This window comes from Chaetodon auriga, chromosome 8, assembly GCF_051107435.1.
Source record: "Chaetodon auriga isolate fChaAug3 chromosome 8, fChaAug3.hap1, whole genome shotgun sequence".
Taxonomy (NCBI): domain Eukaryota; kingdom Metazoa; phylum Chordata; class Actinopteri; order Chaetodontiformes; family Chaetodontidae; genus Chaetodon; species Chaetodon auriga.
Genome location: NC_135081.1, coordinates 9781290 through 9925468, shown reverse-complemented (window position 1 = coordinate 9925468; position 144179 = coordinate 9781290). Strand labels below are relative to the sequence as shown.

Below are 144179 nucleotides of genomic sequence, written 5' to 3'. Positions count from 1 at the left end.
ATTGTTAAGCCCATAACCAATCTCACTTGTCTTGCCTAAACCAAATATGCCACTCTCAGGGGGCTGCAGGCACTCTTAGGTAATGCTTTAGTGACACACAGAGTGCTCTTCATTAGTGCAGAGATTACTCACCTTTTCCTACGAAAAGTTTCTATTCAGACATTCCTTTTTAACAAAAAATGAAAATCCTGCATTTACCACTTCAGTGTATTTCAAACAGAAGAGTACTGACTATTGTTTGAAGACAGACTTGAAAACTTGTGAACCGATCCTTAAACGCTGACCTGAACTTACAGTACATACGTACACTAACAAATGATGGAGGTGAATCAAAATGAACATGTCAGGTTTACTCTGTGGTTATTTAGTCAATCTCATGACTAGAGAGAATCTGATTAAGTGATCTTTCGCCTGGATTTACCAGATCATTTCTGTTTCATGGAATCAGCACACCTTCATCACTTCACTACCTCAGAATTTGGGGAGCTAATATGCTGGGACTTTTGCTTTGGGCTTATTCTAAGATCATGGCCTATGTTCTTCTCCACTTTATTGTGTACAGTGTTACTTGGTACCTTTTGTCTCAGTACTTACATCCTTCCCTTCTTCTCTTCTTCCCTCCTGTAGTTAATTTCCCAGGGAAGTGTATGTCCCATACTAGCTCTACATACACCTTCACTACCTGCAGGATTCTCCACCCCTCTGATCAGCTGACCTCTGTGTCCCAAAGGTAAACATACTAAACACCTGACTTCTCTTTATTACTGCTGTACTGTGTTCAGTTTTAAATTGTACATCTGTGCCAATATTGTGTAATCCTTAGTGTGTACAGTTGAGTGTAGTGTTTCATTATGAACACAAGATGGGGCCATTTTCTTTCTTTTTGCATTAAACGTTTGCCAAAGGGCATGTTAAGAAGAGAATGAGCTACTGCAGCCGTACACAAAAGAACTGCTTAATGTCACAGTTGCTTGATAGTATTACTTGAACAAAACTCCACTGTGTGCTATAAATCAAACAGCTGCTTCTCAGCCAAGGAGCAAATTCCCCTCTTGTTCCCCTCCCATAGATTTTGAATCATGGCTACTTTGATGCCACAGCACCTGGCTGCCTTCATACTCTCTAAGTCCCTGCTGTCTGATTGGCCTTGGCAGGTCAAGTGATGAGGAAGATGAAGTGGAGTTGTATCATATGGTTGTCATGGCCGGAGTAGAGCAGACCCATTGAGTGCACCCACTGGGGTGAGGCAATGCATGGAAGTGCATTCCTAAAGACTGTGGGTGTGTGCAAAGCAGAATAACATCAGCAGTTTGCCTCTAATGTTCCCCGTCGACATGTTCCTAACTAACAATCCAGCTTCTGGCACACTGGTGTGACTCCAGTCACTGGTCAAGTCTAACTTATCAGGATTTTGGAGTGGACATTCGTTCTGGCCATTTGAGAGCAGTATATGGTGGAAATAATAGGTCCACTTCCAAGGTTTCAGAGTTTTTAATCACATCCAGCATCTTCATTCAGCGAAAGGAACTGACACAGGTGTCATTACATGACCTTAACCCAGAACTTCAGTCAGTTGATAAGAAGTGGTCGTATACAGGGGGGAGACTGTAACCCCAGTCTCAATACAAGGCAAGCCTTTGGCATTGGATGCTAGAGATTCGGCATCTACAACAAGCCAGTCAACCCTCTGCTGGTACATCCAAAAGACTAGTCCTGGGTCCCCGCAGATTACAAATCCTGAGGCTTAACCAACCACTGACGCACATAACGGCAGCTGTCTGAACAGCGGATCCAAAACCGAGGACATCATTCACATCCAGTGCCAAAGGTTTGCTGTAAATCAGGGGAGGCGTGATGACATCCACCTTGTATTTGACCACTTTGCCCACGTGACCCAAGAACCAGATAAAGGTCATGTGACATTTGCTGAATGAAGACCAGTAAGTGGACTTTTCACTGTGTACCTACTTATAATCAGGGCTCTAATAATTAACTTATTGTGTGGTTAATAGTCTAATGTGTGTAAACTGTGTTTGTAAGCCTTGATGCTCCTGACTGTGGTTATCATTTGAAATATATGGAGTTACTTGTCCCAGAAAACTGCTGGTCAGAAATAACTCTCCATATCGCCACAATCTCAGTCGCCCAAATGGGAAAAGGTTTTAATTCCTGCATGGTAATATTTTTTGGGTCTTGTCTGTATAATTTTAATTGTCACTTAAAGCTAAGTATTAAAACTTGATTACTGTTGTTCACTCATGTCTGTCCCTGCACCCATACTGTCTGTCATGCTCCTTGCACCCAAAAATTCCCCTGTTCCTCCTCCTTCATCCCTCTCTCCACCCATTCTCTCCCTTAACTCCTCCACCTCCAGCCCAGCTCTAGCCTCTTGCCAGAGCAGTGCTTGCATTGGCTCCCCTACCCCCATTTCCTCTCCCATACCCTTCTCTGCCCCGCCTACACCTTCCTACACCCCCTGCTGCACCCCACGCCGCCTCTCCCTCTCCCTCTCACTAGCCGAATCCTCCACCAACCTTAGGGACTCCACCAAGACGACCAGCACTTCCCTAGGCCTGGTGCGCCTCCTGTTGGAGCATGGGATTTCTGCCTCGGTGTATGACCCCTACAGCTGGGACCGAGGGTTGGATGCCAGTGGCGCCTCTACACCCGGTGGAGGAGCGCAAGTACAGCAGAGCAGCAACGCACCAGGGGACAGCGAACCCAGACGATTGGTGAAACGCCCAGACACCCTCCTCCTCCAGCCCTCCACCCCGCCCAACTCCCCTCATTCCAAATCCGCCTCCTCTACCAGCACCTGCCCGGTATTTCAGTTCAGCCCGTGCAATGAAGACCCGCCATTTTATGACACCTTCCTCGCCTCTAAGCCAGCTCGTACCATTCTGAGGGAAGTGCTGGGGGAGGCAGAGAGGGAGCGAGGGGGGCAAACGGATGATGACGTGCTTAAGCTGCGACTTGTGGACAAACTGAAATGTTTCCGCACCCTCCCCCCTCATGCTGCTTCTGTTTCATCTGGGAGTACTCTATTAGCCCCCTTTGGATCTGTTGGACTGGGCAACAGCGCCCTTGGTGGGGGGCTTCCAGGTTTGAATGCAGGGCTGAGGAGGAATCGTAGCTATCCTGCCATGGTAGGAGCCAGTATGGCCATGAAAGACCCAGGAGGGCCCCCAAGCACAGAGATACTCATACCACACACGATGCAAACCCCACATCCCCAGCATGCAGTACACACACAGGAAATAGGCAAAACGCAAGCAAATCACACACTGGTCACAAAGGCCAAACACATACCACAGACACTACATGCACTGGAAACACCACAGACGATAATACAGAGACACACCAGGCCAGAAGACAGACTGCAGGATTCAACAAGCAATGACCATCACAGCGATGATGAAACGGGGACATAACAACACACACACGATATGATTACACATACGTATGAACCCACACATACAAGTTTATCTCCAAAACCAAATACCCATCATAACTATAGAGAAATACCATCCTTCTGCAGTGGAGGACCCCAGACCACACAGCTACACTGATGAACAATACAGTCCTACAGACTCAACTGAACATAAACAATAGGTCGTCTTTCCTAAGCAGTACAGGCTCCAGAGGATTTATTGAAATGATCAGTCTGATCAATGTAACTGAATGAAATGGTGGTGAATAAAACCAATAGTGGCTGACACTGTTACACTGTGTTATACTCATACTGTCAGACCAGACTAACCATGATGGAGTACGTTGCCTTCCTCACTGTCCGTTGTACCTGTATATTGTATAAGATGTATATGCAATATACTGTGTCATAGTATCAATTAAAAGGCCCCATCTGGTGAAAGTGCAGCAGAGCTTTCCCACAGCCCTCTTTTATTCTCATTTTCCTTCTCCAGCTGAATGAGTGCACTGCTGATAAAAAAGAATTTAAATGTACGGTATTGGCCTGAATGAAGGATTGTTTTTTACCTTTCATTATCCATGAAGAAATGAGGGTTGTATGTTCCAGGACTACACAATTCCACACTCACTACAGCAGATGTTACTTTAGGAAAGTGCTGTGTCATGAGTTGTTTGAAGCACTGCCATCAACACAAAAATCTCCTGAAAGCATTTTCCCCATAATAGACGATCAAAGTGTTCAGTCCATGGTACCAGCTGACGGACAGAGAGCATCATGTGAGTGCCAACCAGGAAGAGAGACGGAGGAAAAAAATAAACTCTCCCACTTTAAAACTACAGCCACATTAAAGATGGTAGCTAGTCCTACCAGAGGCTAAAAGATTTTAAATATTTCTTTCTTTCTTTCTTTTTTTTTTAACCATATTGTATTTTTAATCATCTGTTCAGGCCACTGTGGTATTTTTAAGCCTTCAGTTTGTGTCTACATTGTATTGCACTGGAGTAAAATGGAAATTATGATGTTGGCACTGGAGATTCTTTTCTACCAGCAACTCTTTCCCCCCCTCTCTGTACAAATGTAATCTGTAGTTTCAAAAATAATCCAGATAGTGGCTTCAATGTGTCATCCTGCTGTGACTTACTGTTCTTATGTGCCTGAAAACATCTGACATACTGTATCTTGATTACTTTATAATTTGAATGCAGCAGAGAGTAAATCATGTATTTGCAGCTGAACCTGCGGACAGCCCCCTCACACGCTCATTTTTGTCTATTTCTGGCTCTGTTTTTGAGTTTGGGTGAAGCATTCCCTTCATTTATAATCCACAGGGTCATGTAGCACACAAAGAGTAATCCAGGTGTACAGACACCTGTTAAAACACTGTGACTGCAGAAAGCAAGAGCGAGACCTGCAGGAAAAAGTGTCATCCTAATGCAGACGGCAGCTGGAACACCAGAAAGTGAAGTCTGCACCCCGAGCTTCACTCCAAGCCAAAGTTGCACCTTCATAAAGAGTGGGTGGGACCCCAACAACACACAATTGAAGCACATCTGTTTGCAAAACAGTTTTCACAATTTGACTTTTTTTTTCCCCATGTTGCCAACGTAAACCTGAAACATGCATAATGTACATACTGACACCATATATAGTTGTTTTTTGTTTTTTTCAAAATCAAGAGTGTGGGTGGAAAAATAGCAATATTAGGCATTATAAAACGTGTACGCTTCTGAATGTAACTGTAACAGGAGTGACTGGAATTAGCCAAATGTTGGTTTTAGGAGCAAGAGTCCAGTGTCCATCAGACCTCTCGCACTCTTTCTGTATATCAGACATGACTTAACAGAAACGCCTCTGCCTCATACAGCATTTTAGTCCTCGTCTGAAGTAGGACACTGGCACTGGGCCGCTGACTGCTCGTCTGACTGACAGTGAATGAATGGAAATGGCTGGCTCTGATGCTGGCAGTGATCTGATGAAATCCTTAATGATTAAGGGGTTAAACTAGCAATGTTATGGAGTGGGAGATGAATAACCATTAATATATTTATTGAATACTTGGATGATTAGAAGCACGCGTAGAGCTGAATGTACGTTGTACATGTTTAAGTGGAGGACTTCTGCAGATTGTATTTATATTTGAACATTTTGAAGTGTGTTATGTTACTATGTTTAACTGATAAACATTTCTCTGGCTTCACAGATACATTTCCATTTAAAAGCATTACTTCATAACGCTGGTAGATTTGAGAGAGAAAAAAAATTTACAGTGTTTCAGAACGATACCAAGTGCTAAGACTGAAGGAGTTAGTGTGTGTCTTGTTTTTTGTGTGTCAACTGAATCATCTGAATGTAGGTTATTATAAACAGTAATCCTGCTGTCGGGCCATATATTTGTGTACAGTATGTTGATTTATCTGTATCAGTTTGTGTTAACCTCAGAAGGGGTACGATTATTACATTGTAAATGTATGCAACACATATAGTTCTGCTAACTTTTTTCTTAAAAGTCTTTCCTCTAAAAGATAAACTGTAACAGTAGAACAAAAATACATGAAATGAAGTTGTTTATTTTTAGTAAATAAGGAAAGAAACTTTTGTGTTCAGGGTCTGAAGTGTTCTATTCTACAGAACGGACTGTACTGTCAATAAAGATGCATATAGAAAGAGTGACTCATTTGCCTTATTCATCATAGAATAATGTCATTTTCTGCAGCCCAGTTGAAGTTTTGTTAATTTTACTTATGTCCTGGTTCAATGATGGTGACCATAGTCAACCACGATAAATTACTCCTACTAACAAGGCTGGGTGATATGCTGAATATCAGTGTCACATCAACAAGAATTATTTTCCTTTATATACCACAATATGGCAAATATATGCAAAATCCCAATGCAGTCCCACAGCGAGGCATTTAGTAATACTGAATTACTGACTCCCTGCGTCTGCCACCAGATCTCTGCAGCTAGTCCAGGCCCCTCTCCTGTTCTTACACCACTCGACGACTCCATTCACAGCACTGGATTGCCTGTTACAGCTTGTATTCAAGTGTGCGGAGCCGTAAAAGGAGCCGCTCCTTCCCCTCTCCCCAAAACCCTACACTCCTTTGAATGTGCTAGCTCAATCTCCTTTGGGAACAAATGAACAGGAACATCTATCAGAGAGAAGCCAACATGATAACGGTCACACTGGCCCGCTCTCCACAGACAGCCACACTCACAGCTTTGTAGACTCATCAACAAATAACACTGAGATCCTGCAAACACATTAAACACACCCAAAACAAGGAGTGTTACATACTCTGTGAAACACACGCTGTTAATTTATGGCTGGAGAGCAAGGTGGAGGCACACCTGTGTGCATGGAGGTGGGCCCAAGACTGCTCATAAAAACCTACTGAGTCAGGCCTCTGATGGGCAAACAAGCACCTTGAACTAGATTTACATCACACCACGGAGCCCTTTCGTGGTTTTGTGCGCCCTCACCTACACTATGTGCAGAGGATGTGTGGGTTTTTCCGCCCGAGCCATCAGCTGGTGTTGGCACAACTGCAGAACACAGCGGGAGTTTTTTCACTTTCCAATCTGTTAATTTAGGATGATATGTATTTTCTGTCTGCATGTGACATCAGATGTCCGTCATGCCTTTATCTCACCACTGATGGTCAGTCTGCAGCCTATTCTATGCCGAGGGTGCAGAATACAGAAATCCTTTTTCCAGTTGTAAATATACTGATGTAGTTGCGTATTGGTTCCTTTGAATGGCTCAGAGGAGTGCAATGAGGAACTTTTTTTTTGCTCCAGCCGTTCCAGTTCCAGCTTTATTCCACAGGGAGGCAGTGTGTCTCAGAGAACGGAGCTGACAGCTGGTGTAAACACAAACCACGGCCAACTCAAAGCCTGGAAAAGAGGAGAAAGCAAACCGGCACTGAAAGATTATGAGATGCATCCAGTGTTGGTCTAGCAAACCCATATGTGCTCCTCCTGGCCTCAGAATGAACCTCAGCAGATCTTTCTCCTGGGCTTCTCCATCCTGTCTTTCCTATACGGTGTCTCACTGAAGACAATCAGACACACAAAAGTGCACCGCCGCTCTCTATCTGTTCAATTCTAAACTAATGTAAATGATAAAGGATAAAGGAAATAAATGATGCATCAAAGAACAGCGATTATGTCTTCTTTCTTCATAAATGAATTCCCCAACTAGAAGATGGAAAAGTGGAGAGACGTGGTGAGAGATGATAGGGAGGAAAAAGCGAGACTGCTCTCTAACTGTATACGAAGAGAGGGGACAGACAGATACAGGCAGCACTGGGTGGTTGTGCAATGGTTTTTGATGCTTAGTGGAGGACGAGCAGGTGTGTGTGGTCCCACAGGGGAAATGAGAACATTCTGCACAGTTGAGTCAGTCAGGACAGAGAAGTAAAGACAAGCAGGACGAATGAGATGACAGAGGAGGAAACTAATTTTCCCCCTGGCATGTCCTGGCCAGCTTGGCTAGTGATGCTATTTCCTGTGCAGATTCACATTGGTCAGTCTGCTACATGTTGTGGGGGAAGGTGATCGGATGGAGTAACAAGAACGCAGCAGACTTTAAGAATAAAGCTGCACTGAGTGGACATTATAGAGAAAACATATGCAGAATATGCTCAATGAGGTGTCCTTAAAGGAGACTCACAGATATGTGTGAGGTAAAGCCAGTCTCAGTCTCCACTAGCCTCGTCTACTTGAGCTGCTGCTCATGCGTCAAAGCCTGGATTACAGCTCAGAAACTAGGTCCACTTCAGTGGTGGTATGTGGAATAATGTCTTCAAGAGGGGAAGCATGATGGGCTGCACAGTCAACGTCCTTCAGCTGTGATCCTTCAGATGGGGACAAAAAGGAGGGGTTTTCGGTTTGTGTAATAGACCCCATTGCTGCCAAAAAACCAAACCGTGGCCTCTGGAGATCAGACACGATGAGGACATGAAGTAGGAGACATTTCCTGAATGCAAATGCTGCACACGTAATTATTAACTGTGGTGGCTGTGGCTCAGGAGGTACAGCAGGTTGTCCACTGACCTCTGAAGCTGCTCCCGATGGACAGACTGGCACTTCCATCACCATCAGTGTGTGTGTGTGTGTGTGTGTGTGTGTGTGTGTGTGTGTGTGTGTCTGTGTGTGTGTCTGTGTGTGTGTGTGTGTCAGAGACAGAGAGAGAGAGTGTGAATGGGTGAATGAGAGGCCAATTGTAAGGCACTTTTTCCATTAAGGTAGAAAAGCGATATAAAAAGCAATTGACTGATCAATTCGCTTTGGTTAACTCCTGACTTTTCATCTACTACTACCTGCAGGCCAATCATTAATTTTATTTGTCCAGTACTTTGGTTTATGACCAAATGTCTGATAAACTAAAGACATTGCTATCAGCCTCATCGTCTGTACTGTAGCTGACTGGGAAATGTTAGCATACTAACTGTCTGAAGACTCGGATGGTGGCTCAGAACTCTGAAGCAAGTTCTGCCTTCAGATATTCACTTGATCAATACTCGTGGTCACTCTCTTTCTCTGAGACCCACACACACACACACACACACACACACACATGCATGCAGACATCTAGCAGCAGCAGGGATTAAAGTGCAGCCATTAGAGGTTTTCTAGTCCAGTGTAAACAAATAAAACACATGTTCTCTGAGCAAACGGAAGTAATAAATGTGTGAGCGAATGTTTGAGATACACAGTGTTTCTTTGAATGATACTGATGACTCAGTGCAAGTGCATAGATTATTCATATGTACCTGTGTTAGCAAGAATGAACGATTATATATATTTATACACTCACATTGTGTGAGTATACAACGTGAGTGTGTACGTCTATATAGACATATATAATGTTTTAAGGTTAACTATGATGTACTGTAAAGTTTTATTTCTTTTTAAAAAAAGGAAAATGATCAGCTTTCAGCAACTGTTGACTTCATTCACGTGTTTACATTTTACTTTTTACCAATCTTGATGACACATTTTTACTGCTCATATGATGTGTGTCCTTTTTCCAGAGTTTCTATAGGTTTGGTCGGTGAAATTCCATTATAGGCCTCACAATTCCAGCATTTTGAAGATGGCACACAAACGCAGACTCAGAAACTGAATGCTTTTGTCATTAACTTTTTTCCCCTCCCTGCTACTTCTAAAGAAAATACAGAAACACGGTAATCTCTGCGAAGCCTGACTAAATATTTATCAGTGACTTTGGGAACTTTCAGCTTGACTCACTAAATGCAGCATCTGACTCTGTGATGACAAAGCAAATACTAGAAAGTCTTAGAAGGTTCAGGCAGCGTCAATAACAGTAATTCTTGTCCTAATCACTTCTGTTAACCATGCATATACAGAGGAAACAGCCATGAGATCTCATGTTAATTAATGTAACAGCCTCTAAGTCAGAGCTTATATCTCATTCATATTTATACTATATATTATACATAGTATGGACATGAATCTTTTATATTTCTCATTCTAGTAAGTTTTCTTGCAATCTTCCAGCCTAAAAAGTCCAATTTTCATGAGCTGTTTATTTCCTCTGTGGCAGCATTTATAATGAATATCCTGCAGTGCATAACCAATTATTTAGTTTGGTCACAACAGCATGAAACACACCACGGATTATTCAAAAATGTGACCCCTAAAGGTGGTTGCAGTTGCACTGTGTGAGTTTTGTAGCAAGATTTCAAACACTGCAAGAAATATTTAAGTGCACAAAGAACTATGGATTATCAAACTACCACACAAAAATTAGGACTACAGCTCAAAATGTCAAACATCTGCTCAGAGAGCAGCACAGGGCCAACAGTGCATCTTTCCTGCTCAAATATTAAGAATGTATTCTGATTTCTGTTTACTTGTTTACGTATGTTTTAAGTGTTCAGAATAGCTCCAACACATGCAAACACACAGTCCTACATGTGGCTTTAACAGAAAAATAGTATTTCTGGGACACAAATTAAACATTTACTGTAAAAGTCTCTTTTACCTTAAAATCACCTAAAGCCTGTTTCAAAGTTATTAGCTGAGTGTGACGCTCCTGCTGCTTCGTCACCGTCCTCTGGTCCCATCAGCTGGTGCTGCTACCAGTCAGCTTTATTTCTGCTACCTATTGTTACCATCAGGATTGCTATTTTTAATTTTTTTTAGCATGAAGCTAAGATACTGTCATTACAACTGGATTTATTATTGTATAATCCATTTGTATTTTTTGCTGTTGAAATGTAACTCAGAGTTTACAGGAGCTAATATTTACAGCACCCTCTGAACAGATTAAAGGACCAGTGTGGAGGATTCAGTAGCATCTAGCATTAAACCAACTGAACACCACTCACCACAGAACGTATAGCGCTGCTAAAAGCGTGAAAAACGTAAAAGGCCTTCTTCTCTGCAGCCCGTGTTTGGTTTGTCTATTCTGGGCTTCTCTGGAAACATGGTGGTGCAACATGACGGACCCCATATGGGGACCCGCTCCCTCTGTAGATATAAAGGGTTCATTCTAAGGAAAATAAAATACTATTCTTATTTCTGGGTGATTCTACACATAAAACATAAATAGGAATGTTATATTCCATTTCTGCCGTAGCTGCCCCCTAAATCCTGCACACTGGGCCTTTAATGCAACACGCGGCCATTACACATTTATAGTCCTAAAGCGCCTGAATCAATTTTAGCTAAAGAGCAGCCACTGTGGCCACAAAGTGACAATTACATAATACATAAGAATGGTAAATGCTTAAACACTGTAACATTAGCACAAGTAGAGTCATAAACTCAGTGAAATGACTCGGTAATGTCAGGTAATCAAAATGTATCTGGCATCTGATAACATTAGCTAACATTAGCCATCATATGCTGCTGGTCATGCCAGACCAGAGTGTATTAAACTGAGCAAAGGTGTGTTTTCTGCTAATGAACTGACTTTTCATCTGCGAGATGAAGAACGGATGCTTCTTTCAAAAGTTACATAATTTCACTTTATTGCATTTAACAGAGAAAACACTGAGATTTTAGTCCCTCTCACCGATTTATGCAGTGTACACACAACACAACCTATAACAGCTCCATTCTGTCAACACTCTTCTCTATATCTTATTGAAAATTACTGCATCATGGCTGCTGATGTGCAACTTCCATCTCCTTTATTTCAATTTTCAGTCCAAAGTCAGCAGCACCTCTTTGCTGTGCAGCATGCACTTAGCATTCCCCTTTAATCTGATGTAGCTTTTCAATCAGTCCGGTAATTATTGTCTATTAGACCACTGGATTCGCAAAAAGTCACACTAATATCCTGCACATATTCCCCTCTAGACGGTTCAAACCATGACACAGAACTGTGTAACAGATGCAGTTTACTCATGTTTTACAAGAAAATACTGACTTCAATATAAAAGTGTGTGCAAAGCAAAACACAAGCCATTATCTAAAATACTGCTGTCTTTAGAGAGCGTTTATCACACTTTTATGTAATCACTGTAATATTGTGATTGTTTGAGACAATATGAGCAGAAGATAACCATCTTCAATTTATCCATTAGCAGCAGGTCCTGAAGGAACAACTTAATGAGAGTTAACGTCTTCCGCTGCTGTGGCCTCTGGATGTGAAACGTGTGAGGCAGGTCTCCTCCCTCCTCCCCTGCTGCACTCATTGCAGTTTCATTGTGACATTTTTAACAATATTTACATTAGATTATTAGAATTTGCAAGACGGCAAATTGAATCAAGTCAAATGAATGCATTTCTCTCAGTCTGCCTGGAAAACAAACATTAGCTGAGATCAGATGCCGTCAGCATTCTCAGGGAAAAAAAAAAAAAATGTTTTCCTTGTTACAGTTTCTGAAAAAAAAAAAAAAAAAAAAAAATAGATCTAATCTGAATGACAAGTAAATGACTACACAGCACCTGATGACATAAACTAAAAGCATAGTTGCAGTGCTTCTCTTCCAATATAGAGTCAAAGGACTGAGTTAGATTGGAAACTGGAAAGAAGCAGAATTACTTTCAGCCTCTTTTAACTTCAAGTAAATTAACTTGAATATGAGCAGATCCAAGTCCAATTGACCCATGTCATACAACATGATGAGCGTATGGTCAAAAAAAAAAAAACATAATGACACACTTGACCAAGGCATCTTTAAAGTTTCTCTCCAGGCATTGACAAAACCCTCAAAACTCATCTCTGTACATCCAAATTACTTACTTAGGAGTTTTTTCCATGAAGATAAATCTCTTCATGCCTTTTCGTGGCTTAGGTCTAACTCTCCACCTTTGCCATCATGTTGTATGCACTGATCTAAGCAGTCCACACTTATCTCCACCCACCCCTCCGCCACTCGCTCGCAGCTTTGACTCTGCCAATCAAACACACAAACCTCATCAGCATTATCTGACAAACTGTTGTATGTGTGAGACGGTCATTGGTCCACTGCAGTTCCAAGGTGGAAATGCTCAGGCATGGCGTGGCTTCGTATTTCACTCATGGTGCACATATGGCAACATGTAACACGACATGTTAACTAGGTCCCACAGATGGAATAAAGGTACAGACATGCAGAATTTGGTGAAGATGCACTGAAAGCTCCTGCTGGCGGATGACGTAGTGCTCGTTGGATTGGACTTGGCCTGTCCGTTTTCCAACATGGTGGCATGGTGACAAACTTTCTCACATTACAGCTACACAGTGCACTAAAATATGTTTCTAAAAACATTCTAGGCAAGAAATTAGCAATGTAGTATCAGGATCCTGATTCAGATTTTATGACCACTGTCTAGTTTGATGGTTTGATCTGATTCTCGCAGGCCTGGTGCGTCACGGACTCAGTTGTATAAAGTTGAGGACGAGTCATGATTATGCAAATTCAGATGGTCCGTCAGCTCGCTGTGCTGCCTCTATCATGCACTGCGTGGTCAGATCTGCTCTCCATAGAAAATCAATAGGATCTTTTCGGCTTTTAACTTTGATTTCCTCCTTTGGCAAACACTAAAAAGAGGATGACTCACAACTGAATGTGAAATAAACTGTTGTTAACTGCATACACGTCTTTATGCATAATTTCAATTTCTCAATGTTGCATTTTTAAAGAGTACACAGCAGAGATAAAGAGGAGAAGGTGGAGACTGAGAGACAGATGATAACGGTAATGATGATGATGATGATGATGATGATGATGATGATGACGTAGTTTAGTTTACTTTGGGGCACCACGATGTAACCAGCTTACATGTGAAGATGTGGTGCGGTTTTTATTTAGGAATGTGACAGTGATGACATTTCCAGTACGAGGTTATATTTAGCTGCCTCTGCTTGTATCACTTGCGTCATCAGAAGGATGTAGAACAAGATGACATGACATGAAGACGGAGATGTCGCTTTTATTTATTTATGTGTATGTCTGCGTGTGTGATGGGGATTGTGTTTGTCAGAAATATTTTTCAGCTTTTCTTACTGCATACAGAGCAATATACAGATTTGATATCTGTATCAAGTGACGTTTCATGAAGTTTTGATATTTGATATTGTTCCATCAATTAATTCTCAAACAAAAAGCCATATGTGCCAAAAAAAAATGAACAGAAACATAAAATAAACAAGTGTCTGCGAGTGATGAAGCATGCAGCGACACAGGTCTACCTTTCCATGACAGATTTGTTAACTATAGCTACAAAAGTTGTAGTTGTGTCCATTCAAGTCCAGTTTTTGCATTTGCTTATGTGGCTAAAGCTAAGTTAACATCAGGGAACAAGTCAAGAGTTTAAGGGTCTTGAGATATGTTTTCTGTATTAAGTAATAACCTGCTCTCTGCAAATTAGTCTCCATGTCTCCCATCCCTACGTCCCACAATAACCTCGCCAGTGTTGGCATAATCCTTGTGCCATTGTGACGACATGGCTGCCAGGTTGCATTGATGTCATCATGAGGGCAGGTACGCAAGACAAATACAACAGCAAGAGACGAAATACTACCAACTGTAGATGCTGCACAGTCGACAGCACTGAGGAAAACAGTATTTTAGACAATATGAAAGAAGCCCCGACAGCTTTCTTTGAGCCTCTGTGCTTCCTGAAATGTTCCCTAGCCTCTTGGATGGGAGGTGAAACGCTTTCAGTTTTCTACAACCAAGTCCAGTTTCCCTTCATTCAACCCTTCCTTGGATCATTAAATAGAGAAAGAGGGGAGTGGACGTGTAACAAAGTCTTTGCCAAATTAACCCTCAGAGTAGCTGCTGGTTGCAATAAAGCTGAATATCTTAAAGGTCTTTGTCTTCATCTGAAACAGACAAACCTCCCATCTTCTAAATGACCAATGCCACTAGTTTCTGAGCTTCAAGAGGCTGTGATTATCCCACAGTGCATAATGTTTCACAGTAATGTTAACTGGTGTCATCCATCTAGCTTCTGAGACCACTCGCACCATCAGACACAAATGTAAATGGCCTTAACAACCACAAAAGCTTCAGACTGCGTTCATCATTATCACCACTGTGTCAGAAACTGGCTGAGTGTTTGAGAATCTTTGCAACAGATGAACCTAAATATCAGTGATTTGAATTAAAACTAACCTAAATAAACAACAGAGTGTGGAAATTAGTAGTGTTAAGGGTGTAAACATTGTGTGGATTTGTGCTGGTGCAAAATGAAAAGAAGATGCAGGATGGCAGCTGGAGAAGGGGAGTGAATGTGCTGATGGACCAGCTTTTAAAGCCTCGAGGGTCCCGACTGATCAATCAGAACAAACCACCAGACACAGAGGGAAGCTCATCCCGAGCTACGATTTAGTCTTTACTCAATGAATAATAACAGCTTAAAAAAAAAAGGGTTGAATTCTCAAGGTAAAAGGTGTAAAATTAGCAGTAATCTCTGGTTACAAGGCCCAAACTTTGAGATAATTTACTCACAATGAAATGAGAAAAGAATGTTTACAAATTCTCAATAAAAATGATATTTCATGTACTGTATTCATCAGCATCACAACACCGCTGTCTGTCTTTAACGAACACAGAAAACAAATGTTTGTCCTGTCAAATAAGTCAATATAATTACACTCTCGCTGTTAATGATGGCGGCAGTAAGTTAGTGAATTTTTCTGGTGATAACACTGTGCCACCACGATTGCATCCAATAAATCCTAACTTGATCAATTAATAACGATAATGTGGTGCTTTATTGTACATTAAACACACAGATTTCCAGGTCTACCATCTAGACTTCATATGATACTAACTGAAGCTTGCTGCCTTTCTTATCTGTCCTCCTCTTTGGTCATTTGGATATCCGATGGATCCTGCTGATCTGTGTACTTAATACACATCAGGATCACATTTTATGCTGAATGTGTGTGCCGTGTGTTTGTTTTTTATGGCTCCTATCTGCTGCGGTTATAGCCTAATGACTTTACGGCTGTGTGCGACGGTCAACAACAGAGGCAAGTGAAGGAAAGAACGATGGACGGGAGAAGACAGAGGAGGAGAGAGTGCTCTATGTGTGCTAACAGTCCGTGATACAGTCGTAACTTATCTCTGCCGTCTATGGTGGGCCACATTTCATGTCACATTTTTGGAGTTAAGATTTCAGGATTTGTCTGCACCAAACCTCTTGAGTAAACAATGAGACCATCTCGCTCTGATGGCTGCTGACATCAACTCTGCACTGACTGCAATGCGTATTTATAGCAGCAGCAGACAGAGAGACTCATCAGCATTCATTTGGAGTCGTGTATCTGACCACTTGAAGAATGGAAATCCCATATTCAATTTCTCTTTTAGCTCCGTTTTGGTCGCCACCGATTCCTATTTGGTGAGCAACTGGCTGTGTAACAGCTAGATCCTCCACTAAGCTCGGGTTGCTAACTTTGTCTATCAGCTGTTTGCTGCTGAGCAGATAGTAGGAGTTTATTTCACTGAATCCTCTGTCTACAGGAACATATGATACACATGTTTATGAGCAGCCCGTCTATTGTGTTGACCTGACATGAGTAACGCCATGTTTTCTTGCTGAAAACAACTCTCATGGTGGATAATAAAAAAAACAGGTGAGCCCCAAACAGCAACAACGGCCACAGGCAGAAAGGGTGAGTGGAATGTTATGATCGTTTCAGTATTTTCAGATTTTTATATACCAGAAACTAAACTTTAAACAGAAGTTTAGGCCTCACGCCTTATAAGACGACTCCCTCGACAGTTGTCACATTTTTGGTCTAAAGGTTGACAAATCTGCACCAGTTGATCAGTTGAGGTCACTCATTGGCCAATCAACTTGCACTGCATTAATGTTAACTGACCTGGGGCCACTGGGCCACAGGTTATGTTGGACACTGCTATTATCCTCCATTTTAAGACAAGCTCGAGATGTTTGTCTGAATCTGTGTGTGTGGTTTTGTTATGGGGACCAAAGCCTGGTCCTCGTGAAGCAAAACATCATTTATGAGGTCCTGGTTCAGGTTAGGGTTCAGGGTTTGGGTTCGACTGTCCACAATGAATGGAAGTTAATGCAAAGTCCTCACAAGATTATCTGTGCAAACTTTGTGCGTGCACGTGTATGCTTGTGTGTGTTCCAGACAATAGCTCGAAGGCATATGCAGTGATTGTAATTGTTGAGAGCTGGAGCGGTTATTGGACTATTTGCATAATGAGTTTGGGCACCATGATTACCATTTTCAGGATGCTTGACTCTAACCTGGAGTGGCATTCTAATAAGAAATGCGCCCGTTCAACAATTGAGCGACGTCGCGCCAATATCCCACTATCAATTTAAAGCCTCCTATTGAAAGAAATACCGCTTTGCTGCAATATTCGGACACGTCTCATATGAAAAGCTTGACATCATCGGCTACGCAAGTTCATAAGCCTTACATAGACACAACACAACACACAACGGCACTGCAACACACACTTAAATTCACACCACACCAAGGCAGATACCTTCATGGAAACACATGAAAGAAAATGACTCACACACATACAAACAGGCGTTCTGCTGCTGGTTTCATTGTTTCGTGCGGCCACTTGACTTTGAGTTCATGACAGCTGTTAGTATGCAAAGGCACGCTGCTTTGCTAACCAGCTCTGCTCACGTCATGAGTGCACTCTCTTTCTCTGCATCTGTCTTTGTAAAAGCAGGATGGGTCACACACACAGCCTACATCACTCTCTCCTCCGTCCCCTTTGCTTCGTAGGGTTGTGATTTCAGAACATTAAACACTGCAGTGGCGATGCTTACGTCTGCCTACATAGCCATTTTGCAGTTTTACACCCAAGTTTTGACCAAAGAGTTTGAACATACTGTGCACTGGAGAGCTAAAACTCACATACTTCCACTTCACACACAAGCCGAAGCTTCATGATTTTCAGTGAAGAGGATTAATCAAACAGGGTCCTCCGTGTAAAGCTCGGGGGATCAGCACTCTCACGGCCCCTGCTATTAAATCCAAAGTGGTTTCCTCTTTAACGGTGCTGATACAACGTCTGAATATAGAGGAGTTTAATTTTTTAGAGGTCGTCTAAATCATATGATAATTCAAAAATCTTTAAAAAAGACAGAGCACTCTAGTATCTGATTCAAGAGTCAAATCTTCTTCATATATCTGAAGGCATCCCATTGAACAGGGAGACATCAGGGATGGTGGTGAATTCATATTCACATTTGTTTTTAAAAACCTTCAAAAACTTTCCACAAGAAACAGATGTGGTGGAGGGCTCACCATTAATAAAACACCTCCATTGAACTGACATCCAGTTGACCCCTGTGGTTCTAACTGTCCCATGTTCGGGCTTAGGTTGCTTATTTGACTAGAAAACTATTTTGCATCCATTTGGAGTCGATAACAAACCATCTAACTGCACTTCTGTGCAACAAACAGGAGTCAAGAGAGGACAGAAACTGCAGATTTGAAGTTTGCTTGTGTGGAGGGGAGATGTTTTGTACCCAGCAAACATATCTATTATTCTATATATTTCTAATATACATCTATCCATTTTTGGGAATGCAGTAGTGCAGCACTCTGCAACTAATCATGATTTCATTATTAATTCATCTATTGTTTGTTCGTTTTTTATATTAATGGACCAATCAATAAGCCTATAAAATGTCAAATATAAAAGGCATTTAATTTAGAAAGATCAAGAAGTCAAGAAAAATAGTAAACCCACACGTTCCAGACACTACAAACAGCCAATGTTTGGAATTTTTCTTTGATAATTACAATCAATCAGCTATTAAAATAGTTGGTAATTCATTTCCTGTTGAAAAGTGCAGTCTCTTAATGACAAAAATAAAGGACTAAAATCTTTCAAATATGAAACCCTGACGGACATGTAAGCCTAAACGCTGTCGTGGTGAATATTACCTGGACCTGAGTCTCTGTGTATGACATTATCAGCATTGTAATTCAACCTTTACACAGCAATGAAAAAAACATTAATACATTGTTCTTGAATACATTTGTGCCTGTTCTCATGCTGTGTCCTACTGTGGAGCCATCTGCTAGACGTGCAGCACGTTAGAGTCTTCGAGCAGTTGTGTATTTATTCATTTTTCAATCAATCATTCAGCTGAGTCGTGCTGACTTCCCAAAGTGCCTCCATGTGGATATTATTCAGACATCTTTTACACCTGATGGAGTCAAAACAGAGCAGGGTCACATAAGATGGAAACAACTGGTGAGGTTTGGTTTTTGGAGCATATTTTAGGTGGATGAATATTTTGTTCCTCCTCCCTGTAACACTGGATAGATTTATGCACACACACGCACAAGTCGAGTTTAAGGCCCTCAAGGTTTTTTTTTTTTTAATGCCGTTCTGCAGTTTTTCCCTTTTATCTTGTAGAACTCTGCGATGAAAAGGATGAGAAAATAAACCCATCCTCCTGTTCAGTCCGTTTTCATGTGCTGTCTGTGTTAGATTTCCAGCATGTTCTCTGATTGGACACATGCAGTCTGCAATTGATTTTTTTTGTGTGTGGTTATCATTAATGAAAAGTTCAACAGTGTTAAATGTGATTTATGATCCCACCTGTGCCACTAATGACCCTTACCAATCATGCTGCTCAGCATTCTTACAGGAAACCATTATAGTAATCATAGGAAAAAGCAGGTAGTGTGTGTTAGTCAAGAGTGTGTGTATTACCGCTGATGTGTGGGTGTGTTCATGTCAACAGAGCAATATATGGAGCTCATTATAGATATGTATGTACATATAAAGAGCAAACATACAATTTGGTTATGTGTTTTGTGAATAATAGTGATTAATTCGTTACTGTGTACTTGTGTGTGTGCTCTCTGCTGCAGACTGGTTGATAGAAGGCTCCTGGCTCTATTTACTGACCAACAAAGGAGATACTGATTATTATTTGATGACTCCCAGTCTGAGCTTTTGCTGCCCTCGAAAAATTCAGAGTTCTTCAGCATTTTGAGTCAAAATGATCCACAGCTGCTGTTGATATCAAATTAGACTCTGGCTGGTTTGATCAGATGTTAGACTGTGGGCTGGATACTGACGCAGGTGGTGAAAACATCCCAGATTTGCAGTTTGAGAAAAAGCAGCATATGTGATGAAAGACCCTGAAACATATTGGCTGTGACGTGGAGATGGTTGCTCAGTCAAATGAAACTCTGATACTTCTAGGAAATGACATTCAAGTAAACCTGCTCTTCTGTCCCACTAAATACACAGTACTGAAGCCCTCTACTCACAACTGAAGGATATAATGGACGACATCACAGACGATGAGGTCATCCGGGTCACTGGACCAAGAACAGACGACGGCCTCCCCCCTGCCGCCGATCACAGTCTGCCCCTCGTACCATGTGAATCAATGAAAGGCTTCTCCAATAGTTTTCCCAGCAGTCAAATTTTCATTTTTGGCAGATTTGTTGCTATAGTGATCCGCATTCACATTGATTTTCTGCCACATTATGTAAAGCCGTCCTTTCTGGTCTCATGGCATACATTTGAAAGAATAGATCCAGCACAATTAAGCCTATTTTCAGTGACATGGATTATGCTAGCTCCTGATTTAATAAGATTAAATGGCTAATCCTCACAGTGTTCACAGAGAGAAACTGCACCGCTAATCAGCCGGTGGGTCAAAACGCGCCTGCAGAGACCAGGAATTAAAATATCATGAAGTCATTTGTTATGGTGTCCTGGTGATGAATGCACTGTGGCAGCGGTCCTCATTACTTCTGCACTCTCAGGTCAAAGGTGCTTGCACCGTAAGTGTGCTGGGCTGGAATTAAAGTCTGAGCTGATGATAGTCAGTAAAAATGAACTAAATATAATCACTAACGATGTCAAACATCATAGTTTCAATTGTGGCTCAGATCTATTAGACGTGTGCAATAAATCCATTCTGACCATCAGCTCATTATGTCCGTCAGTGAGGTTTTTCCCCCCACATGAAAAACGTTCTCTGTTAGGGTAAACTCATAATGACTTGTTTACAGTATCATGTTATGAGCGAGGCTGCTCTTGGTTTAAGTCAGATGATTTCAATAGATGTGTCCACTGAGGGGAAGTGAATCCCACGTTTTGGCTGCTTTTAATCTGCACAGAATCCGACAAAGCTGACAGGAAAGCGCTTTGCTTCTCAGATGTGATCATCTCACGGCAGTCCGAGGACCAAACTAGCAGCCATGAGATGGATGGACCGATCCGCCGAGCTGGATGATGATTCGAATAAGAGATAGAAACATGCAGAAATGGGCGGACGGATGTCGATGACTAAAGATTAGTTCCACACAGATGGATCAGGAGGGTAAATCCTCAGCTTAATAAGGAACGCTGGCTCAAATCTTTACTCAAGGGTAATGAATTCTCAGTTTCAATTTCACAACAGCTGAGTGGAAGAAAATAAATCAAAAACTTGTTTAAAAGTTCAGAATACACAAACATTTCACCAGCGAGCATCGTATATACTCTGGAGGACTGGCAAGACCAAGACTTTGGATTTGTTTGAGCTGTGAGTCACACTCAAACTGGAAGTGTTTCGTCCTGTCAGGCACCAACAGTATCGTGACTAATCACTACTTTGCGGGTAAAAGACTCTTAATGATTTCTGCACCAAGAAAACAAAGCTGGATAACAGCCTGTTAGCTGCTAATGCGGTCATCAGAACATGTCACAGAAGATGGCAGGTGGTAAGAGCAGAATGGTAGAGCAACAATTACTAGAGGAGAAGTGATTTCCTTATGAAAAAGGACACAAACCACAAAACTGAAAACCACTTCAGCTGTGCAAAACAAGGACAACTAATGTTGTTTTGATGGCCTCTGTGTATCCACCAATTTACTCACTTCTGGGTGACGGTGGATTCAGTTAAAATAAAGCCTCTGTGCATTTTTAAAACTGATCTCACGCCTGTTTTCCTGCATGTGGGCTTCCTGCTGCAGAGGGAGAGATGTGAGGACAGATCCTACATGAGGTGACAGCGACATCCGCATGCTGCTGTTCTAAAACTGACAGGAAGTTCGTTACTGTAGTCTGGCCTCATCAACACTTAACACAGCAGCCTTAATGCTTGATTACTGCAGTTTGTGTCTTAAATTATACTCCCTCTCAGTCATAACTGAAGCAAATCTGTACACACAGACACGTATGATACAGGCTTATAGAGTCAGTGTTACTAACACCCTCCAATCCAATACGAACAACTTCATAAACACAATAAAAGATCCTATAAATCATTCACCGTTATGGTAAAAAGAAAGAAAAAGTGTGGTTGAATTGCAGCAGGATGATGCTGATAGTGACAGAGATGCTTACGTGTCCATACAAGCCAAAATACTAGCTGCTTTCTGGAGGATTCATTGGTTGCAATAGGAAGTGAGATGTCTTTGTTTCACGCTGGTGATCACAGCGATGTTCAGGCTGTGAGGCTGTGAAACGGATAAAAGAAGCTCTCAATAAAAGACAGCTAAAAACGACAGAGCATGATGACAGAAGAGGAATTTAGCTTGAGGAGAAGGTGAATTCTCTGTTGCCCCCGCTTCACAACAGCCTCAGTGTTCACATTAAAGTTAAGATGATTATCGGAAATAATAACATCAGGTCAGGTCAGGTCATTTCATCCGTCCATCTTTTACTGGACTGCATGTGTCCATGGAGTCTAGAGTACACGCTGCGGTGCACAGACTGTAAACCGAAAATCTTTTTTAACATGAAAACAGTTTTAACATTTTTCCTGTTTTAGTTTAACAGACCATCACATTATCTTACCTGTGCAAACAGGTAAAACCCAAACATTTCTGTGAACCACCGGTGTGCACAGCGTATTCTGCTGAAGTCGTCTTTCCCCTCTCCGTGAGGTACAGCGCACTATAATCCCTACAGAACAGAGGAGAACTGAATTTTTCTTGCACGGTACTGTCCCTGTTCTCTGTCGTTCTCTCCATAAATCATTTTGTCATGAGCCTCATAAGAAAATGAGGCTCATTCACTTGAGATTACAAAACTGGATAGTCAAAAACATGCCCCCTCACCCCCTGCATGAGATGGTGGGGGGCTTAAGCAGCTCCTTCAGCAACAGACTGCTGCATCCAGTGTGTAAGAAGGAAAGCTGCCACAGGTCCTTCACCCCACTGGCTGTCAGACTCTTTAACTCCAGCATCATTTGATTGACATCACATCAGCACGACTCCATTATTTATCCAAATCCATCCATTCCATTGTGAAACTGAGCCATCCTTCTCAAGGCAGTATTACTGTTACACTCTTTTGTATGTAATGTACACATACGTAGCTGATTTTATTCTGTATCTTTTTTTATTGTCTTTGTCCTTTTTCTACGTCTCCTTTTTAATTCTTGCCGTCTATAACATCAAAATTTCCCTGGCGTGGGATGAATACAGTTTCATCTCATCTTTTCATCTTTACACACTGAAAACATGACTTTTCTTGCCTTCTAGAAAAGCACATTAGACGTTTGGGACATCTTGTGCTGTTTGATTCACTGCATTGTCGACAGTCTCCCCTGGACACCACTGTAATTTATTTTCATATAGTTTCTGAAAGGCACTGTGTTCCTACCCTTCCCTTACTGCCCAACACGAGCCCTGCAGGCGACTAATAAACTCCACTAATATAATTATTGTTTTTTTAACAAATGTTATCACTCTTAGTGTTAATTCAATAAGCTCGGCTGTTCTGCATGCCCCCCCCCCCCTTCCTGTTTGTCGGTCAGGCTCTCCGTCCCTCCCTCCCTGCTCTGTTTGTCTCCTCCAAAACAGACACCAGCTAATTGGTCACGGATTATACGAATAAATCAACGATCTGACCCAAAATGTTGGAAACGCCATTTTTCGGGCTTTCCGTTCCACAAGAGTAACTGACGAACTGTATGAACGTTCAGAGAGATCGTTAGCTGATCTGAAAGGCAGACAAGGTCAATGTGGCAGCACAGTGCTTATACCAGTGTGTGTGTGTGTGTGTGTGTGTGTGTGAGTGTCTTTTAAATGTCTATCGCTGTCCGTGTGTATGTTAGATGGGTGTTTCTTTGTTCTTAATGAAAGACAAGTGACTCTGCAGAGTGTCTCAGATCCAATTAACCCTCTCTCCTCTCTGTGCCTTTCTTTCTTCGAGCCTCCCCAATCACCCGTCTCACCAATCAGAGCCTGATGCTGTCTGCTTCAAGTCGTCTGGATCAGGACCAGCTATCCCCCTTCACAGATGTGTGCGAAAAACACAAAGATCTTGAAAAATAAAAAGACCATGTCGGTGTATCATAGGTTATATTAGAGGTGTGATTAAGTTAGCCTTTGGTTAACAATGAGAACGAGGGTCACATGAAGTTTAGGAAACGTAGCAGCTGGAAATGTAATGCCCACGCATGCCTGGAGATCAAACTCTCTCAGTCGTGACCGAAATATGTAAATCTGTTTTGTTCCGGTGACTGAAAGCCAGATGCTGTCAATTTGAGTCCAGAACGGTTAATATTTCTGTCCTCTCGTCTTCTGTTTCATTTTGTTCCACCTAATTAGCAAATTGTTTCAATGTCTTTATCTGATCACATGTGTGAAGCTATGACCTCATTGGTCCACAAAAAAGAACAATCATGATTAGGTTATTCATCCTTTTGAGACTCATTCCTGACGCAGCAGACATCAAAAACCTGTTGTAATTTAGATTTGCTTTTACTCATTTCAGGCTGAATGTTGCCTGCAGTATTTAGATTTTATAATACGTGAATAAAGCTCGCAAGCCTGTCGATGTGCGCCGAATGACGTATCTGGATTGCTGTGTTTGTCCAGTGCCCACTTCAACTCAATCTAGCATGAAAAGGGTCCATTATATGATGACTAAACATTTCCACTTTTGAAATCCTAATCTTAACCTTTAAAGACTTAAATTCTCTCTTGTGCTGATAAAAACAGCTGAAAGGGACCATCCTTGAATTTTTTGTTTATATTTTACACAGCATACCAACTTTTTTAGATTCAGGGTTGTCTGTAGAGTGATGGTAATACTCTAACGCTACAGCAAGTTACTGATTCAACAAGTAAGATACCAGGCGTTAATCAGTGAGCCTTAGAGGTGCATGTACGTGGACTTCTTAGTACCTTTGGATGGAGCCTGGCAGGTTTCCACCTGCTTCAAGTCTCTGTGCAATGCTAAGCTAATGGTCTCCAGACTGTGGCTTCATGTTTAGATATGTAACTGACATCAATGTTCTCATTCAATTTAAAGAGTATTACCCAAAATGTTGAGCTATTCCAATAAACCTGCATGTCGCAACGAAATTCTAATAAAATAGAAGATAAGTAAATTTGAAATCCACTTGTACCCAAACAGTTGACTAAATACAATGCTGTGATAAATAACACTGATGCTGAGAGCAATACTGGAGGGTCCCATGAACCCATTAAGAAACAAATTCATCATGAGAGGGCAGGCCGTTGAGGAATATTCGTGTTGCTCATCCAGCTGCTCTCTATCAAATTACATAGAGAACAGAGTAACAATAGGTTGTTGATCCAGTGATTCACATGCAACGGTCGCCTGCATTATGATGACTGATCACCAAACCCACACTGATGACAACACCAATGATTTGTGTGCGTCTGTGTATAAAATGAATGCAGGACAAAGTGCACCGTGTCCATAGTACTTACGTGCATGAGCATATCTAACCCTCGTGGTGATAAAAAGGTCATTGAGTGAGTGTGTGTACACTACTCTGAAAGTAAAGCAACTGCTATCTGTCAACATGTGTCAGTGTTACATAAAGACATATAAGACAGAGTGCATGAGAGAGGACAGTAAATACAGCAGGCTGGTGTGTGTAAAGCAGACATCCTTGCACTGCAGGCTCTGTGAATGTATATACTGAACATCTATCAAGGTTCTCCGGCTTTCCTCATATTACTGGCAACACAAACACCCCTGTGTAAAGGTGCATGTGTGTGTGTGTGTGTGTGTGTGTGTGTGCGTGTGTGTGTGCATGTGTGTGTGTGCGTGTGTGTGTGCGTGTGTAAAAAGAAAAAAAAAAGCTACTGTAAAAGTATCAAGCATGTTATCAGTCATCGCTACGGCTCTCCTGTGTAACACCGATACTCTGTCACATCATATTGATCACTGAGGCTAACATGAACCCACCAGAGCTTTTCAATCACTGGCTGGAGACATAAGCATGACACACACTATATAAAGAGAATGAAGAGAGGACCATGGGACTATATTCATGCTGCTGATGTACCACTAGTTCTTATCCATAATAATCATAATTCAATTATATAAATACAATAATTTAATTCCACTTCTGTGACGCAGAGTTGATGCACTGAGACTGAATTTTCTCTTTAAATTTACAGTCTGACTGTCTTTTTACTGTGTGTGTATAAGTTTGCTACTCAAATGGAAAATAAGCTAACTGGCATCCATTCAGAAATGGATGTTATTTCTCTCAGCTTGCAAACAAGCCATTAATTCCCACCGGCCATTACTTTTTGTTCACATCATTTCAACACCGGCAGTGTTTCATAAGTGCCTGCGGGGGCAGCTAGCTAACTATCCGGCCAGTCACACTCACAGACCCGGCTTACCCCACAGTGACACAGACCACTGCAGCCAGCAGACAATGGCAGAGGACAGCCAGGCCCACCACTGGAACATTTGATGTACTTTAACAATATGAGCAAACCAGCATGGGCATTAACATGAACAAAAATACCATCAATCAGCAACTTTTATGAAAAGGCACTCACTTCCAAAGCAACAGAAACACCAGGAGAACGAGCTCCAGCTCGTGTTAACATTTGCAATGAAGCAAAGTGACAATCTGGTTAAAACATCTCACCGCTCCACACAGATCTGATGCGACCTCCAGCGCCACTCTTCTTATGCAGTCGTATAACGATGTACTGATTTCTTAGTATGAATGAGTGTTAACTTCAGTTCAGCTTCATCATGCAGCCACACATGTATCACCTCTAACTGCTCTGATGCTACATGCTGTATGAAACTGCTCCAGTCATTCAGTATGACGACAATCTCTCAGTCTCAATCTACTTGCTGGTCCATATGAACAATCTGCACAACACCGAGCAGCTATTCCCTGCCTGCTGACTCGATATTTACTATTCAGGTGATCAGTTGTGAGTGTTTCTTTCAATATGTGTTCGTACAGGAACATGTTCATCAGCAGAACAAGGTCTCAGATCCTGACATTGGAGGCGCTTTAAAAAAAGAAAACAAAAGAGGGCATCCCTCACATATTTAACCAAGTGCAGCAATAATGTCACACTGTTTCTCTCCAAGCACTGTAATATCACATGCATCTCCTCCTCCCTCCCTCTCTCGCTCCCCTTGGCTGCTCTCTAAGGTGTCCTGACTTCATTCTCACTTTTCAGTCCATCTTTTGAATGTGTGTCTCTGTCACCTCTTTATTGGTGCTATGCTGCCTGGAGGAACATACACACACACACACACACACACACAGATGCAGGTCCAGATGCAGACAGACTCACATAGATACACCTCACACACCTTGTGGGAGGTGAACAATATATCAAGTCCCTGCTGGTTAATGACAGGAGGGAGCAGGTTCTCCTGAGTCCATCACCCCTGCACCTTTTGGTGGGTGTTGGGGCTCGTATTGATTTCAGGTATAGGACGGATAGCGAGCATGAGTATAGCACAGCGAGCACAGAGAGCATCCATGTGTGTGTGTGTGTGTGTCTGTGATCTGTTGTCGCTGTTATTTCATTATCCATGTGATGATGGATCACGTACGGGTCAGTCTACAGAGGCCAATCTACTCTGTAGTGTGGCTACCAGCAACCTCCCTGAAGTCATTTTATCATACCAAGAGACATTTTTACTGTTTGTTAACAGTACAGACAGACATTACAACCAAAAACGCCACGTTTTAAAATTTGATTCAGTTATTTATTATTGTAATTAGAATTGGCCTCTCTCTCCCACATGTCTGCTCTCTGTGAAGGTCTACAGTACACTGTCACTGAAGCATCACTGGAGGATGTCCACGCTCACTCCCGAAATGCCAAAGACTGAATTATTTGTACACACACACACACACACACACACACACACACTCTGCACAAACGAAGTGTAGAGGACAAACAAAATTAAAGCATCATGAAAACATGGCAGCAGGTGGCCAAAAGTGAACGATGACATATTTCATATAGTCTGTATCGGTGAAACTTAAATTTGAATTTCCAGGATAAACACCCTGTTTTTTTTCTCCCCACATATAATATTATTATTTTACATAATGGACTTTCTTAATGCCGTATTCATATTTTCATTAGACACCGTGTTCGGTTTTGTACATCTGCTAAACGTCCAAACGAGTAAAATTGAGAAAGTCAATCAGAACAAAAACCAACATCTTACTTTTAATTTAACAAACATGAAAGCGATAAAATCAAGCTCAAACAATAGCACACACAGACATTTTACAGAAAAGCCATCCACCTTTGAAAACATGGTCAGGTGGATTTCCAGGACATTAATCTTTGCACTCAGATTAGATTAGCGTAGCTCGTTCTTTTGTAAATTCACGAAAATCTAACACTATCATTTTCACGTTACAAGATAAGATCAGTGTCATTTTGCTCTGCACACCGATGGAAAAAACACATCCACGTCTGCGACCTAGACTGTGACCTTCTTTTATATGTGTGCACATTGATCTGACCATCCTGTGAGCTGCTTTTTAATAAGGCCGCTCACCCTGCTGCCGTCTGCACAGCCATACAGAAGAATCTGCTGCCGTACCTCCAGACCACAGGTCGGCTTCTTCCCTCAGACTGCAAGGCTCAACTCGTCCCCCGCACTCCAACATAACAAATAGTTTTTTCTTGTGTAGCATAAAGGAGCTACAACTTGCATTTCGTTGTGCAATCTTGTGTTGTAGAAGGACAAACAAATGGATGTTTAACCATGGAAATGATGGGGAGCAACACCTTAACAGCACCTCTCTAATCTCTTCAAAGTTATTTTCCTGCCTTTTTGACAACAGGAAGGAAATGAAAATTGATGGATTTGATGAAGTTTCAGAAGACCGTACAGGTAAACTGTCATGATTGAGTGTCTTCCAGTTTCCAGTGTTTCCTACATACATGCAGTGTAACCTGGCTTCACTTAATGCCAGTTACCTCCTCCTTTCTACTGGTCTGTCTTGTTTTTTTAAGTAGATGTGTATGTTGTTGGATCCGTGTGTGTGTGTGTGTGTGTGTGTGTGTGTGTGTGTGTGTGTGTGAGTGTGTGTGTGTGTGTGTGCGTGTGTGTTTGTGTAGCCTCTCATCACACTTTTCTTCAATCTACCAGCAAAACTCCTCCATTTCCTGCCAGTGACAGACTGCCTCGGGCTGGCAATATAAGTGTCTAAAGTAAATTTCAACGAAAAAGAGAAAACAGAGGAGAGGAGAGACCCGGGTCTCCTCTGTCGGACTCCATCTCTAGTATCTCCGTCACATATACGGTGGTGATGATGTAAAGAGGATGGGGCCTCTCAAAATCTGTCACAGATAAAGGTAGTCCAGAAAACCACCTTCATACATTCAGGCTGGACTCAGATGATCAAGAATCAAACACTGTCCAGCCACTTTGAGCAATGGTTGAATTTAAAGGATATTCTGGTCAGATTTCACAACTCTTAACATTCCTTCAGCCTGTTTTGTAAGGTTTGAAGTGGGAAAATGAGCTAAGTTGGACCGTGTCCTTATTCCAGCGAAAACTGACAGACATTTTTTGGACTGAGGTATCAGGAGTGATCTCACTCAGTACATAACGTCATGGTTATTTCTGAGAAGTAGAAGAAAATCAATATCCTACATGAGTAGTTATTCTTGTATTGGTTTCTTTCTTGTATTTCAGCCAGTTTAGCTTCCACCTCAGCACAGTGACACAGTGCTTGAGCTCCCAGCGCAGGGAGAGTCCACCAACCATCATCCAGTTACAGCGTGTTCAGGAACACAACACAAACTCTGTATTTGATGGCATCAGATTGCACTCAGTGATGCTTTGGAGTAGCTAGTTGTCTTGTTCTTTTTTTCTGTTTTGTGGCATGTTATGCAAGATTACATCAGTCCACCCCAGGACAGCATTTTACAGCTCCTGTCTGGTAATAAGTCTGAACAGTTAAGGATATTTCCACAGACATCCAGGAGCATTTAATAACATTTCAGGAGGAATATTTCTTCTAATAACAACACACTCCTCCCATGTTTAACCAAGAGCCACAGAAATGTCTGCCTCGCTCTCTCTCACACACACACACACACACACACGCACAGATAAAGAAACGTAGCTGATATTACGCAGGTTATACACAACGCACCGTGTTTTTATGGCCCAGAGAGAAGCATTAGTATTGATGAAAGGATCTATTAGAAAAAGCAGTTGAACGTAGCGTTCCGTTATTTCCCCTGAGACACTCGATCAGACCTCACAGCTCTGCACGCCAGGCCTGAACTCACACATTTGATTTTCATTCAAATATCTCACAGCTATTACGTTAAATTCCCAAAATAGTCAAGAATGTAAAGTCTTTTTCCAGATTTTGATCATCCTTTACGTGACAAATTAGATTTATTGGTTAGTTGTAAAGTGTAATTGCAAACCGTAGAAAGTCAGAGAGAGGATCAAAGTTCAGGAACATTATTTCCTCCGAGAAAGCAGTTCAATGAGCAATATAACACAACACCACCTGTGCAATAACTCAGCGTGCTCATTGTGAGTTTAAGAAGATCAAGGGAAACTGATGTGGAAAATGTCATATGTGCTCTAATGTCTGTAGATTCGACCTCCCATTCACCTTCACAGCAGATAATGGCTCTGCACACTTCAGACTCTGCACTGCCTCGCAGAAAGACACCTGAGGGACACGGAGGAAAGTGTCTCTTTTGGACAGAGAAGAATCGTTTGGTTGAGCCTGTCAGTGGAAACAAACAGCACTTTTAGTGGACGTACAGTGACGGAGCACAAATGTCCAGAGGGATTACACTCCAGTCCTGAGCAATCCACAAAACCCTGTCCGAATGTCAGCCGGACAACGGCAGCACTATGAAAATCACCTAATCTGTCTAAAAACGATGTTATCAGATTCCACAGACATTAAGAATCATTCATCTGCTCTCGCTTAAAGAGACAGCACGTTCTCTGCGCTCAATCTAGGACCAACCACAGCGGGAGAGAAAGATGTTGATGGAGCTTTATTTACAAGAATTTAACAATAAACATTCTCCATTTTCTCCCCCCTCCCCTTACTGCCTACACAATAATACAGAATATATGGCAATAAAATAAGAACACATAGACACAAATGTGTTTATATTATAATATAAAAAACAAAACATCAATAATAAGATTTATATTTATATTAGGAAATAGAAATAAGCAAAATCTGTGGATGTTTAAGTATAATATGGGCTAATTTACCTTTACTTCCTATCACTGCCCTCCAATATGTTCACTGGTGGTCACTGATAAAAAGTACAGTTAATTTTGGGGAAGGGTCTGAAGCCTTTCACAATAAAATACTAAAGGAGAATATTGTATTTTTTTTTTCCCAATTTGATGGTCTTTAAATGAAATTTTACACTGTAAGACATTATTTAATTTCTATATTTTGTAATGTGTACTTATGTAGATCTTTTAAAAGACATGTTCATATTGAAACAAATATACTTGCACAGCTACGTCTCTTGTACTGGTTTGCACTCTCACAGACATAATATGCAAAAACAGATATTAGAACGGTTCGAACCTATTTTGTGTTAGACGGAATAATCCGTCTTTTAACCCAATATCTGAAGCCTTTAAATCTTATTTATTATCATAATGAAGAAAATACAGAGAGCTTTTGTTCTGATCTTCTATTATGACACGAGGCAAGTGTGTGCATGAAGGGTGGTGCAGAAAATTTGGAGACGGAAAGTCCTCCTAATTGGTGCGAAGCATGTCCTTGTCAAAGCAGGGAAGCACTTAAATTAAACACTGAATAATGTCTTTTAATGACGGGGCTTGGACCAAAGTCTTTGATGTGTCTATTCAGAAAATACAGCGACGTTTTCTGTGAGGCCGCCTAACCCAAACAACAGGTCTCTCCAGAGGCTTTTGTCCATCACATTCTCATTAAGCTGAGAGACTTCAGAGGTGATGTCTGCAATCAAAGCAATCCAGAAGACTAAAGGCAAAATCAGAAAATCATGATAATCAGTATTATCACATTACAAGTTAAATAAGCTTGTGTCGTGCTTTAAAGTGTTGCCTCGTAGTCGAAGCGCTCATCTTTTTTAGACTTTTGGACTGCGTCCCATAGTTTGTCTCCTATAACTTAAAGTCCTCACAGACGGCTTCGGGCAGTCTGCCCACATTCTTCATTGTTCCAGCACTTTTTGAGATTATTTGATTATTGTTTTTATCACCCTGTCCCCCCCCCCCCCCCCCCATCTATCTTCATCTCTGCCCCCAGCCTTCCCTTCGTGTCTGAAAATACAGAACAAGCCATTTGATTAGAGCAGAAAAAGGGTCCATCTAGTGAAGAGGCTTCTGTCCCACACAACGCCACAATTAACTCAAGCACCATGACTCACTGCAGGGACAGCGACAGAATAAACATGAAGGCATTTCCTTACAAAAACTGCGTCTACATGCATGTTTTCTTTCATGAGAACAGCGACGTCATTATGAACCACAGGCCCGTGTGCAGCATCTCGTTCGACAGACTGATCACTCATTCCAGTGGACGGCTTCTGTCAATACAAGCGTTTCATCGTCCACTTGCCATGAATATGAGAGTGAATAGAGCACGTAAACCAAGACTGCCTCTTAAAAATGGAGAGCAAAATGTGGAGCTGCAATGATTCATTTGTCAACAACAACTATTTTGATCATCGATTGCTTCTTAAATGTGAATATTTCCTGGTTTCTTCACTCCTCTGTGACATTAAACTGAATAGCTTTGGACTGTGGACAAAACAAGGCATTTGAGGACGTCACCTTGGGTTTTGGGAAATGCTGATTGACATTTTTCACCATTTCCTGACATTTTATAGACCATTACCTTTGGTAATACATTTTCATATTCAAGGTATTTTTGCACCATGAAAACATCATGATGAAGCATCTTGATCTGTGAGAGACACTTTCCATTATTCAGTCATCATTCAGTCTCTCTAAATGCAGAATATGAGCAGAGCTGAGCACTGGCAGCCAGACTCTGACCTCCACATTCCCCACAAGCATACAGAGTCAAAACCACATTACATACAGTTTTGCACAGAGCCTGATATGCAGCAGGAGGCAAAATATGCGAGGTGTGCAGCAGAGCCACTTACACATTTTAAAATCACAGATTTTACACATGGATTTCAGCACAGACTGCCAATGAGTGCAGGTGAGTGGAGCAGTGGCATAAACCAGGTTCATAACTCAGCAGCTGCATCTGGGCTGCAGAGAAACTGGATGTCAGCATGTATCTTTTGTATGGCAAAAGCCTTATTGAGCTCCCTAAACAATAATACACAGTTATCATGTGAATAAACTCGGAGCGAGACGGAAGTCATGTTTACAACACTAAAGCCAACTTTAAACAGCCATATGACCATCTATCAAAAGGCAACGACCACAAGCTCAGGGGAAACATGCTGCTAAACCATTTCTATCAGTCCAACATGAATGTCCATGTTTTACCACAATGCACCAAAACATGCAGAACAACAACCGAAGTACACGAGTCCAAACCACACCAAAACACTACATGACAGGGCGCTGTGTTAGCTAGCAGCAGCTAGAGAGCAGCGCCATGCTAGCAGCAGGGCCCACGAGCTGCCAGCAGCGCGTGGGGAGCGTCACGTGAACGTACAACAACTTTAAAGAACCAAAATAGTCACCAACAACACGCGTTTTAAGATCAGAGTGGGCACTTAGCTTGTTGGAGTGAAGCAGCAGCTCTCCTCGGCGTCACAGTGGAGGATATATCCGTCAGAATTTAAGATATCTGCCGTGTATTTCTGACTAGTGAAAGCTTTCATGTTTGAGATCTTTAATTAAACTTCATCTTGTAAAATTTAGGATATCTGTAATCGCATGGTGAAGAAGGAATTAAGCATCGAGTACCAGACAAACTGCAGATGTGTTGAATTATAATCCGACCAAAGGCTTCCATCCCTCACGTGAAGGCTGTCAGGTGAACCACCTGAGCTCCAGGTGTTTAAATCCACCGCCCAATTTCAGAGGGTGCGTTTGTTATGATGACCAGCACAGCGCGTGCACAACGGCTGTCTGCACGAGCTTGAGGTTTTACCTTTTGACTTGTCAGGTATAAAAGCACAGGTATCACTGATGACATTAAGGATGGCTCTGTTCCATTCAAGTGTCCCAGTGAGTCTGGACCCTAAAACTGAAGCAGCTAAATGCAATCCAGACTCATTCATTTTATCCTTACACCTCTGAATTTCCTACTGGGACCTGTCAAAATGTCTGCTGTGGAAAGGACGCTCAAAGATGTGTGTGCTTTGTGTGGATTTTCAGCATGATCGGTGTGAGATATTAGCTTTGTATCAGATGTGGCTTAGCAGGTGGATCCATCAGTGAATTGGACCTGCATGGGGGCAAATGAAAGCAGCTCTGGACAGATGCATGGAACTGTCCAAGCAATATGTAGAAATAACGATGCTAATTGCAGGTGGAGGTTGGGGAGGGATGGATGTGGTATTTGACCCTGTGGCCCCCTAGTGGGTTAATGCGGACATGAGTAGGTGTGAGAAGCCAGTTCACAGAAAAGTGAGATTCTGATTAAACAGAGAATTGTAGCTTCATCACACCTGGCATTTATTTCAGATCTTGCCATCTTTCCCCCCTCAAACAGCCGACAGGAGCTGTCTGAGGAGGCTTACAGCTGCACATCTGTGATGAAATCCTGTGGGAGGCAGTGTCATTTGTTCAGTTGTCTGTTTGCCATAAAGCACACATGATATCTCAGACGGCAGGGATTAGATTTTGAAACATGGTGGAACAGGCCAACGGTAAATGTTTCCCACAAAAGGTGAAGACATGGAGTGGAGCATTTGACTTAATTTTCTGACTTGTGTGCAGCAGGGAGGAGCAGGCGTCCTCCGGCTGGTCTTACTCGTGAAGTAAAGACAGCTTAACGCCGTGGAGCACCGCACTGTTCAATCAGGAGGTTTGAAAATGGTGAACGATTTCAAAATGCCACGTCTGCGCATGTGTCTGTTAGAAGTTAGACAGGTGTCAGTGACAGTGTTTCGGTGAATGCCCCATCAAAAGTTGAGCAGCTGCTAATGACAGTGTTAGGAAACAAGCTAATCTTAGCCTCATTTACATACTGGAGTAGGGCTCCAGATAGCCCACCAACACAGTCACTGTCACACATTCACAGAACGCTGCCGGTCTTCAGCGCAGCCTGTCTGCAGCAGAGCCAAATGTTAAACAGTTAACATGCACCCCTTCAGAAGTAAGTAGATGTTTTGCAGCATGTGGCTGAAGACATGCACAGTGAAATATCCCTCTCAGGTCAGTCAGTGCAATCCTGAAAATACCAGTTCACAGCTGTGAAATGCATTATTCCTCTAAGTTTTGTGACTCCAGTATTCTTTATCATTCGGCTGGTGACGCAGTTTCAGCTTCACACTCTGAAAACTTGGTCTACAGTAAGTATTGTATGTTAAGGACACCAATAATAATGACAAAAATAGACCCATATAATTCAAGTTTATTCATTTAAGTCCAGGCAAAGTTAGCAAAGGACCGCTGGGAGCTTAAAGTTTCAGGTCCTGACCTTCACAGAGCTGAAGAGTGAAAATATTTTTCAAAACTGCTTTAAAGCCTCCCTGTGACCTCACCAGGAGCAGAGCGACTGAGGAATTTGAAACGATTCGGACAAGGTCTGCAGGCAAATCAGGACTTAAATGTGCCAACAGGGGTAATTGAATCCTGGCAGGTGAAGGCAGCACAGCTGTGTGTCTCCACTCGACATGACTAGCTGCATACCTCGAGCCCTTTCTAACTGATGAAGATACAAAACATCTTTTTTTTCCTCTCAAACAGCTTTACGGTTCGAACGGTGCAGGAGAGACACCACAGATGTTAGGTTTAATGACGTGAATAAAGAAGTCAATCACTGATTAACTGATGCATTAGCTTGAACAATGAGTTAAAAGCCAGTTGTTACAGCTTTAATGAACCTTTTAAAGTCCATTTGGATTACCGCCTCATGTTATTACTCCAGCGTGCAGCACATACCATTTAATGTATGAATGCCATTCAGCCTTTTTCTGCAAAGCACATTTTTTTCTGGCACCACTTGTACTTTCTGAGATTTTATTAAATTATTATTATTATTTATTTTTATCAGCCGTGGAGAAACTGAATGCCGGTTCAAAAATGTCTTTTAATTAACTTTGATGTTGAAGCTTTCGGTACATTTCAAAGTCCATTTCAGACTTATGAAAACTACCCTTTATATTCAGTACATCTATATTTCATATACAAAGTTACAGAGCAACAGACATTACATTATCAGTGACGAATGCATGAAAAACATGAATGTTTCTGACATTTAATATCCAGAACAATCAGAATCACAGTGTCATAGATTTAACTGATTGCACTGTATTTGTAATGACAAACAAATCTGTGGACAGATCAAAGCAAGAGCATTTTCTCTCTGAACTCTTTGTGTTTTTCTTCTAACGTGCGTCAGACACCGTAGAGTTTTACTAAAAGCTTTAAAATTACTTTCCGACCCACTTCAGGTTAATTTTGCCAGAAGTCTTTCTGTGATCGCTGGTGGCATGAAGAAAACAAAGCAGCAGAGACAGATGTGTTTCCTTCATGACACCGTGATGCTCTGTCAGACCTAAACAATCCCCCTGGCTTTGATCACCTCCCCCTGATGAAACTGCTGCTTCTGTTAGAAGACAGACTCAGTCATGGTGGTAGCTGAAATACATCCGGCCTTGAGCTGCAGAGTGGGACATTTTTTTTAATATACATTCTACTTTCTTCTGTCCCTCCTCCTCTTCAGGGTGTTTCTATCTGTCCATATATCTGTTTTTGTGTGTGTGTGTGTGTGTGTGTGTGTGTGTGTGCCACTTAAATGCTCAGACATGCAGCAATGCATTGTGCTTCATTTTAAAGAGCCTTCCAGCTTCTCTCCACTTGAAACCACTGATTCACCTGGTGTGTGTGTGTGTGTGTGTGTGCGCGTGTGTGTGTGTGTGTGCTCCTCGCTTTGTTTCTCACACAGGTGAGCGAGGAGGAGGCCACACAATTAAAGCTGTCACCTTCATCCCCAACCCTTTTTTTTCATATGGCTTCGTGTGTGTCTGCGTGTGTGTCTGCGTGTGTGTGCATGCGTTTGCAGTTTGCGTCCTCAGTTGCGTCAGTGCTCTCAGTTTCTGCGCCAGCAGCAGGCTCCTCCCATCAGCCCAGGCCCCTCCCACTTCCTGTGTGTCAGTATAAAAGCATGGTCTCCTCTCTGCCTCCCTCACACTCCCTCACAGCCTGAACACCGCAGGAGCAAAGCTCAACATCTTCAGCCTCCTCCTCGCCTGGTCCACGCCAAGCACTGCAGGTAAGAAGATGAAACTGATTCTGAAATCTGTGTCCTCAACAGTTTTCAGTTTTCTGTTCTGACATTTATTAAAAATACTTTTTTGTGTGAAGGTGGTTCTTTAAAGGAGCATTATTTTATTTAAAACATACACAAAAATTGTACGTTTAATCTGAAAAGTTGAGAAAGGGCTGTCATGTTGGAAACATGGTTTTCACATTTAGTTTGATTCAAACTCCACTTAAATGTTTTTGCCTTTCACAATATATGTCTTATTTTTTTTGCCAGCTCCTTTAGTTCGCTGAGTTGTAGCTCTAAGTGAACACACACATAGATATATGAGACACAACGATGAAGTATGTTAAGGACAGTACATTTCAAACATTCACTAAGGACAATCAAGCTGTTTGAAGCCTTGTGTATTTTACTGTTTGAGTGTACAAATAATCAGATCATTGCATCTGAGTGTGGAGACAAAACTTTGTGTGTATATGTTAGATAGTCATCACTGCAGCACACATCATATGCTGGATTGTGCTTATGAATAGAAGAAGGGAAAAAGTGAGTATGAGGTGTTTGAAATAATTAAAAAAAAATCTCCTTTTATTCTTTTTTTTTTTTTTTTTCATTTATTTTTTCCTGAGGAGGGGAGAGGGCTTTCACGCACATTACTGTACCACATCATTACCAGCCCACTGGATAATGAAATGGAGACAATGACCAGCTGCTAACAGGAATTACATTAGCATCAAGAGAATGACTATTTACACCACCACAGTGTCAATTTAAAGAAAATTATTCAAATGGATGTTGCTGTGAGTGTCAGTGATCGCGTTGTACAGATATGATCTGGGTTCAAACTGAGAGTTGCATGGTTTCGTGTGGAGAGGCTGTACTGTAGGTGGATGTTGATGAAGAGAGCTGATAATGTATGTAATCATCGTGTCCAGTGAAGAGTAACTCGAGGAAGCTGTGGACTCACTGAACCAGTGTAATCCAGGCTGCTGAGGGATAAACACACACTCTTGTTATGAGTTTTGATTGTCTGTGTGTGGAGAGGAGGTCAGTTGTAGAAATAGTTCATGTAAAGCCAGATGCCATCCCGGTACAGACGACTGTTACACCCTCCTGTGTGTGTGCTTTCCTCTGCATAAGTGCAGCAAAAGGACCATTCCTCTAAACACAGACAGGCAGAGAGAGCCGCTCCGGAGTGATTGGAGCTCCGAAGCCTCAGAGCGACCGGGGCTGTTGGTTTTATCTAATTGGATATTTGCTCTGGAAGAATGTTCTGGCACGAAGCATTCGTCACAGCTAATAATGATAACAATACGCTGCTTTGCCAGCTCCAAGATTAATACAGAGATAGAAAATTAGAAAACCAGTCTGACAAATGTTTGCAACCAAATTTTTTGTGTTTTTTTTTTTTTTTTTCCTTTTGCACGATACATATTTTTATCACACTGATGTGGAGCTTTCATGTCAGTGTTTGAGGTTTTATCATCTTATTTCCATGAATATTTTATCCCTGTTTTTATGTTCATTCTATGTCTTTTTTATGTGTGTATGTCAGTTCTGGGCTGTAAAGCACTTTTAGCAGCACTTCTTGTATGAAAGGTGCTACAAAAATAAAATGTATTTAATCATAATGAATATGATTCATTAATATGAGAAAATGAGGGCTGTGAAACAGGATTTAGACTTCACCTCCTCTTAATGTAATGTTTTCATATATTTGTGTTTTATGTGAGCAGGGGGATAAAGAAATTGATTTCCAAAGTGCTTACAGTGTACATTTAGTACAACTACACGACACACTCTGAAGCGGGGGCGTGTGTGAGACAGACAATATGTTTTGCCTAAGGGTCCAGCTGAACCATCAAAGGTTAACCTCGTCCCCCTGCTTCACTGACTCTGAAATGATTTATTGCTGCTTTCTGCAAAACCTTCATTGCTTGTAATTTGTTCCCTCGCAGAAGTACATATTTACCGAGCCGATGGGAGACAATAAAAGACAGTGGGTGGCGATGGAGAGACAGTACAGAACCTGACAGGAAAACGATCATGTTAGGTGTGCTGGATTTCTTTTAACTTTGTTATATTTGTTCCTTTTCTCTCTCGCCAGTCATGAATGTAGGTATCTGTGTGTGCGTGCTCCTGGCTGCTTTGTCCAGTGGTTCCGTGAGTCTGCCTTCACATGCTATGGTAAGACACACACACACGCACACACACACTCGAAGTTTCCTGAAATCTCTGCATGGCCTTGGAAAAGAAAATGATTTTCTCTCCTTATTCTTAATGGCTAGAGATTTTAAAACATAAGCACACTTAAATCATTGCAAAAAGAAAGTTGACTGAGTGAATTTTTAGTTTAAATCCATTTAAAGAGACAGTAAAGTGTTGAAATTTCAGGTTTTGATCTATACCTCATCACTCATCACTCGTCTCTCTTTTCTCTTGTCCTCCAGTCACAGAGAGCTGAGGGTGAGGCTCTGGCCTCAGACAGCCTGCCTCCACACCACACACGTCAGGCCCGCTCAGCCCCAGCGCCCCCCTCAGGGCAGCTAGCCAACTACAACCAACCCCAGGCGGACGTAGACGCTCGAAACACCCTGAGCCAGCTACTGGCCAGACTGATCTCCAGGAAAGGTGGGCATAGAGCGGAGAGACGGACAGGAAGCGGAGTGAACGTCTTCGCCTGTGGTCATCTCATCTCATTACACACAGAACGTTCCTCTCGTCTTATTTCGCTCCTGGCTGTGTTATTTTCTCTCTTCCTAACATCCATCCTTCTGTAATCTGCCGTCACTCATGCTGGGTCTTAGTCCCACCATCTGGCATTTCCCGCCTCCCTCTAGCTTTCTCTGTCCTCCCTCCATCTTTCCATACCTCCTCCTTGTTCCTTCCCTCTGTCCCTCCAGCAGCCTGCTCCCTCTATTTCCGCCTCCTTCACTCGTCTCCTTCCCTCCTGACCTCACTCTCTGCTCTCTCGCTCTGTCACTTTGTATCTCTGTTCCTCTCTCGAGTCAACAGTGTGTGACTGGGAGACCTGCTGAGCTCACTGGTCTCATAGAACACACAAAGACAGGAACAGAAAGAAAACAAGTCAGCAGGACTCACTCCAACAACCTCATTCAGAGTCATACATTTTCCATCACACAGCCAGCACAGGTGGAAAAATGTGCCCTGCAGTCATGTTTTGACTGAGCAGAATAACATCTTCCTGTCTTCATCACGTCATCTGCGTCATGAAGTGCAATGCGTGTCATTCTCTCCCTGTCTCCGTCTCCTCCAGGCTCTCCCTACCAGACCAGATCCTCCCTCACCAGCAGAGCCAGCGGTCTAGCCCCCGGCCACAGGATAAAGGACAGAGATTACCTCGGCTGGATGGACTTTGGACGACGCAGTGCAGAGGAGTATGAGTACTCCTCCTAAAGGCGTGGCTTGCTTTCGCCCAAATCTGAGTTAACACCGCCAAAACCCCTGCCCCCCCAACATAGTGACCCTTTTCACACTGCACTTACTGTAACCAAGGGCTGACTTGACTGGGCCCGAGAATGAGTTTAGCATCAATACATAGAGGCAAAGAGGAGAAAGATCCACTTTCCAAACCGCTTCTCACAATATGTCAATTATTTTGAAGCACAAAACGTAATGGATAAAATGGATAAGGCCTCCATATTGCTGTTACTGTCAGGAAATCCTACGGAGAAATCAAAACCAACAGTGTGTTAGTCCATTTCTCAATACACAGATCATTAAAGGATGCTCACAAATATATAGCTTCATTTTTCCAAGCATTCAGTAATTTAGTAAGAGCTGCAGGTTTTAGCAAATGTTACTCAAACAGGAGAATTTGTAGGGGACTATTTTCAGATGTGGATTAACACAGATTTGGTGCTCTAGTGAGTATTTCTGGCAGCGGTAAGGTGTGTGTGGAATTGAGTCAAAGTATGTGTGTTCATGGTGATGAAGGAACATGTCAGCCGGTGCAACAGTGTGCATCACTGTGTTTTAGTAGTTTGTGGGCAGCAATGGAGGCCTATAGCACGTAGGGTAATGGAGGCTGCACAGATAACACTTGTTTGACGAGTCAGCTCATTGGTGTTCTTGTGATTTATTGACAGTAAGAAAAATATAGAATATCACCAGAGTTGTCCTGTAAGACCAACAGGGGTCAAACACAAGGTAAAGTTAGCTTTTACTGGTGTTAACAGCTCAACAGACATTTGTTCTGAGGCAACATTTAGTGAATTCATGTTTTCTGAATTGATCAAACTTCAGTAGATGTTGAACAGAAAAGAAATAGGAAGAAATCCATCTGAAAAACCTGCTCCTTTAAATATAAAATTCACCCTCATTCCAGTGAGGAACCAGTGTCTTAAGCTCGAAGTAGCATTCAAATGTCCCAATTTGCTGATGGCTCAGAATGTTTTGAAGGCTTTATATTAGACCTTAATGAGCCAAACTGGACCAAAAGTGTGATTCAAGTCTTTATCTTTGATTGGAACCTTATTGCACTCAGCTAACAGCAGCCCAGAACCTCAGTTCACATCAACTTTTCGTGCACTGTAAAAAAGTATTTTCATATCACAGCATCTGCAAGTAAAGGATACAGCTGTTTGATACATCATTAAAAATCTAGCAGAGGTTGAAATTACAGTACCTGTATGGAGTCAGTAAGAGAGGATTGGAGGAAAAGGGCCTGAAACAACAGTAACTTTTCACTCCAAACCCTGCCTGCTGAAGGAAACCCTGGGCTAGAAATGTGCAGTGTGAAAAGCAGAAGGTGTTGTGTACATGAGATGCTTGGGAGTCTCCTATCATTGCATAATGGGCCTCTGTGGCTGATGCATTCAAATCAGGATTACAAGTACTGCAGATATGAATAGAAGAGTGTTTTTATTCTTTTTGAAAGGTGATTATATATGTATGTATGCACTCTTAAAGGTTAAGTCCCTGTAATAAATAATAAGTTTCTAGCAAATTTCAGATTCAAAATAATTCAAAATAAATCTTCAACTTCCTCTGATGTCACCAAGAAATGCATTCGTTTGAGATTATGATGTTATTATGCTTGCACAGTTGGTGGGCTGATCCCATGCATTTCATGTAGCTGCTGGCTGCATTCAGGGGTGTAAGAGAGAGACAAATCCTGGACGTCTGCCTGTGGGTGTCCTTCCATATGAGCATTTGGTGCAATTCACCAGGGACTGCATGAAAGCCAGGACTTTATCATTAGTGTCTAATGCAAACATAGATCAGGCGTTCCCAGGATTAGTACTTGGAATAATGAGCCAGTTTCCTGACAGGGAAGCCATTTAAAACTAGGTCTAACACTGTCTTAGAGGTGAAATTTCAATTACTTTTCTGTTCTAAACAAGATTAACGTCAGACATCTGTGTTCAGAGTTACTGACGGAAGAAGCTGTTGTACAGGACAACGTGATACCTGTCCATCTGGGAAATGATGCTAAGCTTTGATACACTGCAGAAAGTGAGGCCACTTGCCTTAGATCTTCCAGTGGACTTCAACTCTGATAAGACCAGATTTCAACACATGACTTAATGTCTCCTAGTGAATTCAATCAAATGCTAATGCGGGGAACATAAACCTGAATGCACCCAGCTGGAGAGAAAATGTAATCAAATCGAGCCTTTTAGTTTGGAAATACAACTTGTCTCCAGAAAATAGATGATGATCGGGTATCAAATGTAAATTTGTAAAATGGATATGAAGCAATATAAATGTGTGTGTATATGATTTTTGATGACAACATTGTTTGTGATTTATCAATCACTCTGGCTGGGAATGAATAAAATACTACAGTGACTTATGAATAAAAGTCAGCTGCCTTCACACGCACACACACACACACACACACACACACACACACACACACACACACAGTGCACCGTCCACACTGAACACACACTCACCTCTCCTTCCAGGTTTACAGATGGGAGGTTAGCTATTGTCTCAGGCTAATCGCTACACAAACACACAGAAACAAAAAGTACAGAATCACACATTTTTTTTTAGATTTGTGTTAAACATCTGCATCAGAATCACACTGTGCTGTATGTGCACATCTGCAGACAGACAAACCAAGGTCATCTCCCTCACTCACACACACACACACAAACACACACACACAAACAGGCCTTAGAATGATGTAGGTTAGTATGTTGTTATCCTACTGTCTGAAACACATAACAGTCCTGTTTACTGTCTCTCATACAAGAGCTTGAGTAGTTCATATGTTCTCTGCTGCTGTTACAGCACATCAAGAGGGAACAGTTGCAAACTCCCACTTTGTTCTATGCCTTGTCCCAGTTTCAGATAAGCAAGTCCACACACACACAGAGCAGAAAATGATGTTATATGAACAACATGACACACACACGATCACATATTTTCAAAACATGAAGGTAAAACTTCTCCACAGTGGATTATTTACTTTAGGTAGAGAAGATGATGAAGACAACTCAAGGCATACAATAAAGAGCAGTGACTCATCATTACATCTTTGTGTTTAAGTCGTCATATTAAGTCTGTTATATTCTGTTGTTTCATTAGGACAAACTGTACCTAACACAGCAGCACTGTGACATGAAACACTTCTTGATTGGTCATTTTATTTTCTACCATCTTTATTGCATGATTGCAATAATTTGCTCTTTACTGCACCCCTATGGACACACAGAAAAGTACACTCACGTCACACGTTCATTTTTTGCAAACCAAAGAATTAAAATCACCTGTTTCATTTGATGGATCTGTTTATTTCTTCATTTTAAATACATTGATTTCCACCATCCACACTCTCCTCTGGTCCAGCAACACATGAAAAGTGACATGCACACGAACACATTCACACATGGAGCCACGGCTATGAGACACATTCACAACATACATGTTAAAAAAAACAAAGGTAGATGATATGAAAAATCATATCAGTGGAGTAGAGTTCATAACAGCTTTGAAAACTTTAATTATCATTGACCATTCACGCTAAATGGCATGGCCATAGTGTCAGAGGCGCCACAAGTCCCTGTTGGCAACTTCTAATACAAGGAATGCAGATCCAGGAGCAGCCTTATATTTGACTGATACACTTATGACAGCTTTTTTCAGAACTTGTCATGTGACTGAAGTCTGGTGAAGGAAATAAAAACTGAGTAAATGTGCCAAATGGGTTCTGCACCTAGTCTGCTTTTTTTGGTAAAAATCAGGGACGACATGATGCAGCTTGAAAGTGTAACAGAAATATAAAGGTGGACACACACATAATCATTTATTCCAGAACAAACACGTATTGCTTTCACCTCACTCTCTATCAAATGTGTTTTGTCGCCAAAGGAATTCAAATAAAGACACATAACGGATTATTTTGCATCCCTGCTTGTTGGCATTCGAGTGAATTCATTTATAGACCTAAAAGTTAGTTACATGAAGAGACATCCTTACATAATACAACACCCACTCACATATTTACATGATAGTAAGAGGCCTGCAAACCCACAACTGTACCCTAAAACTGTACAAACTCCATCATTTAATGGAATAACGACACAATATTAAGTGCATTCAAAGTGAAGGAAGGAACAGTTCATGAACGGATCTATAGTGCTATCTTAATATATGTTATCAATTAGTATTTGGCACTAAACTGTGTCCAGCACGGCTACACTGGTCTGTTCTGCCTGACAACACTGGTAGGTGATGGTCTGATTGGCTGGACCCGGCTAACAATAACTCGTGCTCGCCTCTCTCAGAATCATGGATTACACTGTGATGCAAACTGTGAATGAGAAGACAATGATGACCACATTAAAAAGATTCTGTTATTTGGCTGGTGTGTTGATGATGGCTGCTACAACGTTACTGCAGTAATTAAAGTCCTCACAGAGCATGGCTGAACGCTCTCGTGGCCCATGATGTGGAATTGAATGATAAACTACATGCAGATGAAACAGACAGTCAAAGCAGCCGTCTGAGGTGGACCAAAGAAATGATCGTTAGAACACAAAGCGTCCAGAGTGGCCTTTTAGCTTCAGCGGTGGCAGTGATTTGTAAACCAGTATGGCTTAATGATGGAGGTGAGCTTGGCATCAACGAGTGCATGAGGTTCAAGAACCTGCAGGAGATTGATGAATCGTCTTTACTCTGCTCACATGTTGTGAACGGCTGCTTCTGTACATACAGCTCCATAAGCTGGACTATCAGCAAGCACTCAGAGACATATAAAAGTAAAGAAGAGTTAGTGACTGGTTATTGCTGGATGATTTGACAAAGTCAGCTAGGCGATATGGACGACTGGACACAGCAATGAGACTGTCACCACCCTGTCTTCTGTCAGCTACATCCCTCACACATCACTACGATCCTTAAAACAAACTGCTGCTGGAGTTCTTTTAGCAGCTTTTTCTATTATAGACCATGAATTTTTTCAAAAACAAACCCATAGTACCGCATATTTAACAGACCTAAAATGTTTCACTGGATCTTCATGGAGAGCAAGCTCAGAGTGAAAAGAAGGAAACCATGTTGATCAGAGGAAGGGTCTTCAGGACACTAAAACCAAGCCCGCGACACTGGAACGAAAGAGATGGTCTGAAGCTAAACCTAACAACACTGTCACGATATGCTGGTATGACCACACCCACTCCCACACACACACACACACACACACAAACACACACACATTTAGCTACCAGCCAGTCACGCAAAATCATCTATATATGCATTATTATTATCATTTGATAATTATATTTGAAGAAACTATATTTATTCTACAAAAAACAACCTTTTTACTCAAGTTTAAATGCACTGTTAACCTTTGCATTGGTGTCTTTCACTGACAGAACACAGTATATCTCTGCTACTGTCACGCTGACAGAACGCTAAACGCTACAGACGACTATCTGTGTAGAGCGACACAGTCTTTGGTCACTAAAACATACTCGAGATTTAACACTTCCTTTCAAGTACCACAGCCGCGTGTCAAACAATGCTAAACGAAGCTGCTGATGTCTAAACATATGTGCATTTGTGGGCATGAATGTGTGTCATTACTGAACATTGGTTAATCTGACAGTTTGGCCTCTGGCTCCACATTTGTTCCTCTTTGGTCCCTGTTTTGGTTTTAACTGCTTTATCTTATCATTGTTATGACGACTGCACATTTAAATGGTGGGCTCTAAATGTTTTTGTAAACGGTGAATCATAAATATTGATATTATGAAGTGGCGACGTACCACTCGTGACTAAAGGAAACGCTGAGATTTGAATGTAGGCTGTCGTGTTTGTGTGTCAGTGGAAACGTCCCATGGCCTCAGCAGCCTTCACTCTCACCACAGGATCTGGATCTTGGAGCAGCATCACTAAACCTGAGGATGAACACATACACACACACACAGACACACACACACGTTAGCACATGTACACTGAAAACACAGTCAACAGCAGGAGAAAAAGAGAATGAGTTTCCATTTAGAGGGAAAACAAGGCTGTGTGGTGCATCACCTTTAGTGATGGTCCCCATGTTGAGGTGGGAGAAATGCTCCTCTGGAAGATTTCCCAGCAGAAACCCTGATAAAACACACACACACACACACACACACACACACACACACACACACACACATTATGATCACATCACAAAGGAACATAGGGGTGGTTGTGGCCAAATAGTGGAGACGTAGCTGCTGTTTATCAATATTGTGAGTACAATGAGTAATAACCTCAAATGTTATGTGGATAAAAAAAACTGCGAGATGACACAGTGCTATAATCATACCTATAAACATGGCGGCTCCTGCTCTGACCTCAGGCCAGTTGCTCTTGAAGAACTGGATGACTGAGATGTGATAAAAGTTCAGCATGCCTGGAAAGTCCTGAATCTATGAAACAGAAAAAACGCACAGAACATCAAACAAGAGTAACTAGTTCAACAATATCATTTATTCTGACTTTACATGGCACTGCTCTATTTAAGAAAACATGTTTGACTGTGTGAGTCTCACCAGGTACTTGGTGAGGTCATTGATGAACTCTCCGTAGTGCAAGCTCTTGTCATCGAGGAGGTGGTTCTGAAACATGGTTGTGATCTGCTCTGATCCCACGACAGGAGCACACACTCGCATTGCATACTTACATGCCTGGACAGATGCAACAGAAAAACTAAATGCACATTTGTACACAGCAGTTTGCCCTGCAGCAAGAAAGAGAAACAACTGTTCTCAAAGTTTGTGTGTGTGTGTGTGTGTGCTTCCTACTGCACCTTGACCACGTGTGGGTTTGGGTCCACCAGGTGTAACAGCAGGCTGACCAGAACATTGTGGATCTGGTCTTTGAACACTGGTTCTCCTGAGCCAAACTTGGAGAGGTTCCCCATTAGATGGATGGAAGCACAGCGGATCTCATCATTCTCCTGGATGAGCACAGAGCCAGAAGATACTGTCAGCGTTATGTGTGTCTGTATGTGTGGGAAACAAACACTACAGAGCACCAACAGACCTCATCTTAATTAAAAGACACTAAATACTGAAGGTTGCATTCAGGATCACACTGAAATAATCATTAAATAACTTCAGTGCTGTGAATGTAACATACACACATCTGGAAACTTAAAATGCAGTGTGCATCATCACAAAATATCCTGAAAGATCGAAAAGGAAACTTACACTTTCCAAGAACGGTTTGATCTTCATGAAGATATAGACCACCAGTAAGTGGACATTCTTCTTGTCCAGATAGAGGAGGACTTTAGAAAGACCCGACATGGCTTCAAGCGTGATCAGCTTACCTGCAGGAAAATCACAGGTCAGTAATGAAAACGAGCTTTTCTACTGATAACCGATCCAGGGTGAGTGCTCGAGCTGATCGTATGATAAACATGATGGATGTGGTAAAACTGCACCAACAGACTGTAAATTTTAGGAATTACTGCAATAAATCCAGAGGAGAGCCAGACAACAGGTTACTGTTACTTTCTGTTTCCCTCATCAGAGACTTTACTGTCACCTTACCAGGATCATCTTTCTCCTCCATGCCTGAACTCATGGCTGCCAGCAGCTCCTTGGCATATTTATTCACCTGGTGGAAGAGGGATGTGAGAGGAGGAAGAGGAAGACGAAGGCGTGTCCAAAGAATCTCATGAAAACGTCAGTAATCTTGCGCTCTCATGTGTGTGAGCGTTGTACCTTTTCAGGTGATCCCACCGCTATATTTCCCAGCCCCCGCACAGCCAACATGCGCACAGTGCAACAGGGATCTGATATCCTCTCCATCATGTTGTTCATCAACACATCTATCAGCATCAACTCCGTCACCACGTGATGGTTCAAGAGCTGGACCCAGTGCATGAGAGAGAAACAAAACACGTCACGTTATTCATGTTGTGCAGGTCAGCTGATCCACTGACATTTGGGGCTGCTTTGGCTGATTTCATACATGATGTGACTTAAACAGGGCTTAGTAATTTTGACGGCATGATAACGTGATAACATTTGACGGTGTATCACCTCAGAGAAGAAAGCAGTGACGGTGATTCTCTGGCATTCGTAGATGTTGTTCAAGGAGGGACACAGACACTCCACAATGGAGGGCAACCTGGGACCAGCATGCTTTGACATTGCCCTGTAGACAAGACAAACACCCTGAAATTTACAGAGGCTCAATAAACTGAATGGAAAGAAATATGTTTTAATCCTAAACACAGAAGTTGCTTATTTCAAATCAGTAATGATGAGCCGTTTGGCAGAAAGTTAGTGTTTGTACCTTGCCAGGAGTGTAACTCCAGTAATGTGTGTATTTGGTTCCTTTATTGCGTCCCAGGCCTTATCTTCATCCATTCTGTTCATCACCTCATCTAACTGGGCCCGAGCTAACAAGATTCGCAGGGCTTCAGCTGCGACCCTGAAACACAAAAAACAATCACACCGAACTGTTAGACCACACAGATACACCTGATCTGTGCAGGTGCCTCATCTCCATTTTACCCGCAATATAGAGAAAAAGATGCCCACCCTGCTACATGGACAGAGGCAGCCTGTTTGGTGTTGTTGTCCTTCGGTGCTGAGACTCCAATACTCGCTCCCAGTCTGACAGTGAGACAGGAGAAGAGCTGAGGGAACAGACTGACTGCCGGCTCCTGACTCTGGCCATTTAACAACAGCTCTTTGAGACCACACGTCATCTGCAAACAAAGAACACACATGTGCATGTTAACACACACATGCTCTTCTGAAGCTTCTGTCGGGTATGGAGCTGCTGCACAAGCCAGCTGAAGACTGCTGTGCATGACCTCAAAGATGGTTAACTTCCTATTTGTGTGTGCTACTTGAGCAAGCAGCAAGGTGTATTCAGAGACATGTCTGTGAGCGACTTACAGCCAGCGGCTGATTGGTGGCCACCTTTGTTGTCCCTCCTCTGATCATTGACTCTTTTTGGTCTACGTAGGGCGCCATGATGAGTAGCTTCTCCATCACCATTTCAATGATCTGCTTGGCCACGATGGGGTCTGCTCCCAAGGCCATCCACATCTCACTGGTCCAGCTGGACAGAGAGAGACAGAGAAACTTCATGTAAAGTGTCCAATGAAAAAACAGATGGGAGGAAATCTCTGTCCGACAAATACAATAAATAGCAACTGGCAATCTAAAGCATTAAGATACTTGAAACATTTTGTGGCCATGTCAGGGTAGTTTATGTCATCCTAAGCTTTGGATACATACCCATCATAAGGAAGTGGTTGGTTAACTAGTGTACTGACAACAGTCTGTAGATGCTGAGAAGCCAGGATTAGTACCGTCTGTCCTGCTGCCACTCTCACCTAAACACAGGTATAATGACAAGGTCTTTGAGTCAAGGAGGTACAGATCATAGGTGTACAGATAACCATTAGGCACTTGTGAAAAACAAATGATACAAGATATAACTGCATAGTAAGCTGATCATTACTGCAAAATACACCACAAAAAGTGAATCAAGTCTTCTCAGTCTTGGCTATTCAAAACATAATGAGAAGAACAAAAAAGGAAGAGAGCATTTGAATAACGAAGGTGAATATTATAATACTGGTTTTTACCTGCTCCTCTGTGATGCTCTGCAGACGCACATGTAGCACCTCCAGCATCTCTGGGACCTAACACACACACACACACACACACACACACACACACACACACACACACACACACACACACACACACACACACACACCACACAACACAGACGAAGACACATACAGGCCAGTTTGGTAACCCAGTACAGCAGGTGTGTGTGAGAGTGTGTGTGTGTGTGTGTGTGTGTGAGTTACCAGCTCTTGTAGTCCTCCTCCTCTGTTCTTGAGCAAAGTATTTAGGATGACAGATGAAGCTCTGCAGCAGTTTGTCTGACTGTCGACCAGCCCTTCAAACAACATGAACACTAAGGTTGTCAGCTGCTGCTGAGGCAGACGCTTACTCATCACCTGACACACACAGGAAAAGATGCAGTTGCACGGTTTTACTTCACAGGTTTAACACTTTGCCTGCTAACTTCAAACAAACAATGGCAAGGACAGAAAAGGATTCAATAGATGCAATATCAAGTTCAATTTGAAGGCAGTCTTTCAGACAGCTGTGGCACACAGTGGTACAGTGGTACAAAGTCTACCTTGGTGAGGTCGGAGCAGGTCCTATATAGAACTGAGTGGTCCGGGTTTTCTAATTGGTCTTTAAGGGGCAACAGACTGTCCACAGCTTCATCCTTATAATCTAAGGAGAAACCTACACACAAAAATAAAATGAAGTCAAAACAGCAAGCTTTAAGAAAACTAGTCCTTGTATGTCAACATGAAGCTTAGGTTAAAGCTCGACTATGTGGGTTGAGTGTAATAACAATTGTGCAAATCAAATCAAATCAAACGGCAAAGGCAAAAGGTCAGGGCTCTGCACCTTCATATCGTAGCTGCATATAAAGCAGCGTGTATATACAGTCGACAGCAGCCATGCGTACAGCAGGGTGAGGGTCAGAACATCGTGGAGACAGTCGACCCAGCAGAGCTCCGAGATTGTGAAAAGACACCATGTTCTAGACGAAGACGCACAGAAATGAAAGAGAGGCACAAAATGGAAGTCTTAACATTGAAAATACATCAACAGTGAAGTGATCCTTCAGTGACCTTCAATGGCTTATATGAATGAATATGAACACTACTTTGGATCACTGATTAAGTTTAAATGAGTTACAAGAATTACACCTCCACAGTTATCAGGACCATTATCAGAACTACCATCCGTGCTGCTTTTTTTGTGTGTGTGTGTGTGTGTGTGTGTGTGTGTGTGTGTGTGTGTACCTTGACAGTCAGGTTATCCAGGTAGTAAGCCAGTAAGTGAGCAGTAGCTGTGACAGCTCTCTCTCTCTCATGGTCATGTCTGGAGCTCAGCCACGATTCAATGTGCTGTACGGTACAATAACACACATCATGTCAGACAACACAGTGCTTCAGTACAATCCAGCCAGGAGACGTACATCTTGATGTAAGGAAGCTCACTGACGCCAATATTCTTTTTAATTAATTTCTTAACATGTACAATTAGAAAACAACAGACTAATGCAACGATTCAGATAGCACTGGTACTGAGTGTTATGTTGTGATGAGAAGAACAGGTCAGTCTGAAACACCACGCTTCACCTTGAAGACGCTCTGCAGGCCGTCAGGTGTGGGATCCTTGGCCAGTACACTTTTCAGCAGCTCCTGCAGTGCAGTCAACGTGTCTTTGTACAATGCCTGTACAGGAAACATTAGTTTGACTGCATTTGAAATATGCTGCACCGGGTGATTTATGAAGTATGTGTGTTTCAAAGGTTTGTGTGTCGACCTACACATGAAGGAATGTGAATAGTGGATTAAAATGAGCTACCGAAGGACGAGGTCTGGTATCTCGAGTGCTTTACTTCACCTTCCTCTGCTTGGGGTCCAGTATCTCCTCTTCTTTAGTTTTCTCTGGGGTGTGTGTCTCAGGTGGCAGACAGAACACACTGTTCACACACACCTTCAGCAGGTCAAAGCTCTCATTCTCACTCAGTGCAGGCTCCAGAGGCCTGAAGCGCTCAAGGTCAAAGATAAAACACTCCAGTGGAAGACAATCCAAGGATACCACAGAATTCTGGGAACTGTTTTCTGAATTTCTGACTTCTGTCATCTTGATTTAAGTTTTAAGAAAGAAAATATGATGCAAGTATTTCTACATATTCAAAAAAATGTCTGGAAATCCACTTTGGTCCAGATGTTTGGTTTTTTTTTTCAGCTGAAGGATACATTAGGTTGGCACAGGTGGTCATCACAAGGTGGCGTACTGGAGTCCTCAATGAATCAGCTGGCTCTGCTTTGATAAAATCCTGACCAGAGCACACATAACACCAGAGATCAAAAAAACGTTCAGAAATACATACAAATGCCTTGTTTGAACATGGTGTGAATGAATCACTACTGACCAGCATGACATTAATGAGCTCCTGTTTGCGAGAGAAGACGTAGCCTTGTTTCTTCACACACTCGCTGATGGCTTTGGCTATGAGCCCGACACTCTGGATCAAACTGAGCTTCATGGTCAGGTCCTGAAACGGGGACAGACGTCAAAATCCAGGTCAGAAAAACACAGACAGGGCGCACAAGACATACAAGAGAATCAACGAGAGGAAGAACGTAATTGCATTTTCCAAATTGTTAGGAATGCAACCAGCAAGGCAAACTGCAGACCCCTTCAGCAGATGCAACTGCAAGTGAGTGAGCACAAGCAAAAACGATTCGAAATCATTCCAGCAATGTAAAAATCAATCAATCAATCAATCAATCAATCTAATCAATCCGATAGTGCTATTGTAGATTGATCCTCCATGCCTTTGGATGGAGAGAACTTTGAAATCAGAGTTGTGTGATTAAAGGAGATTGATTCAACAGCAAACCACCCGCAGCCTCTGGTCTAAGAAGTGACAGAAGAGCTCAAGGCCTCGAGACACAAGATGTTAAGAATGAGCAAGAAATCACAAAAGCCCTCTTACATTAACCACAAGTCACTGGTGAGCACCTTAAGAACAATCCACCATTAAACAATGAAGGAAAGACAGAACGAATGAGACGACCTAGTGTGCAGATCAGAGGGAGATGGATCTGAAAGTGAAGTCATTATTTTATGGGATATATTAAAAACTACATAGATAGTGCAGCATCAGCTTTACAAAAGCGCCAAATATGCTCACCACAAAAATGGTTATTTAACAAGAAGCTTTCCTTTCAAACCCATTTAAAATGACATTAGTAATGTAGTGGCCATGTTTGTCCTTCATCACCTGCCATAAAGTTACTCAAAAGACACTGAGAAAATTCTGTGCGTTATGTTTAGGTTCAGTAATGGCTGCAGAAAAACACGGTGTAATCCCAGCTGCTCTCAAAACTACTTCAGATGCAAAGTCAGAGACACTATCTGGTAATCACGTCCCTGGTTGAAGAGCGTTAGAGTGATAATCCGCCCCTGGTCCCGCTCAGAGTATCAAACACTGTAAAAGGTAGACTGTAAAGGTTTCTAGTTTGATGGTGTGATTTAAGTGCTTCGATTCCTTCCTTGATGAAATTTGCTTCTCGACTGGACTTTAACTGACTCAATTCATCACAGCTGCTGTTCTTAATTAACAGGGACATCACAAACTTTTAAACAGCCTCCATTCAAGGCTGCAGGGGGTCAGTGTTTGATACTCGAAAGGTTTTAGGTGGTGTATCACTTAAAGCTGCATTTCACTGAGGTAGAGCATTTTTCTTTTAATACTTTAAATTCAAGCAACCTTAATGGTGACCTGAATTGGTCTACATCATATGAACTGCACATGATTGAGAGGTAAAATACAGTCTGTGCTTTCACAATCAACCTGTGCTCCACCACCACAATCATTCATTTTAATGATGGCTCAGTCATGAATGCCTTCAAGACATGGGCTCTAAATCTGGTGCTCTACCAGTGTGAAATATAACTGAGACATAGCAAAGGAAAGGCTTTGAGAAAAAGTAGTTGCTTTATTGTATCAAGCTGAAAATTTCCAGTAAAGATTTTAGTGACAGAACAAAGGAAAGATTCAAAGACGAGTGAGGTGGGATGAAAGGACCCTGGCATTCCTGTGACGATACCTTTGTTTCTACTTTAATCCCCAGAACCTGTATGAAATAGAGGTGATAAAGTCATGAGAGCAAATACAGATAAATACAGCTTGGATGGATCGTGTGGGCGCAAAGTACAAGAAGGCTGGGCAAAGTTGACTATAGATCAGAGGGTGTGGTGATTAATAAATACACTGTCAGCCAGTCACATGACTAGAAATCTGACATCTCCTGCATAAACAGGGAGAATATTGAGTTACAACCGACCAGTCTGATATGTGCAGAGGTGTGTTGGTCATTAATCTGAATGAACCTCGCACCTATTTGCGCCTCTCACCAGGCCAAGCAGACTTCATGGTCAGGAAAATAACCACGTACACAAGTAAATGGGTCAGTGCTGGCCTGGATTTAGCCCTTTTTAAACGAACATGCTGACAGTGGGTCCATTTCACTGCAGTGTTGTAGCTAAAAATATGAAGTGACATGAGCTGAAAAAGTCTTAGCAGGGTGCTAACAACCAAAGGTCACACCTGGAACAGCTTCGCATGACAATCAGTCCTGCAGCTACAGATTATTAATGCAAGCCTTGTTTCTCAGTGTCATTTTTCTGTGTATGTAAATGATTTGTCTTGAATAACAAAGTCATGTCAGCTTAGTGTTTACTTACCTTGGTATTGAAGTGTTTACTGATGCAGCGAAGGATGTCTTGATCGATGCGGTTCAGTATTTTTTCTGGGGGTGCGTTCAGGGCCACTTGACCGTAACACAAGATTAACGTGCTTTTCACCTTCTCTACCTCAACGTCATTACGCTCCTGAGGAAAAGAAAAGGAGTGATGAAGACAGACAATAGCATGAACAGTGACACAACCTGCCTGAAGGGAACTGAGTCATATGACTCGTACTTTGAGAAGGTTGAAGATGCTTGGTGACTTCTTGAAGGCGTCCGACTTGCCGAACTCATCCAGCTTGGCCAGAGTTCCCTCCAAGTGGCTGTTGGCGCACAGACCAACTCCCATTGCAACTCCCTGATAGAAAGAGATGACAGACACCATAGGTTGGACCATAAACCTGTCCAGGTGTGAAACATATGGTACCAATCATTCAGAGATGTTTTCAGATTTTTTCAGAACCACAACACCACAAATCTTCTGTGTGTTTCAGGTACCTCTCTTTCGACGGCATCATTGTGTCGAGCTGCGAGGAGGATTTCCTGCAGCTGTTTCTTAACCACCTCCTTATTGAAACACTGTTGGAGAGTCACTCCTATACATCGATACAGGAAACTCTAGAGAAGGACAAATGCAATTGTCTTATTTATACTTTACTGTAATAAGTATTGTTTTCTCATCTATGGCCCTCGTCACTTGTTCCCATCCTACATTTTTAATTGCTATTGTTAAATAAATGGCTTAAAGCATCTACACTACAGTCTTTGGTGGGAGTGGTTTTAACTGTTCACCTCTCTGTGTACACACTCTGTGGCTGTTATGTGGAAGCATGGCTCTGTTTAAGGAAGTCATGATCCACAAAGGATATGAATCACGTTCAATTATGACTAACATGAAGCCCTCAATCAGGCTTGCTGTGGCGGCTTAGCAACTGGTCAAACCACAAAGTTAGGTCCATTTGTTGACTGTCACTGGACTAACTAGACCAAAGCAATGGCTTGCTCTTGATTTGAGGGTGAAAAGGCTGTTGAAAGCACTCACCTTCTCCTCTAAGGCGTTGTTATACGTGGAGAGGTACCTTGTTGCCTCAGCTGCCAGCTGACACACCCACTTGTCATCATCAATAGCTGACAGGGTTTTAGACAAGAGCTGCAGATAATTTGATCATGTTTAGAACGACATTCCACAACATCAAGTCAGATTTAAATAATTCTGACTATTAATGCAAATAAATGGGAATTATCTGTTAAATCTGGAAATATTTGCCACCACATTTTGGTTATATTCAAATGCAAAACACTGACATATAATGTGATCGACATAATATTCCCATACACAGTAAAGAAGCCCACCTTTAGCAACTTTTCATTCCAGTGCTTCTTATCCAGGCTCTCTGCTGTTGACTCTGAAACAACAACAAACAGTCAGACTCATCGACTACTGAGGAAAAATCCACTGTACACGAGGAGTGAAAAAGAAAAAGGACCAGACTGAAGACTTAAAGTCAACTCTGGTGTCACTACAGGAAAGCAAGGTCTCCTCAAAAGCTATTACCTTATAGAAATAAATCCACAGAAAAGATGTACTCATATTTCCATACCCTCTAGCACTGAAAGCAGAGGAGGTATCTCTTTCTCCCAGAGTGTCTCTGTATTGGGGTGAATGTTGACACTGAGGATGTGAAGGAGAGAGAGGGAAGGAGCTCCATGACCTCTGCTATTGAACGGGAACGCTGCATTCACCTGGGACACATCAAGGCAAACCAAGGCACAGACAGACGCAGACAAACAGAATGTTAGAGATTATAAAGTACCTTTTACTTATTTAAATAACATAACAGCAGACAGTTATTAGATTGGATGTTTAGTGACACTTTTTCTACACTGTGGCTCCACATGAAGTCACCAGAGTTTGAACAAACAGTTGCAGAGTTGGATTTACTTACCATCAGTCTGACCATTAGTGTTTGAGGAGAGGGCAGATTGACTGGAGGAGAGGGATAAGACACATTTAGCTTGGAGTGGATCATACACAACTACAAAAATGGTTAGAAAATGAATTTATGATGCTATCTTCCATAATCCTCACCTCCTATTTATGAGTTCAATCTCAAATGCAACACACACAGCAGATAACTTCCAAATAGATGCAACCGGTCAGGAAATATTCCTCCTACCTTCCCGTGTAAAGTCTATGTTGAAGCTGGGCTCCTGGTTGCTTTTCTTCTTGGTGCCCAGCACTATCAGACTCTTGCACAGAGGAGTGGTGGCATTGCTGTACTGTGAAGGGGTCAGATAGTACAGCAGCTTTGGCCAGAGCACCTACAAACAACAAAATACACAGCATGAGCAGTTTAATGGTTGTGGGTGAAACAGCAATCAACAGATCAGACAGGTGGGTACAAAGGGAGACAGTCAACGTACATCAGCTAGCCGACCGACAGTGGTGGTCAGGAGATGAAGGGTGTTGTCACACATCGTCCTCAGCGCCTCGTTGCTCACCTCCTCTGGATCTGTGGGCCTGTGGTCTCGCTGGACATACACACACAGTCACACATGGAAAAATGTTTGATCTTCCATTCCCTCAGGTGTTCTGTAAAGCTAAATGTTTAACGTATGAGCAACTAGTCACTTAATTTTTAACAGCTTGTTGTCCAAAAAGCTTCAGCAGATATGTTCAAAATTAGATGGAAAATTCTGAAAATTACTTGAACACTCTCATTCTTGAAGATTCATTAAGTAAAACTGTCGTAATCACTCAAGCCACATGCACACAAATGAAGAAAATTATTATGAAAGGCAACATCCATAAAAATGCACCAATAAATGAAGTACAGTCCTACCTGATATGTGTCATGTAAGGCACAGTGCTGAACGATGAATCGAACCAGTAACTCCCCTCCCTCTAACTCCAGGTAGCCGTGATGAGCCATCGCACTGATCACCTGGATCACATGCTTCTTGACCTGAGACACAGAGAGAGTCAGGCAGAGTGTGAGACATGGCAATGCCACAACTAAACTGTTAACAATGTCACATAGAGGGTGTGTGTGTGTGTGTGTGTCTACGTGTGTGTTACCTTGTTGCTGTGGTCTGCCATTGGTTGTCTGATGCTGGCCAGAATCAGCAGCTTCTTACTCTCCATCGTGGAAGCTGCAACACACACACACACACACACACACACACACACACAGATAACTTGATTAGAAAAAGTCAGTGGACACATAAAAGGGGATAATGTAGTCTACATGACTGTGCTTAACACTTAAAAGGGACAGTTCGCCCTAAAAAAAAAATCCTTATGTCAAATCAATCACTGATACCTGTGAAGGAACAGGTACATGTGTATGGTGTGAGTGGGGGGGGTATTTTCTTACTGCTGGAGTTGATGAGGTGACGAAGGACAGACAGCGAGCCCACCCTGCTCCGCTCATTACTGTTCTCCAACTTCTGTAGAACAAACAGAACCAGCCGATCTGGGAAAGAGTTAGCTGCAGGGAGAGAAGTGGAAGTAGAAAGACAGAAATTGATGTGAGAAATGCACAAACTGTCACAGAAATACAAAAACAAGAGAAAAAAACAGGAAAGACAAGAGAGAGAAGTGGACCAACTGTCACGGTTAACATGATTATCTCGTGGTGGACATTAAGTCTGGCACACCAATGGATGATCTCATTACTGTTCTTGTGACTCCACACAAAGGCCTGATGCTGTGAGACAACGTTCAGCTGTTACGCCACACTTAACTTAGTCATCGCTGCAGACTTTCTTATTAACTGTATTAAAAAATAGCAGAATTTAATCTCGAGGCAACAACAGTCAAATGTAACATACGGACACACACATAAACATCAGCTACACTGAACCCAATTCAAGAGCTTTAGTACCTAATAAGCTGAAGCAGCGCAGCACCTCGTTGTGGTTCTTGATAGTAGGAGGGTTACTATAATCAACAGGGGCAGAAACCTGGGAGGGAGGGACACAAAGGAAATGTTACACTGCCATGTTACACAGGCGATCCGGATCGTACACATATATCACTGGCAGAGTCATTGTGGTAATATGTTGCAATAGTCAAGGCATCAGGCCATGCTTCAGCTGAGTCACACGGTTCTGAAAACATCTGACTGCAACAACTGTCTGAGTCATCTGACACATGCAGCGTAAGGTGAACTCAAAAATCAAAAGGATTGATCTGGTCTGTCCACTGTTTAGTCACAGATCAGCAGTTAATGTGGTGAACCTTTCTGTCACTGAACAGGAAGCCTGAGACTCGTGGATTAGAGTACAGTTACTATGACTTCAGACTTGTCATGTGACAGAAAGCAGCAACTGTCAGCAGTCAGACCTGTCAAATCAAATCCAGGTACAGCTAATGTAATGTGGCAGAGGTCGCTGGCTTTTGATGCTTGCAGCTTGCTGACGTGTTACTTAGCACTCCCACTTCCACAACCCCAAAAGTAACACTCTGTGATACATTAAGGGGACTTTTTTTGATAATGTTATTGATTGTATAGTGTTCATCACAGTGCAAATAAACAGTGCATTCTGAGTAAAGCTCAAGGATTTGTCTGCTACTATTTGAAAACAAACTCAAAAATACTGTGGACAGCCGAATATGAGGTAATCAAGGACACCATGCCTGTTTTATTTATCAATTCAAACTATTTACATCTCCTCAAATCAATAACTGTGTAAAAACAGTGCTGAAAAGTCCAATCAACAATATCTGGTTTGGGTCTGTGAATACAGGAGGAGCACAATCTCTCCATGTGCATGTTTTCTGCCAAGTTGCACCTTTTTATGAGCACCTGTGTCATACGTCAGTCACCTGGTTCACTTAAGGCCAAAGCTGCAGCATTCATTTTAGTATGTACTTAATGTGTACCTGTTGATGCAGTGCAAAGAGCAGACTGTCCAGTTGTGTCTCCAGCACCCTACTGCCCATGTTGACAGAAGCATCAAGCACTTGGCACAGACTCTGAGTGGAGGCAGAAGAAAAAATACAAAATACTCGACATCAAAACTGAGAGAAACATGAGATTAAGGCAGTTTAGAGATGGACAGAGAGCCATAGTCGACTGTTCAACACAAATTATCCATTTTACAAAATCCATGATAAACAGTCCACTGCGCTCAGCCGATGACCCACCTTGCTAATGACATAGTGCTCGTTGTTCTTCTTGTACAGGGACAAGATGGCAGGAATGAGTTTAGGAATCTGCTCCTCCAGCTTATCACTGGCCATCAGATGGCACATAGACCCCACTGCCTCAGCTACCGTAAGTCTCAACTAGGACGGACACACACACACACAGAAACACAGGATGTCAGATGACGGACATGACAGAGATTAGCTGACATGGATTCACTGACTTGTAACACCAACTACTGTAGGTGTGTAAAACACCAATCGTTTGACCAACACTGTTACAGCAGCCAGCCAAAATAATGGGCAGACAGCAGCTTTCTTCAGCAGATATCTATGTCAGACAAGTTTTGAGGAAAGGATGGTCGATCTTGGCCAGCTCTGACCGCCCACTCTTGGAGGAATTCCTTCTTCTCCCTTCTGGGCAGCGATACAGATCCCAGAGGGTAAAAAGCAAGTTTAATTTTTCCTGTGTTCCAAGTGCAATAAAGGCGGTTGATTTGCACTAAATAGTGAGTGCACTGCTGAGCAGCACTTTATCTTGGCTGCCATTCCAATGGGTTGATACTAAGAACAGATACATCTTTTTTATTCAGCTGTTTGCTGTAACTGTTGTGATCAATCGTCATATCCTTTTTTATGTTGTATCAAATTTCTCCCCAAGGGACAATAAAGATCTGAACTGAGCTGAACTGTTGTGTGTTGTTAAGGAAGAAATAAAAGGGAACTCTAGCCATAAAAAATAATATATTGTCAAAAGATAATACAATGCATGGAAAGATTAAACATTGTGCCCATGTCATCAGAGTTCTATACTTTCTATATTTTTCAGGTGGAAGAATGAACGATAGAACAAAACAAGATCAGTGACTGAAGCAGATATTCTGTCACTGTATGAAGTGGATTTGTGAATGTTGTTCAAGTGAAACGTAATTGGCTCTAATAGGTTCCCTGCCTTCTGTAATGCAACACGAGTGCACAGTGGTTAAATTGTTAGATTCAGTTAACTTAACTAAGTATGGACTCAGTACAAACACACACAAGAACTTGTATTAGCATGCTCAAACTCTAACACATGGAAACTGTGGCCAAGATGAAATTACATCAGAAAAGTGTATTAACGGTGCACTTTCATCAGGGCATAGCTTTAATCAATGTACGCTTTTTGGACTGCTGGCATCATCCAAAACTGAAACGCTTCAGATGGCTGACCTCAGCTTCCCTTTTTATCCAACTTCACACTGATGTGCAGTGACCTCACCTTAGACTCCCTGCTTTGTAACCAATTATTGAAGAGTATGTCGAAAGCAGCATGGATTTCACTGGAGAATGTGTCTTTTCTGACTGTGGGATCTGGAGCCTTGTCCAGGTTGGCGAGGTACTCCAAGATGCTGTCGCTGAAGTGGCACAGAGCTGGAGGGACGGAAACACAAGAGTGAAGGAAAGGACATCAGGGAGAGTAGAAAACCACGTGATGACGAAACTGTAAGAGGAAGTGAGGAGGTGAATAGCACAGGAGATCCTTACCAGAAGAGAAGACCCACTTCATGTTGTCATGCTTGGCCATGCTCAACATGGGCAACATGGTGCCCAGAATAGCATTCAGGAAGGGTACCATGCCATAAACTAGAGAACAAGGACAAGAGAACAGCGTTTATGACTTATTTACCACTTCCTCTACACGATAATCCTTTTTTGGACTGACAGGATCAGTGCTAAGTCAGGGAGAATGTACAGAAGTTAACAGAAGGTTTTAGTAGTCCCTCATGATATTTATCTTGGCACATTGCAAGTTCATAATCAGTGCATTATATTATATATTATATATAGTATATTCAATATATATAACAAAAGTCACATTGTGTATCAAAATAAATGTATGTGTTCAGTGATTTATAGCTGGAACTAGCTTGTACTTCTCTAAAACTCCTATGCTGTTCATGAGCAAAAAGGGTGAGACATTTAATATCATTTGGTCACTCAGCACCTGCCCACATTTTGATGATACAGATGCAAAGGTGCATTTAGTACAAAGACTGTAAAGACTGCTCCAAAACAAACACATTCTGGTGGTGTGCAAAATCTTTGGCCTGCAAGTGCTGTTTTTGCACAGGTTTAACAGGTTCATGTCTTTCTCAACCACCTCTGAATACCTGCTTTGTGAACAAAAGTCCTGATTTGCTGGTGTGTGTGTGTGTGTGTGTGTGTGTGTGTGTGTGTGTGTGTGTGTGTGTTCTTGTTTATGGCCAATGTGTGATTTCTTTGTGTTTGTGTCAGTAAATATTTTCTTACCGTTTGAATCAGAAAGGTTGGCAAGTGTCTGGACCACAAAGAAGTGAGGCAGGAGCCCTGGCTGAAACTTGCTTAGTATCTCCTCCATGATGTCATTGATATGCTTGTTACCCACAGCAACTAAGATATTACTGGCTGCCTGCTGCCAATCAGGGATGACGTCCTGATTGAAACAGAAAACAGGAAGAAAACAGTCAGGAATATAATTTATCATTTGCTCTCTGCAAAAAAATAAATGCTAATAACGTCTAATATCTTACCTTTGACCGTGTCATCTCATCGGAGGCCAAGGAGATAATACTCTTTATCCTCGGGTAACTGATCTCCTCTATTCTGCAGCCTACAATCAGCTCAATAGTCTGAAGAATTACAACTCTGTGGGTAACCACCAACTACAGGAGAATGAGGAGAGGAACAAGGACAAGAGACAGAGGACATGAATAAAACTAAATGGAATATTGATTAATGGAACACATTTATTCATCTGTATAGAGCAGCAGGAAATGCCAAGTAAAATGTCTGAAGGTGGTGCGCAAATAGATAAAGTACAGTATGATACAGCACATTCAACACCATCTCAGCACAAAGGATATCATTTGTGATAAGTCACTGATGTTTCCCAAAACATTTCCTCTGTGTGATGATGCCATCATCTGATAATCTCACAGGGCTGTGACAGGCTGATAAGATGTTGCAGCATCACACAGACACAGGCTCTAGAATTTAAGGTACATCAGTGACAGCTTTTCAGTTTTAGAGGTAGACTGATTCTTTTCTATTCTGTTCAACAAGCCGGAAATAATAGGAACAGGAAATAATGACGATGATAGTCACTATTTCTGACATTTTATAGGCAACTTCATAATAAATTACATAACAGATTGAATGACCCTGATTCATGCTGCTTGTCTGACATCTATGAAATGTGAAAACCTCAGGCTGAAAGTCTCTGACAGAAATGCACATACAACTACTGACTGCAATGTTTACATCTTGTACATGCGTGAAACCTCGTGTGTTGACTCTCAGTGAAACAGGCCGGCAAACCACATGCTAGGGGCTCTGAGAGGCCTTTCAAGTGTGACTGGGTTTAACAGATTAGCAGCAGACTATTGTTAGCAGGGGTTTCTGGAGCCAAGCCAAATCTCTAATAAAAGCACACACATTTCCATCACATAAATACCACATTTTAGTGCTTGCTGCAATCTGGCTTAATGTTTAACAGTTTAAAAGGACAATATTTTCCCCTCATAAGAAACTGAAGGCATGGAAGCCTTCCCCTACAGCTTCCAGTTTAGCCAGGTAGGCCGACACTCTGAGAGCTGTTTGATAGAGCAGACGTAATTATTTACCTTTGGGTGTTTCAGAAGGTAGTCCTGACACATTGCTAGCACTCTGTCTGGCTGCTGTTTTCCCAGGGTCAACATGGACTTTCTGACCTGTTCCTGGACCTCTGTGTCTTTATCGGTGGCGGCATCTAGCAGAGCCAGGGTCACCTCTGGAGGGACAACACAACAGGCTCAGTCGAAGGATCGCGATGCAGACAGAAGAGAGACATTAAGTACAAACAAATGGCTAGACAAAAATATGCATGGCTTAGCATTCAGACTTAAAGAGAGCAAGTGAATTAATGGACAACGTGAAGGAGAAGAGAAGAGAAGAGAAGAGAAGAGAAAGGGCTCACGTTCCACATCTGTCTCGTCCATGGTGGACAGCAAGAGGGCTGCCTTCCTGGAGCCTGTGGCTGAGGATGTAGCGTCCCCCCTGGAGGACAGATGGGCAGAGGCTGCCTGGAACTGAGGACCACAATATGAAAGGATATAAATACATCTTGGCTGTAAATCAGCATTTTGTGATCTCTCTTAAAATGCGACTTTTCTCAAATGCGGAGCAAATGTCTCCTGTACTGTTGTACAAATCTATCTGAAGACTGAAGGCGCTTGTAAAATCAAAGCTTTTCAGATTTCTTTCATTCACATGACATGATGATGAGTTACAGCTGACACCGACCTTTGAGACAGCTTCACTGCAGCAAACACGGAGACAGCATTATTGTCTTCAGCCGAAAGCTGTCGTAGTCTTTTTAGATAAACTGAATCTGCTTTTAAATGTAAGTATCACGACAGCTTTCTAAGGTTAAGCTACCTGTCCAAGCCACTTCATTAGCTACCAACGCCACCACCAACTGCACGAATACGAAGTAGCTAACTGACAAAGTAACTTTTGCGATTACAACGCTATCTAAGGATGACATTAAAAACAAACACAGCGTGTAGTTTAGCTAAATAACACTCATAGGGCCATGTCTTCTATATGTGATGGTATAATTTTATATCCAGCTTTAACCTGTTTGGGTGGTGGTGATGCTGCAGCAGCTAGCTAAGCCGCTGACAGACGTTAGCATGCTAACCTAGCATCTGCTGCTACGGAAGAGGCGACAGCGTCCTCATATCACACATTTTAGGAAAAAAACACAGCCTTGATAAAAAAAAGCTAACTTACCAAATCCCAGTGAGACTCCGCTAAACAATAACCTCTTACGACAACGCAGCTTTTTATTCCGGTTTGGACGATAGGCTCCTCTGTCAGCGGCGAAGTGTGTCTCTGTCACCGCAGGTGTAAACACGCCTGGTCATGTGCTTCTGGTCAGCAGGAAGCTATCAGGCAGGCAGGGGGCGTCTCCTCAGAGTGAGGACCACAGCACCGAGACAGACAGACAGACAGACAGCTGCAGCCCAACATCGACTGTTACTGTTACTGACTGGAGACTGTGACATAGGACTTAACTTTATGACCAAACTGAATGTAGGTGTGTCTCATGTTTGCATGTCTCTGGTTAGCAGCCATCACCGTTTCGTCCAGCTCGCGCTCTGGCACGACGAAGCATTGCGCAACATCACTGAGATCGTTTACCTGAGTGAAAATATGTAAAAAAAATACTTTATATCAGGTAAACTCTGAAACAGACGAAAAAGTTAAATGTCTGTAACAAAAAAATAAAGAGATGCCCACATGTTATACGTAAAAATGATCCCTGAGAATATATTGTTACTATATGGACCTTTATACAAGGATTACTGTTACTGTAGCCCCTGAAGCATTGATGTGTTCTAACATTGTAATGTAGATACTTAACGCCTGCTTTACATAGTGCTGGGTCATTTAATCTGTAAATGATCCACCATATTTTATAATCTGGTTATATAAAGATTGTAATAAGAAAAGTACAAACTACAGCTGTCGGATAAATGTAGTGGAAGACACAACATTCCCTCTGAAATCAAGTATAAAGTAGCTTAAAATGGAAATGCTCAAGTATAGCACAAGTTCATCAAAACTGTGTTCAAGCGCTGTTTTATGAAGCGGTGCCTTTCAGATCCTTGATAAAGGTATTGAAAAATAAAATGTATCACACACCACCCAGCACCCTCACAGTCTTGATTACCACATCTTTTATTAGTCAGTCTTTGATGCCAGTCGGACTCAGCCGCCCCCGCAAACCAAACCCTCCACTTCCTCCCAGATCACCTAACAGGGACCCAAAATATGTGTAGGTTTGTGTCTGGTGCAGATGACAGCATGCTAGGTATTCTAGAAACTTTGACTTCAAGTTCACACTGATTGAGCTCAGTGTGAATTTGTCTTCCTGTTTAAATCTGAGTCATCAGGGCATTTACATAACCCGAAAAAATGCCAACAAAACAGCTTTTGGACTGCATTGCCAAAATGTCTGAAATAAGAGAAGTCATGATTTAGTTCCTGGGTATAAATATAAATCTATCTTATTTAGAAAAGAGCAAAAACAAAGTACTATGAAGAGGTTGATAAAGGAAAAAAACTGATTTGGTGAGCACCATCAGGACCATCTAACACCACCCATCTCCCTCATTCAGTTCATTCTTTCAGCATTTTAAAATATTCAGCAGAAACGCTTCTCCAGACACAGCGTCTCAATGTAAAGAAGACACTGTAATTAATTCTTCAAGATGACCATGTGACGGAAAAATCAACTTATCAGCCACCTTCAACTCCCTCAGGTGATTTTTTTTTTTTTGACATTTCATGGCTTTCATTCATCACAGTCATCATTCCACAGAGCTACATCTGGAAGCGGTCAGCTGGATGTGTTGACTTTTGGCTCAGTGTTCTCTGGTTCCGATGGGCTGTTCAGGAGCAACTGTTTATAACACTGCTTTTATTTTTGTATTTTACTGTTTAAACAGGCAGAAACAAACTGAATCCAGCGTTTTCCTTGTTTATGCTGGCATGGAAATTTTAGTTTAGGCACAAAAAAAGAACTAAGTATCAGTTATATCCTGAGGAAATCCAGTGTTTACACTTCAAAAGACCAACATAAGATCACCGTGGCAGGAATGATCACTCAGAGTCTCAATATTTATGTAGTATATATCAGAACATAGACTTCATACACTGTCTTAGCTGCTGAAATCTAAATAATTGGTAGCTCTTACCTGTGCAGACACCTCTAGCAGCTGAAACATAAATCATGACTCCACAGGTGGCCTGCTGGGTTTGACTGATTTTGTTTTCCAGTCAGCACAACTCAACAAAACACACGTATCTATCTAACAAAGTCTAGAAATCTCTAATAAATCTGCAGCACACAACGAAACCTCTTATATCTGTAACTCTGTGTCAAGAGCTTATACAGGGGCACAAGGACAGTGGTGATGAGAGGATGGGTGGAAGAGAAAAGGATTGTGGGAAGGAAAGCTGAATTAGCATCTACTGCAGTAACATAACTCCAGTGATTGTTTGACATAAAGAAATTTCATAAAAGCAAAAACGAAAAAAGTAGGTTTTGTTTGTAGTTTTTGTACTTTTACTGTATGTGACAATGAGGTGCTACTAACATGACAAAACCAACATTCACTTGGTGAGCACAAAATACACAAAGCTGTTACAGTCTATGCTTTTATATCAAATGCAAATATGTATATACAACCATGTACAGTGTTCAATACAATGAATACAATAATCTCAAAACACTTCATTAATACGGTCAGGTAAAGAATATCAGAGTTGAAGCTTTTTGCACTTAACATGTTTGATTATCGTAAGTATTAATATGACTATAAATACAAAATAACTTAGAACATTAGTCAGTTTGTTAGGTGTACTATTGTTTCATACATGTTGCCTATTATTACAGGTACTTTAAAGGAGGCTCTCATAATAAAAGTTGCTTTTAATCACAGGTCCCCTATGTGGCCAGTGTTAGTTGCCGACGATATGAAAATCCTTTCACAAAAAAGTGCTTAACAGTAAAGCTGGCTACAAAGTCAAACATGGCTTCAAGTTCAAAGCCTCTCATGATAAATATCTCTCATGTATGGTTTAAAAACAATAAATATCAGTGAATAATAAGTACATTAAGGTTAGTTAGTTTAGTTTAAGCTGAAATGCCCTTTAAAATACTGCTCAGTATTAGCATACAGTGTTATTTAAACTCAGAAAATAAGATGTTCAGGCTTACATAACAATCAGAGGAGCAGCCACAATGCACTGTTAATAAAACTTAATAATAATTAAAAGACATGTGAAAAAACATCATTAATATAGACACGTATTTTTAAATGCCAAAAAACCCTCTGCATTAAACAGAATATCCATGATATGATTCTGAATGAGAAAAATAAAATAAGACCTTGTGTCTGTGTACAACATTCAAAATGCAGTAAACGTGTTGTGAGAATAGAGCAATCTGAGGATTTATCTATATTATCGATCATTTTACCCTGTAAAACACAGACATCAAGATTACCCTGTGAAAGGAGATTGTGTCTTCTGTGTCTTGGACTCATCTAAATGAGAGCAGACAGAACAACAAAAGACTATTAAATGGCACAGTCTCCTGCAGCCTCTGTCAGCCTTCACGTCATCTGGAGGCTGGGAGGTCTTCAAGCTGAGGAGAGGACAGTGTTGTCGGGAGAGGCTGAGCACGGACCCACTGTCCTCTCACTCCAACAGCTCAGACGCCTGAGACAGCCCAGTGAGTGAGTGTTTTCCCTGCAGTCTGTCAGGTGTGTTTGACCCTTCCCATGGCAGTTGTATTCAGTGTAGAGATGGCTGGTTGCTCTGAGTCACTCATTAAGGCCGAGTGATTGGTTGATTTCTACTTGTTGTTTATGAGAAGTGTGTTGTTTCTCCAGTTCTTTGGCCTCATGCATCGGCTTTGGGCAGGTCTCTACCTGGCTGTATTTTCCTGTAGGAAAGACATAATTCATCAGTGAGATATTGATATAAAAACGTATAACTGCATAGAAAATAACAATCAGTTAAAAGTGGAGTTATTTAATCATTTACTCTAGTATAGATTGGCTCTTTGTGTGACTGTCTAGATGAGCAGAAATGCTATGAGATTAGATTTTCTTCAAGTCAAACACTGCTGTTGGCTGTCTTTCAAACAGATCTAGGAGATGTTCACAGTGGTATTTTGCTCCTAACTAAATTTAGTCTTTGACTTCAACATGAAAGTCTTCACAACCTATTTCTGTTCAATTGCACATTTGCACAACAGCTCTGTGTATGGGGCTGAGCACTGACACCAATTTGGTCACATTGATTTTGGAAAAACATTTATGAAAGCACAGAATTTGCTTTACTGCTCTTTCCTGCAATTGTCTGGAGACACGGTGAAGGGAAACAGCCTAGAGCATGTATTTAAACAGAGGTGAGATGGTCTGATGTCTATGGGTGTGAATGAACATACTCGTGTTTTGTCAGGGAGGCTTTGTCGCAGGTGACCTCTGTGAGCTGCCCCCCCTCCTTAGTCAACGTCTGAACCCCCGCCAGTTGTATACTGCCTCTAGAAATGGATATACCCTTTAGCTTCACTTCTCTGCACACACACAAAGATTTCAGATATGATAATGACAACTTGGCGATCTACAAAAAAAAAAAGAAATTCTATTTTGTGGAAATATTTTCCAACCTCTACTTACCCATTAGTGGTTCCCTCTCCGTCTTCAAGCATTTTCATGCCTGGGACTTTCTGTCCAAAGAGCTTCCTTGAGATGGACATGAGCAGGCCGCAGTGATTTCTGTAGCAGCAGGTGACGTCTACCACCAGGAACACCAGCAGGAAAATCACCATGACGATGCCAACCACGCTGCCTTTGGTCATGCTGCGGCTGCTCACTTTGGAGGGACACATGAGAGAGTCAAGATGACCTAACTGAAAGTATGGAAAATATCCTCATTGTGGCAAGAAACGCATTTTTGTCAGCGCTCCCAGTTCGCAGTTTAAGCCACATGTCCTGGCTAAAGTGCATGGTGTGGGGACTTGTTGGGGGGGGGGGGGTCACATACCAGGCTGTTCTCCAATGGTGAAGTTGAACGTGGCAGGGACAGATGTACCATTAGCATTGACCGCTGTCACCTCCAGTTGATAGTCAGAGCCGAAAGGCAGGTCTTGAAGGGAGATAGAGTCAGTATTGGATGGCAGCTCCATCTCTTTCCACTCTGTGCCTTCTTTATCCTAAGAGAGCATAAGAGAGCCCTGAAGGAAACAAAAGCACCAAAAAAAGAGCCATTCACATACAGAATCACACCGTCTCTTACCTGTCTGTATCGTATGTTGAAGTGCATCAGAGGAGATCCACCATCATCAATCTGTTTAAGAGGGACAGAGAAGGAGTTGCTCTCTATTTTCATCCGATCAACTGACACAACTGGACTGTCTGGTTCACCTACAAGATACAGGAGGCAGAAAGGAAGGAAAGAGCTGATGACAATGCATTCAAATTCAACAGTCATGAATAACAATCAACACCTCGTCTTTGGATTTAGAAGTATCTACTTATACAGGCCATTGTTTTTAGTAGTACAGTTTATTGTTTCACAGTTGAGTAGGTGACTGTGTGTAATTTACCCTCTGAAGATGGATGACAGCGGATTACATGGTGTCATCAGTAGCATGAAGGAACATCAGGCAGATGATGATGACGTCATGGAAACGTTAGCACGGGAGATGAAAAAAAGATAAATTAGTGATGGCAGATGAGGAGGAAAAACCTTGCTTACTAGACATGTGCTGTGCACCAAATACATGTGTGAACGTTTGTGCTCCACACATTGCATGAAATATGGGTTCAGTGTGTGTAACACTTACGTATTCCCTGTGTGCGGACTGCCTTTGTGTCTGAGAACTGTCCCACTCCCACTGCATTCGAGGCAGCCATACGCACTGTGTACGTCGTGTACTGCTTGAGGTTGGTGATAGCTAGAGGACCTACAATAGCAAACACACACACACACACACACACACACACACACACACACACACACACACACACACACACAGAAAGACACAACATCAGTTGATGTGCATGATTAAATGTTATTTAGGTATTTATGGCAGGATAGATTTTATGGTTTAAGCACTTTAAAGCAGAAACGATTAACTGACTGATTTCTCTTTGAGTCATGATGCACCACTGCAAAGCCTGTTTGAGGAGCAGATGTCTAACCTGAAACTGGGGCTGCGATCTCCTTCCACTGTTCTGCTGCACTTTGCCTCCACTGTAGAATGAAACTTGTGATTGGTGTTCCTCCACTGATGGGCAGGGTTTTGAGGGCAAAGAGGACTGAGGCTGGTCCAGGTGAGACTGACAGGTAGTGAGGCATACTGGGCTCGGCTGTGAGTCAGGAGGGCAGAGAGGAGGGAGGGGAGGATGGAAGAAAGAAAAACAAATATTAGAATTGTAAGTCAGGTGCATGATTATAAGTGAAGATGAAATCTATGACTTTTTTCCTACACCAAAGACAGACATTGACTCTTACTGTATATTGCAACATCTCTTGATGCATTTCCAGAGACACTGACAGCCATGCAGGAATACAGTCCACCATCAGAGGGCATCACCTCCTCAATCACCAAAGCACCATCGACAACACGGACACGAGCAGAGGTAGAGTCCTGACAGGGAGAGGCACAAAAAGAAACATCCAATCAAATATGAGACCAAACATAAATCTGTAACGCTCAGATTTCATGTTGTTGGAGGAGCTGGACAGTGCTAAAGGCTACTGAGGCTCTAACATGGAGCTGACTGGAGCGCTGTTTGTCATATAGCTCAGGCAGCTCTGGGGCTGCTCAAAACTGCGTGTGTGTGTATGTGTCTATACACTCTTACCAGTGTGCGTCCATTGTGCTTGTTGAGCCAGTGTAGCTCAGGCTGAGGATGGCCAGATACGTTACAGGACACAGACACACGCTGACCCACTGACACACTCTGCTGCTCTGCTGACACAAACACCTCTGGGGCCTCTGAAATACAACATCTCTCTTATCATAACAGTCACCACCTCGCTAGAGTTTAAAGAAATGCTGAGCAACACATGTCCAAGTGTCAGTATAGTTCAACTGGATAAAGTAAATCAATTGAAAATCATTGTCATGCTGATGATTAATGTGAAAAACAATAAAAAACTCAACTAACCAAAAACATGAAGCATGATGGTGGCACTGCTCTCGGCTATCTTGTTGGTGGCGGTGCAGATGTACTCTCCGTAGTCAGCCCTCGCAACAGACGTTATGGTCAGCTGGCTGCGGTCTGAGTTAAAGTGATGGTGTGAAGGGTCAATTGTCATCGGCCTGGGGGCAGGAAGTGGAGAGCAAAATACACTTTGAGTAATGTCGCAGGGATTTGTTATTCATATGGATTCAAAAGACAGTGTTATGTCACCCAGATATTTGCAGATGCAACTTAATGGAGGATAAGAGAAAGAATGAGGCCAGCAGAGGGAGAGACGATACTTCAGAATAGTAACAAAACTGATGAGGAAATTTGTCTCCTTTCACCCTCTGACACACAGATAAGATGCTATGCAACAATAGCAACAAGCCGGCTGAGAGTCAAGGGCATTTGTCTATATATCAACACAAAGTGACACAGTTTTGTTGCAGATGATAGATTGTCTGAAGCTAAGGTTGAAAATTAAACCAATTTGATATTTAGAAAAAACATTTAAGTCAGCTGAAATGAAGGATAGCAATGAACTGCAGTGAAAAAGCCAACTGAGAAATAACGCATACTGTTAGTCATTAGACTTCTGTTGTGGTGTAAAAGAAGTAGAGAGAAACAGGTTTAGATCAGCTAAATTAATTCCATATTAAACTTGTACATTGTTAACACACTGATGCAGAATGTACCTCTCTGAGCAACATTTATGGGGCCACAAAAAGTAACCAACTCTCCACAAGTCAGGACTTACATGGTCCAGGTGATGTTGGGTTTTGGTAGACCGTCCACCAAACACAGCAAGGACACATTGGTTTCTGGTCCAGCCAACACTTTTTTCTGCTCTTCCTTCAGATGCACAGTAGGAGGAGCTGCGTGGGGGAATTATATTTGAAGCAAACATTATATTTCATTTACTTGAAATACAAAATGCGTTCATCAGCAGAGTCCCTGACACTCAGCACTGTGTTACACAAGAGTCAGAGAGGATCTTTGTGTCACTGATTACCCCCCTACCACTATTTAATGGTGTGAAAAAGACACTGACCGTTGACTACAACAGAGACAGAGAGCTGCTGATAGATGGGCCTTCCTCTGATCTGGGCCTGACACACGTACGTCCCAGCATCCTCTCTTTTCACTTTTTCAATCAAGAGCGTGTTATCAGGCAGCTGACGCACACGCCTTCCCCCTGAAGTGAGAGAAAATGCAGAGCGTGTTGGAAAGAAGCAAAGGCAGAGACAAAAACATAAAAAAAGACAGTTATATTTCTGGGTGAAAACCCCTTATTCAGCCATAAAAGTGCAGCTGGACAAAGTACACTGCAGAGCTCTTTATGCTATTTAGCACAAGAATCGTTGAACTCTTGCAGAGCCTTGATGTTAGTTATAGCAGACACAAATCTAAAAGATATTTCTGCAGGATTGTCAAAATGATATACAATCATGGGTAAAAAGCAAGTGCTCACTCAAATACAAAGCATATCAGTGTAAAGGTCATGGGAATATTGACAAGAGCTACATCTACAGATCAAAGACTGTCCCTGGGTGCTGGGCATACCATTTGAAGGGATTTCTTGCTTGTCTCTGAGCCAGTGAACAACCACCGCTGGCTGTCCAGTCACCAGGCAGGGCACCACACCATCTGTGCCCTCCAGAAACTCATGGTAGGTGGTGGTGCGGCCAAATGATGGACCCTCTGCCAAAAGAGGAGAGGCTTAAGATGCTTATTTTGCACACAATAAAGCAACAAAACGAGTGCTATCATCATCAAGATAAACAGGGTTTGGTTCATTAAACAAGACCTCGTACGCCGAAAATAAGCATCTTGAAGATTTCAATGGACATGTTCAGCGTTCAAGTATGTGTGTGCAGTCAGGTGTTACATACCATGAACATACAGCTGCATCATAATCTTGTCATTGTGTCCGTTGTCGAACTCACACAGACAGGTATAACTGCCCGCATCCTGTATCGTAGCCTTCTTAATGATCAGTTTAGAGGAGGTCTCATCCACCTTGGACACCTTTTCTTCATCATCGATGTCTTCTCCATCCTTTTGCCACGTTATGTCTCCATCTCCTCCAGCTGGGACAGGAGGAAGAGAGACAGAGTGGAGGCTCATTTCCTGGAAGAGGCTCAATCTGAAACATGTCACTCACATGGACAAGTTTCATGAGCCATCAAACGAAGACTCACCTTTACACAACAGTAAGATCTCGTTTCCTACCGGAACATCTGGATTACTGGTAATGATTTCCATCTTTGCATCTAGAGGAGGAGACAAGAACAATGATTGTAGAACTGATAGTTCTGGCCAGATTAAGCTGATGACAAAACAAATTGATGCAACATCCACATCACAGCAGAAATACCCATTTTAGAGTCAAGGTGAATATTACTATTTGTCATTTGTAATCTAAAAAACAGACTGATGTAACACATGTATTTTGTGCTTTTCAGGCGTGAGTTTATCCGTCTAAGTCTGAAAAGACAGATGTGGTCTGAAGCAACTGACATGTAGGTCATCAGAAGTGAATATATGAACCAAAACTGATAGTAAAATGTAGCTGGTAACTTTAATTAGAAATTTACAATACTAATATTTGTTGTTGGAATATTATTCTGCTTTATCACATTTTATATCCCACCAAAGTAGACCTTAGATCTTAAGCTTTTACACCGAACACTCAAACAGAACAAAATCCAGACTTTCCCTGTTAATACAGATTTGTGAGGAAAGCTTCAGATTTCCTCAGTTACTGACTGCCTGCACTTTAAAATGCCAGCATAAACTTGCATTTACTCGCAGTCTCAATATCTCAGCTATGCAGCATATATCAAAACATCTCATCACAACAACGTCTACAGATCTTACCTGTGCCGTACATCAGCAGCAGCAGCAGCAAGGCCGTCCTCAGGATGAGAGCTGATTGGTTCTTCATGTTCACCTGGCGGATGATTACCAGTCCTATATGACTTCAAATCAAAGCTGTGCAATCAACCCAGCTGGAGATAAAAGTGCTTGTCTGACAAAGTTTACAACACCCACTAAAAATCTGCTATGATAAAAAGAAACTTCAAATATCTGTAACTCAGTCTCCCGCTGACATGCAGACACCTGCTGCTTCCTATTCACCCAACATAGCTATGATGGGGAGAGGGTCTGTGTCAGGGGTTATATAGGGCCACAGCAGAGATGAGAGGAAACAAGAAAAGGGTGGAGGAAGGGGGAGAGAGGAAGCATTGCTCTCTCATCCTTTAATCCCACAGGGTTACTGTTGGTCATTCATGAAGACAAATGGGAGGTGACTGAATGACGTCTGTCCCTCTCTTTCCTTTCCTATGTCTCACGTTGGTCCCAATCTATACTTTGTCTGTCTCTATGTTTCTATATTTTTTACCTCTTTTCTCTCTCTCTCTCTCTCTCTCTCTCTCTCTCTCTCTCTCTCTCTCTCCAAGCTACCGGATGATAGCAGGGGAGGCAGCACCCCAGGGGAAGAAGAGATGGGGAAAGATATTTTTATCATTCCATCGTTTTTTCCCCTCTCATTTGAAAAGGGTGACATTGTTTTCGAGCACAAACACGTATGCCAAATTCACCGCACTGCCATCGCTCACGTGCTGAAAACGCACTTCCTTTAAGACGCCGACCTTAACAAACCCCAGTGACACCCCCTCTACTACAGAGGAAGCATATCCTTAACTTTGAAAAACAGCCCATGTTCTGTGATTGCAAAAGGAACTGAATTTGATCGTTTCTATCGAGCGACTTTTATCTTTTCCAAATCTTATTCCAGCACAAGCTTTTGTTTAAGCTGCCAAGTCAAAGTCAAATCAAAATAGACTTCAAAGACTTTAATGTGTAAGAGGCCGACTTTTTCTCATAGCATAAAAAGTACAGGTGCAAATAATAAAGTTAATAATATCTGAATTCCATGTAGTTGCTCCAGTTCCAGGTCCTGGTCCTGTAGTACTGTACTCTGTCACACTGTCATGACTGCTGTAAAGTAAAGGCCACAGCAGCTAAATGAAATGTCTTTGACCAGATGTCACAATGAGAGAGAGCTACTGACTTCTGTTAGCGAGCAGCAGATTGATATGTGTGTGTGCTCTTGCGCAGTCCTGATTCACTTCAGGATGTGGTCACTGATCATGATTAGAGCTTCACTGGGAACACACACAAACACACAATGTAGCTTTGTCTAATCAGTCATCTGTCAAAGCTCAACAAACATGATCTGATGGCAGCTCAGGGCTTTGATGGTGAGCATCCTGGAACCAGTCAGCATCAAGCTTACACAGAGAGAGAGAGAGAGAGAGAGAGAGAGAGAGAGAGAGAGAGAGAGAGAGAGCAAGCATGTGCTTGCATAGTATTGGTTAAAATCACTAAGAAAGTGCAAGTCTGTGACGTGTCAAAATGTTTCAGCCTGCAAAAATCACATTGTGGGTTCATCAGAAAACTCTTTCGTCAGTTTTGGTCATCACCCGACATTTGCTGCGTCATGTTTTAACAAGCCTGGAATTAACGGGTCAAATGATCGTCCTTAACTGAAACACGTAAACTCTCACACAAACGAGCACACGGCTGACGTCACTGCCCTTTCATCTACCTGCCTGCTGCCAGTCAAGTTTTGTTCCTCTGGGTCCTATCACTTCTATTGGCCAACAGCCAGCCTGCCCCTCCCACCTCTCCCCTGATAGCCTATCAGTGTGTCCACGCCGCCGTCCACCAAGCCAATCAAAGGACATAGAGTCCAAAGGGGCCACCTATCAGGTTGATTATCAGGAGGCGCTATTATGGCTCATTAGAATGGAGTGTGCTCGTAATGAGGGCTGTTAACGAGGGCCATTAACAAGGGTGGGCACACACTGACAGCTGCTCCACATCACTGTCAATTTAGCTGCGTTTTTTCTTGCTAACTCTGATAATTGATAAAATTGGTGAAATTCATGTCCGCGTTGGTTTTGAGCAGGATTCAACAACAAATGGTGAAGATACATGAACATGTTCATGTAGTGACACAGGGACCATGGTTTCTAAGTCTTCTGGCCCAAATTCAAAAACCTGCTGATGTCCAAGTATTTCATAATGTTTAAAAGTAGGTGTGTTTCTCCTTCCGACAGGAAATGCAGACTTTTCTTTTGTGCACGTACCTCTACAACAACCTTGCAAACTGTTGTTGAGGCAACGCACAGAGCTGACTGTGAACGGGGCAGAGGCTGTGTGTCTCCATCTGTGGTTAAAACTTCAATTGAGATGCATATTCTGAATGTGCTGTAGGCATGTCCAAAGTATGCTCCTAAACCTTAATAATGTTGGTATATCTCACATGTCGTACTTGGAAAATGCTCCATTCAGAATAAGGCCTACTCTGAATATCAAAATGGGATTTGCTATAAAATTTGGAATATTGTCACTGTTTATTTTGTTTATTTCAGTTTGACATTAATGAGCTACAGGTGGGAGCCTGGAACAGAGCCTTTCTCAGCTCTGTGTTGAGTGCTTAAGTGGATAAGGAGGGTAGATTTTGGAAAACAATCTAATTTGTCCGGTGACCAGAGGTGGCATATCTACTTTTGAACAGAGCTTTGATGAAAACTCTTCTAAACCTATGCTGACATGTTGACACAGTAGATGAACGTGAACTCAGTGACTTGCTAAGGGACACATCGGCAGGGCGTCTGCTTGTGGACATGTACAGTGTGCTGGCGTGTCTGTTTTCAATTCTGTCGACAAACACACAGACAATACACAAAATACGTTGTATACAGTAAAAATGGAATCCATTTACGTAACACATTTTTGTGTCTGCGCTCATACAAAAACAGTGTATGCACAAGTGCAGCCTCATGTAACACTCAGACTGACAGAAACAATGATGTGACAGCTGAAGACATGAGGACGAGACAGGCAGGAAGGAGAGAGACAGACAGACTGACAGACAGACTCTCGTGACTGGAGAAAACACACCCTCGCTCTCCGCTTTGTGCGAACAGAACAGACCTGTGTGTGTGTGTGTGTGTGTGTGTGTGTGTGTGTGTATGTGCATTTCCTCAAGTATCTTTACTTCACAGATAAGCTCGGCTCAGTGGGTTATATAATTAGAACCACAGTAAACAGTGCGGTCTAAAGCCGTACCTTTCACAAGCCAGGTAGTGAAGGAAGACTAAACATCACTCATTTTTTCCTCACCTCATGAGATGCTATCTTTGGCGGTCCAGACCATGAACATCCTTCATGAAGAGCTGAGAAAAATATTAACAATCGTTTGTCCATTCTGGAAAGTATGTTAATCACCAAACGTCATGGACAATCCTGATTGCCATGATTGTATGAGCATGATACATATATGCAAAATGCAACAAGTGCTGTAATGACGTCTCGAGCCAAGTGAGTGGCTCATCAGTGTTGTTTGCAATATTGTGTATGGACGAATGGACATAATATGGATGGATGCAGATTCACAGTCTTGGTGTCAGAGTCACGGAGTTTAACATTTGAGACTAAACACAGAGATTAACCTTCACATATGCCAACTCTTCCACAGAAATTAATCAGAACTATATTTTATAACAATTTAAATCAAATTTCCACTGCTGACAGGAAAACTGTATCAAAAATTTAAATACTAAGTACATCAAAATGAGGAGCAATCATACATCAATCATTATGCTGCAGCTGTGTTTTTATAACTTGGTTAGGGTGAATATTTAAAAGGATAGAGAGTACATAACAGCTTATAAAGCCTGGCTGTAAAATATGTGATGCTCCAGTTCACTCAGCTTATGAGTGTATGTAGACCCCCAGCATGGCTAACGCTCAGATCTATCTATCTATGTCTGAATTTACTATTTACTTTACTAACTTATTAATTATCACAGTCACAGTAATCCAAGTAGTGATTACTCCTCGCACGCAGAGCCGCGCTTTGTGCTCAGTAGAATTATCAGCCTTACTAAAATAGCTGCAGACTGGCTTTAAAAACAAAAGACATACTTCCTTTTCTCTGTTGTCATCAGTGTGAAAGTGACTGCTGCTCGCTATATTTATCCAGCTTATATTTATACACACAGAAGACAATAAAGGAGTCGCCTTGAGGTCATCAAAACCTCTGTGTACGCCAACCATTGTTGTCACATAAACAGCTGATAAACAAACACTACAGTGTGTTCTCCTGTGCACCGCATGTGTGTGTATCACGTCTATTCTGGACCGGTCCGGCACTTAGCCAGACCCCTGCACCTCCACAACGGGAGCGACCAGGACCATTTCCTGCTCCGTGCTCCCTCTTCCTGACCTGTCTGCCATACAGGAACCTCATAGTGGATTCATACTATGAAGACAGACAGGTGACAGACGTGGTCTTCTCACATCTGTCTGCTAAGTTTGCTCTGAGCATCCTTGATTGTCATAAGAAACTGTGGTGGCTAAGAGTGGTACGAAGTGCTATTACGGTACCAGCCATGTCAGTCATCAAACAGCTGGGCAGTCTAAACAATCCCGAATGTTGCAATTAAGTCTCTCATCAGATGTTTCATCTGAACATTTAGAACATCTAAACCCACTCTGGCAGATGCAGCTGCAGATGTGCTCTTGATGTTCCATCGCGCCAATTAAAAGGCAGCCTGCCACATCAGATCGTGAGAGCTGGCGACAGAGCACACATCATTTTATATCAAATGGAGGGACTGAGGGAAATGCTGCTGACGCATCCGCAAAGTTTGAGGATCTGGACATCTTGTCAGAATGTTGCTTATATGTAGAGCTTTTTGCCACTAAGTTCCTATCCTCAAATCTTTTTTTGACATGTCTAATGTGTGAAAGCATTTCGGGTCTGTTTTCTGATTGAAACGGGGAGGAGAAAAGTCCTAAAATTAAAGAAGTACCCTTAATTCTTCACTCATTCAGTCCACCATCAATCTGTCATCTGAAGCCACTCTGCGTAGTTCAGTCAGACTATAGACGGCTCTGTCAATGTTACTGTGCATCACTGAAATTCAAAATACAATCAGCAGCAACAATAGAAGGAAGACAGATGGTAGGCTGGGGTGCAGTCAGCTTGTCTAGAAACCAAGCATCTTTACATGCATGCTTAGACTAATCAACTATCTTTAGCAGACAAACAAAACAGCTACAGCCCTGATCCCAAAAAACCTGTGACGCTGAGTAAAACTTAAATAAAACAGAAGGTGACACCTTGCTAATCCTTTCTGACATATGCTCCATTGAAAAGAAAGTCGTGGAATGTTCCAAAAACACCTGTTTGGAACATTCCACAGGTAAACAGGTTGATTGGTAACAGGTGATAGTATCATGATTGGGTGTTAAAGGGGCATCCTGGAAAGGCTCAGTCGTTCACAAACCAGGATGGAGAGAGGTTCACCACTTTGTGAACACATGATTGGATGAAGGATGTCACTTAACACTTTGTTAAACTGTTGTTGGTAAAGACACTTTGTTTACAAGTGATTGTATTCTGTTTTTCTTTATGTTTTACACAATGTCCCAACCTTTTTGGAAAAGGGTTTGTACCTAATGAGGCGGAGTACCTGCAAGCTGTTCCTGCATCTCTGCACTCACGTCTTTGATTAAGATGTTGACAAAATTTTCTTTTTTTAATTTAAACTCATTAACTTGCTCAGACAAGATTCAAATTAGATTCCATCAGTTCATTTACTAAAAAATGACATATAACATGCTTCTGTTACAATGGGGCACTTCAGTTAAAGTTTCCATTGACATTTTGAAATGAAGGGGAAGTTGTTGACCCATTCCCAGAATGGAGGCCTGTTTATTTGACTTATAGTTTATTTTGCATGCCATCACATGAGTGAATGAATTCGAGTCAACACTGCAGCAGGCTGTGAGCGGTTTGCCAGCAGCTGATATTTTACTAGAACTTCCGTTAAGGATGTTTTCTTCCAAACACATGCAGCCTCTCATTTAGCAGACATCATTAAAACTCGCTGTCTTGAATGGCCGCTGTGCTTTGGATTTTTAGTTGTTTAATGTTGAGAGAAAGAGGAAAAACAGAGTATATTTTGTGAATGGCTGTTGATCTGGTAAAGAGCTTGTGGGTACAGGACATGTCAGTCAAAACGGGAACAGCAGCGCTCATGAGGATGAGGTAGATGTTCGGTAACACAGTGTTGGGCGAACTGGCACGTAAGCTCTCCATGCTGTATTACTCTAAGCTATTTGTTAGTGAGTCTTATCTTGGCCTCTAGTGTTAACTGAGACCTTTTTCTTTTGTAGAGCTGTTGCCTTGGGGAGTTGATGAGGGGAAAAGGGATGATTTCATACGTAAACACGTACAGTAAATCCTCTCTCTGTTTAGCACTCTCACAAATGGGGAAATAGCAACCATTGGGCCAAGTCTGGTCCTCCAAAACCTGTTGAAAGAGATGTTGGTCGCTGTAATCATTCTCTCCTGTCCACACTGGCTGTGCTTCCAAAGTAAGTAAAGAGTTGGTCCTCATTTTGTGTAAAACCCTTTAGAAGAGCCTGAGCCACAAAATAAGTGGGTTTTTTCCAATCTTCCTATCTTTTAAATACAAAATTCCCTTGTTGTATTTTCTGGACAGTGTTTCCTTGCCGAGTGACACATCAATAGTAACACAAAGATGAATACTTTGTATTAAGAACACAGAACGTTTGGAATAAATCAGCTTTATTGGAGTAACTCAAATTGTTGAAGCCACCTGTAAAGTTTGGTTGAATTTTGAAATGTATTTTTGCACAGAATGAGGATTGTGGATTTCATCCACCATCAGAATCACTGGAATAGCATAAGGAGGGGATCTCTGCACAGCCAGTACAGACAGGTGGGATAATTACAGGGACCAAAACTTATATATATGTAATGTACATATGGACATGTGAGTGTGACTTGACAAAAAATCACCTGCACCCATCTTTTAAGTTTGTACTGAGACGTAAGAAGTCTGTGACTGATGCTCAAAGTGAACCTAAATGTGACCCTGAGCGCTAACACCCGTGTACGCCTGCCATTCTGATGATGTGACTTGGAGCTGGTCAAACCTACGTGACTGTCTGAGGCTCTTTCAGGGATTTCTGCTGTTTATTTTGTTTAGTTTTTTTGGGCCCCGACCACATCCTTTTGCGCTCTACAATGCGACTCATACCGTCATCCCTGTCGCCCCCCTAGAACACACCCACTCCAAGGCATGTGTGTAGTATCATGCATACAGGAAGAGAGACGTGCAGCGGGAACAATGGAGAGACAGGAGTGACGGCAGGCAGGAGGTGTATTGCATGTGGCACATAGATGGGACACGTTGTCATTTTTGTAGTATAGTATATGAGCTGATGCTGTAAATTTGAGGAATCATCTGAGCTGGTTCAGTTGTTGCTTATTTACAGCTTACTAAATGTGGGTGAAAACACACATATTGCTTTTTTCCAAGCTACTGTAGCTGTCATATGCTGTCGAGGCATTGGTCGCACAGAAAAGGGTGTGATTTCTTTGAAAGTAGGTTGGAAAAACGACAGACACCACCCGTCCACTTCCTCCTCCTCCCCCTCCTAGGCTCTATGTCAGACTCCGAGTCTCTACGTGACTGGTCCAGGGTCTGTCAGTGCCAGTGGAGGCCGCCATGGCAGCAGATAACGCTAACTAGCTTCCTGCCATTACTGCTAATTGCCCCACGGCCCGGAACTGTGCAGACACCCTGGGTGGGGCGTGACTGAGGAGTGTGTATGCCTGTGTGTGTGTTTTACAAATTTAAGTTATTCCCATGTCTGCAAATGCTTCCTACCTATTCACATGGCTGAATGTATCACTGTGTATGCCCCCTGTCGTGGAGAAATGTGGTTGATGTGTTGTCAGTATTGCCGGTGCATTCATAGTAAATGGAAGAGAGGATGAAGGATTTGCAGACAATGGAGGGATGGATGGATGGGAAAGATAGCAGCCAGACAGAACGCGTATGTTGTCTACATCTGTCACAAAGAAGATGATGTAAGGTCCGTAATGGAAACTGGCTTCACAGCTATGAGCTGGTTGAGGTGAATTAAAATATTTGAAAATCAGTTGTATTCTAGGGACCTGGATGTGTTCAATCTTAAGAATGTACGGTAAACACATTATGTTGATAGATGTCACACAGATGCACTCTGTATTTATAAAAAAAAAAAAAAATCAGGACAAAGCAACAGTTATGTAAGAAAAAAGTAAACAGTATATATTGGGGTATCTATTAGGAGGATCTTGACAAACACAGACCCAGTGTTATACACCATGCTGCCATGTACTGTAGGCTGTATAACAAGAGGGCATACAAGGGTGATGGTGCATCAGTGCTCCTTTCCTGTGTCATACAAAAAGGGAGGAGAGGATGTTTAGCTGTAACTGTATGTTATCACCGGTCTATCTGCAGATGTCTACAGCAGGCTATATGACCCTGGGGAGGGCGGCAGCGGGCTGTATGTATCTAACAAGGACATCAAGCATGGACAATTTAGCTATTCAAATTATACAGAAACATAATGCATAAAATTGTTCAGCTTCAGGGCATGCAGGTTTAATGAAAAAGAAATCTAAGTAGCTTATTTTCTCATTACAAGGTTTGTGGTTAAGTTTCAACCCTTTAGGGTAGTGAGTGTAACGTGTGGGGCATGTTTTCATAACTGAAAGGAAATAGTTTGGCATTTTGTGAAATACCCTAATTCAATCTCTTGCTCAGAGTTAGATGAGAAGATTGATCTCACACATCAATATTGTGCAGATGCTTCCGTATCTGTAGAGTAAATGTGTGGTCTGAGTGACGGCTAGTTAGCTTAGCCTAGCTTAAACAGTGCAAAAGGGGAAACAGCTAGCCTGGCTTTGCCCAACAGTAACAAAATGTGGAATGACTTAACATGTATCTTCTTTGTTTAATCAGTACAAAAACTGAAGTGTAAAAATGACAGTTTGCCATTTTACCGGGGGTTATGTGCCAAACAATTAGCCTACTTGGCTGAGAGTGGAGACTTCAGGAAGTTATTGCTGCCAGCCAGAAAATACTCCAGCACATTACTCTGCAGAAAACACAGACTGTTTAGACTTTGGTTTTTGTGCAGACTGAGCAAGATGTAATGTGTTAATTATTGCACTTCAGAGGTGCTGAAGAGCTGATTTAGTCAGTTTTGGACAGAGACAGGCTAGCTGTTTCCCTGTTTCCAGTCTTTGTGCTAAACTAAAATAAGTTTTCAACAATTATTCGGGCTCCAAACTGTAAAAGCAACTTCGTCCCAACAACTTTCGCAGGTTACTTGATAAGCTAATTGGAGTCGAGGTTCATGTGACCTCAGATATGAACAGTGTGAAGTTCGTAACCCTTGGACCTAAGAACCGTATTCCAAACACTGTTGGTGATCAAAAACTTTTGGTTGTCCTCAACTGGAGTTTCATCGGATAAATGTGAGCATTGCTCCAGGCGGAGGAAGCCAACAGACTTTAGATGACGGCTGACTGAATGTTAGAGACTTTAAAAAGATTACAGGATCTTCTGAGGAGTTATTGGCTATCTTGTGTAAGTGTGTATGTCTACAGTATGTTGATGAGAAGAGGGCATCAAAGCAGGCTAACATCCTGTGGGCAGCCCAGGGCAGGACCAGTGGGCACAAGGCGGCAGCGAGGTGGGTGTCCTGGAGCAGGCACCACACCGTCTGCCTCCACACACACACACACACACACACACACACACACACACACACACAATCCCCCTCCCGGGCACAAAAGGCCACCATGTAATTGAAGTAGTGTCAGAACTCAAGGGACGGAGAGATGGGAGGGACACACAAACACAAGCACACACTCAGAGGAGCTGTTCTACTGCATTGACCTCTTTAACTGGGTTGATTCCTCCTATTTACATTTGGAACATTTTCCAATGTTGTGTACAATTTAAAACTCAAATTAAGGACAAAAATAATGACTGAGGAGTGTGCTTTAACACTTATCAGCGGTTTTAGTCAAATTAACGATTATTGAGATACAAATGATTGAAATGCTTTTGTGTGCCTTCAGAAACCAAACATGACAGAAGAGAGCTTATTTAAAATGCAGTATAAGAGCAGGATGTGAGTGGTGTTTCTCATTACAGCTGTGTCAGCATTGTCCAGATGGGACTGAATAAATGTAAATTCACAATTTGTGGATTAATTTCTTATCGTGTTATCATGTAAAATGTACTCTTATTGATGGCCGCTGCTCAGGCTGTCGCACTGTGCTGGTAGAGGTGTGTGTCACATTCATGGCTGCATAGAGAAACACATGAGCACAAGAAGAGAGTCTGGCTATTTTGTGTAAACATGTATTTAATAAAGTTATTGATTAGAAATACCTGATGTGGAACTGAAAACATGTTCATTAATATGAGTAGCATAAATGTTCAGTCTTGCTTGGCTTGTCAAAGAAATGTTTTCTGTAACGCAAGGACATGGAGTTTTTTGAACTACAGTACATCTAATGGCAAACCAGGACTAAAGATACATTTGACTTCTCAGGACTTTATGCAAGCTATAGGGAACAAACTATCGTGATTGGGGATGTGATCACAACTCTGCAAAATATGTGTCTTGAATAATTCCACTGTGTTGCAAGCCTGTGATTCACATCTCAACGTTTAGGAAACAAAACAGATTTTAGATTTATTGTAACATCCTCTTTCTGTATTGTGATACTGTTTAGTGCATGTTTCCCCTGAAAATAAAGAGTACCTTTCAAAATCTTTTAATTTAATTCTAAGTGTGCCAAAACAGTGTAAGTTTCAAACAGCAGCACTACTCAGCAGAGTGTACACAGACTGTTCACGAATAAAGTTTTCCTACTCTTATGACTGTGTGTGCGTGTGTGTGTCTCTGAATCTGTCAGTCCGAATCTGCCGGACTGTCTTTGCTGTGGTCTTTTCATGGGTGACTGTAGTTGTATTCTGTGTGGGACTGACTACTGAGAGTCTGCAGAAACAGTGGTGATGTTTTGCTGCCATCTACAGGTTGAGTCAAATAAGTCTCAAGTAAATAAGTGCTCAGTGTCAGTGAAATCATGCTTTCTATCATTTACGTTTAATAATGACTTTGATGACTCGTACTCATAAGGAGGAGTGTCTCCCTCTGCCCTTTGTGCCTCTCGCTCTGTTGTTGCCTGCAGAGTTGAGACATGTTTGGACACGGTTGCCTTTGGTCTCCAGGTGTGTTTAAAGAGACAACCACAGCGAAACATTGTAGGCAACTGCACCGCTGTATTTCCACCACAACATGTAAACATGCAGATTGAGAGATAAGAACGGTGGGCAAATCATACACTTTTAAAGTCACAAATATTCAGAATTCCAAGAACACAATATTGATAAATATGATACTACAAAGGTCTGTAGAGGTGCCATCCAAAGCCGAGTATGAATACTGTCACTAAGGTTCCTTTTAACATATAGATTAATTGGTGTTAGTTGGTTTACTGTATGTAAAAACACTTTGTAATTTTTGCTCTAGAAAACTGTTAATTAAACTTCTACTTCTGTTATCAAGTTTTTAATAAAAGCATTAATAAACAACCGCATGCTCACACGTGCAACAAAGAACAGCAGATCGTGAAATGGAGTTGTGTTTACAGCCTTTCTGCTCTATTTTGCCCATAAACTTCAATTTTGCCTTTAACTTGCTAGAAGCTTGACATTTTTTTTTTTTTAAATCTACCACTCCTTTGCATCAGCTTTGTGGCTCCATGCCAACCAGGTCGTGCTCAAACGTCTTGTCTGAAAACGTAAAGGGATGGTTGTACCATGCATGTGTGAGCAGTGAGCAGAGCAGTAAGACTCAACCATACATTCCATAACATGTGCAGGCTGGAGAAAGAGCTGCACAGTGCAGGGTATATTCTTATGATATTCACCTGTAATGACTGAACATGGTCCTCAATGGAGCATTAAAATGTTAAATATTCATGCTTTATTAATGTTACCTTTATTAATGTTATCCAACAGTGACATTTACCTGGAAATGACTTTCTTTCTGAACCAGGCTACTGTCACATATTTAGGAAGTTAGTTCTCAAATTTGTGACATTAGCTGGGTTCACTGGGTCAGTTCAGCTTAGTAGCAAGTTTGTGCCTTCAGGTGAATGTTCATTCCTTGGTTTGCTGAGAAACCAAAATACACCAACCTCTACATACATATCCCTTACAGAGAACACTTTAAAGGCCCAGTGTGTAGGATTTCAAAGGATCAACTGGCAGAAGTAGAATATAACATGCATAAGCACGTTTTCATCAGAGTACAACCACCTGATAATAAGTATAGTTGTGTCTTTGTTACCTTAGAATGAGCTCTTTATGTCTACAGAGGGAGTAGGTCCTCTTCCATGGGGTCCGCCATGTTGCACCACCATGTTTCTACAGTAGCCCAGAATGGACAAACCAGACACCAGCTGTTTTGTGGATGCTTTGGAGAGGGAAGGGTGAGACGAGGGGTATTCATATGGTTGCAATCAGCAACATCACCACTTGATGCCACTAAATCCTAAACACTGGACCTTCAAGAATAAAAGAAAAAGATAATCAAGTACAGTGCGTGTACTTATAGACAGTGAGACACTGAAGGAACGAATGTCGATTCAGTAACAATTCAATAATAAAAAGCTGAAAGACCGTAATAATAATAATACCAACAATAATAATGATAACAATAATTCTAAACATGTTAACTAATCACTCCATAAAAAAGTTTATCAAATTGTTAACTTACAATAATATTCCCATAAAAAAAGTAGAAATGTGTCTGATAAACACACTAACAGTATAACTGGATAGATGCGTAAAATAACATTATAGTTATTAAAGTGAATAAATCATTAAAACCTAATGAACTACATTCCTGCTCCTTTCATTATCTTCTGTAAAGAATTTAGCAGATTGAAACTGGTGGGAAAATTCAATGTCAGTCAATGTTATTGTAAAATAACTAATTTAATGAACCAAATAATTAGAAAGTAATTAAGCATTTACTAGGTAATTATGCAAAAAAATTTTACTTGTAGTTATTACTAAAAACAGTATGCATATTCGTACTTAAGTAGTAATTACGCACTAATAGATAGGGACAAATTTTAAAAGTACGCAGTACTACAAGTATGCAGTAATCAGCACAAAAACGTTTACAGTACAAAAGTGACATTATGTTAGGATAACATGCAAGTTAGCAAGAGGTCGGCAATGTGCATCATGGCTGTTTTAATCATGCTTAGTGGCAGAAAAACAACAATATAAGCCCGGAGCATAAAGGTGTAATAAGCTCAGCTGTGAGGGAACCAAATGACTGGTGGTGTAGCAGCATTTCCTTGTTGGCGGTTTAACACAAATGACATACAAGTACACGTTTCCTGCAGAGGGTGACCTTCAGTAGATGCAGCATTTACATCCTGGATAGATTTTATTGACAAGATATTTATCTAATTATTCATTTCAAAGAAGTCAGTTGTTATGTAAAAGTCAATGAAAAGCATTCAGTCATATGACTAATATTAAAATCAAAAGTAACTCTGGGAATTTTGCACCAAACTCCTACGTGCTTGGTAGGCCTTGGTTTTTATTTCTACAGCTCTCCCCCTCTCTGCGGTGTTTCAATCCAAGCTCCAAGGCAGAGGGAAGCTCTCATTCTCCAGCTCTTGGCGAATAACTGACGTGAATCTGGCCAGCTGCTCTGAGCTGAAATGATTTTTCCAGTCTCCCACAACACCTAACATAAAAACACACACACACATCACATGACCGCAATAAATCTCTGATATGAAAGGAATCAGTTTAGTAAGAAACTAAAAACAGTCAGACATTTTCATGGGAGCATATCTGATCACACCACAGTCCACCAGGGTTGTACTAACCCGACCTGATCAGCTTAAAGCGGGGTGACATTTCAATCCAGTCAAAGCAGAGGAACTGATAATGGACACACGGAGCCTCACCTTTCCTGAGGAATGGAGATTTATCGCTGTCCATCAGAACCTTGGGGACCAGGCTGAAGTTGGACATGCTGTTGACCTTCATGGTCTTGAAGGAGCAATGCTCTGCTATCTTCTGGATGACTTCCTCACTCAGATTACTGCCCAAGAAATCTGACAAACTCCTGAGAGCTGCAGGGAGGTCCTAGAAGAGGACATGGACATTCATTCATTTACGCGAAGCATCAGGCCTTTATCTTATGAGGGCCGTTCTCATACGAAGAACGTTCTGCAATACTTTGGCTGCACTGCTTCATACAGCTTGACTACACAAGAGGCATTTAAGCTGTGATTGTCATCGTTCGCCATGTGTGACAGAACAGTTTCTATTTTAATTAATACCGTTTTCTGCACATATGGCACAATGGACCACATTTACTCAGTCTGTTTTGCTCTGTTTTCTTTGTGTAACCACAGTGATTGCACGTTGGACTCTGCTGTTTCATATCATGTAACTTGAACACCTTTGGGTTTTGGGATTGCTGCTCAGACAAAAAAGCAAATTCAAGACTGCAGTTTGGTCTGTGGTAACATGTTTTCCAGTTGGAGCCCTAGAGTTAAAAATAAGACAGAAATAACAAATGGAAAATACTGTCTGTCTCTTGAAACTGTAGCAGAACTATGCACCACACGGCTGCTGCTGGAAGAGACAATTTTTTTGTTCAACAAGACATTTAATGGATGGAGTCAACCAGCAAATCTGGTCTTCAGTGTTTTACCTGAACCATTTCTTCATATGTGATGTACATTATTCTGTCTCCCAGCTCGGTGCGTCTCCAGCTCTTCACATGGTCTGTCCATTTTCCAAACAGCACTGCAGACAACACGGACATTGGACCACAGAGCAGTCAACCACGACTCTACGTTGGCAATGATGACAAACAACGATGGCTTTGTCTTTCACAATCTACTAACATCCAAAATCTGTTCACATGCTCTGACCTTTGCCCTCCAGGAATTTGGCCATGAACTCATCAAAGGTTCCCGGATCATCGAGGAATCCGGCCATCTGGTGAAAGTAGTATGAAGACACCATGACGTCCTTAGGGTTCCTCATGACATAGACCACCTGTGGCAGTTACAAATAACCATGATAGATGTTGCCAGAATGAAGCAGACAATAAGCTCCTGGATGATGTTCCAGGAGATATGGACCCAGACATTTAGGAAGAATCTGTCAGTGTTTTCTCATGTACAATAACTCAAGCTCTCAGGGCTGCTGATGACACACCTACACAGAACAGACATTCACACAGGAAGTATCCACACATTTACCTTGGCTTTGGAGGCGTGGAAGGAGGGGGGCATGAGGTGGTAAGGAAAATGTGTGACCAGCGCTCGTGGAGAAGTCAGCTGATCCACGACCACTGCTAACCTCTTCTCCTCCAGCCAGGGGACTCTGTCCCAGTTAGGAATGGTGTGGATCGGCGTCAGATCCCCACCATTCAGCACCAGCGGGAGGATCTCCTGCATCCAGATTGTACCTGCAGAAGAGAATAGTAACAAGTAACAAGCCTGCTATAACTAATGTCTGCAATAAGGAAAAGACAGAGCGATAAAGCAGCATTAAATGGTCCAAATGATATGGTCAGTGGTCTTCAAAGTCTGACACTGTGGGTTACCCTTCAGACAAAACTGAAACAAACAATCCCCACTTGAACCCTGTTTTTTGGCTTATATTTGTTTACATTTCGGCAAACTGGTACCATTAAAATTATGCTGAATTGGCTATTAGTAGCTCCAATTTGAAATGTACCCACAGCTGCACAGACAACTCTCACTTTTCAACCCGCTGCATGCTGGGATGGCCATGGTTCCCATGGTCCTGGATAGGCATAAGAAGCTATAGAAAGTAACTGAATGAATGAACCAAGAGCACATTCTGTTTCAAGCACACATCATGGGCTCATTGGCCACACGACACCAGGTGCTAGTCTCAGTCTGCAGCTTGTTCTGTCTGTCTTCCTGCATCTGCTTAGGGAAACATGGACACCCATAGCAAACTGATGTTTGTAGCATATTAGCAGGATTTTAAAAGAGATGGGAGGAACAGGCTTGTACTGCATGCTCGCAAAGACTTCTGTCAAACAGGAATGAACTGAATGGAAATGGCAACTACAGAGTTGTTACAGAACATTTCACATCACAAACACCACATAAAGTAAGCTTTGATGATCACATCTGCTGACTGTATGCTGTGTGCGCCTCCACACTGCTGCCATGCCAGCGTGTTTACGTCTGCAAACTCGGGCAAGATCCATCTTGCCCGAGTTTGCAGACTTGACCTCACTTGAAAATCTGACTTGAACGACCGTTCCATTGCACTTTTCCTGTCCTTTTAAATTTGTCTCATGTGATAAATTATACCTTTTTAATCATCATCATTTAGATTATACTACATTGGCTTTGAAGATAGATAGATAGATAGATAGATAGATAGATAGATAGATAGATAGATACTTTATTCATCCCCAAGGGAAATCCTGGGTACTGATCCGGTCGGGTTATTATTATTATTATTATTATTATTATTATTATTATTATTATTATTATTATTAGTGTGTGTGAGAGTCCCGGGTCTGGATCCCGGCCCGGGTTGTTGTTATTGTTATTGTTATTATTATTGTTGTTGTTGTTGTTGTTGTTATTATTATTATTGTTGTTATTATCATTAGTGTGGATCCCGGGTTGGCATCGGGTACTGACCTCCAGAAGAAAATCCACTGATAGGCTTAAGCTTATTCAAAACGCTGCAGCTCGACTATGAACCAGAACCGGGAGCAAAGAGCACATTAGTCTAGTTTTAGCTGCTCTGTGTTTGACATGAGTACAGATGCACAGACGGATGCACCTGGTTTTCAAAATAAAAAAAAAAAAACTTCTTTCAGACTCTGATGATCAATAAAATATTTTTTGTTCAGTCTCTCTATGCGGCCCGGTACCAACGGTGGTTGGGGACCGCTGCTCTATCGCACAACATCAGTACTGGCAAACATTTTTCGGTTCGAGGAACGTCAGGAAAACTTTCCCGAAAATCTCCCCGGGAATGCTTGTTGTGAGGGTCAAGCCGACGGTGCTCTGCACCTCAGGGGATAAGCCCGCTGCGAGGCAAAGGATATAAAAATAATTTGAAGTCTTTATCCTGATTCTTCGCTAAACTAAAAACTACTTGAGTCTGACTTGGATACACTGACCTGACTTTGGATACGTGACCACCACGACGTCCTCGTCTTTAAACGTGAATTCCTGCACAAACTTCAAGCTCTCTGTGCAGTGAGTCTCTTTGGGAAGTAGAAGTCCATGATACAGCATATACATCTGTTCAGAGGACATTGTGTTGACTTCTGAGTCAGGAAATCACGGCGTGTCGCTTCCTCACCTGCTACACCTGCTGCGTTCTCGTCGTGTGGGAAAATATGGAACTAGGACATTTGGGCGCACAAAAGAGCACACTAGATAACGAAACTTCGTGTGCCCCAGTCTTTAGCCTCCAGAGTCCTCTCACATATTATTATTATTATTATTATTATTATTATTATTATTATTATTATTATTATTGTTGTTGTTGTTGTTGTTGTTGTTGTTGTTGTTGTTGTATCGTTCTCCGTTATTTTGGTGCTTTCAATGCTTTCAGGTGTTGCCGCTTCTCTTTCATTAAATCGCTGATTAGTACTGTGTCCGTTTCGTTATAATTATATATCCGAGCAACGCGAGCTGACTGCAAACTAACCATCATAAATTAAACGATACAAGGCAATAAGTCCAACTTATTGGGAGCGACGTGAATGCAGCACATTACTTCCATTTTCAGGGAGCGTTTAGGACAAAAAAACATTGCTCTGCTCCGCCTGGTCAGTGGGATAACGGTATCACAACTATGCTCGCACTTATGTGAGCTCACACTCATTTCTAACCGCATTGGACACACGCACACAGACACACAGAAACTCACACACACATACCGTTTTCAAAGCGGTAACTACAAGTATAAAACCGATGGACTAAGTTAGTTTAATCCCTTGTCTGTCCTCTATCGATTTTCAACAGCATCTTGATGTTAGCAAGGACAGTTTTTTGTCTTTCTCTGCTGGCTGACGCCCAGTTTCTTCTCAGGTTAAACTGGCTCAGAGCTTATGCAGTGGTGATTCTGGCCGCTGCTCATCAACACATAAGGCATTGATTTTGCAGATGCTGCTACTGTCCTCACATCAAAAGACCTTTGCACACTGTGCGCTATTGAAAGAAGAGAGAGTCATGAAAGCCACTCCTGGGACAAGGTTGACCTGAGATAGGTTTTCACAAGTTTTAGTGCAGGGAAGCAGCTCTCTCCCTGGAGGCAGCAGTGAATGGAAGAGATACCAGCAGACAAAGGGCAATGCTGAGGTTTCCATCAAGATCCAGAGGCTGCTCCTTGTAAATGGGGATGAAGATACTCGATCAGGAGAGCCGCGAACAGCAGCCCTGACCTCCAGGACCAAGTCCTCAGGATCTTTGTTGTGCAGTGTTTTCTCCAGTTTCTCTTGGTTGTCTGAAAGTTTGCCACCCTGAAGTGGCACAGTCTCTGACATGTTTTATTTTGCGAATATAAAAGGACATAAATATCTTCCAGTTTTGAAAATCAGTCCTCCAAGTTGTTGAGGGCTGTGTCCCCTATGGACAGGTAAAACTCTTGCTAAATCTAGAGTGCATTGCATTTCTTCGCTGCCCTCAGACAGGAACTGGCAGGTTGTTTTCGGGTGTCTTTTCTCAGGAAATGTCCTCTCAGTCTCTCTAGCATTGGTTTGACAGGCAGCTCAAGTCCACTTTCCCTGAAATGATCCAGACGCACTTCACCCGTTTCTCATTGAAGTGTTTCAAACTCTTGACCTCTACAGAATTTTGCTGACATGCTTGATCTGATAGAATATGTTGAACCAGATAATGGTGCACAGTGCAAGTCTCCATGTCTCAAGTTCACCCTTTGTGCTGGTTGTAGTGGACATTGTCTGAGTCCTTCTGCACTGAGAGGACATGGCCTCCCATCTGGTCACTGACAAAGATTTTACTGTTAAGTGCTGAACATGTTCTGCCCAGCGTTGCACAGAGCTAAATAAGATTTGGAGAACACCAAAGAAGGAGATTTCCATGTAAAATGCAGTGTTGAAACAGACTTTCAGGCTGGCCCTCACAGAAATGACAAAAAGACAGTTGGAAGTAGTTGTCTCTAAGCACCTGATTTATAGTCCCTACATCTGGTGCTTTAGGGCAAAAACATGGCCACTGGTTATTGAGCTATAATTCACAAAAAGCCTTCGCAGGCTTTGATATTGCATCAGTGTGAGTTTACGTGTATTCACATGTATGCAGCCTGCATGTGGAAACACACACACACACACACACACACACACACACACACACACACACACACACACAATGTGACAGCTGAAAAGAGGTGATTAACAGATATGAGAGTTGATTCACTGTACCTGATTTGGGGTAAGTCACAGCAAACACATCGGTGTCTTCCACAGAGAAATTTTGGGCGTATTCCAAGCTTTCCATGCTATGAGCCACAGGGGGCAGGTCAATGCCACGGTACTGAATATACTCGCAGGAGGACATGATGATTGTGCCTGCCTCAGAGGTTTAAAGCTCTGCACTTGGTTCTTCCTGTAGTCTACACAGTTCTCCTCTCTCTCTCTCTCTCTCTCTCTCTTTCTCTCAGTCCTGGTAGTTTCTCCTGTTACAGTCCCTTTTCCCTGAGCTCCTTGTTATTTTCCCCTCTGGCTGGCAGGAATGGTGATCAAGTCCATACTCTTGCTCTTGTTATGTGTGCATTAACCTGCACAGTCAGGATTTGTACGTACCACCCCGATGCTGGAGTCACAGCCCTCTAATTCTCATTGGAAATCACAAGGTCAGGTTAATGTCAGTGTCAGTGGAGCCTTCTCTCTCGAACAAGTAAGCTTGATTTTGTTTAGCAACCACATACACAAGTAGCAACAGTGCATGAACAGAAAGTAGTGTGTATGTGTACTAGGTAACAGCCAAGCCTATTGTGACACGTCAATAATGCGAGCTTTGTTGGACTCCAGAGGCCCCAGCTGAGGGAGGAGTACGAGAGAGGCAAAAAAATGCAGGCAGTGAGCTAAAGTAACGTGACGGGGGAAAAACACGAGGTGTAATGACTGAAGAGGTGTGTTGTGTGACAGGATGGTAGAAGAAATTAGCAGAGAAGGCCACGAGCACATACAAATTCCTCAGAGCCGGCTGTTGAGAAGTTTCGCTGTGCTACATGCAAACAATGCAGGCTTAGCCACCCTAGTTGCCACGGTGTAAGGTTGGTGCTTTTCAGATCATTGAGGGATTCAATGGCTGTCACCCCCACGGTCCCTACTGTGAGCGTCTTTTAGCTGAAATTAGACCTTACATCATTTCCTGCTGCTGCCAACCACCTCAGAAACCTAACAATTGTTATCAAATGTGCATCTCCTGACATTTCACGGTTGGCTACAGCGGTGTTAAACACACCATCTGCAAATTTAATACCTAGAGCAAATTTATGGGAAAATTAAAGAGACACGAGAAGCCTGGATAAGACAAAAAAAACATCACTTTAATGTCAAAATCACAGATGCTTACAATTCAACATAATGTGGTCATAATGCTGAGTGGACCTGCTGCGTGTTTTCACACTGCAGGCTGCATTCAGGTGTTTCAGGCTAAACTCTAAGTCTTTAAGACAATTTATTCAATAATGATATGTTTTAACTACTTGTAATATTTACTTGTATATAAATAAATTGACAGATGTGTGGCAACACAAAGAATCATCAAGGAAACATGGCTGTTATTCATTTGTTAGAAATTCACTTTACTATGTCATCTAAGCATTTACACTGGCTCATTGGAAAACACATTAAAAAAATGCTTTTTGTACAAAGTCGTAATTCATTTGTGATCTTACTGATACAAAATTCACCCTTGAACAAAACCAACACATCTTAGGCAAGCCAATCATATACGGAAGCCTCCTGATGTCACAACTCATCCAGCAGTTCTCATTGGTGGACTGACAGCAAACCAAGCCTCGCCCTGAATGCGTGTTTTCAATCTCAACCCTTCACACAGGCCAGTTTAAAAAAACTGGACAAACCGGTTATCTTACCACCTGATAAGCTTGTGCCTTTAGCCTGTTCTGTACATCAGATCAGTCCAACAAGCATTTGTCAGTCAGCTTTGATGTGATAGTGAGACTGACGTGGCATCAGGAGTCAGGTCCTGAGTTATGACAACCCCGGTCTAATCTGGACCAGAGAGACTGACTGTTGAAGGCTTATCCCAGTGTGCTGGTTTTTACTTAGTTGCTGTGGACCAGAGTGACGAAGAGAAACAGTGAGCAGAGAGAGATGGCACCAGTCAGCACAGCTTTCACCAACAGCACTGTCCAACTGCCCAGCAGGAAGACATGGACAAACAACCTGAGGACACAACGAAGAGGAACACAATGCAAGTTAGAGATAAATATTAGGTTTATACAAGACATTTCAGATATTTGATCAGCCCACATGTCATGAAACGCAAAACAATCTCTCCCACTTCATGCATTTAGAGCTTTAAAATTCTTCCAGGTAAATAAACCACACAAGGGAACAGGCCTGTGTTCGGCGGTGACACTCTGTTTATTACCCAAATTCAACTGCAACCACCAACACTGACGACACAACATTTTACAAAATGGAAATTTAATTAACTGATCTGCTGCTCCTCTCATTGGTCTCTTATTCTTTACGCAAAAAATCAAAAGCCTTTAGAGTTTTTCAAGGGCTTATGAGCAATGTTTGCTATTAATAATAACGCAAAACAGAAAAAAATAGGAAGAGATTTTAAGTGAATCAAGTGATGGAATTCTTATGTGGTTATTGTTTTACTGGAAGTAAATTTCTCTTTGTATTTTACTATTCTTGATTTTTAAAATCTCTTTAATTGTTAATAAATTAAATTCACTGTATATAAAATGTATGTATCCTCACTGCTCGTGTTGTTGCTGGTGACGAGTACCATCCTGTGGTTTACAAAGGAAAGTGCAGCCACCACACAGGAGGCCAAACACGGGCTCAACTGAATTTTTCCTCAAACAATCAGTTTGGCTTTTTGGAAACATTCTTACTCACTTTCTTGTCAGAACTTAAATGACAAGAGTGATACCAATGTCACATTTCTCCATTAAGTATAGAGCTGGAGCTAGGATGTGGTTAGCCTAGCTTAGCATAAAGACTGGAAAAAGAGGGGTAACAGCCACCCTGGCTCTGTTCAAAGGAAACAGATGCTGCCTTCTAACACCTCTGCAGCTCACTAATTAACATATATCTTTGTTTCTACTGCAGCAGTCATGATAATCGAGTTGCTGGCTAAATTTGAGCTCCAACTGCTTACTTTTCAACAACAATAGCAAATGTCACATCCCTCAAGACAAAGAAACTCTTTCACTGTCCCACTGTGTACTGTATGTTGTACGTCTGAGGGTGTGTAAATGTTTGTGTTGAGCACACATGTGTGTGTGTGTAAAGTCAGACTTACTCCATTAAGAAGGCCTTGTAGACACAGAGAGCCAGCAGCACAGTAACAGGAAGCCTGAAGCTCTTAGGAAGGTCATATCGTGTAAACATCCACACCACTGCTGCCATAGCAATGTAATGGACCTATAACCACACAGACATAATTACTGGATTTAAGTTATCATCATCACCACCATCTTTACAGGAAGGAGGTGAGATGGGAAAATGGGCCGAAGACGACAGATGGAGTGAAAGCCAAGGCCAGAGGACATACAGGAGCAGACAGTAGAGGAGGACAGCAAAAGTACTCACCAAACTAATGTTAGAGTCAAAGCTCATCTGGATGTATTTCCAGTCAAACTCAATCCCTCTGGCTCCCACCCACAGAGGAAGACACCTGCAGGGCCGCACAGGACACAAACAGTGAGGTCCAGTGTTGACATATGTAGAATAATTTGACAAAGAAAAGCTCTTGTTCCCCGCAGGAACAACATTACTGCTTACCTTGACATCACAAGTTCTGCTGTGGCCCAGCCCATGGCAGCCACCATGATCTTGTACTCGCCTTTACCAGCATTACGAGACATCACAAGGTGGAGGCCCAACAGGTCTGCCAGGTCCACTGTTGCCTTCATAAATTCCTGGAAAACAAACACACACAGATACACACACACTTTACAGCCTCCTACACGAGCTGGTGTTAGCAAGAGTTAACAAAAGTTTCAACACTCACCCCAACAAAGTCATAAACTCCAGCTCCCCCTTCCCATGTGGGGAAAAATGTAGCCAAGAACAGCATCTGTGATACCAAAAGATAAGCAAACCCTGTTGACACACCCCAAAACACAAGGAAGCCAATAACAGCATCGTTTATGCTTTTACTTCCAGTACTTTCGAAAGACATGACAGCTCACTCACTTTACACAGCTGGACAAACAGGTAGGTCGCTCCAGCCTGGACACATCTCCAGAAGGCATTGTACTCTGAACTAGAGATTGAACACACAAACACAGCGTGAAATGGTGGGACTGTAAAACAAGAGTGCACAATAAAAAAAGTTACTGTGAGACAAGGCACCCCAGGCAGAAACTGGCAGTTTGGGATGCCCCGTTTTAAGACTTCAGTGCAATAATACCGGCAGAATAAAAGCACTGCCAAATTCAGGGCCACTCTACACTGTTTTAAGAGGATTATGTGGACCCCTCCCAAACCTAATCAGATTATTAATAGACTTCTTAGTGTCCGAGCATATGTTGCTACAACAGATGAATACGTGAGACGCCACCTAATAATGATGTTACAATTAGTCACGACAGTCATTTTCCAATGTGGTACAACTCAGCATTTTACTTTCAATCATTCACTCCAAATGCACTTCACTGGCCATGACTGCACTGACAGACATCAGACCAGATCTCTGATTCACACAGACACTTACAGGCCACTGCACTTGTATGTTATAAAGTAAGGGAAATACGCCAGGGCGAAGCAGTTCCCGAAGTGAAACAGTGTCATGATGTCTGGTCACGAAATTCAGCTCCCTGGAGAGAAAGAGAGACAAAGAAGGGAAGACTTCACCGACCATTGATACAACAGGCCAAACTTTTAGCAGACTGTTTGAACACCAACCCATTTTTGACATGCAAAATGTCTTAGACTGGTGAAAAATGCTCCTTGAAAGTTTTCAGAGATCAGGGTGACACCTTGAAATGTCCTGTTTTGTCTAACTAATGCTCCCAGAATCGAAGATACTTCATTTATCTTGACACAAAACAGAGAAAGCAGCAAATCCTCTCACTTCAGAGGCTCAAACCAGAGAGTGCATTAAGGTTGCTCTCTTAAGTGATTCACCGATAATCTAAGTTGTTACCGATGGTTTTACATGTTCATGTCACCTGAGTAACAGTCAGTCACAGTTTTGATATTTGCCGAATGTAACATCACCGTTTCAAACTCGACCAGCTTTAGTACAACTATAACCAGCTAACAGACTGATTTACAGCATTTGCAAAGCAATAACAAGTCTTTCAACGCCAAGTAACATGTTCCATAGGTTTCTTTATCACTCCATGTACGGAGCTACAAAGCTGTGTAACGTGACTGTCATTATGGAAATGAATACTCTCTACGCTAGCTAGCTAAAGGACAATCCCGTCACCGGTTTAGCATCGAGCTAACAAGACTAGATCATTTCTGTCTGTCATTAGTTTAACCATAAAGTTAGCATTTATTCAGTTAGTATTTAAACCACATGGCGTCACCTGTAAAACAGAGCATTTCAGAGGCGGTGCTTACTGTGGCTGAAGAGATGTAAAGAGGCAGTAGGTGGTAAAAGTGTCTCGTTGAATGACGAACGGAAGTAAGCTTGGCTCAACCTCGAAATGCCTCCGACAACGTCATCGGTAGGAACTTAACAACACGTTCCACATGATTCTCTCCTCTTTATCAAATAACGTCAATTGAGGGTCGTAATTTAAGGTGTTAACATACTTCAGATGTGTGTGTGTGTGTGTGTGTGTGTGTGTGTGTGTGTGTGTGCGCGCGCGCGTGCATTCATGCTAAACATAGACATAACTACCGTCTGTGGTGCGTTCAGGATGCTCCGACAATTGTTAGGTAAGTTGTCAATTAAAGCCACAAGACAAACAGACAAACATAGACATTAAAGAATAATGCTGATTTTGAGAGTTCAAAATGTGCATTATTTTGCTCACAGCAGAATTATGTCACGATACAATACATGAGCACCCAGTAGCTGATCAACTAGCAACCAGCACTGAAGGAATCCAGCTGAAGCAACATGATTTCATGTTAATGATGACTACGGAAACCAAAAGCAGTCTATATGTGTTGCCCATTTGAATTTCTACAGTACAGACACCACAGACATGTGAAACATCACAAAAGAGAACAGGAAAAAGTTTTTCTTTTATTATTACACCACAAAACATGTTTTTAATAGAGGTCAAAGAGTAAAATTACACCCTCACACTCTCTGTGTGACAATATTCTTCTCCACTCTTTGGTAAAATCAACTAAGTAACATACATTTGTGAATATCTCTACCTCTATTTTCAAAAATTACTATAATTACCACAAAACGTCATTAATATAGAATAAAAGGGCTTATCGTAGAGAGAGCTCATTCTGGTCACTGACAGACAATTAATTTTCCATACTGCCAGTTTAAGTTATTATCAGTGCAGGGTATTTAACTCTGTAGCAGACAAAGTTTCTTTCTTCTGAGCAGTCCCTGGTGATCCAGGTGTATGCGTCGTGTTTGGACAGGGTCCCACAGTGTTTTGACTGAGGCGGACACTGTGGCAGCATCCCCTTGGCATCCAGGTTCCTTCCATTCACCCTCCACCACTCACCTCCCAGGAAACGCAGGCCTATCCAAACCTGAAAAACACAAGGCAAGCCACAGTGTTTTACTGTGACTGCTCACTCATTTATTGACCTTATGCTTGCTCAATTGAGGAAGCTTGATGAACCTTCAACAAATCACTTATTTGAAAGACAAAGAGTGATCGCAATGACCCCAATGCTGAAGTTTAAAGTCATTATTTTGAACAAACAAGGGTCAAATATTAATACTAAATCAAATATCATATGATAAAATATGTGTTCAACACAGTGATTGTGAACCAGGCAGTGCTGGTGTCTAGTTGGATTATCAAACAGCCCTGAACATTTGAACTGTGTTGTCCTTGTGGAAAAATGTCTCTGGACATACATTTAGACATACACTGCTGAGCAGAGGGTCTAACATTAAGGAAATGCACCTGCATGATAACTCGGTGACCCTGAAAATGATTCACTGAGTTGGTGAATGTGGCTACCTGCACTGCTCAATATTCTCTATGATATCCATTTTAAACTGGTTGGACAAAATCTACATCCTGGTATTCAGCTGATGACCACATCTGGATTGCCTAAAGCAGTTCATTCCATTCAAAATGTATACTTACCCCCAAAACTGGAGCTTTCCACCTTTTAATGCTTGATTTATCTATAAACTAATACATTTAAAAGAGGATTTTTAATTTGATCAGTTGAATTTGCATTTAAATTTTGCATTAAAACAACGTAAAAAAAAGGTAGTCGCTAATTCTATCAACACTATACTGTCTCAAAAATGAAATTATGAATAATTGAGTTTTAAAATGAAATATGGCCTTTTTAAAGTTTAGGTGGTTGGTATGCATTTCTTCACCATGAATGGTCACAAGGCAGCACTGTATGGAAGAAATCTCTTTAGTCACATGATTCACTTCATGACAGTGTTCAGTGAAAGCGACTCATGTAAACCCTGTCACTCATTCTCAAACCTCATCGGTCGTGGCTGTGCTGATCTTGTTGCTGAGATAGTAGTAGCCGTAATCGGAAAAGGATTCCAGGCTCAGGAAGTAGTGTTCGTACAGGCAGGGCCCAGCACATGACTTTTCCAAGGCCAGGCAGTGCTTCATGGCGTCCTCCCATGTCTTTTTCTCTTTCACCACGATCAGGTTGTCGTCATAGCAGAGAAACTGAAGCTTTTTGGAGCACGGGTTGCTGTAGTACTTTTTACTGACAGGGTCTAAAGCGGCACAGTCTGCGTTGAGTGGCTGTCCTGGTGCCCAGTTTCTGTAGTCAGATGGCAAGTTTCCAATCCAGCTCCAGGTCTCACCAGCCTCTTGGTACAGTCCAATCCAGCCAGTTTGGTTGAAATGATCTCTGTTGGTTTGGGTGATGGTGGCTAGGTGACCGCTGTTTTTCTGACAGAAGCGAGAAGCATTGTGCCACCTGACAGCCATCGGGTTATAATGAATTTTCTTCCCCACTGAGCAGTAAAAGCCGTATTCGTTTGAACATTTATCACTGTACCACATTAGATCCTCAGCTGACACAACTGCACAGTGACTGCTCTGCTGTCCACTGGCCCAGCTGTCCTGCCATGAAACATCATCCCCTTTGATCCCATTGTCAATTCTGAAACAAACCAACGAGATCTACATCTGAACAACTGTATTAACCTTTGTTATATTTCAAGATATTGAAATCAGAATAAAGATAACGTCAAACAGGTTACTCACTTTTGCCTTATCCACTTCCAGACTGTGTCATTCTCAGGGTCTCTGAATAGACCGATCCACATTTGCTCCACCTCAGCTGTCGTCAAATCCTTGGTCATCTGGTCTCTGTCAATTGCATTCAAAGTAACCAGGTCAATGTAGTTCTGCTGGCAGTACAATCTCGCCTCTGACCAGGTCAAGTTCACAGCTGAAGAGTGCACTGAGTAGCTTAAGAATGCCTCCAGACCGACAGCAGCCATGAGCAGGAGGGAGAGTATGAGCTCAGGCCTGCTCTTGTTCCCCATGGCTGGTCCTGTCTTCACGTCAAGTTAAAGGTGTGTCTGGATGCAGACCCTTATGGTGTGGTCAGTGGCTGCTGAGGCGCTCTCACTCTGCTCTTATAGAAACTACATACCTGGTCCCTCCCACATAGACACACCTCACCAGATCCAGCTGACCAGTATCACCTCTCCACATCGCTCCAGTGTTACAGTCGTGCTAGCCATTTGATTTATTGTATTAATATAGTCACTTAAACTTATCTGTAAATTTAACTTGAAGATGCTTTTTCCCAAAATGCTAAATAAATGCTAGTCTTATGTTTGTGCCAATCTTCCAGGTAGCTTTGGGCAGTGATTCCTAACCAGGGGTGCTTGTATGATATGATTTTGAATAAAAGAGAAAACAGGAGGAAGACAAACACACGTAGGATCACAAACTGGTGTGATGCTGATCTTTAGGATATTTTTTGTCACAATAACCGGTAACCCTCCACAAACGATTCGCTGATTTCACCGTACATGCTTCAGTTTCTCTCTGACGTGAATCAGTCCTTTCACATTAAAGTTGTAATCGGTAAGATTTCAAGTCTGGTTGATCTGTGACTCCAACAGTTACCGTGCTTTTTAATATTACAGAAAACTGGAGCTTTCTTAAACAGCTACTTTGTCAGAAATACAACAGAAGAGCAACTGCTGTATGTTTACAATGCAGCCAGACAAATACTATACTGTATTTAAATGAATCACAGAATGTATTATACAGGCCGTAAATAGCTTATTGATTTCATTAAAAGTTGAACGATTATAACTTGAACTCTCAGAATTACAATTAAGAGGGTGGGAAGACGAGTTCATGAAAAGAAGTGGAAGCAGTACAAATGCAAAGTTGACAACACAAACTGAAAAGAAGACAAAAGGAGACACATGTCAACATAGACAGTGACGGGCTCCTTCTACGGATTCATGTGCAGCCACAGATCCATCACAGTCACTGTGTTTTCTCGAGTTGAGATCACTGGATCAAAGCTACTGACTAGCATTCTCTATTAGAGCTGAAAAAGTCACATTCAGAGCAGTTAGAAACACTCAGAAGGTGAAGTGGTGAAAAACTTAACGCAATGAACCCTTGTGGTGGCTTAGCTTCAGTTTGCTTCTCATGACTTAGAAACAAATGGCCAGGAAAAGGTTTTTTTTTTTGTTAAAAAACAAAGTGGACTCAAATCCAGTCATGTGTGGTGCAGTGAAAGCCTCTGTGCTCCTGCATCCTAAAGCAAAATTCAAATTTTTGCCATTCAAAACTGTCCAGTTTCCATGCTTGGATGGGGAAATCAGGGGGCAGGCAAATGACCAGATTTGAATCCCATAAGTCGGGACAGGCTGACGTCCTTGTGCTGTCGGTCTTTAGTTTCAGCACGATGCCATCCTTTCAAACAAAATGTGCCACTGTGCTTCAGCAGCTGACATCAGTCTGAAATGAAGATGTCTGCAGAATTATGAGGAGCAAGGACATGGAGACACAGCGTCCCCTCAACACACAGTTTCAACATCATTGAAAAAGTCAGCTTTAAATTGTCATGCAGATGATTTTACATACAAAGTAATGCTGTTAATCGTGTGCTCAGCCCCATCTACAACCAGTTCATTGACCCTTGAAATTTGTTGTTTTCATTGCAGTATGTTCAGTGAAACAGTAGGAGGCACTGCAGCAAAATCATTCCACACATTTTCAAAGGTTGTAGTGTCAGTTCCTTTTATGAGGAACAAACTTGGTCAAGGCGGGAAAAATCTGAAGGCGGAACATTTCTGGGACGCAGCCTGCAGTCTTGCTGCAGTACTCTAGAAGGGCAGCAGGTGGCTCTGAAGGTTTTTCTGAAGGGAGATGTTGGCTGATGTTCCCATTGGGTTGCCACCTCCTGCTCATGGAGGTGTAACAGGACCCATACGGTAAAGACACATTTTCTTTTATTGTTTACACACATTATTAGCAGCGTCTTCGACAGGTCATTGGGATGCCTCCTTTTTTATTTCAGTGCACACTTTTGGTACATGCATTACCATGGTGTCTGCAGCCTGAACACCGATGATATAAAATGTATGTTTACAGCGTTAGTCACAGGTTGGTGCTGCCTCCATTTCTTCACAATAATTCTCTTTCTACCCCGGCAAGCACAGTACAGCTGGACACTAAAGGACGTGAGAAAAAATATATATTTGAGTAAAGTGAGGAAAAAATGCGGTAAAGTGCGTACTAGATAAATGATAAAGAGTCTGCTGACTGATTAAAAATCAGAAAATGGAGTTGAACTAAAAAAAAACTGTGCTAAATATACAGATGCATACTTGTAGTATTTACGCTCTATTTTAGTGATTAAAGTAAAAATATTATTTACTGCTGTATCCAGTTATATTTTTGTCTGATAACCTTTTTCTACATTTTGTCAGTTTCGGGGCTCCACAGGACACAGATAAAGATAAAGATAATAATGAAGCAGGACAACTTGACAGCTTGAGGTTTTTCAAGTTTTATTTCTTTGTCTCTTTACTCTTAAGCGGAGTTACATTAGCTCTGCCTCTCAGCTTCCTCTTTCCACGGGTGATTAAGCCTTTAAAACACACACCAACAGGGAGATGGATACAGTAGTTACCATAGTACTGAGCCATAACGACACATCTAAAGTGGCAGTGGGAGGTGGAGAGGGGGCACACGGACACGAATACTGTCACCGACCGATCGTCTCGTCGTTAAAGGAAAAACAGATAAACTCAGAACACTCAAACACACTGTTGCTGCTGCCTACGTATACTGTAGTAGAGCTAAGGGCTGTGATGCTATGACTTGGCTATGGATGGGGCCTGTGTGTAAAAGAGAGAGGGGGGGTGGGGGGGTGGGAGGATGGTTGGGGTGGTCCCTTTCCTGACTTCCTTTCTGGACAGGAAGTGTCTACTCCTTGGAGTGCATGTACAGCAGCAGGTCAGCGACACGGTGGCTGTAGCCAAACTCATTATCATACCTGGAGAGAGAGAGAGAGGGAGAAAGAAAAATGAATGGTTTGGCTTTGAAAAGGTGACACTGTGTTTTCCTTTTCCTCTTTAGATTAACACTAACTTCCTGTTTTCCACGTGGGACTGACAGAGACACTTGAAAACTAACCAGGAAATGAGCTTGACAAAGTTGTCGTTGAGGGAGATTCCGGCGCCAGCATCAAAGATGGAGGAGTGGGTGTCACCGATGAAGTCAGAAGAGACCACCTGCAGATCACAAACCAGCTACAAGTCAGATATACTGCGGTGTAGCCAGGCAGAGTTTAGGCAATATGGAACTAATGGAAAACAGAAAAATCAGTCATAGGGGTCATCTTTTTCCAGTCTGTGCATGTTTCCAGTAAAATGTATTCTAATTCACTGAAAACACGAGTGGAAAAAAGCACACGTCCTGGCTTGAACCTCTTTATCCCACCGCACAGCCTCCACATTAAGGAGCAGTCTTAACTCTGACATCATAACTAGTCATGGATCTGATTTACAGTACATGAGAAAGAACTTTTGTGTTACCTGGTCCTCGGTGTAGCCCAGCACTCCCTTCATGGGCCCATGTGCGGCCTTCTTGCAGGCTTCCTTAATCTCAGCGTAAGACGCAGGCTTGGACAGACGGCATGTCAGGTCCACCACTGACACATCAGCCACCGGCACCCTGAAGGCCATGCCTGTCAGCTTCCTAGAGAGAGGACGGACAAAAGAGATATTGGAACTGTGTCACCTTCTGTTTTTGGATTTTCTTCACCTTTACACATAATTGCGCTTGTCCTCACCCGTTGAGTTCGGGGATGACTTTGCCCACTGCCTTGGCGGCACCAGTGGAGGCTGGAATGATGTTCTGGTGTGCACCGCGGCCATCGCGCCAGGCCTTGGCGCTGGGACCGTCCACTGTCTTCTGGGTGGCTGTGTATGCATGGACTGTAGTCTGCAGAGAGAAGGGTCATATTACAAGACACATCAATGACTCCGGCATCCATTTAAGGCTGAGAATGTTATGATGAAACATCCCTTGTCACAATAGTGGTTAAAACTTTCAGTGTTACGTTTGGATATTGCTAACTGCAGTCAGAATGATGCAACTGACTTACCATGAGAGCCTCCTCAATGCCAAAGTTATCATGGATGACTTTGGCCAGGGGGGCCAGGCAGTTGGTGGTGCAGGAGGCATTGCTATCAACAGAAAGACAGACATGGTCACTAACTCCCACACTTCAAGTAAGTAATGGGATTGCTCCACCTAAATCTAACATGTTTGTGGAAATTAAAAGAATGCATGGCCAAGGCCAAAGGTACGTTACCTGACGATGGTCATGGAGGAGGGGTCGTATTTGTCCTCGTTAACTCCCATGACAAACATTGGAGCATCAGGTGAGGGGGCGGACACAACCACACGCTGAGCTCCACCCTGAAGGTGAGACTGTGATTGACCAAGAGAGAGAGAGGACACAGGTTAGAAACAGGACCATCTGGCAGATTGTGTACATGTGCATGTATGCATGTGTGTGTGTGTGTGTGTGTGTGTGTGTGGATGTACATACAGAGGCCTTCTCCACACTGAGGAAGACACCCGTGGACTCGACAACGTACTTGGCTCCAGCACTGCCCCAGGGGATCTCTGATGGCTTCATACTGGAGTCAGAGAGAGAACAGAGTCAGTCGCAGATGCAATGGTTTACACTACTGAATAGTAATGTTCAACTGCACAAGTAACACCAAAATGCTACAAAAGTAGAAACAAAACATAGAAGCAAACCAACCAGAGACAGTGAGCAAGTTTCATATAGCTAGAGAGAAGTGAAGGGTAATCTTGTTAGAACAGGACATCCTGTGCTTTCTAAATTAGTGTGCTGAGCCTCTTTCAATGCTTGTGATGAACAGAAGACCATTCTTCCATTGACACATCAGGCTGTACGGGTTAATAGTAAGAGTAAAAACTGGAGTCTCAGTGGGAGAAACCTCCTAAATTTACACTTAGTGCTCAAAGGAATGTCTAACCCTCCTTTTTGTTGGTGTTGCCTTTTGCAGTGATGAGGCCCTTTATTCAATGGGCTAAAACAACAGCCGGTACAATGGGTGGAGGGGTAGCTATATGGGTGAGGCCCAGGAGGCAGAAAGTCTCATTCCATTGCCTGGAATACACTCTGGATATTAAAGACCAGGAGGTCCAACTGGCCAAAATACCTCACCTTAAATGAAAAATAACGATTTAGATGGCTGCTTCTCCATTAGAGAGACCTCTATGATACATTTTGTACTTTAGTGGCACTTCAGCTGGCCTTTTTTAACATCAACACTGCTGATATCTGTGCCATCACAGACGTGGTGTGGCACAGATGTGGCAGCCACTAACCACTAAACATCATCATCACTTACCACTGGAAGACAGAGATGGCGTTGCCATCGACGACGAGCTTGCCGTCCTCTTGGGAGACATCACCACGGTAACGGCCGTGGGTGGAGTCATACTTGAACATGTAGACCTGGGAGGCAGGAGGAACATGATGGGCTTATAGGGGCAGAGGTTTGAAGAGGCATCTGGTTGTTGTTTGATCACAAGCATTAAACTTCACCTGAACACTACATTTCATATGATGTACCCCATCATAACACAATGTCAAAACAATCTGGGAGATTTTGGTCGTCACTGGTAGTATTTTTCATATGACTGAAGAATTACAACTAAATGCCAATTATTAATTAAATAAAATAAAAACTCTTGTCCCATTTAGGCATGTTTTCTGTTTATGTTGTAAACCAGCCTCTTTCAACAATATACGCTGAAGGCTTAGGTCTTATTTTTCCATCTAATATTTTAAGTAATAATGTAAATCTCACACAAGCGGTGCTCCACTGGAATTAAATAATAAATGTTGTTAACAATTTGTAAAAAAGTGTGCACATGAAAAGTTCACTCACCATGTACTGCAAGTCAATGAAGGGGTCATTGATGGCCACAACCTTGATGCCTTTCTGAAGGCAAGCCCTCAAGACCAGACGGCCAATACGACCGAAGCTGTGAGGGGAGAGAGAGAGATTCATAACAGTTATTTTGGGAAAATGGTGGGAAACTTCCCCAGGATGTCAAACCACTCCAGGGACATGAATCTTGTAACAAAGCGTCACAAAGAGTCCAATATAACTTTCAGTGTTTACTACCATAGAGAAGACCTGCCCATTCATCCCCAGCAGCAGAAATATCATGAAATCATGACTTCTTCCACTCCTATACTCACGCAGCTCCACTGCTGGTGCGATATGTTTAATGTAGGCTGAACACTCTGCTTGTTAGTTTACATAAAAAGCTTTTCTATGGCCATCCGTCTACATGACAATTTACTAACCACCAGATAGCGCTGTGTTAATGGTGAACACCCACCCCCAAAATATGCTTCACTGACATCCTAAAACCATTCTGAAGCATCCTGTTTATGAAGTGTGTGTGTTCCAAACTCACCCATTGATTCCAACACAGAGATCTGACATGGTTGCTGCTGCTTGGGGGAGTTACCTGGGGGAAAAACAAACCAACAGAGAAACCAATAAAATTAGAAAGAGAACAGCCGCCGAGTGATGAAAATAACATGAAATGCAGGCTATTCAGTCTCAGTAATGTCCACTGGCTGGCAACGCACTCAGTCAGATGACTGAGACAAAAATGCTTCTGTTCTTAACAGACAAGAATGCAGCTTAACAATGTGCCAGCAAATGCCCTCTCCTCTTTGTCCTCGAGTTTAAACATGCAATGTAAGCTTGACAACAAAAACCCCACGTACACACGACTACTTAGACTGAGACAAACTGCTGCCCTGGCAGCAGGAGGTGGCTTTAATCTGGTTAGCTGAGTTGTTGTTGATACATAATGTGTGTGTGTGTTGCTGTAATATCACCATGTGCAATCTGGCATTTCAGTGTGAAGCCTCTGTTCTTCAGGATCCACAAACCACTGAAAAAGCTACCTGAGTGTGCGTGTGTGTGCCGATACATTTCACATGTCTTTATTTGTCAGCTTTCTTTGCTTCTCACACTGTTTCATATACCGTGCATTGGCTGTCACACTGAGACCATCTGTCCTCTCCTCTCCTAACAACATGCTAGCAGGAAACCTTTTGCATTCATGTAGCTTCTTGTGAAAGGTATGCGTTTGAAAATGCTCTGTGGACTACACTTTAACATCTACTTTTTATGTTGTTATTTTCTTTTGTGGCGTCAGCTTTAAGCTCTGCACAGTAATGCTAAAATAATGAGAAAGACTGCTAGCGGTAGCCTCACAGCATAGTACAGTGTGGGCGGTGTGACGCATTAGCACTAAAGGGTGAAAAAAACACCAAGGTGGTGCAGTACGTTGATGTATTGGTTACTTGGGTTGAAGACTGCAGCTGTGCAAGGGTGTGATTCTGTTTGTTGTCAGTGGCTGAAAAATACAGGTTCTCAAATACCATGTTTTACGTGCATCTGCTGCAGGAGTAGGGCGGTGTTTCATCATGCAGGGACATGTTTAGAAAACAATGGGATCAGAAGGAGGGGAGAAAGTGGTACATACTTTATGCAATGCAAAAAACAGAGATGTGTCTGCTGGCTGAACAGAGGAAGCCTGGCCTTGACTCAACTATGTCACCTCTCATGCTGCCGCACACTCATCTGCCCGTCTCTCCTCACCACGCCTCCTCGGTCCTCCCCTCCCACTTTTCTGGCCCACATATTTTCTACCAGTTACACCTCCTTCACCTGATCATCTTCTCACTAACTCTATCTCTTCCTCTCTTCTACTGTCCTTGGTCTGTCTACACTATAAGGTACACAAACCCTAATATCATATTTAGCTCATTAAGCCCAAATCGCTAAAATGTTCATACAGGATTAAAGGTGGTCTAAATAATCTGAAAACCTGAAGTTATTTATGGGCTCATTTAGGATTTATTAAAGCTCTACAGATTTACAGAGATCTCTGTCTGTAACCTGCATCCAAACACACACTCAGGAGATACAGATAAACACAGGTGAACAGAAATGCTTAATCAGAATATATGTGTGTGTGTGTGTGTGTGTGTGTGAGAGACAGGCGCAGGTAGAGTACGTAAGGGCAAAGCGGACTGTCCTTGAAACTGGTTGGTTGTCACTTTAGACTACTGTAATCTCCTAATCTGTTTTGTGTGTGTATGTGTGTGTCTCCATCTGCATGAGCGCATGTGTGTGTCACAGTGCATGTAGGGAAGGCTGACGATCTGGTGAAATGCATTGTGGGAGGACTTTAAATAGACTAAAGGAGCAACCAGATTAGGATAAATGATCTCGTCTCACTCTCCCACACGCTCTCGAAGATGAACAATGGTAGATCAACTCAGATCTGCCACTTTCAGATGTCACCTTTATACTTGTTTGCCTATTTGTGATACCTTTCTTTAAGGGTAGAGCGGCCATTTTGTGTTCTGCTGCTGGGATCTATAATACAAGGTCACCAAAGGAGAGAGAGAAAAGGGAGAGAGAGGCTCATACAATATGACCACGCTGTTCTCACATTTCTGTCTTTCCTCCCCTTTATACTTGCTTCTCAACGTTACCCCATTGTGCATTCACGACTCTTTCCTCTCTTTTGAACTCTGCCTCCCCCTGTCGTCTGTGCACTTTTTAACAATTTGTCTCACTCGTTGGCTTTCACTCTGTCTACACTAACCTCTCCATTTTCTTTAAAACGAGCAGTGGGCTTTCCAACATAAAATGGCTGCACTACTGACAAATGATGCCACTTTTTATTAGAGTGGGCTATTCAGTTTGGGAAATGGGACTGGACAAAGACTCGTGGAGCCACATAAGAGAGATCCGGTGGAGCTCAAACTCAGACTCTAAATGTGGAGAAAATTTCAGTTTTTAATTTGTTGCTTTTGATAGAGCCATGAAAGTGTGAGTATGTTTGAATAACCTGACTTAGACTTAAATATGACGCAGGTATGTGTGAGTGTGTGTTTGTCAGTCTGCCTGTATGCACCTTGTGGCACTCCCCCCTCCAAGTCTGTCATTGTTGCCTCGCAACTGTGTGGGGCTTTGGCCAGTCAGTGGGAGAAGAGGGAGAGGTTACACCACCAGTGCCCTACAATAAAAGACCAACCTACTTAGGATGGATGTGATTTCTCACCACTGAGTCACAGTTAAAAAAATTCTGGTCTGGTGAAAACAGTCAAAGTTACCAGATTGTGCGGAAGTGTTGTCGTTTGGTTAAAGAGACACAGTCTTTATTTCTGGTGCCCATGCTGCTCAGCGGTGTGACACTTTTAAGATCTTATTTTACAGAAAAAAAGCCTTCATAAGCCATTGCCTGTAGTAACACATTTATAATATCATGTTTATTCTTAAGAAATACTCTTGCTTGATAGAGTTTTAATGAATGAATGGAATGAAAATGCTCATGCTGCACCATCATGGCCTCCTGTAGCACCACTGCTCTGCTCCCAAATTTAGTGTTAGCTATGTATTGTAATGCAGTTTTAGCATAAAATATGCTCAAAATGCTGTAACACAACATATCAAAACATTTATAACCAGGCAAAATCAACTCTTCCATAGCCAGCAGCTCTTCCCAGGTCTCCACCACACAGTCCTTCCTCTTTTCACCGTTGATAAATCAGCCCTGATCTGGTATTCAACACTCACACAGACACGTCCCAGCTCACAGAGGCAGTATTGTGCAGAGCAGAGCAAGAAGTTACATGTTGTTAACTACAGCTTGCAATCTGCTGACACTCATTGAAACGCAGGAAGAGGCAGGCAGACAGCCAGACATATGACGTGTAGTACGTTTCCTTCAACATTTTTCTGACTACTTACTGCCCACTGCAGATTTACAACACAGCAGTTTCACAAGGTTACCGAGGAAGAGTCCTATTAACATCTGAAAAAGACTGACTTGCAGAGTCAAGTGCTAAAAACCTATAACCGGGTTGGTCATGCAGCATACCACAGTGAATATTACTGTGGTCAAACTGAGCTCTCTTCAGTGGCATCCGAATTGATTTATCTGTACTACCTGCACTGATGTGGGTAAAATGCATGATTCAGATTTTTGCAGTGCATCCTCCTCCTCTGCTGATTGGTTGGCCAGAGAGCAGGACTGAGACCAATCAGAGACACGTGACTGTGTGCAAGTAAGAAGGGAAATGCATCCATCCAGTCTGTCTGTCTCTCTGTTCAACCTTCCTCCCTTCATCCTCACTTCTGTCTCACCTCTCTGCTCCATAAATCTAACATCTCCTTGAGATCAGACCAAACTGGTAAAGAGTGAATCATCAGGCGAGGGTGGTGTAGCCATCTCCTCTTCTGATTGGTTAGACAAAGGCAAGAACCAACCAGTCAGAGAGGCTCTCAGTATTCAATCTTAATTAATAAGGGAGTACACCCAGCTGCTCTCTGTCTACCTACAGTACTTCTCTTTCTGTCTCTTCATCTATCTGTCCTCCATCCTAACAGTTTTTTTTTCTGTTTGGCTTATTCACTTTCTTTTGTTGTCCACCTGCTCCCCTCTACTTCTGTCTCTCTGTTGCTTTTTACTCCATGAGTATTATACCTCCCCTCCCCTTTTCCCCACCACCCAAACTAATCATTAAAATTCAACACCCTCCCTCCACCTCCCTATTTGTCTGCCCTTGCCACTCTTTGTCTGTCTAGTCCCCTCATTTAGCACAACCCTACCCTCCCTCTAAGCTGCGACCCATTTTCTTTGCACAAACCCAGATTTTAATCGGGTGGTGGGGGTGTGTGCACCACAGGGACTGCTAGGGAAAGATGACTCATAACCAGTGGACCAGAGACAGACAAAGACAACAGGCTACATCAGGTGATAAAATCTCAAAACTCAGGCAAAAACTGTAATGAAAGAGCAAGGGAGAGGAGAGGGCATGACACAGTATTTCACTCCTGCCAACACCTCCTCTGATGTCAAGCACCAACACTTCACCAAACAAACACTGATTCGTCTTTTCTCTGTAATATGTCAGCACTCTTAGCGGAGCACTTGGACAGTATGTGGACTCGTGGTGTTAAGCCTTATATGGAGTTGAGTTTGGAGGAGCACAGATAGACTATCTTTTCAACAGTGTTATGGTACATGTACAGACAGGACACATGCTAAATAACCCATTCACATAATTCTCTATGGTACGAGATGACTGGGTTACTTATTTGGTATAGACTGGCTGTTTTGGCTGCCTTGATTTGTGAGTTTGTTGGAAATTAGTCTGTGAGTGCATGAACTCACTGACTCTGTCTTCCTTTTCCTGCCCACTATGCCACTCCCCCCGCGCCTCCCTCCTTCAGCTGCCCTTCTTTCAGTGTCTCTTGCCTATTCAAGCCTTCCTTGAGCTTTCTACCCCTCTGTCACACACTCTCTCTCTCTCTCCAGTATTTTTCCACTGCAGTGCGTTGATTGGCTAGAGGCCAGGCAGACTATCCAATTAGGTAACATTTTGTTTTCTTGTCCACCTCTCTGTGAATCAAATAAATCAAATACATTAAAGACTAAACAATAAATGTCAGTTATACACCCTCATGTGCACAGAGAAAAACTTTCTGTGTTGTCTGCAACTTTTGAACTTTCGTCTTTTCTTTAGCAGTATACCTGCTTATTATAGTCTCATCACAGAGGCAACGCCACTTTGGTGTTGTAGACTAGTCAGTTAAATGTCCAACACTATCACATCACCTGTCAGACACATGAACACACATCACAGACTGCATGTCCAGCTCAGCAGGCGTGGTCTCCTGCTGATGGTGACGGGCACATAATGCGATCACTGTTTCACTTAGACATTTAGACAAAAAAGGTGGTTTTATATCCAGTAACTCACTACTAGTGTTCAACACTGCTGTGTGCATGAATGTGTTAAACTGCAATAGTACGCATGTACACACACACACACATCAACCACCATGAATTAGTAAAAGGTGTTCTGTATCAACCTGCAGAGGATTCAATAGGAGAGAACATGACTACTCAGCAGGTGTAATGCTGGACCAGACAGACACAGACACACACACACACACACACACACACACAGACACAGACACACACACACACACACACACTGCCCCTAGCCCTAATGTATGAGCTTGTGTCATCAGGCAGATATCCTTCCTAATGCGCAGGGCCTGTCATTCACCTCCTCTCCTCTCTCTCAAGCTGCAGTACAGTAGTGCAGTTTTATGCTGTGTTTGCTACTTTTCTCCTATTCCGCAAGTGAAACAAATACCTTCACCTTTGAATAACTGCATTATAAAACAAAACAAGGACCTTTTATTTCACAGCTGTGTATAACCTTCCCTACGGGTTTATTTCCTCAAACTGGCAACGGTTAGGTGCAGAGTGCTGAGTCACTTCAGAGTTCCTCCTCTCTTACACACATCCTGGACAAGATGGCTGGTTGATAAGTCAGCTGCAGAACATAATCAAGAGGGATACTCATGCTAAACTCAGTCTAGAAAAAAAGCATGCAACCTTTAAGTGGAAAACTTGTTCAAAAGTCATAACCACCTCAAGAAGAATGGAATCAAGGTCGCATGTAAATCAGTCTCATGACAAAACTGACCTATAGCAGCAGTGACTATTCACTAACCACAGGATGCACTAAACTAAGGTGTTGGTACTTAAAGCAAACACCTGAGAATCCAGTCCACATCTATGATCTATGTCATAGAGACCCCATAGACTCTCACTTTCATACACCGCGAGTGGTTTGTGTGGGTTGTGCACATCTGCTCAATAACACGGCTGCAGTCCTTCGGCTGGCATAACACGTCCTGTGTGTTGCTATTGTGCTAATCTCACTGGCTATTAATTCAGCCCTTGCTCATCATGGGCCAACATGTTGGTCATGCAGTCACTGACATTTACATTTCAGACACTTGGCTGTCTCATCTGCAACACCTACAAGAGCATAATGATAATTAGATGACAAGCAAATAAGTTCTGTTCCTCATATGCAAGGAATCTTTATGTGTCTCAAATTTAAAGTAATAATATACCCCAAAACAGGCACATCTTCAGCCAATAGTGGCTTGTTATGATGTACAAGTGTAGCATATAGCCACCTCAAAGGCACTGATGAAGCTAGTCCACTAGTTTTGTTTTGAGATCTTGTCACAGTCACTGTCATTTTTAATATAATGACTATTGTGTATGAAGAAAGCTGCTCTAAAGAAGGTTACATATTGGATGTGTTTCAAAATCACATTGGACAATTAATCTAGAGGGAGGTTCTAATCAGTAATAATAATAAGTCATGTTAATTAAATATACTGCAAACTATTATCTGCTGATGCATGGCAAATGGCTGCTAATGTTCCTCTAAGATTATGGTCATAACATCTGAGGTTTGGCAACATGTACAGCTCTGACTACAATACTTAGTATCTACCTGGCCCAGCACCAGGCCTGTTCTTAGTGACCTTCACTCATCCATAGCCTGAGCTAAGAGGTGTGGCTCCCCCTCCACGAGTACAATGCGAATAGCCATGCTTAAGTTGCTGAGAAGTTTGGGAATAAAGATTAGCAGCAGGTCAGCACCACTACAGCATCTCTGGGCCTAATGTGACCTTCCTCAGCTGGAGTGATGACCTTGAACAGTGAGACCAGGCCAGACACGGCTGCATCTGCACGAGATGAATTAAAGCAACTGCAAGAAAGCAGTGATTAATAACAGTATTACGTACTGTATTATTACTAAATGACAGCGAATACTAAAGCAGATAATAAGAGACATGAGCATCCCAGATTTTTGCACAGTGGGACTGCGTGGCTTTCACATATTCTGATTTTTCTGGATTAAAAAAAAATCATTGTCCTTATTAATTCCCTCCACTGAACGAGTGTGATTAATTCTGTTGTTCAGTTTTCTTATTAAACCCTTGTTGTACTTGTACACTGTATGGGCGGTTAGAGAGCATAATACGCTGGACGCGAGCTTTAACTGTGTCGTGCTGTTACTTCAAAAAAGCAGGCCTCTGTGCAAACTGCATCAACAGGTCTGTCGAGTGTGGAGTCAAACTGCGGCAGAATCATGCGACACCACCACACCGCCTCTCTGCCCTTCACACGCATCACAGGAAGGTTTTCTACACGACTCCCATCTTTCGACGTGAAATGCTGCTATGGGTTTACATCGGTCTCGTTTCGGTTCTTGCATCCCTACGACCTCTCTTTCCCGTCATTTCGAGAGCACCGTTCATGTGAGAAATCTAATTGCGCAACGACGACAGACTTCATGTTGAAGACCAGGGGAGGCACGTAGTTACCTCCGTTCACGTACACCCATTCACCCCGTAACGTTACAGCGGCGTCATTTCAGCTCAATGCACCGTTCAGCGGCACTTTTACAGTCAGGTTTTTACAGGGAACTATTTCCCGTATCTATCAATACTGGAATTGCTCTGTCGCTAAATACTTTTTTTTTTTTTTTTTTTGAATTAGGTTACGTAACATGGAGACTAATCCACTTCCGCAAAGATGCAGCAGTGGGAGCTGCCAATGTCACGTTATCCGCTTTGTAGGACAATTTAAATTAAGATGAAAGAATAGCACATTATGAATGGACCATGATATATATATGCAGATTTTCTTTACGAGAAGGCACTATTCCTTGTCATTTCAGTGCTTGTTTTCAGCTCCAGTGGATTTTGGCTAAGTGTTAGGTGTGAAAACGAACACATTACACAACGACCTGGCTCTCTCCACACTGCAAGGCCATGGCCGCATCCCCTCCCATCCTCGCTTTTCTCTTCCTGTATCATTACCGCGTGCATCCTGAGAGCGAGGCTGCGTTAAACATCGCTAAATGAGATTTGCGCTATTACACTCTCGCATCCTCTCGTGCATTTGCGCCACGTTGAACGGATACGTGGCTGATTAAAATAAAGCTGGTACACAAAAAGCACCCCACAGGCTACAGAAGCCACTGGCTTCCCTAAGTCGTTTACAGCTTTGAGTTATGCCACACTCTGGTAAATATAGAACGAATTTAACGCTGAATAATAGAATTTGTCATTTAAAACTGCACAAAGTTGGCTAGTTGACCAAGTTGATGTATGGCCAGCCGACATTTGTGCAACGACAGATAAGCTAACATTTGAAACCGTGGTGAAGGCTGAAACAATAGATACTTAAAATGTACTTCACTTAGATAACGTAGGGAAAGTAATGTGGTCTAGCTGTTACACAGGCCTCTACACACCGAAGGGTAAATCGGTCTTACGGCTTACCTCACGGCCGATGCTTCTTGAGTCTGTGTGCGCAGTTCACAGTGCCGCCTTCCGCTTTTATACAAGACACGTGCCTCGGGGAGCCCGGTCGCCCTGGCGACGTGACGTCATGTCATCCTTTGCTGCTGGGATCCATTCGGAACGAGGGGCTGGTCACGGTCTCTGAGCGGCCGCTACAGCAAGCAGAGGTGATGAAAAACCGGTCTGCATAACGTCTTCTTCACACAGCTTATTCATATCATAGGCCCGCGGGCTGTGTCGACGATGGAAGATTATTTATATCAGAGGACAGACAGAAACACATAAGAGACACAGAGTCAGAGAGCAGCAGCATGCCAACGTGGAACTGGTGAGGAATGATGAAGCATTTTGTCTCATTCCCACCATGTTATAGAGCTGGTCACGTGCATGTGACCAAATACTAGGGAAACGTGTTAGATGTAACAGACAGAGACAGGAAACTAGCTAGACTCACTATTAACTTGATTGTGAGGCTGGTCACGCTTTGCATGTGGCAGGGTCCTGCTGGACAGCATGGTCTATACAGGCAAATGTTTTATAACCAGGCCTCCACTGCGCATTGATGTGCAAAGGACTGCACACTGGGTCGCCTATGGATGCAGTGTGTGTGTGTGTGTGTGTGTGTGTGTGTTCCTATATGGATAGATGCAGCACTGTTACATAAGAAGTCATGAAACTAACATGTAACGATCCCATGGAGACAGGATGTTCTGCTGTAAACTGGCTCGATGAATTGAATGCTTGCATGCACCACAACATGACGATTCAAATAAACATAAATACATATATAAATTAGACCAGAGTTTAATTCTTCTAGTCTATTACTTTGCATTATTTCCATCTCTATGCCGACCTCGTTTTTCCCATCTGCTCTCCTCTCCTCCTCTCCTCTCCGTGTGTCACTGCACGTGTCAGACTGAGAAGAAGGCTACGTGAGGGAGGGTGCGTACAGTAGTGAAACATGGGAAATCCCTGCAGTGCAAGGAGGAAGGAATGCTCGTTGACCAACATGATTTGCACACACACATTGCATTTCGTCAGCTCTGGTAGGCGTTTGATTTCCGCATTGCAAATGTAACCTTGAGGATGGGCTAGCACACAGGGGCTTCAGTGAAGGAGGCCACAACGGTCAGTGTGGGTCAATCATGTTCCATTTATTTTACAATAGGTAAAACTCTAAGAGACACAGTCAATGAAAGACAAGGCGACAGACAGTCATATCACGGCTGGGAAGCCAACCACTCACTGCCAAGGACCCGGGGAATATACTAAATACCCAAAAGAAATATAAACCCAAAACACTTCAAACAAAAACACCACACTAATTCAACGTGCAACCACAAACCATATCACCATCTAAAGTGAATTCCCAGCGTCTTAACCACACCGGTGAATGGAGGACCCCACCAGCCGCAACACTAGAAACAGAAGACAGAATGTTAAAATCCTAAAACTAACAAACTCAAATCTAAAATAATAAAAACAATATGGCAAAAAATGTAAAATAATAAACTAAAATAAACGGCAGCCAGTTCTGTGCCTAAAAACAAAGAAAGCACTATTAGTTTGTAGGACATATGGTAAGTTTAAGGTTTCAGTCCTACAAACAAATGACAGACCCACAATTAAAATAATTAAGATACAAAAACCTCAGGGTGCATGCATGCACCCCTACTCCTACACCTCAGGTCATAATCTGTTTAGAATGCCCTATGTTGGATTGAAATGTGTGGGGGGTTTTTTTGCGTTAGGTTTCTTCTTTTCTTGTTCTGTGAAAGTTGTTCACGACAGAAAATAATAAAATCACAGCATGCAGCAATTCTGAGGGCAAATTTTTCGAAGTCTGTAAGTTCCACCCAGGACCAGAAGTTAAACTATGGCGCCATCTACCGGACAAACCAGCACTCTGCACACCATGGTGCTGTGCAATCTTGTTTACGTTAGATTTAAAATCAAGATAAGTAAATGGTGAAAGGTTGAGCATGGTTGAAACATAGGCAACTCCTGACTTGTCCTAACACTCTTTGACACCGGCATTTCTGCTGACTCTCAGATTAGCTCTGACAATAAACTACATGCAGCGCGCAGGAGGGTTCAAGATGGTTTTCAAGAGGAGTGCAATTCTTGCGTCTGTGGTGCTTACTACAGTGGAAATACGTTATTTTGTCCATGAAAAATTGTGGAAAGTCTTCAAATTGGCAAGCTGTTGCGAAAGCAGTTGGGACAGTAAGCCTATCATTATGTTTGGTCTGACCTCTCACTGGGACTCACCACTATGGCGAGGCCCTGTTGTTAAACGGCTCAGTACAAGGTGAGGGAAGGTGAAAAGGTCAGAGACGCAATGGTGCAAGGAAGTGTGGAAAAGCAGCAGGGCAGGGACAGTTAACAGTAAATGCTGGATTGGATACAATGACTGTACTCATGTGCATATGTCCCATGGCGGCCCAGGGTGCTGTTAGGTCAGAACAATCACTTTGTCTATAGCCTTCAGCCTCGTTGAGCTATACTTAGCAACTGTTTTCCTGGATTAAAGTGAAGCAGCTTCAGAGGAAGCTGAAATTGAAAAGGACAGGACAGGCAGCACTTAAAGACATTTCAAGGTCCACTGTCTGTCCATCTATTTTTATAATATTCCACATTTCTACCTTCTTTATTTTCAAATGACAACATAATCACTGGCACTGTGACATTTCAGTAGGTTGAAACAGAAGACTGATTCAACTTGAATCACCATGTAGTTTCTTCTTTGTGCATCAGGGGGCGGTCTTGCCTTTACAATAACGGTTTTATGAGGCAGCGGCAGTTGAGGGTCAGTGTCGGTGTCTATTCACTCTCAATTAAATCCAATATGTTAATGAATGTTTCTGCTATCTGAGAAAAACTATGAGAATATATAGATGATAAAGAAGTGTGTAATGAATGCACGTAACTGTCAGGCGTCAAGGTAATCAATTTATTAACTAACTAATTGTATTAACTAATCTCATCTATGAATTTGAATAAACTGTAAATCCTGTAAAAACCATGTGTGCTTTGTTTGGTCTACTTTGAACAAAGTTTAGAAATTTCGTAAATTACTGTCATTAAAACGTATTAGATATTTAATATGTTTGTCAGGAAATCTAACCAAAAAAAAAAAAAAAAAGAGTAAAAGATAACAATGTCACAACATTTCCATAACATTTTTTTTAATATTAAAGACAGACCCTTTTAATCCACATTTACAACTCTGCATATTATAATGTCTTGTTATAGCGACAGCCTTGATCTCAGCTTTGAGAGATGAATTGTGTGTCTCTGCATCGTCCGCAGGCTGAAAAACATTCGTTATTAACTAAACAGACTCTGAACAGACAATACATTACAATGAACAATGAGGAATTACCATTAAATAACAAAAGAAAAAGATCACAGTCTGCACAGTTGAACCATAATGATTTGGTTGGTTATGGAACCGTTCTGTCAAATCTTAGTCAATGCATTTGCAGACAGTGTCTAGTTTATTTGCTCATCTGTTAAGAAGCAAACCTTATATTTTCAGTCTGTTCCTTTCTTGGTTGTTTTTCATTATTTCTTTCCTCCACACACCATAGATTATGTCTGGGAAAGGAAAGCACCTGTGCAGCAGAACAAAGTATTTATTGATATTGAAACTTCCTTCTATAAACTGTCAGCTGAAATGAGCCACTAGCCAAATGACAAAACGTTCATATACACCTCCTACCACTACTTCACAGGAAATTTAGGTCTGAGCAGAGGTGTGTGGGGGTGTGTGCAGATGTGAACATATGAGAATTCAGCCTTTCCCTCATACACAACACTGGAAAAACAACCATTCGTCATCATAACCCAAACTTTAAAAATAATTTCCACATGTTCCAGTCATGTCAAGGTTTTAATAGCCAGAGCATTAGGCCTAATTTTCACATTTACATTACTCCATACACGTATGATTATATCTCGTGTAGTTTTTCTTCACATTCTCAATCCACTGAAAGTGATTTAAGACAACGCTAATGCTGTGAGCTTGAACAGTTCAACACACTGAGCCCATGGTACCATTAAAACAACCTCCTGACCCCCTCAGGCAGAGAGCTGGCCCTCTCTGATAATATTTTCATAGGCTGTGAATTATAAGTGTTTAAAGGGGCACTAATCGCAGAGTTACACTCATGCCAAGAGCTGCTTAGCATCAGTAAACCACAAAGTCTGGATAGAGAGCCTAGAGCGCCAGGTTTTAGCCAAAGTTAAAACATTCATTATAACAATTATTTTTTATGGCGTATGTGTCTTTTAAGAAAGTATACAGTGGAAAATAAAAGGAAGGATGTGAAGGATAGGGGATAAAATACAGCAAAGCCATCCATTGTCAGATTGAAACCCTTGACACCACTGAGACGTAGCGTGTGCCCGGGACAGCAGCATTTCCATAGTTTTACAAACTTCCTGGCAAAGCTGGAAAGCGGTGGAAGACAATGATAGCCAAAGGCAGGAAGGTACGGCTCCTGGCTGGAGTCCTTGGCTGGCTGAGGGAAGTGAATGAGTCTCCCCTCTGCACAGCTAACATCAAGATGCTCTTGAAGGCAGAGTTTTACCTCCAGTGTATGGAAGATTTTAAATGCCTCAATGAAAACAAAACACTTAAGTCAGGGGAAATGCAATATCACATTGTTATCTGTATTTGCTTTTTAGTCACTATGCACTTACTGTCTCATATTCAGTTCTAATTATTCAGTGTTTAATATGAGGAACTATTTTTCACTGTGACATGAATTTTCCAGGCCACATTAAAATCAAACGGCCGCCACATTTCTGTGTTGTCCAGCAAAGAGATCTGCAAAGTAATGCCGTTAGTTTGAATGAAGAAGTGCAAGATTGATTTTTCTGAGGAGGATGTGTCATCAATGCCAAAATGAAAATCAATCAAAGCTCTGGGGATGGGCACACGGGTGGAGGTTGTTGGCCTTCATGTGAGCTGATGGCAACCACGGCAGCCTTTCGTATTAAATCAGTTTCCTGTTATGAGGGGGGAAAGAGTATGTGAAAAGCTGACCTCAGGTTGAATTATAATGCAAATATCATGTTCGTTTAAACTAAATTAGAAGAATATTATAATGTCACATGGCAGGACATTTCCCTGTAATTTTAGCAGTACCAAATGTTCAAACTGAGTTTGGAAAACCTGATTGAATTAAGTACAAAAAACACTGACATTCAAATCTGTCATTCTTCATTAAGAATTTCAGTGTTTGTCTCTGTGCTCATACTGTGTATTCTTGTGTCTCTTTGGAAAAAAATGTCTGTCTTATTTTTATCATGTAAAGCATCTTTGGACATCCTGGAAAGTGCTCAATAAATAAGTAAATACATGTACCATCGAGTGCTAACATTATGTGTGTATAATACAATTATGACACAGTGAGTTTACGGAGAGATCTCAGACTGACATTAATTTATCATTTCCTAAACCTACTTCAATTCTGAAATTCCTGAGTTTAATTTTTTTATTTAAAAAAATAAATAAATAGTCCTACCAATCACAGCACAGAGACACAACAGACTGGCAGCAAATCTAATGTAAAGCTTCCATTCTTAATTCTTGGTGCTTGTCCCGCCTCTCGCTGGGTACATAGCCAATCATGCTATAGGATAATGGGGTGGCCAATCAGATTTCAATCAATGGTTGGCACCCTATGCTGCAAATGCTTTACAAATCCTACAATGCTGAAGAGATGACCCCTTCTCCTCTGCCTGTGATTGGCTGACTCTGGTATTCTTACCCCAACCCTTACCAGCCATTTAGCCACTCCCTGGACACGCCCCTGTTCCTACCTACCTGTCTCTCCTCCGTTTATATATCTCTTCCACTTCCTCTCCAGCCACTCCCTCTCCACCATGTTTTCTTTGGCCTGGCACTGAAGGGCTGGAAGTGTCACCTCATCACAGCAGAGTTTTGTTTCCCTTGGAGGCTGCAGTAGGATGTCTGTTAATCTGATCTGAAATCCTCAACCTGGATTTGGCAGCTTCCTACAAACACTGCTGGCTTTGAAACGCTGAACTATGAAGTCCCTCGTACAGCGTTGTCTATCTGAGAGATAGACTGCCTGTAATAACTCTACAATCAGCCTCAGTGGTGTGTGGGGCTGTGCCAGTTTTTAACCTTTCCTTACATTGGCTGGGTCTTGCTGTGCAGGCAAACACGGTATTGTGCAATAAACTGTTCTCAAATTCCACCGAGCTGCCACAGCCATGTATCTGACGTTCTGGCAGTCTGATTAAAAGAACATGAATGAGCAATTTATCAATCATACACAGTGGGAAAAGAATGTTTATCCTGCAGAGGAATTAGGCTGCGTGTCAGGAGCTGGTCAGATACAGGTGTACAGTATGAGAAATCACCGCAGCAACAACACTCTCCAGTGTCAAAACCACAATATGAATGTTTGAGCCAGAAAAGTCTACTGTTCATTCAAATTTATTACAAAATAATTCTGCTAAAACGATGGAGCTGAAATATCTCCTCCCTCGCTGCCAACATTTTATTTCCCCTCTTTTAGTTTCATTATGAATTTCTGATGTACGAATGCTGTACCTAGAGATGAGGACATTGATTTAAATTGAGGTGACCTCAGCTGACTGAAATTAAAGGAAATGTGACACATTCAGAGCATCACTGCATGTGAGATAAGTTGTGTGAAAGCTGATAAATGCCCTGTCGTTATGTCGCTTCAGTCAGCATCAGTTGGGTCTGAAGACCACAGGTTCAGAAATGAAATGAAGTGAGCTTATGGGACCTCTGCAGCCCACTCCTCATCTCTGCTGCAGGCCAACAGCTCCAGGCTACATTCGCTGCTACTAGCACAACATGCTCAAATCTCAGAGTGTACTGTTGGGTCAAGTTGCATCGTGGTTAATGTAGGCGCCAGGTTTTGACAAAGAATGAGAATGCCGGGAATAAACAAGACAATATCTGTGTTTCTGCTGCACTGATTTTGATCCTTTTTAAAAAGTGCCTCTCGAGAGGCAGACAGAGTTATAGGAGTGCAATGCTAAATCGCTGGAGTGCTTTTTGAATTTATTTGCGGTGAATTAAAATGTTTAAAATATTGCAGTGGCTGTTCACATCAAGACTTAAGATAGTTTGATTCAAGCAGATCTTTATCTCTAGGATTCTTGCATCTATTTCCTTTCTTTCCGTCTTTATCTCTCTTTAATATTGCTCTACTTCCATTATCTCTGCTTTCCTGCTGTCTATTCTTCCATGTCATTTGCAACTGACTCAGTCAATCAGAGAGTTTTGACTAAGTCAGGTAGAGTCAGCAGTACCACTCCAATATTTAACATACTTTTATTTAACTGTATTTGTATAGTACCTTTCATATGAGAACTGCAGCTCAAAGTGCTTAACAACAAAGAAACTGCAGGTAAAACACACACACTGTAGGTAAAATGTGTGTGTGTGATATGTGACGTGCATTTTAGTGCCTGTTCAACACCTAACTAGTTTTCCAGTTGGGCAGGTCATGTGCTTACACATAGTTTATGTTTTGTCTTTTGTGTGTATGTGTGTGTGTTCAGCCGCTTGTTGCGGTTTGATTCAGCACAAGAGCAAAAGTTCAGTCATCTGGTGGTTTGGGTGAATGTCAGCGTTAAGATTTAAAGAATGAAGCAAGTCAGTGGAATGTCCTCACAAATGTGTGTGTGTGAGAGAGAAATATGATGAGCGTGTGTGCGTGTGTGTGTGTAAGACGTGGTATGGCAAGGTTAAGATGACATTCTTGAGAGTACAACGTGTCTCTTCTCTTTTGCTCACCTTCTGTCAAAAACATCAGGTGGGTCTCCGGAGAGATGAGCAAACCTTCTTGGAGGAACAGAGAGCGAGGTAGAGAGAGGGGCAGGGAGGGAGTCACAGAAAGAGAAAACAGGGAGAGATGAGCAAGCGCTTACCACAATAAATAATGACTCTGCTCCTCTCAAACTGCTAATTTTACACTGAAAAGTAAGCAGTAGCTTACAGCTCCACAGAAAGTGGAATCAGCTCAGCAGACATGCTCTATGCCAGAGCGGTGCCGACCAAAATCAACATGTTACTAATAAGACAGAAACAAAATCAAATTCTTTAATAACTGTTTCTGAACAGGTGTAAAAACTGCTTGAAGAGCAGGCTGCACTCAGCAATGGTTTGCTTAATAAGTTCGCTCAGTCATCTGTCTGGCAATATGCAAAGTGTTTTCAGCCACCCGGCCTTCATCAGTGTGCACACATGCAGGGATACAGTCTTTATTTAAGGGTGCCGGCGAGTGAACAGGTGAATGGAATCAATCAATCACTGTGATTTCTCCCAGAGTGAAATCACATAGACAGGTGAGCCTGACCATCAATCACTGCGACTCCACCCAAAATGGAAATGCACTGACCTCAAAGTGAGTCACTGCTACGCATTTAAACTCTTTTCAGTTTCATCTGAAGCCGATTGATCAGTCAGACATTTTGAATGACAAACATCAAAAAATACATGAACTGTTTCTCACCGTTCATAAAGCAGATCAAACTAATAGTTGGTAAACAAATATTCTAGGATCTAACAAAGGATCAGTCCAACCTAGCAAAGCTTTTTGAACAATTCTCTTAATCTCTTGCTGCGCCTCCAGATGTTTTTAGAAAAGCTAAAAACATCTGCAGCTTACTGCAATAAGACATTTGCAAGGAATTAAGAAAATTGCTGGAATAATAACAATAATAAAAGCTTATATCAAATGTCACCTGTTTAGTCACGCGGCACCCTTAAGAAGACACTGTATCCCTGCATTAGCACACACTGATGAAGGCCGGATGACTGAGAGTCTTTTGTGTATTGCCAGACAGATGACTTAGTGAACTTATTAAATGACTTACATTGCTGTGTGCATCCCTGCCTTCTTTATACATGGATATTTAGGGTAAGGCGCCAGCTGGTCAGAGCGCAGTAACAGCCTTACAAATAAAACTATTTGACAGCAATAACTTCTCCAAACTACAGCGTTTCATAGCAGTGAATACAACATCACCACTCAATTCATTGAAACAGGGAAAAATGCCACACAGTAACAAAATTTTAATTATTGATAATTAAGTATTGATATTTTCATTAGTGTTTTATCATAATGTTTGCAAGCGGCCCCATACTTTCATTGATATATAATGAGAGGGATGTAGAATACACATTTTCCTGTGAAAGCCATATATAACTTCTAACAGCATGTTAGATTGGGCCTTTACGGTGGTAAAAAAGTTATTTGTCTCAGTTTCTTCAGGGCTTCATCCATCTAGAAGTCATTTAGGTTAAGATCCTTAAACCCCAAAATTACTCCATACTCTATGTTGTCATCATCATGCGTTTTCTTTTATTCTAAAAAATGTTGCATGCAACAACGCTTTTTTGAAAACAAGGAAAATGCATTACTGTATTTCTCCATAAAAGAAACCGTCACAGGAAGAAACGCAGGCACTCTGCACAACCCATCTTCTCCTGAAGAGCTGTCGTTTGATTTCTAGGCATTATTTTAGCTGAAAACAGTAAAAGTTATATAGAAAGTTATTATAAAATATTGTAAAAACAAATGACATGTTGCAGACCACAAATATATGTGGAAGCAAGAGCTGTATACTGTGTGATGATAATGGAAACTACCAACACCACATTGAAACATAATCACAGTTTTTCTTTTGTCCTGCTGTGCTGTGGGCTGCTCCAACAAGCTTTCACTGATTTTGACAGTATTATTGATTCTCTGTTCTCTGTTTTTCTCTTAGATTGGGTCGGTTTCTCGAATCTTTAAACTATCTGCTCCTTCCTGTGATCTATCAATAACTTGAAACACACGTTTAATTTTGACTGAGTGGAAGACGAAATGCACCTATTTTAATCTTCATCTCCGATGAGCAAGGAAGTTTTATATCTTCAGAAAGACAGGCCTAAATCCCACTGTTTTATATTTCTTAATGTGCTCACTATATGCTATGAATAGTGACGCACACACATACACACAGTAAACTATGAACTACTATGATGTTTAAACAGCTGCTACGTCAAGTCTTTCTCCAGAACACAGTTCCTGTCTTCTCTTTTTTCCTTTCCTCTACACTTTCTACTTTTCTCTCGCCTGTATTTTCTTTTTTTTTTTTGCCCTTTTGTCTCTTCTCTTTTTCCAATATCGGGATCTACCATAACACCTCCAGTTTTAACACCTTGACTTTATTATCTTATTCTCCTCTCGCTTCTCCCCTCGCCTTCATGCATCAACACCCAGTTCTGCATGTGACCTCTCTCCTTTGTTTCACTCCTCATCTTTCCCTCGCTCTCGTCACTATCACATCTGCCAGTTAGTAAATCAGGGACTGCTAAGTGTATTAAACACATCGTCCAGTGGTTGGCCACCCAAGAAATGTATCCGTATACTGTCCCTGTTTTCCAAATGTGTGTGTGCTTTTTTTTTTAACTCTTTCTCATTATTGTCTCTTTTCACCTTTTCCTCTTCTTCTGTTTCACTTAATTCAGCCTATTTATTGTTACTGCCTCTCTCTCTGCCCGCTTGCCTCACACTTCATCTCTCAGTCTCTCTCAACACTGCTTTCTGTATATCTATGTGTCTCTCTCTCTTTCTCGAAGCTGATGTCATGTGTTTGCATTGGGCTGCTATGCACTCTTTGGCACATATATGGACCGAAACATGTGATAATGTTTACCCAGACATATCCCTTAATTGGCTGTTTAAATGTCCAAATACAATAATTCACAATTTTAAATTCCTGAGGAAAGGGACTGGTGACTGAGCATGTGCAGCAGAGGCTAAGATGTGGCTCTGAAGATGGAGAGGAGATGTGCACCTCCTTCCCTCCTGTATACCTGTATATTCTCAGCTGGATCCTGCGCTGCTGCACACGAGCAGCAAAGGGCTTTGAATTCACACGAGGGCTGCTTCCTCAGCGCAGCTGCTGCCGCTGATCTATGTTCAACAAAGAAACTGATTTTCATGGGCAAATACGGTGGCCTATCACATTAGTCATGGGTCTTGGGGCCTCCTCTCCATCATATTTAGACACGCACCTCCCCTCGTCTATCAAACGCACCAAATCAATCTGCTTTGGTACGATGGAGGTTGACAGGGTTGTCATGTCAGACAGGAATCAGACCTTGACCACCAGTGTAGACTTTACCACTAAACCACCAACAATAACAAACCTGATGATGTGAATTTCTTCAACTAGCCTGATTAAAATTGCTTGTATAATTAAGAACTACATGTTTTGGTCCCTGAGCCATTTTGTGGCTGAGGAGGACAGTAATTAGTGGGCCCCCAACAATTAGGACTGTAGTGTGTACTCTGCACCTCTGGTAGTTAAGATCAATTTAGAAATATACGTTTATACGGTGTAAAAGTCACCCTGCCCCCCAAAAATAAAACAGAGGTCTCAAACTTCAGACTTATATTCATATCCTTGCATATTTCATTTTACTTTTCAGTGCATTGATATATGAAATTAAACGAATGAATTGTGAATGTGAAACAGCTCTCTTCAACTTTATGAACTTTGAGTTTCTATCTCTCCTTCTTTTTCTAATCCAAATGTTGTCATCTTCCTATCTGCTGTCCAGTATTAACGGTGTTAGACTGTGAAAGAGGACAGCGAAGTAACTGGTCATGAGCCGAGCTCAAACTTACGTTGCTGCCAGCACATGGCCTCGGCCCGCTGAGCCACAGATCACCTTGTTAGTCTTGATTTCAGATTCTGACCCAAACCTGGAAGTTCCATCTGTGTGATTCACTTCAAGGTTGACTGAAGGATCAGGTTGCCCCTCTGGCTTCCTGATGTGTGTGTGTATCTGTGTATACACGTGTGTTTTTTAGCGCTTGTCCGACTACATGTCTGCATGCGTGCGTATAACTTTGTATTTGTACATGTGTGTTGATATCTAGTGTGTGTGTGCGCACGCTTGCATGTGCGAGAGTGTGTGTGCTGAATGAGGGCCAGGTATGGGTTGAGGAGAAGGATTGATGGTCCTGGAGGGACTCGGCAGCTGGAACAGAGAACACCAGACAGACGGACGGACGGATGGAGAGAAACAGGGGAATAAATCAGAGAAATAGAGGAGAAAAGGAAGGTGGCTGGAAGTGTGGAGGACGGAGAGAAAGGGAGAGGGGAGAGGAGGAGGAGGAGGAGGAGGAGGAGGAGGAGGGGGAATCATAGAAAAAGAGGTTTGTCCAGACAAACAAACTGCAAATTCTTCAGAAATGATGTGATGCAAGATTTCAATAATAGCCCAGTAGGCTTCAATGTGTGCCGTCATTCAGAAATGCCAGGAGACCATAGGAAATATCATATAATACTAATGTATCTGACCACAACCATTCTTGACTCTGTGCAGACACAGACAGACAGACAGACAGACAGACAGACACACACACACACACACACACACACACACACACACCTCATATCCCTCTCTCCCTCTTCCTTTCTTTCATTCTCCACTTCTCTTTTCCCCTTTTTACCACATCCCTTACTTTCTCTCTCCTTTCTGCTGCTAACCCTTTCAACACACATACACACACACACACACACACACACACACACACACACACACACACACACACACACGCTATGTGCCTCTCTCTCCTGACCACATCCCCGCTTCTCTCCTCTCCTCCCAACCTCAGGTCGTGTGGTAATGAGTGTGTGATGGAGCCTCGTGGCTACCAGACTGGCAGAGGTATTTTTAGCACTTCTGGTGGTTTCCATCACTAAATATGCTCCAACTTCATATTTCACGATTGAAACCAACCTCAAAGGGAGAAATGGATAGTTTGTTGCAGTTAGTTTAAGCTATTAGACATCACAGTTAAATGTAGCGGGGAGATTTGTGGATCAGCATAATTGGTGACAACTGAGAAAGCAACAATATGGCCTTGGATTAAAAATAAAGGTTGAAAGGAATACAGGCCTGGGAGCTGACATGGGGAGAAGTACAGAGTAAAAGTTACACTACCTCAGTGCTACAGTTATGTACCTTGAGGGAAAGTAATGAGTGGAAACAATCATCACATTCAATCAGTCAAAGCAAAGAATTTTCCTGCACAGTTTTTATTTTAAACAGATGCAATCCATTGCTGTAGTAACTGTAGTTCAATTGAACCTGGCATCAGCATTTTAGCTGTCCATACAGGCAAGCTTAACGTGACATTATTCTGCATGTCTATTCACCTGTAAAGGTGGCAACCGATTACCTAACGTTGGATGCAATCAGGAGAAACACTTTGATTAGATGTGAGAAGAAGCATAATAGGGAGCAACCTGGATTAGGTTTGGCACTGGTCCCATTGAACAGCACCATAACAAACCAGCAGAGCTCCAGAGGTCCTCAAGATCCCTTTGCACCATTTCCCTACTTGACATGACAGAATTAGATATAAAGAATATCAGGAGTAATGTGGAAAATCAGTATCAACACCCTCAAAGGAACACTACTGCTGGAGGCACAAATAAAGACGAGAAAGGTTTAGACTGGCTTTAAATCAAAAACTGGCATCTTTCCTGACACATGCTGCACAGGTATTGTGTTGCGCATAGTTGTGTGCCAAGACACAAAAAGCAACAACAAAGTGTTCTCCAAAACAAACAAAAAAACATACATCAGCACTTTCCCTGAAATCACGGCTGACCCTACCGTAACTGTGCACTTCGGGCACGCTCACGTGTGCCGTTTTTGTTGTAGAAAAACTGCTGTCTCAACCACATTTTGTGCTGATAAAAAAAAAAACAAAAAAACGCGTCATGCATCGCTCACTTTGTTTCCAGAACGACCAGCCAGCTGCAGTTGCCACTAAACAGTATATTTAACTCTCAAACACTTAGCAGAAAACTCCCCTAACACGGCCAATTTGTTCCCAGAAGGATCCCACGACAAACTTTCCTCCACTACGGTTTCCACTTTCAGCTTGTTGTTGTTTTGAACTGTTAGCAGCCTGTACTGTGAAACCTCAGTGATAATCCTGCACAAACGCATGTAAGTCAACTCAAACTACTGAATTTTGTCCCACAAATGACTTTTCTAGGTCACGACTGGAGTTGGGCAACTAAACAATTGATTTATCAAAATGTCAGTGCTAACTAAGAGAACCAAATGCTTATAGGCCCATACTTATCCACCTTAGTCCTCTGTGCTTGCTATTACAGGAATAGTTAGGAATATTACTTTTTCAGTAATACTGCTTCTCACTTTTGCTGAGTTCACATGACAGGACAGTGTTAATGAGGAGCTTGCACCAAGAATTAGCTTAGTTTAGCTTTGTTCGCATAATAGTTGGACACTTGCCTGGTTCAGTCAAAAGTGCAAAAATACTCCTACCCACACATCAAAACTCAGTAATTAACAAATTATCACATTTTCTTAATCTGCACACAAACAGAAATGTAAAAACGTGTGGTTTTCATGGAGAATTGCTGTAACTACATGGTGTTGAAAAATGGCTGAGCACAATGGCTTCCTGGAGTCCTGCCGTCGCCATAAGGTTGCTGGCCACATAAGTGCCGGGCATGTGGATAAATTGTTGTTCCTCAAAATACGCTGGCACTATGTAATTCCCTCTGAAACTGTGAGACCATAATTTCTGGGGGTTTCAAACCCTGTTTGTGAGCAGACAAATACAATGCGTAAAACTCATGCTTTAAGTTTTGTATTTTAATTTTGCTTTATACTGCTTAACTATTTTAATCTTTGAAATGCGTCTAACTGTTTTCATTTGATAAAACACCAGTGACTTTTCTGCTGCCTCAATCTTCCTGCTCCAAGTTACATTTAATGTTTTACTGTCCAAAATAACATATGAAGGGATTACTTGTATGAGAGTCACTTGAATCTGTTAATTAATCTGTTAAAATAATACGTAAAATGTCAAATGATCTATGTTTTGATTCCCATAAGGTGAAGCAAAAGAGAAATTGCACACAGCCAATAATTTATTTTACTCTCTGATGTGGATGTTCTAGACTTTCTGAGGCCAGATTAAGTGCAGATTCATCCAGAAATATCTTGTGAGATTTACTGTCAAGCTTGTCACTGGGAAGAAACAGAACTGTCTGTAATGTACAGCATCAAATTTATTCTGATCAAAATATTATCATTTGTTCTTCTAGCATAAAGAAAGAGGCCTCTGAACTGATTGATGACTCACAGCGGAGCGGAGATCTTATTCTTTCTATAATTTGAAAGCTTCCACATCTCTACAGAGAGCTCTGTGTCCTCCATCTTTATTTCTGTTGGCAGGCTCGTCTCACTCTCCCCGAACATCTTTCCTCTCTCACATGGAGGCTCGCTGTCCGTAGAGGAGAAGGTTGGTTTATGGTCCATACAGAGACAAGTGGCAGAAGCTCATTCCATAACTTATTGTGACCCAAAATCCCACCACTCCACATCTGCCAGAGTATGTTTGCACTGGATGACTGTAAATCCAGCCTGTACAAAGTGTAAACAGAAGCTGGCCTTTCTGCTCTGTTGTGACTGCGTTCTCACATTTCCAAACATAATCACATTCTTGTAATAACATGCAACCGTGGCACCCATTTCCAAAGCCAAATACTGAAGACAAAGCACTTCCGAAAATGAAAGTAAATCGACGTCCTCATCGCTTGGACCATTTTCTGAGTCTTTACTGGAAGCATCTTCCATTCATTATGTCGGTGTGGGTCTGGTTTCGCTTTCTGTCCATCTGACTCCCCTCCCATCTCTCAGCCTGTCTTGTCTCTTGTCATTTGAGCGTGTGCAGGAGTCTGCAGTTCTTCTGAGTCAGTCGGCCCTCTGGGAAATAGAGTTCTGAGGGCTCTAATTCTTTCCGCTTAAACCGCAGCTTTAGTTTGTATGTGCCTGTGCTTGTATGTGTTTGTGCAGTGATGACATGATAATGCTTCATGGCCTACTATGATTAAAATAGAAAAGTGATAAATCCTTGTAAAATAAATGAAATCATATGTCAAGTAAATGCACACAGTGTGCCGCTAGCTTCTGGCCGAACTCATCCATCCTGCGTGAGGTTGATGTTGACGCAGTGCTGAAATATACGGGAGCAACATTAGATGATCAGAACCAGACTATCCCGCACACTTGTAGAGACTGAGCTTTTTAAGAGGTACGCTTCCTCCAAGGGGACATTCAATGATCCAGTGAACAATGTTGAATTACTCTACTGATCCCACCTTTGCTATCACATGATATGCAAACTCATAGATTCCTACCTGTGATATGACTCTTCCAGGTTGTCCCTTCTTTCTCTTTTTTCAGCCAGAGTTGCTCCTCTGCAGGAAAGCCCGGCACTCTCTGACCTCCGCCCTGACCACAAAACCCTGCACTAACTGCCTGGGGAAACTGCTCGTGGAAGTGGCTACAAATCCATGGCACCCAAATTCAACAGGGCGTATCCTGCACTTCCAGCTCACTGATGCAGTTTGGTAGAGCTTGTGCCATCTCCTATGTGTTTCCACAGCAAAGTGAGCCTGTCACAGACCACCAGGGGCCACATTCACCTCTCAGAGAGCTCCTAACACAGCCTGAGCATTTCTAACAAGGGTCTTCTCCCTGCTTCTGTGGGCCACTGTGAATCTGACCCTCTGGCTCTTTGCATTAAGGTTTATCTTTAAAAATGTCTTTCCTTGTGAGAGTGTATCCTCTATTGCAGTGGTTCCCAACCTTTTTTCCTTGAAGCCCCCCTTGCCTCTTTGCAAAAATAAAAGGTCAGCGGTAATAAATAGCTTAATGAATTTAAACGTGAACCAAAAATATGTTTTAATTTGGATTATACAGAGTTTTGATTATCCATTTGGTTGTGGTATTGGCATTTTATAAATTTAATGTACACAAAGACAATTTTGGTAACCTCACAACCTCAGTGCAGACAAAGCTGTCCGCACCCCCTGGACCACTGCTCTATGGATCAGCTTATCAGCTCTTTTTTTTCTCCTCTTTTTATTAATGATGCTGGGGGGTTTAATATTTCAGATGATTCCTGGTCAAGAAGTCTTTTGCTCTTCAGAGCAGTGGATTTTCATGTTGACTGATACTACTGTGAGCTTTCATTTTACCTTTTTGATGTCAGAGAGCCATGTAAAGCACTTCACCAGTGCATAAGTCTTTGAATTTTGTAACATTTGCCTTTTCACCTTACTTAGAATTAATGTTGCGTTTTCTCAAAAAGAATCAGTAAAGCTGAAAAAGTAAAAGACACATGCTCTTCTACTTAGAAAGCACAAATCCTGTTGGTATTTTGGACAATCGAGCTTGATGCAATCAGCTGTAACCTTGTGGCATATATTATGTTTTATTTGTGGATTCTTAGGACAGTTCATGATATAGTGATACAACTGAAGTGCTTGTGCAGCCACAACACTCACAGTTGTAGCATATTCCCACAATTTTCCTTTTAAATCACAAACCTTTGACATCAGATACTGTGCTATACTGAACCATTCTTACCTGTTGGCACAGTATCTAGCCCAAACAAATCAATTCAGTTTGTGTCCAGGGCAGATTTATCTCACGCACAAGCACACAAGAGTCTGGACTGGCTAAAGAGCAAAAGGGTCTTTCAAGTCCTCATGCTCTGACTAGACAACAACAAGACAAAAAGACAAATACAACTGCTCCACAGCTAAGCTTCAAGTTATGCGTCCTGTAAAATGACCAATACAGCAGAGTGAGGAACACTCAAGATTCCTCAGTCACTCAGAATGTGCAGACTGTCCTGTATGGTAAATTTCCAACCACACTCCTGTGACTGATGCCCCTTTTTCCATTTGAGTCACTGCCAGTGTACAATCCTGCGCACATTATTAAAAAAGAAGAAGAAGAAAAAAAACTGTGAGGCAGAGATGCCCATAGTTCAGTTCTATACTTAAAACGGGAGATTTTGATTTGCTACCACAAGTGGCCACAAGCGTTCTGCCCAAATAAACTCTGAGAGTAGCCGAGACCCAGATGCCCTGTTTTTAAGCTATACACATGGTGCTGATCTGCAGGAGGTTTCATGCACAGTTTGGCTTGTTAATACACCTCATTTGCATAGGGTTTATAAAAATGCTTACTTCAGGCTGAAATCCTGTTTTTCTTTTAACAGCTGTACTTTTATTCAAGATGGTCTTATGAGTCCAAATGTTTTGTTATCACACACACAAGGAATCACATCTACACGGTGAGCATATGGTGTCATAAGGGTCTGCTAACTGCAGTGGGTGGTTATGTGATGTGACACAACAATAAAAGAGGAGAAGAAGAAAACCGGCAGATGATGTAAGCCATGCAGGCTTTGAAAACAGCCTAATAAGGAAGGAACTGACCTCTTTTCTGGTTAAAGTGAAGGATGCTATACCCGCTATAGCAACAGCTACCACATACCATATACTTATACTATCATATACTATTTAATCATTAGTCATATGTCTATTATTATTATAGCTGCTATTATTGTCATTGCTGTGCATATAGGGCTCTCTCTCTGTCTCTCTCTCTCTCTCTGTCTCTCGGTCTCTCTCTCTCTTTCTCTCTGGTCAAGGCAGGTGACCGCTGGCATAGAACATGAAGCATTTTGTGCAAGCTATCATAAAATCTACATTTACCAACACAACTGCCCTTACAGAAAAGCACAGTGGTTGCAGCATCATCTTGCGTGAATAGTGGAGACTGAATGGTTTAAGACAATGCATAATTGTAGCTGGGAATTCTGGAGTAAAACCTGTTGCAGAGAATCAGTCTTCCAGCAGGGCACTGACCCCGAACACACAGCCAACGCTGAGGCAGAGTCCAAACCTCAGCTGAACTGAGAATGCAGACAAGGCCTTGACAATTTCATTTCGCTCGTTTTTCCCATTCAGTGAGATTGAGCTGCAGCAATTTAGTTAAGTAAGAAAAGATTGGTCAAAAATTGCTGTGTCCAGATGTGCAAAGCTGGGCCCATTCAACATTGGCTGTAATTGCTACCAAAGGGCCGTACCAATTTTCTCATCATATTCAGATAGAAGAATATTTTGGCTGAAGTGTTTATGCTACTGCTTTACTCTGCACCACACTGTCCATTTAAGCACACCGTAAGCCTTCTGCTGTCAGGGAATGACTAGAACAGTGTCACTTTGTACTTCATGCTTACCAAACACAAGTGTTAAAGCTGAGGGGATCAGTATTTATTATATAAACATATAACTATGCAGTATAGACTGTCAAAGGGCTCATTTGTAGTGGTAAACCAACACGTCCTCATTGCTAAATGACTAAATCGGTCAATTGCCACTGACTCCCAAAATGTCATATCTCATCTCTGGAGAGAACCAGCTGCAAGATGGTGTGACGAAGGCAGATGTTCGTCATAGGTGGACCTTTGAAGTACCTCCGTCCTCACATCACAATGTTGTGAAACAGTCACAGTTTCTGTAGATTTAAGAACCAAAATTACTTGGTTAGGTTGCAGTAACAAAACTACTTTTCAATGTCCAACTACAGACATGCAAAGCCACAGTCATAAAGTTTAGTAAGTTAGTGACTACAGTGGAGCATTTAGCTAAAGAACCAGTTATTTTTCTCAGAAGCAGGTGGAGACCAAAACAGAGAGTGAAGATTGGACTTACATGTAGTCACATGTGTGCCCAGAGATGGGTTAAAATGTATGAGAACTGGTTGAAAAGTTGAATCATTTGAAGACATTTGATAATCTCTTTCCTGATGTTCAGTGCAGTACACGACCACCATTTTAACTGCACCAAACAGTAGCTTACATCTGAGTGAAGAGTCCAGTTGTTGTACTACTTTTTATTGATCTTGGAAGAATTGTTCGATGATGCTGCAATAAACAGTGAATTGCCTCGCTTGCTGATTTTGTCTTGTCCCTTTCTTTTTGGCTCCAGACCAGCACCAGTCAAAGGATATATGCTTACAAATCTGTGCAGAGGGGGTGCCTTTGTAGCCAAACACTGACAGAGTTGAGGAGTGGGATTCATATGGAACATATTGTTGTTATGAGAGGTGGAGGCTGTCCAGCTGCCTACAGAGCAAGAAATGCACAGGATCATATGGTCAAAACCACAGCGCTGTTACTCTCCACAGCTCAAACCTCGTCTCTCTCTCTCTTACTCACACACACACACACACACACACATAAACACACAAGACAAACCTTGAATATAAACAAATGGATGCACACAAGGACACCCAGCAGGCACACACACAAATCACCCGCACCCGCTCACATGCACGCACAATTAATGCTGATATAAATCAACTGCCCAATTTTTTACTGGAGCGGAGAACAATTTTTTCCAAAATTCCACAAAATGATCTGCAGTAATTTATGGTGTGTTTTCCACCGAGGGGAGCGATACCGGGTTCTGGGCTGTAAACGTTGCTCTGCCATGTTTATTTTCATTTCATTTTGTTCTGCCTCTACTAACACTTTACCTTCGTGATTTAAGGAGGCTATGAGTGGTTTTGGAATGCAACCAACTGGCAGTCTGTGTGTGTGTGTGTGTGTGTGTGTGTGCGTGTGTGTGTGTGTGTGTGTGTGTGTGCGTGTGTGTCTGTCAGTGAGTGTGTGTGCATGTCCTCTAAAATATTAAGCTATTGAATCCTCTTCTGCTCTACTTCTTTGCTCTATTCTGCAGAACAGCTTCACCTGTTGTATACTGTGCACCTGTCATGTCAGCATGTGTGATTTAATCTAAATAGAAGCGTCCAAATTTGAACAGTTGATTACAATTAAACAGAATATTTTGTAGCTTTTGATAGGTCGATTCTATGGAGGGTAAATCCACCATTATGATGTCACAAACAGACGGCTTGCTGTTGTCTTCTGTTGTCCACCTACTGTTAGATAAATTGTTCCTATATAGAAACTCCTAGATCGTGATGCATTAGCTGTACATGCTGTGCAGTGTCATGCTTTATATGTTCATCATTTATAGCTGTGTGTAGTAATTTGCCACCTTTTATCTCTGCATACTGTTGTTCAACTTGATTTATTTTTTGTTTCTTTTTGAGAGGTTGCACAACCAAAACTATATTTTTCATCAAAAGCTGATTTTGTCTTCGGTTGTGCTAAGTTATACCTCGAATTTTGAATGAAAGGTGTTTTAAATATCTTAAGGCCGTTCTTTGCTTTTGCCATCCTAACAACTGCCAATGACAATGTCCAAGTGTGTCTCTCAAAACTTCCATTCCCTATTTATGAAAATCAGGCCCAAGCCCAGTCCTTCCTACTGAAGACGTAATTCCTTAAAAGCTGCTCACAAATAATAATAATTTCATCTTTTAAAAAGCTCAATAAATTCCTTAAACAGCTGGGCATTGGGAGTTTTTAGCCAATGTTGCTCAAACAGGAAGAAACTGTGTTTACATTAGTTACTATTTTCAGGGGTGGACTACTACACATTTGGCGGTCTAATGATGATACACATCAACAAGAGGTTGTTTGATTGATGTGTTTTCAATAATTTTTGGACAACAGTGGAGCTCCATGGCACAGAGAAATAAACAATGTCAGGGGCACAAGACAATATTTGTTGTCCAGGTCAATTCATTATTGGTTTGGTTTTTTATTCAGTTTGTTGGTGATAAAAAAAAATATATATATATATAGAAGATTGTAGGACTCCTAATTGAAAAGACAGTTATGTTGGTAATATGATTGATGGTTTAAAAGTTCGGGTTCAAAATCCTGTGATAAATTGCACCGTACAGATGTTCAGTAGACATGACTGCTGACGGACTTGCAGGCCACTCAGGGCCAAAACCCATAATTTGAAGGACTTTTTCTTGGGTCAGCAGGTAAAAGAAAGAGTTCATTAATCTCACACGTACTGTACGTTGCCAGCTGCCACTCAGTCAGTCGGTTATTGTCACTCATCAGTCAGCCGGTCAATCCCTCATTCTGTCAGCCATGTTAGCCAGCTTGTCAGCACCCAACTAGCCCATCAGCTAGTCAGTTAACCAAACAGTGGAGAGAAAAAAGAAAAACAGCCGACCAGCCAGTCAGTCAAATCAGATCCCATCGTGCTGGCTAAGACTAGTTTTCCTTAAGGAAATCTGATTAAGCACAAAATCGAAAGTGAGAGAAACAGGATGGCTGCATGAAGCATGTCTGGGGCACACACGCACGCAAACGTGTGCGTGAGTGAATGACGGAAGATATGTATCTGTGGAACTGTGTGTGTGTGTGTGTGTGTGTGTGTGTGTGTGTGTGTGTGTATATAGGCAGATCCCAGAGTTATTTTCTGTAATACCCCCAGTTTCATTTCAGGTTTGGTTTGGGTCCAGGTGGTTGGTTTTAATGTAGTCCAGATGGGAGACGCAGAGCGGAGAGTGGCCAGATTTTTCCAGAGTTTCGGTCGAACCAGGGCTTTGCTAATAAAAGCAGAGGAGATTTTCACAGTTCCGCAGACAAAACCTCGCATTCTAATTCTCGAGGGGGAACGGAGAGCGAGCGAGACCGCAATGTTATACTTTGTTTTTATTAAAGGGGGTGATTGACAGCTTGGAGGGAATTTTCCAGCATTAAACCAGGGGTCTTATTGGAGAGGACAGAGCAGAGAGCACAGGGACCTGGCGAAGCAAAGCAACGCTCTGGCAAGCTGCTACTGACTGAAGGCTTGGCTTCTCTTCTTTATTCTTTCTTTCTTACCATCTACTTCTTTCTCTCTAGTCTATCTATAACTGAGGAGAAGATTGTTGCAGTCTGTACCTGCTCCTCCTCTTCCTCCTCGTCCCACTGTCCTCTCCTCTCCAAGTTCACCTATTGACTTCTTCTGTTTTCTTGTTTTAGTTATTTCACCTTTTCCTGTTTGGGGCTTTATTTGCTTTTTTGATTTCTTGTCTAGCGTCGAATAAGTGTGTCTAGGATGCTTGGAGTGTTCACTCTGGGGAGGGCAGCACGTGTTCATTGTTGGATCTGTGTACGCCTGCTTAGAGGCTAATAAAACCTAAAGTGCCTCCCGATTCACAGAGCCTGTAAAAGGATGAAACACTTGCAGCTCTCACAGTGTGTGTGCGTGTGTGTGCCTTCACGCATGCACCTCAGGCAGCTCAGGGTGTGTCTCAACCTCCGTCTGTCTCAATATCCATCTATCACCAGCCCAGATCAAGTAGAAAAGTCTGTGTAGGTCACCTAGTGATTCTCATAGTTGACAACTTAATGCAGGAATGGAGGAATGGCTCAGCATCACCTGCAGTTACCAGATATTTTGCTCTAATATTGTGAATATTTCATATGTCTCCACTGATTGTCAGCTGGTGGTCACTGAGCCTGTACTTGGTTAAGGTCTGGCTCTGTTTTCTATCCTCAATGGCACAGAGCTGTTATGTCAAATGTAAATCTCTTTAGCACTGTATAACATTCCAGTGTACCTACAATATGAATTCATTTTTTCCTCAAAACATACATGTATGCTTTTCAAGGCCTGACTGTGTAAATCCAGTAATTATAATTTTTCTAACTTCACAATTATTCAGCTGTGCCTGTGGGTCTGGCTCTGGTTTGGCTTAGGATCAAAATTGGTGCCCTTTAGTCTTCCCTTGAAATTCTGAACATGTGGGACCCCTGTTCAGATTTTGTGCACGTGAAACTACGACACAGCAGCCAGTGTCAACATCATCACTCTGGGAATTAATGTTCATGCAATTAATCACTGGCCCATAATGTGATTTGTGCTTATTTTTCTTACATTTCCTGTTTCTTCAGCATTTTCCTGCCAATTTGTTTATGTTGCTATTGTCACCTACTTTCCACTTTGGCTGTGTTTGCTAAAACCAGACTGTGCACCCAAAAGGACATTTAAGTAACTGTCAAGTAACTTAAAACGGCAGTACAAAAAGCTAAAAACATGAATCTAATGCACCTCTTTTGATTATGGTGTTGACTTAACCCATCAGTGCTCCGTTCACTCGTTTTCTGCCAAGCTGGCTGCCACACCCCACACCTGAAAGTTATGCTGACACCTGCTGCTACTGCCGCTGGTGCTGTTCATATAACACTTGACAAGACCACAGCCCACAGCCGTGCTGGCAGCTCTGTGAGGCTGCACTTAGGGGCAGCGCTACTTTGAGCTAAATACTAATGTCAGCATGCTAACATGTGCACTGTAACAATGGCAAATGATTTCAGCAGATCTAATATTCACCATGTTCAAGATCTTAGTTTAGCATGTTAGCATGACGTTGTTAATTTTGCAAACATTTGTTCTTATGTTGTTGTTCTTATTTTATAATTCATATAATAATCCATTCTATATTTCCAATTGACTGTCTGAATAACCAAAGTGATCCTGTCCTATCCTATTGCGATCCTTTAACTATTAAAGATTAGGTGCTGAAACAATTAGTTGATTAACTAATTAGTGAATCAATGAAAACTTAATCTGCAACTATGCAGACAATTGTTTCATCACTGTATTATTTTCTTTTTTAAAGATAAAATGCCAAAAGCTCTGCAATTCCAGCTACTCAAATGTGAATATATGTAGACTTGAGGCAGAGCAGCCAAAGGACATCAGAGGGAAAACCAGAAAACATTTTCTCCATAAAATATGATCCAGTTTCACCAGAATCACTGACATAGTTAAGGTGTGTGATGTAGTACCGTAAAGTATTATGTACTCCTCGTGGGCGACTGTACCTGGCAACCCAAGTTACACACAGCAAGACCAGGCCTTGGGGGTTGCAGAGTGGGGATGACAGAGGCACTGCTCTCCCTATTACAAGTCAGATCAAGAAAATAACAGATTCATTGGTAATGAAAAACACCATTAGTTGAAGCCCTAAAAGGCTTAAATAATAATTGATTTCTAAAATAAAATAAAAACAAACAGGGCACCCGCTGTTCTTTGAGCCTTTGTAGTTTTGGCCTCTTGGTTATTTTCTCTTTGCTCATCAGGGCATATTTTCCAGACAGACATTAATACTGAGTCTAGACATCTGCTGTGAACTACGAGTGAGAATTCTCCTTAAAAAAGGGGAAAACCGGAGGAATAACAATGGAGGAGCACAACGGGGAAACAATCACTGGCTCACGTCAGAACATCAGCTTTCATTACCTGGCCAGATCACCCTCAAACACAAGCTTCAGTGCATGAAAAGAGGTGGAACTAAAGAGAAACTACAGGCCTTTTAAATTCAGGATGTGTTCAGGAGACAGAACATTATGCAGGGATTACAACATTTCAGAGGAAGAGACATTCTGGTGAATTTTGTTGAGCCAACAAGCTCCGTATGCAAGAGTTTTAGTGATCAGGTAACTGAGTGTAATGGATCATTGCATGCATGATGAGCACTTGGTAATCTTAGAGGAGTAAACACATGGATACACATATGAACTATTGTTACGATTCAATGTACACACACATGTACACACAGTTATACACAATCATAGAGGCTTCCATGGTGGTATCTTCATGAGCAGGAAATGTCTTTTTAACAACCAATTAAAGTTGAGCCAGGCTGCTAGCTTACAAGAGGAATGTTTACACAAAGCAGCTTTCTGAACGAGAGAAAGGGGGGAGAGAGATTCATCACGGGGGAGAGAAGGGAGAGATATATAGAGAGCGAGGAGGTAGGAGGAAAGCTGGAGAGCTGAACGAGGTAGAGTCCAGGATTTGGCACTTTCACAGGTGTGCACAACAGGGGGTTTGAGGAGGAAAGAGTTTGTGTACATGCGTGTGTGTGTTTGTGTGTGCATGAGTGTGTGGAGCTGCCAAACTGGCCACCTGTCTTTCCCTCGTTGTAGTTTTAGTGT

General features: G+C 42.1%; 7 protein-coding genes across 12 annotated transcripts in view; 2 read left to right on the top strand and 5 right to left on the bottom strand.

The window, feature by feature from the left end:
- The window catches only part of trak1a (trafficking protein, kinesin binding 1a), a 34368-nt gene extending 28268 nt beyond the window's left edge, over positions 1–6100 (top strand). For all 3 annotated transcript variants that reach the window (XM_076736789.1, XM_076736787.1, XM_076736788.1), the window contains 2 exons: positions 628–730; positions 2375–6100. In XM_076736789.1, the coding sequence (XP_076592904.1) occupies positions 628–730; positions 2375–3431 (1160 nt within the window). In that variant the 3' untranslated portion in view covers positions 3432–6100. The remainder of the gene's footprint in view (positions 1–627; positions 731–2374) is intronic.
- Positions 6101–37428: 31328 nt separating this feature from the next.
- Positions 37429–43328, top strand: ccka (cholecystokinin a). The gene is made up of 4 exons (XM_076736559.1): positions 37429–37507; positions 39609–39688; positions 39952–40132; positions 40779–43328. The coding sequence occupies exons 2-4, from the start codon at positions 39611–39613 to the stop codon at positions 40916–40918; spliced, it is 399 nt and encodes a 132-aa protein (XP_076592674.1). The 5' UTR covers positions 37429–37507; positions 39609–39610; the 3' UTR covers positions 40919–43328.
- A 1389-nt stretch (positions 43329–44717) lies between these two features.
- On the bottom strand, positions 44718–65371 carry mroh1 (maestro heat-like repeat family member 1). Of its 2 annotated transcripts, XM_076736557.1 has the most exons (45): positions 65236–65371; positions 64418–64529; positions 64086–64231; positions 62994–63125; positions 62734–62896; positions 61969–62067; positions 61703–61854; positions 60445–60585; positions 60181–60273; positions 59180–59258; positions 58670–58783; positions 58372–58445; positions 58136–58258; positions 57717–57824; positions 57470–57614; positions 57239–57279; positions 56894–57035; positions 56646–56698; positions 56335–56442; positions 55791–55910; positions 55528–55650; positions 55291–55437; positions 54654–54680; positions 52970–53092; positions 52794–52873; positions 52435–52576; positions 52167–52262; positions 51828–51932; positions 51427–51562; positions 51146–51258; positions 50808–50960; positions 50577–50633; positions 50224–50321; positions 49879–50044; positions 49516–49685; positions 49268–49405; positions 49012–49126; positions 48691–48837; positions 48517–48583; positions 48172–48293; positions 47769–47918; positions 47512–47646; positions 47286–47388; positions 47012–47077; positions 44718–46875 (listed from the first exon to the last, which is right to left on the bottom strand). In XM_076736557.1, exons 2-45 carry the CDS (start codon positions 64437–64439, stop codon positions 46799–46801), a joined length of 4911 nt encoding a protein of 1636 aa, XP_076592672.1. In that variant the 5' UTR covers positions 64440–64529; positions 65236–65371; the 3' UTR covers positions 44718–46798. The 2 variants fall into 2 exon arrangements, with proteins under 2 accessions (XP_076592672.1, XP_076592673.1); XM_076736558.1 differs by lacking the exon at positions 54654–54680.
- A 2245-nt stretch (positions 65372–67616) lies between these two features.
- Positions 67617–75344, bottom strand: ncam3 (neural cell adhesion molecule 3). The gene is made up of 17 exons (XM_076737501.1): positions 75096–75344; positions 74417–74488; positions 74108–74305; positions 73779–73916; positions 73267–73410; positions 72973–73090; positions 72198–72352; positions 71892–72025; positions 71539–71674; positions 71226–71393; positions 70868–70987; positions 70628–70630; positions 70318–70445; positions 70066–70234; positions 69699–69894; positions 69467–69595; positions 67617–68959 (listed from the first exon to the last, which is right to left on the bottom strand). The coding sequence occupies exons 1-17, from the start codon at positions 75160–75162 to the stop codon at positions 68917–68919; spliced, it is 2118 nt and encodes a 705-aa protein (XP_076593616.1). The 5' UTR covers positions 75163–75344; the 3' UTR covers positions 67617–68916.
- Positions 75345–85527: 10183 nt separating this feature from the next.
- sult2st3 (sulfotransferase family 2, cytosolic sulfotransferase 3) lies at positions 85528–95203 on the bottom strand. Of its 3 annotated transcripts, none has more exons than XM_076738305.1 (6): positions 94683–95203; positions 90493–90701; positions 90160–90286; positions 89937–90031; positions 89182–89362; positions 85528–88955 (listed from the first exon to the last, which is right to left on the bottom strand). In XM_076738305.1, exons 1-6 carry the CDS (start codon positions 94816–94818, stop codon positions 88840–88842), a joined length of 864 nt encoding a protein of 287 aa, XP_076594420.1. In that variant the 5' UTR covers positions 94819–95203; the 3' UTR covers positions 85528–88839. The 3 variants fall into 3 exon arrangements, with proteins under 3 accessions (XP_076594420.1, XP_076594419.1, XP_076594421.1); XM_076738304.1 differs by lacking the exon at positions 94683–95203 and adding an exon at positions 92412–92550 and having other exon boundaries at positions 85534–88955; XM_076738306.1 differs by lacking the exon at positions 94683–95203 and adding an exon at positions 92412–92550 and having other exon boundaries at positions 85534–87753.
- Positions 95204–95791: 588 nt separating this feature from the next.
- Positions 95792–100130, bottom strand: tmem147 (transmembrane protein 147). The gene is made up of 8 exons (XM_076736289.1): positions 100050–100130; positions 99193–99295; positions 98673–98742; positions 98488–98553; positions 98259–98395; positions 98067–98151; positions 97777–97898; positions 95792–96677 (listed from the first exon to the last, which is right to left on the bottom strand). The coding sequence occupies exons 2-8, from the start codon at positions 99267–99269 to the stop codon at positions 96557–96559; spliced, it is 678 nt and encodes a 225-aa protein (XP_076592404.1). The 5' UTR covers positions 99270–99295; positions 100050–100130; the 3' UTR covers positions 95792–96556.
- Positions 100131–105595: 5465 nt separating this feature from the next.
- On the bottom strand, positions 105596–118571 carry gapdhs (glyceraldehyde-3-phosphate dehydrogenase, spermatogenic). The gene is made up of 11 exons (XM_076736206.1): positions 118366–118571; positions 109580–109633; positions 109042–109138; positions 108499–108605; positions 107664–107754; positions 107424–107542; positions 107214–107295; positions 106899–107050; positions 106642–106804; positions 106241–106338; positions 105596–106100 (listed from the first exon to the last, which is right to left on the bottom strand). Exons 2-11 carry the CDS (start codon positions 109606–109608, stop codon positions 106031–106033), a joined length of 1008 nt encoding a protein of 335 aa, XP_076592321.1. The 5' UTR covers positions 109609–109633; positions 118366–118571; the 3' UTR covers positions 105596–106030.
- Between the last annotated feature and the right edge of the window lie 25608 nt (positions 118572–144179).

Excerpts from the sequence above, each read along its gene's own strand:
- ccka (XM_076736559.1), top strand. The coding sequence starts at position 39,611 with ATGAATGTAGGTATCTGTGTGTGCGTGCTCCTGGCTGCTTTGTCCAGT. Across the intron at positions 39,689-39,951 it reads GTCTGCCTTCACATGCTATG|TCACAGAGAGCTGAGGGTGA; the intron begins GTAAGACACACA and ends CTTGTCCTCCAG. Across the intron at positions 40,133-40,778 it reads CAGACTGATCTCCAGGAAAG|GCTCTCCCTACCAGACCAGA; the intron begins GTGGGCATAGAG and ends CGTCTCCTCCAG.
- mroh1 (XM_076736557.1), bottom strand. The coding sequence starts at position 64,439 with ATGGACGAGACAGATGTGGAAC. Across the intron at positions 64,232-64,417 it reads GGACGAGACAGATGTGGAAC|AGGTGACCCTGGCTCTGCTA; the intron begins GTGAGCCCTTTC and ends TTGTCCCTCCAG. Across the intron at positions 50,322-50,576 it reads AGAGCATCACAGAGGAGCAG|GTGAGAGTGGCAGCAGGACA; the intron begins GTAAAAACCAGT and ends ACCTGTGTTTAG.
- ncam3 (XM_076737501.1), bottom strand. The coding sequence starts at position 75,162 with ATGAAGAACCAATCAGCTCTCATCCTGAGGACGGCCTTGCTGCTGCTG. Across the intron at positions 74,489-75,095 it reads GCTGCTGATGTACGGCACAG|ATGCAAAGATGGAAATCATT; the intron begins GTAAGATCTGTA and ends CTCCTCCTCTAG. Across the intron at positions 69,596-69,698 it reads GGAGAGGGAACCACTAATGG|AGAAGTGAAGCTAAAGGGTA; the intron begins GTAAGTAGAGGT and ends GTGTGTGTGCAG.
- sult2st3 (XM_076738304.1), bottom strand. The coding sequence starts at position 92,550 with ATGTCCTCTGAACAGATGTATATGCTGTATCATGGACTTCTACTTCCC. Across the intron at positions 90,287-90,492 it reads TCCACGCCTCCAAAGCCAAG|GTGGTCTATGTCATGAGGAA; the intron begins GTAAATGTGTGG and ends TAACTGCCACAG. Across the intron at positions 89,363-89,936 it reads CATATGAAGAAATGGTTCAG|GACCTCCCTGCAGCTCTCAG; the intron begins GTAAAACACTGA and ends GTCCTCTTCTAG.
- tmem147 (XM_076736289.1), bottom strand. The coding sequence starts at position 99,269 with ATGACACTGTTTCACTTCGGGAACTGCTTCGCCCTGGCGTATTTCCCT. Across the intron at positions 98,554-98,672 it reads TGTTTGTCCAGCTGTGTAAA|ATGCTGTTCTTGGCTACATT; the intron begins GTGAGTGAGCTG and ends TTGGTATCACAG. Across the intron at positions 98,152-98,258 it reads GCAGAACTTGTGATGTCAAG|GTGTCTTCCTCTGTGGGTGG; the intron begins GTAAGCAGTAAT and ends GCGGCCCTGCAG.
- gapdhs (XM_076736206.1), bottom strand. The coding sequence starts at position 109,608 with ATGTCAGATCTCTGTGTTGGAATCAATGG. Across the intron at positions 107,296-107,423 it reads TCCTCCATGACCATCGTCAG|CAATGCCTCCTGCACCACCA; the intron begins GTAACGTACCTT and ends TTCTGTTGATAG. Across the intron at positions 107,051-107,213 it reads GCATTGAGGAGGCTCTCATG|ACTACAGTCCATGCATACAC; the intron begins GTAAGTCAGTTG and ends TTCTCTCTGCAG.